The 144,179-nt window shown below is 44.2% G+C and overlaps 1 protein-coding gene across 1 annotated transcript; it reads left to right on the top strand.

Annotated features, from left to right (window-relative positions):
* The first annotated feature begins 37,451 nt into the window (after nt 1-37,451).
* LOC126425243 (dehydrogenase/reductase SDR family member 11-like) lies at nt 37,452-131,128 on the top strand. The gene is made up of 6 exons (XM_050088204.1): nt 37,452-37,655; nt 45,670-45,847; nt 55,814-55,943; nt 76,598-76,721; nt 94,967-95,158; nt 131,087-131,128. The coding sequence occupies exons 1-6, from the start codon at nt 37,452-37,454 to the stop codon at nt 131,126-131,128; spliced, it is 870 nt and encodes a 289-aa protein (XP_049944161.1).
* Nucleotides 131,129-144,179: the final 13,051 nt, after the last annotated feature.

Here is a 144,179-nt window from a genome sequence, read left to right as displayed (position 1 = left end):
ATCGTTTGCCGTTAATATTCAGAAAACCGATTATTCTCATGGTAGTTAATACATAGTAAGCATTTCCTTTGTTTCATGTAGAACTCTGTTAACCATAAACCGATACTGTTCACTGAATTCTTGCTTTCCAATGATAATCCCGATTATCCTACAACGATCCTAACTATGCCAAGAGCCAAAGAAACTGGTACACCAACCTTGTATCGAGTAGAGCCACCGCGAGCACGCAGAAGTGCCGCAACACGGCGTGGCATGGACTCGACTAATGTCTGGAGTAGTGCTGGAGGGAACCGACACAATGAAAGAGGCGGGGAAGTCCGTAAATCGGTAAGAGTACGACGGGGTGGAGCTCTCTTCTGAACAGCACGTTGCAAGCCATCCCAGATACGCTCAGTAATGTCCATGTCTTGAGAGCGTGGTGGCCAGCGGAAGTGTGTAAACGCAGAAGAGTGTTCCTGGAGCCACTCTGTAAGAATCCGACGTGTGGGGCATCGCATTGTCCTGCTGGAATTGCCCAAGTCCGTCGGAATGCAGCGAAGATAAATAGATGCAGGTGATCAGACGGGATGCTTACGTACGTTTCACATGTCAGAGTCGTATCTAGGTGTCCCATCTCACTCCAACTGCAGACGCCCCACAACATTTTAGTGTCTCCACCAGTTTGAACAGTTCCGTGCTAACATACAGGGTCCATGGACTCATGAGGTTGTCCCCGTACCCGTACACGTCCATCCGCTCGATACACCTTGAAATGAGACTCGTCCTACCAGGCAACGTGTTTCCAGTCATCAACAGTCCAATGTCGATGTTGACGGACCCAGGCGAGGCGTAAGGCTTTGTGTGTCTTGCAGTCATGAAGGGTACACGAGTGGGCCTGAGGCTCTGAAAGCCCGTATCGATGAAGATCCGTTGAATGGTTCGCATGCTGATACTTGTTGAGGGGCCAGAATTTAAATCTGCAGCAATGTGTGGAAGGGTTGCACCTCTGTCGCGTTGAGCGATTCTCTTGAGTCGTCGTTAGTCCCGTCCTTGAAGCATTTTTTTCCAGCCACAGCGATGTCGGAGATTTTATATTTTACCGGATTCCTGATATTCACGATACACTCATGAAATGGTCGTACGGGAAAGTCCCCACATCATCGTTACCTCGGAAATGCTGTGTCCCATCGCTCGTGCGCCGACTAGAACACCACATTCAAACTCTCTTAAATCTCGATAAGGTGCTTTTGTAACAGCAGTAACTGATCTAACAACTGCGCCAGACACTTGTTTTCTTATACAGGTGTTGCCGACCGCAGCGCCGTCTTCTGCCTGTTTACACATGTCTGTGATTCAACACGCATACCTATACCAGTTTCTCTTTCCCTTCAGCGTTGCTTGCATACCTGTTAGCTGACTGTGCAAGTGTTTCCGTTGCAATACAGATTTTTGTTAATTTGTTTAAAATAATGTAAAACGAGCATTGCGCCCCTTCAGCTACCCAGCCCCGTCGGGTCTTTGACATAAGGTCTCAGTTGGATGCCAGCAGTTAGTAAAAGTGTTAAATTTCAGTATGTGGTCTCATAAACTCGATTCTGATAGAGCTAACAAGGAGGAGTTGCTCTCGTGAACTTTCCAGGGCTTTCAGTTGTGTGGGTTATGTAGTTCCGCTACAGCCGTCGCAGTGGCGGGGCGCTGTATGGATCTAGTCGTGTCGTGGCAGTGAAAATCGTAGGATCGCTTAGACGGGCGATGCTACTGGAAGTATGCTGAATTTGGAGAGCAGGCATCATTGGCTGTGACGTCCAGTATGGCTTGGTTCTTGACGTTATCGTGTTCCTGGCTTGCTTGTGTACATGGATGACTTTCCTCTAAATGGATGATAACTCGAGTGCGCGTGGTGCTCTTCTCGTGAAGGAGGTCCGTCAGAACGCTAGCAGCACCGGAATGGAGTGGCCTGCCTGGGCCCACTCCAACATGAGTGAGTGGGATCGATTGAAACGAACTGCTTTTGGAAATCTACGGCGACCACGTGCTCTTCACGACTTACGGAGAATCGCCGTTGAAGTGTAGAACAATTTGGACCAGGCCTGGTTTCATGATCTTATTACCACGACGGATTCAAGCCTACATCCGAGCAAGGAGACATTCTAGCATGTACGACGTCACTCAGGAGTGATGCGAAAACCCTGCTATGGGAAACAATTCTTTTTGTAAAAATAATTGGTGAGCTGGAAGCGTTGCAAATGAATATACACGAGTGGCTCAGTGACGCTTTTATTTCCTGTGGAATGCGTTTCGAAATAAAGGAGTGACGCAAACCTTTTATTGACGTGTGTTTATACAAGGGAAGATCAAAAATTTTCCATTTGAGAACGTTACTGCAGCGTATATGCAACACAGCGCGATTCAGTTGCGGGTATACAGGCACCGACATGGCCCATTTTTGATGGCCCATTGTGTATCATATGTACTAAAGGATGTGAAGCGTCTGTTTATTAGATCATCATGTAGAAATGTGAAGTAAATCGGTCAAAACCTTTTCTAAAATTGTGGGAGCAACATTTTATATACATACAGGTTACTCGAAAAGTATCTCCGCAGTGCCGTACGATTGTTAGCCGCGCGTGCCGTGTGATTGTTCGCCTGCCTGGGTTACTTCCCTTCAAGTGGACTCTCCCAACATTCCACTGTTTCGTTTGTCTCAGCCAGCGTCAGTAGTGTCGTAGGTGTGTGTCGTTACGTCTTGACGTGAACTATTAAGTTTAGTTCCTTTGTTCGTTTGTTTCGTTTTTGTCACTGTTAAAATGCCAACCACTGAAGAACGTGTGTTTTTAGTCGAACAAGTGTTCAAAGCTGGCGGTAAATACACAGTTTCAGTTCGTCAAACATTTAATTAAGTTTTTCCGGAGACAACACTCCCACATCGCGATACTGTGCGAGATTTGATTAACAAATTTCCAAGTACGGGTTCAGTGACAGATGCGCCGAGAAGTGGTCGTCCTAGCGGTTTGTCTGAGGATAAACTACTCGATATTTTCGATGAAATATCTATGAGTCCGAACAAGTGAGCAAGAAAACTCGACCAGGAAATCGATGTTAGTGTTTCTTACACAGCTGTAAGGAAAAAATTATAACTTTTCCCATACAAAGTGACAGTCGTACAAGAACAAAAAAAAAAAAAAAAAAAAAAAAAAAAAAAAAAAAAAAAAAAAAAAAAAGGTTCAAATGGCTCTGAGCACTACGCTACTTAACTTCTGAAGTCATCAGTCGCGTACAACTTAGAACTAATGAAACCTAACTAACCTAAGGACATCACACACATCCATGCCCGAGGCAGGATTCGAACCTTCGACCGTAGCGGACGCTCGGTTCCAGACTGCAGCGCCTAGAACCGCACGGCCATCCCGGCCGGCCGTGCAAGAACAGAAAAATACTGACCATGGCAACAGACTGCATTATCGCCAATGGTTCAAAAATTTCGGTAACCTCAGCCTTTTCGGAAATAAGGCAGTTATTTTCTGAAAAAAGCTGGACAAATATTGAGCCGAATGTTAGTAAGATTTCAGAGTGGTGTAAACATTGGTAAGTTGCTTCAAATGTTCAGGAATGTAAATATTGTGCACTGCAGAAAACGTAATATCCTATGACTACAATAACAGTGAGTCACCGTTGGAATCGGGCAACTCATTCAAATACCTGGGTGTAACACTTTGTAGGGCTATGGAACGGAGTGATCGCACAGGTGCAGTTGTTGGTGAAGCGGGTGGCAGACTTCGGTTTCTAGGTAGAATATGGGGAAAAATGTGGCCACTTTACAGAGGTGTCTGCTTGCGAATCATACGCGCGACTCAGCATGCCTTCCACTTGCCGGGTTCCGACTCTGCGTGTTGCAAATCATTGTCATTCCTCATCTTGCGACTGACCATCCATTGTGCTCAAGCAACACACGTATATTTGTGGATTTCACACACCTTGGTCAGTTTTTAATTCACTTCAACAGATGACCAGTTTTAGCATTACATCCATCATCAGATCCGTAAGAATAACATGAAAATAAAGATACAGCAGATTTATTGGAATGTAAACACGAATTTACTACACATAAAAGGGAAAGCAAGTCAGTTTATTACCCAGAGGACGCGCAGCCATAAACTGATTTCTTCAAGACCATACATGAGTCTTAAATCATCAGTAAAAGTTTAAATCTTACAGCTAGTGTGCTGATGGAAGAAGCGTCGACGTATATTTGATAAGTAAATGTCTACTTATAGTAATTACATACCACAAAGTGAGATTTATAGATCTGCGAAACAGAAATGCCTTACTTGGTAAAGCGATATAAAAGGAAGTGAAATGGTTAACTTCTGAACGTAAGGGAGCGTGAATTAATCACATATGAAAACGAATTGAAGTCATCTTCCTTTTGATGTCGTAACTGTTCTTACTACATTGCTTACTGAGAAAAATTAGAGAAGCATTTCGCCATTTGCAATAAACCGGTTGCTTATTTTTTTATACCCAAAGATGTTGTCTGTACTGTTCTCAATAGTTTTTTTCTTCTTTCTTCTTTTCTTCCTGAAAATTATAATGCCATCATACCGTCCTCTAGAGGCTGTACGAATTTTCTTTTAAGTCTATTTCTGTATACAAAGGACTGATATTTTACATCGGTTTAGATATACAGGTAAAGACAAATGTTACGTGTGGCATGAAATTTTCGCCATTTGTGTTGTGCTTAAAATTAGGCCTACAAATACCAGTTTAGAAATATACAGTTGCTCCCACGTCTGACGTAATGCTATGAGACGTCATGTCTCACGTGTGTCCTGTCAAACGATCCCTTCTTTTAGTGAAATTGTACCATAAATTTCATTTTTCCCAGTTCGATTCCTCATTGACTCACAGACAGAAAAAAATGGCATCACCAATAAGGAGCTGTGCGACATAAATAAAAGCTGGTTGGTGTGTTTCTGCATCTGAAAGATGACGTCCGTGCAAACTTCATCCAGTCGCATGTGAGTTGCGCCAGTAGCCTCACTCTGAGGACGCGAATCAGGTTTGCTTTAAACGCGCGGCTGTTGCGGCCGTGAGGGTTGCTTACCTCAGAGACTGGACGTGGTGAGCTGACGTTAATGAAGAACGTTTTTATGGTGCAGAAGACGGCGTTACCAGCACTGCACTTATCTGAACGAGGTCGTATAATAGGGCTACGAGAAACTGCGTGTCGCTACTTTGGTATTGAAGGAACACTTGGCACGGACTTCAATGCGAGATGCCTTTAATAGATTCCACAACGAAACATTGTCTCGATATTTGGTAGGAAATTCGAAGAAATTCTGGTAGTATGTAAAGTACACAAGCGGCAAGACGCAGTGAATACCTTCGCTGCACAGTGCCGATGGTACTGTTACCGACGACTGTGCCGCTAAAGCGGAGTTATTGAACGCAGTTTTCCGAAATTCCTTCACCAGGGAAGACGAATGGAATGTTCCAGAATTTGAAACACGAACAGCTGCTAGCATGAGTTTCTTAGAAGTAAATACCTTAGGGGTTGCGAAGCAACTCAAATCGCTTGATACGGGCAAGTCTTCAGGTCCAGATTGTATACCGATTAGGTTCCTTTCAGATTATGCTGATACAATAGCTCCCTACTTAGCTCTCATATACAACCGCTCGCACACCGACAGATTGGAAAATTGCGCAGGTCACACCAGTGTTTAAGAAGGGTAGTAGGAGTAATCCATCGAACTACAGACCTATATCATTGACGTCGGTTTGCAGTAGGGTTTTGGAGCATATACTGTATTCAAACATTATGAATCACCTCGAAGGTAACGGTCTATTGATACGTAACCAGCATGGTTTCAGAAAACATCGTTCTTGTGCAACGCAGCTAGTTCTTTATTCGCACGAAGTAATGGCCGCTAGCGACAGGGGATCTCAAATTGATTCCGTATTTCTAGATTTCCGGAAAGCTTGTGACACTGTTCCTCACAAGCGACTTCTAATCAAGCTGCGGGCCTATGGGGTATCATCTCAGTTGTGCTACTGGATTCGTGATTTCCTGTCTGGAAGGTCGCAGTTCGTAGTAACAGATGGCAAATCATCGAGTAAAACTGAAGTGATATCAGGTGTTCCCCAGGGAAGCGTCTTGGGACCTCTGCTGTTCCTGATCTATATAAATGACCTGGTTGACAATCTGAGCAGTTCTCTTAGGTTGTTCGCCGATGATGCTATAATTTACCGTCAAGTAAGGTCATCCGAAGACCAATATCAGTTGCAAAGCGATTTAGAAAAGATTGCTGTATGGCGTGGCAGGTGGCAGTTGACGCTAAATAACGAAAAGTGTGAGGTGATCCACATGAGTTCCAAAAGAAATCCATTGGAATTCGATTACTCGATAAATAGTACAATTCTCAAGGCTGTCAATTCAACTAAGAACCTGGGTGTTAAAATTACGAACAACTTCAGTTGTAATGACAACATAGATAATATTGTGGGGAAGGCGAGGCAAAGCTTGCGTTTCATTGGCAGGACACTTAGAAGATGCAACAAGTCCACTAAAGAGACAGCTTACCCTACACTCGTTCGTCCTCTGTTGGAATATTGCTGCGCGGTGTGGGATCCTTACCAGGTGGGATAGGCGGAGGACATCGAAAGGGTGCAAAAAAGGGCAGCTCGTTTTGTATTATCGCGTAATAGGGGAGAGAGTGTGGCAGATATGATACGCGAGTTGGGACGGAAGTCAATAAAGCAAAGAGGATTTTCGTCGCGGCGAGATCTATTTACGAAATTTCAGTCACCAACTTTCTCTTCTGAATGTGAAAATATTTTTTTGAGCCCAAGCTACATAGGTAGGAATGATCATCAAAATAAAATAAGAGAAATCAGAGCTCGAACAGAAAGGTTTCGGTGTTCGTTCTTCCCGCGCGCTGTTCGGGAGTGGAATGGTAGAGAGATAGTATGATTGTGGTTCGATGAACCCTCTGCCAAGCACTTGAATGTGAATTGCAGAGTAGTCATGTAGATGTAGATGTAGCCACTGTGCACTATAGCCAGCAGCGGTGGCCACGAGAATGTGCGCTTGCAGGAACACCGGCCTCGGGAAGACCACGTGGCACTACCGAGAGGGAAGGTCACGTGTTCGGTGTATGGCTGTGGTGCACCGTAATACATCTGCAGCAGCAGTTGGCACCACAGGGATACAACCAACTGTTACAAATTGGTTACTACGAGGACAGCTCAAAGCCAGACGTTCTGTATCGGGCATTCCACTGACCCCAAACGACCGCCATTCGACTTCAGAAGTGTCAAGCGAGAGCTCATTGGAGAACAGGGTGCAGGTCTGTTGGTTTTTCTAATGACAGTTGGTTCTGCCTCAGTGTCAGTGATTCCCGTAAGTAGGAAGCCAGTCGAGCGCCTACATCCAACCTGTCTGTATGCTAGGCACGCTGGACCTACACCTGGAATTACGGTCCGGGTTGCAACTTACTATGAGAGAAGGACCGTACTCGTGGTTATCCTACGCACCCTGATTGCAAATTCGTACGTCACTCTGGTGATCCGACGTGTTGAGCTGCTATTCGTGAACAGCACTCTGAGGGGTGTTTTCCGACAGGATAACGCTCGCCCACACACCACTGTTGTAACTCAACGTGCCCTACAGAGTGTCGACGTGTTGCCTTGGCCTGCTGGATCACCAGATCTGTCTCCAGTCGAACACGTACGGGACAGCATCGGACGAAAACTCCAGCGTCATCTAGAAATAACATTAACGTCCTTGTATTGACCAACCAATTCCAACAGGCATGGAACTCTATCCCACATGCTGACATCCGAAACCTGTACGACCCAATGCGTGCACGTTCGCATGCCTGAGTTCAACATTCTGGCTGTTACTCTCGCCATTAGTGTTCCAGAATTTCGCATTTCCAATTCTTGTCTGGCACTTACTTTAACCTGTTACTCACTTAAATATGTTACCTAGGCAAATGCATTCCCGAAATTTCATTGATGTACATTAATTATTTTTGGTTTTGCAATTTTTTTCTTTGTCAATGTACATCAACCCATCTAAACGCAATATTCTTCTAAAGCACCATATTTACATATCTTTGAAACTATTTTTTTAATTTTTTACTGAGTTTTTTAGGTTGGCAGAAATTCAGTTATTAATTATTTCATATTTTACTGTTGCTGCATGTGTACTAGGATTAATTACAATACCTGTTTATATTATACGAGGAAAAAGTACAAGTAATGCTAAAAGGATCTACACATGTATGAATCCAACATTAATGCTTCCCAGGGTAAATTCACGTTCAGCTTGATTTGTTTGACGCTCTTTTATTCTAATTTCTTTCTTCCAGTGCAGTTCTCGCTCTCTATGGCTATTCCTTGATGTCCTAACAGGCACCTACTGTGAACTGCAACAACTTTGCCAAGCTGGGCAACTTTGCTTCTATTTGAATAAGAGTATACTTGTCACCCTACCAAATTCCTGAATCATCCAACACAGGCGTTGATGCTTTCATTGCAAAGGGCAATTAAAGCATTACATAATAATAATAATTATGTGAATTTTTCTATGTTTGTGCATGTAAACGGTACTTACATCAGAAGTAATTGCTTTGGTCACTTAAAAGCGCGGAAGTTAAGTGACCAGTTAATTTTTAATTCTTAAAAATGTAATTTATATTTTATAAGAATATAAAATGCACAGTGTTCTAACACTGAACGATGTGCGATTCTGATTAGATGTAAAACAAAGCTAGCTGGAGTAGCCGAGCGGTTCTAGGCGCTACAGTCTGGAGCCGCGCGACCGCTACGGTTGCAGGTTCGAATCCTGCCGTGGGCATGGATGTGTGTGATTTCCTTAGGTTAGTTAGGTTTAAGTACTTCTAAGTTCTAGGGGACTGATGACCTCAGATGTTAAGTCCCATAGTGCTCAGAGCCATTTGAACCATTTGTAAAACAAACAAACAAGCAGAAGTCGTCGGCACCCATCTTCTTTCTCACCTGTTAATTTTGTTTCTTTCCCTACCAATGCTACCAGTAATACTGGTAATCCTATCCTATACTACATGTATTGTACCAAGACTACCGAACCATATTTTGGGTAGAGCACAACTCAAGTAGCACCACATTTCTAAAGGCTTTACCCCTGTTGTGTCCGAACTGTTTATCACCAATTTTTGATTTCGCTACTAGGCTACACTACAGACATATACCTTCAGAGGAGACTTCCTAGCATTTAAATTTGTAAAATAGGTTCCATTCCCTACTGGGCGCCTGGTAAAGCAATGGGTTATGAATTTCTCGAAATAAGTGTCTTTGTGGCAGATTTTTACAAATTATTCTTTTTCATAAATGCTTTTCCTGTTATTGCCAATCTGCATTTATTATCCTCTCCACTTCGAATTCTTTCCCCAAATAGTAAAACTCATCTATGATGTCTCATTTCCTAATGCAATTCTCTCTGAATCGCCTCATTTAATTTGGATGTCCTCCATTACTATTGTATTACTTTTGTTGGCCATCTTATAACCTCTTTTCAAGATGTTATCCATTCTATCCAAGTGCACTTCCAAATCCTTCAGCCTCTTTTCAAATTAGATTCTTGTCAGCAGACCTCAAAGCTTTTGTTTCTTATTCCTGAGCTTCCTCCCTTTCAAAATTTCTCCATGGTTTTCTTTACAGCATCTTCAAAGTATCGATTAAATAACACTGTCGATAGGCTACAATCCTGTCTCACTCTCTTCTCAGCTACTGCTTTCCTTTCATCTGCTTTGCGTCTTGTAAAGTCAGGTTTCCCATAAAAGTTATAAATAACATTTCACTCCCTATATTTTATCCCTGCTGTCTTCAAAATTTCAAACAAAGTAGTCCAGTCAAGTTTTTCAAATGCTTTCTCTAAATATAAGAACGGAAGAAGGTACGTTTGCCCATCTGCATCCTAAGGTAATTTGGAGGGTGAGTATTGCCCCAGGTCCTACATTTCTCCAGAACCCAAACTGATATTCCCCAAAGCCATTCTCTAGTAAGTTTTCATTCGTTCTATAAATATTTTTTATAATTCTAACTCAAAAGTAATAATAAGTAATAAAGTATTAAAAGTAATAAAACAGTAGTAAAACAACTCATGGCTGAAAATACATTGCAGAAAAAAATTTCAAGATTTATTATTATGGAGTACATTTAATGATTACATTTACGGATCAGTAGCACAAGCAGTTCTCAGGTACTAGGCATCGACACTTGCTGAAACACCTGTACTAATATGTGGTGTGGCGTCCATGGGTGGCAATGCAGACACTGGCTCTGGGACCCAATCGATCACACAGACGGCGAATACTGCCCTGGGAAACGTTACGCACAACGTATTCACATACTTCCGTAGGAGTTGTTGGTTGACAGATCGCACGAGTCACTTCTCGTCCCTTCATATCCCAAATGAGCTTGATTGGAGACAAGTTTGGAGATCGTGCTGGTGAGGGAAATTGCTGAACCTGTTGCAGAGCACACTAAGTTTCACAGGTGGTGTGTGGGCTAACGTTATCCTGTTGGCGACAACACATCAGTTTCCCATTGCAAGAGTAGCAGAAGAAAAGATCTAACAACATTGTGCACCTTGCGAGTGCCGGTTAGTGTCCCCTCCATATATATCAAAGGTGAACAAGATTATCGCAGCCCAGTTCACAGCGCCTGGGGTGTGCCCACTGCGTCTCAAAAGGATGAATGCAATCAGTGAGGCAGTGCTCACCAGGTCTGCATTGTACACGCAAAGGATCGTCACTTGCACGCAAGCAGAGTCCGCTTTCATCGCTGATGACCACAGTGCGCCATTTCATCTTCCGAGCGATTATCTGACGGCACCAGTCGAGCTGTGCACGCTAGTGCTGTGTCGTGAGTGGAAGACAGGCTAGAGGTGTGCCTGCCCGTATTCCCACTGCTAATAACTGGTTTGCAACATTCAATGTTGACACGTCTGTTCTCACAGGCCATGCTGTGGTAGCCGTCCAATCTGTCACTACTGCCCTTACCAAATAACGATCCTCTTGTGTTTCTGTGCTGTGTAGACGTCCAAACCCTCGTCTACAGATATGGCAATGTTCATGCAGTCACTGATGCCAGCATCAGGCATAACTGATACGGCACATCCTACTCGTGTGGCTGTTCTCCAAATGGACCGTCCCGTCTAACAATACCACCACTTGCAAAGTAGGTTAGAAATCAGATTAATAATGTTCGCTTTATCGGGCAACAACAAAGTTATTGGCTGTGGATGGTATCGTCAGATTGGAAATAATGAAGTCACTGCAAAAAAGTCATTAATTTTGGCACTTATCTTGAATGTATCCCCATGCAGATTTCGTCGAATTTTTTATGCCTCATCTTGTTGATTCTAGGGTGATCCCACTTTGACTGCTAGAAGGTCCAGATCTGTATTTTAGCCATATTTGAGGACCTAACAAATGCGTTTTTCAGGAAATTCCACATGGTCAAACAATCCCTGATCAGAACAATGGTATGGTAGAAATTATTTTTGGTGTTCACGATCCACATTTTTATTAAACTTCTTGTAAATTCACATATACTTCTTCTTAACTGTCACATCATCAAGAAAACAGTTTTGTATCAATCTTCATATATTTAATTTCCACTTTAACCAAACACAAGACTTGACTGTTCTTTTACAAATCGAAATAACAACTTAACTTCTGCAAACTGAAACAAAGACTGCTCTGTGCGCATTCGCGCCAAAACGGTTACAAGTAAGTCAAAGATTATGACAGTCTCACAGAAATGAATACACACAAGAACCATATCACTGTAATATATCGATACATCGGAGTACCTACACATTAATAAAACCAAATGTGAATATTGTCACCAAAAAAATGTGTGTTACTTCGCAGAAAAGTAGTACAATATTACTGGTATCGAGAATTGGTGTTGGAGTGCCGTAACGGTCACGTAAATAAAGAACCATTACGAACGCCACAATTTGATGGCTTTAAAAATCGCTCAGTTAGCTGTAGAAAACAAGAGTGCAATCTCTGTTGCTTGTTGCCTGCTTGCTTCACAAGTTTGCACCACTGAACATTCTGGCTGTGAACGTTTCCTATTAAAGGGTAGACAGATGCCACTATATGGGTTGGCGGACGACGCTGAAACCATTATCAGTACACCTACTATCCACCAGGTGGCATATACCGTCATCGGATCAAAATAAATGTCGCCTTTCCCAGTGGGCTAATTTTTTTTCTGGCAGTGTAACTGTAAGTCAATATTATGCAGCCATGACAATAATACGAGTGTTGGGATCAGGAGCACTGTTACTAAACAGAATGAATGCTGTACAAAGATGCTAAAGTGACTCGGTTGAGATGTAATGGTGTCCGTGTTTACACAGCTACTCGGCGACGGTGGTGCCGCCACAAGGCAGCCTGCACTTCTACAGCGCCAGCAAGCACGCAGTTCGCGCTCTCACCGAGGGGCTGCGCCACGAGCTGGGCGACTGCAGCAGCGCCATCAGAGTCTCTGTGAGTAGTCGCTGTCCACCGGCTGCCTGCCGGCCGCTGCAGGCGCCGCGCCGGCCTACTTCCCTTTCTTATTTATTGGCTTTTGGTTTCATGGCCACACATTCAACCATACTTGTACAGATGCGGATAGTGTAGGTGAAGACGTCCTGCAGGGTTCAGTACTAGGTCCTACACTTATTTAACTGTATGAAAATACGATATCTCACCAGTTGTGTCATACTGCAAATACCACATGTGTTCTGATAGACTCTAGTTGTATCTAAGAGCAAAACCAATAAACCTGAAGACGGCTCTCGAAAATCTCATTACCGGCCTATGGGCGCAGGATATAGGGTTAAAGCTCAACCCATCGAAAACCTAAGCGCTACCGGTTGGCTATTCCAGGCTCATTGGCCCGAAATATGGGAAATCCATATCACCTTTAACCCTAAATGGGACAAATATCAACTTTTGTCGTTTGGCAAAGAGTTAGGAATAATAACAGATGAAGATCTAAATTCAGATGAGCACGTAACTGTAATTTGCAGGAAGGCATCAACATCTAGCCATACCATACAAAAATATAGAAAGCTACACACTCCTGACCTAAAAAGGAAACTTGTGCCACCACTTACATTTCCAGTCATTGATTACTACGATGTTATTCTGCGAAGTTAAAGCTCAAGTCACCTGAAACAGATTCTGTATATCTGTGATTTTCGATTCTTTGGTCAACCTTCAGCATCATTTGCACAGCTCCGTGCAGACAAGTACAGGCATTAAAATACCCTTTTTGTTCTCTGCTGTCTTATCAACGTACACCGTTCCCCATATCTCTCCTAGGCCTTAACCCCCTTATGTGAACAACACAGAAGAAACACCTGTTCCCATCAGAGGAAGATCCTTTCTGCCCCTCTCCATCGTTCAGCCGTTTTCTCGAAGTTCTTCCCAGTAGCAGGAACACGATTCTAAAACAACCTCCCGTATTACATTAGGGAACTAAATAACATCTCCAGTTTCAGAAGACACTTAATGACGTAGCTACTAAAGCAGCAATAAGATTACCATTGTCCCTGTACGCACTCGTTACCCTTATACAACCCTCTTTCCACCTAATCTTTCTTATTTCCCAGTATTCTTAGCTGATGATGTGGAACTTTCCTAGTCCCAGAACTCGCTACATCATCTATTTTGTAGACTTATAAATTCTTCTTTCATCTGCCTCTCTTATTATGATTATTAATGTCACAATTACTGTGATTACTGTTATTAACATTAATATTATTATTATTATTAATATTATCACTATCAGTGACTGCAGCTGCAGTAGCAAAAGTAATGCCACTATTTACGTTACTTACTCATAGTCTGTGTAATTTAGTCACACTGCCACTTCAGACACTATTTGTCATACTAAAAATGTTATTTTCATAGGTAACTGTGATGTAGTACATATTGTATGTGTGAAACACTGGTTCCATGTAAGAGAAGACCTGACAGCCCTAACCAGATCATGTTAAATAGATGAAATAATGCACTCCTGGAAATTGAAATAAGAACACCGTGAATTCATTGTCCCAGGAAGGGGAAACTTTATTGACACATTCCTGGGGTCAGATACATCACATGATCACACTGACAGAACCACAGGCACATAGACACAGGCAACAGAGCATGCACAATGTCGGCACTAGTACAGTGTATATCCACCTTTCGCAGCAATGCAGGCTGCTATTCTCCCATGGAGACGATCGTAGAGATGCTGGATGTAGTCCTGTGGAACGGCTTGCCATGCCATTTCCACCTGGCGCCTCAGTTGGACCAGCGTTCGTGCTGGACGTGCAGACCGCGTGAGATGACGCTTCATCCAGTCCCAAACATGCTCAATGGGGGACAGATCCGGAGATCTTGCTGGCCAGGGTAGTTGACTTACACCTTCTAGAGCACGTTGGGTGGCACGGGATACATGTGGACGTGCATTGTCCTGTTGGAACAGCAAGTTCCCTTGCCGGTCTAGGAATGGTATAACGATGTGTTCGATGACGGTTTGGATGTACCGTGCACTATTCAGTGTCCCCTCGACGATCACCATTGGTGTACGGCCAGTGTAGGAGATCGCTCCCCACACCATGATGCCGGGTGTTGGCCCTGTGTGCCTCGGTCGTATGCAGTCCTGATTGTGGCGCTCACCTGCACGGCGCCAAACACGCATACGACCATCATTGGCACCAAGGCAGTAGCGACTCTCATCGCTGAAGACGACACGTCTCCATTCGTCCCTCCATTCACGCCTGTCGCGACACCACTGGAGGCGGGCTGCACGGTGTTGGGGCGTGAGCGGAAGACGGCCTAACGGTGTGCGGGACCGTAGCCCAGCTTCATGGAGACGGTTGCGAATGGTCCTTGCCGATACCCCAGGAGCAACAGTGTCCCTAATTTGCTGGGAAGTGGCGGTGCGGTCCCCTACGGCACTGCGTAGGATCCTACGGTCTTGGCGTGCATCCGTGCGTCACTGCGGTCCGGTCCCAGGTCGACGGGCACGTGCACCTTCCGCCGACCACTGGCGACAACATCGATGTACTGTGGAGACCTCACGCCCCACGTGTTGATCAATTCGGCGGTACGTTCACCCGGCCTCCCGCATGCCCACTATACGCCCTCGCTCAAAGTCCGTCAACTGCACATACGGTTCACGTCCACGCTGTCGCGGCATGCTACCAGTGTTAAAGACTGCGATGGAGCTCCGTATGCCACGGCAAACTGGCTGACACTGACGGCGGCGGTGCACAAATGCTGCGCAGCTAGCGCCATTCGACGGCCAACACCGCGGTTCCTGGTGTGTCCGCTGTGCCGTGCGTGTGATCATTGCTTGTACAACCCTCTCGCAGTGTCCGGAGCAAGTATGGTGGGTCTGACACACCGGTGTCAATGTGTTCTTTTTTCCATTTCCAGGAGTGTACAAAAAGGAGAAAGGTTATTAGCAAAAATCTCGAAAAGTTCTTGACCGATTTACTTTGTATATATGAAATGTTGTTAGCAATAAGGAAATTTATATTTATGGATTATCAGCTTATGATTATAATACTACTGCAGAATCTGAATGTGCAATAAAAATAAATAAGACTCAAGCTGAGAGAGAGGTGGTAAGAGGCAGCAAACAAATATTCAGGAGGAAATGGAGACAGAAAGCGGAAAGGAAGAGATGTACTGATGGTGCAGGAGGAGATGGAGAAAGACAGGGAGGAGATGGTGCACAGAGACAGGGGGGAGAGGTGAGATGAGGAGATGAGGGAGAGGAGGGAGGAGAAGATGGACAAGGAGAGGGAGAAGAAGTGATGGACAGATGGAAACAGAGAGGAGGAAGGAAGGGAATGGAGAAAGAGGGGGGGGGGGGGGGGGACAGAGACAGGGGAGAGAAGCAGATTAGGACGCGTATGCAATTCCCAGTCATGGTAGAAACGTATGCTTTCTCTTTTCTTTCTTTCCCATTGAACCACACTGAGCTATCAGAATATGTGGCCACATATTAGTAAAAATTTGCAGTTTTGGTTCTTATCTATGAACAACATTTTAATTCTTTTACTGCAAAAGAAATATAACTTTTATACAATTTGCATGTATACACTACACTTATCAATGTCCAGAATTTAAATTAACTTCAGGTGCGATGAAGGGATACTGTTTCCGACTAAAATATTTTATACAGATACACTACATGAAACTTCCTGGCAGATTAAAACTGTGTGCCCGACCGAGACTCGAGTCTCGGTCGGGCACACAGTTTTAATCTGCCAGGAAGTTTCATATCAGCGCACACTCCGCTGCAGAGTGAAAATCTCATTCTAGATACACTACGCTTTATATGCTCGATGTGTTCTTTGGCTTATTGGTTGGGTGAGCTCCGTTCTCAAAGCTATCCGGCAGTGCGGGTCTCCGTTTCGGCTCTGCTCCCATCGAGTGGACATGCTTGCAAACGGTCTCGTGTTGCTGGGAAAAATTTAAAAAAAAATTTAAATTCAAAATTATTAAATTTATATTATTATTTATAATACTTCATAGTTAATTGTATAGAACTCCTAATTCATTGAGCTGATTCTGTAACTCAACGTCTGTTTTTCCCAAAAGAGTGGTGGCCCCACGGCACTCGTTTGATTTATTGTCCGATTGTCTTGTCTGTCCTTTCGGGACATTCTAAATTATTTAATTTACGTCTCCTCGTCCAAAAGTTTAAAGAGAGTTGTCTATCGGTTCCAGGCATTGTAGACGTTTTTCAAAGCGACCTCATTGAAATTGTTTCGTGCGATTATTGTATAAAATCCGCTGACACCATGTGCTTCATATACCAGCACGCTGGCGGGATCACAGTATTTATAGCCCCTAACTTTTTCCTTCGTCGTCGGTTATTCTGCTTCATTGCTCGTCCCACCACGTTTGCGTCGTTGTACGAAGTCTGTATACGGGACCTTTGGATGAAATGGCGTTTCTGAAGCTGCACCTCGCTTAGCCAGTTAGTAGACACGTTCGTTTCCACTGTGGCCTTTGACCCACGTTAATGTGACTTCTTTTTGCTGCTTTTGTAGCAAACTGACTTGCTGCATTAAGTCTGAGACGGATACCAAAGGGAGATCTCTTGTCGAGAACTTTGGATTATGAGCTACTGTAATTTTTACATTCAGCATTGAATTCTGAGGTAAAAAAAATTGTAGATTTCCTTCTCTAAATTTGAGTGAGTTATGACAGGTTGAATATTGGAGATTAAAAATACGTGTTTTAAGGTAACACGTTTTTAAGTTTCACTTTATTCTCATTGTTTATTTTGTTATATTTAAGAAATAAATTCTGCATTTGTATTATCCTTAAAATGTCCTTTGTCAAATGGTATAGATTTTTTTAAGTTAACGTTACACATTAAATGGTTAACTGCTTGAGATATATAGCATATTATAGTGTACAAACATTTAAGAACCAATAAAATGGCCCAAAATTGAGCAAAATTTGCGTACCCTGCAAAGCATTTTTTGCAAATTATTTGTGTTTTTACTCTGTGTTATGATATCTTTTAGTTCACACATTTATTTTGTAGCCATTAATGTTCCAAAAACCACCTAAAATCATCAATACACAAAACGCCCAAAAATAGATTACTGATATCTCATACTTTATAGTGACCAAAGGATTTGATTTTCCATTTCCAAAATGCTTGTGTCTGGAGGGGCTCAAGATCGTTCCGAAACACTATCTTTGCGTCTTCCTCAGGACGCTCATTGTCACTGTCTTGTTCTGATTCGGGATTTGGTTCTACTTCCGGACACAGAATGCCTTTTTCTGTCTCTTTACAATACGCCATAATGTTTTGAAAAAGATAATCTCTTCATTGTTTTGTCACCCCTGCTGGAATTGCTGCACCAGGAACCTCAACGGGTCTTTTTTCTTCAGAAAGAAAGCCGTGAGCAAATCCATTTTCAATCACCGTCCGGATATGACATATAACCAACGGTCTGCTAACCTGCTTTTAGGACCAGCTTTGATTGGCAACTTTCTCGGCAGCAAGCAAAAAACACAACTTGGCAAGGTAGATCCCTGGGGACTCAAGGTATCAAAGTCGGCAGCATTTGTTCATGATGTATAATGGACAATGTGGACGTCCTGCATATTAAAAATCAGAGATCACCATAATGCTTTCATGTATTTCACATGAAAGAAAAACATGTTTTTTTATCACCACGGTCTCTCAAATCAGCAAAAGATGTCGTCCTAAGACAACATACGTACCCCGCACTTCGTTCATTTGGTATAATAATCAATTCATAAGCATTGTCATATCAGTTGCTTAGTGGAAAAGGGTCCATCCCAGCTGATGACTTATTATGATTTATACACACATCATATACCCTGACTTCATCTCAGAACAGTTTGCAAGGAAAAACACGCTTACCGGCATCTTCAAAAGATTCTGAGGAAAGTTGTTTTTCATATACAGATATGTAGCCAGTCATTCGTTGGTCGCCATGCTTTCACCAGATTGAGTGCTCTAAGTGCATTAGGCTTGCGCTGCAAGTCACCTGAAGACTACAACAAAAGATAGATTAAGTAAATGACATCAAAATACCACATCTGTTTTTGATATCCCGCCAACATCGTGCAATTACTGGATCAAAATAGTCTCAAAGCAGGGATTTATTATCAGGGGCCCCACAAGGATCAGTACTAGTACCATTATTTTTTTTCGTTGCATGTTAGCGATGTGCCAACGGCCTTGCCGCAGTGGTAACACCGTTTCCCACCAGACCACCGACGTTAAGCGCTACGAGGCTCGGCTAGCACTCAGATAGGTGACCATCCAGTCTGCCGTGCGCTGTTGGCAAGTGGGGTGCACTCAACACTGTTGAAGCCAGTAGAGGAGCTACTTGATTGAGAAGTAGCAGCTTCGGTCACGAAAACTGACAGCGGTGGGAAGGGCGGTGTGCTGATCACATGGCCCTTTATATCCGCATCCAGTGACGTCTTTGAGCTGTGGATGACACGGCGGTCGGTCGGTACCTTTGAGGAGGACACGGCGGTCGGTCGGTACCGTTGGGCCTTCCAGGCTTGTTCAGATGGAGTTTACTTGTACGTTAACGATATGTCAACTGTTACCTACCATGGCAAAAAAAAAAAAATGGCTCTGAGCACTATGGGACTTAACATCTATGGTCATCAGTCCCCTAGAACTTATAACTATTTAAACCTAACTAACCTAAGGACATCACGCAACACCCAGTCATAACGAGGCAGAGAAAATCCCTGACCCCACCGGGAATCGAACCCGGGAACCTGGGCGTGGGACGCGAGAACGCTACCGCACGACCACGAGCTGCGTACCTATCATGGCAGATATTTCCTATATGGCTCCAGTAACACCAAGTGCAAGTCGAACAAAAGTGTGCAGCTATTCAGCATCTAACTGCTGACTTAAAAGCCTTACCACAGTGGTCACAGACTTTAGTGTGTTGTTGTTGTGGTCTTCAGTCCTGAGACTGGTTTGATGCAGCTCTCCATGCTACTCTATCCTGTGCAAGCTTTTTCATCTCCCAGTACCTACTGCAACCTACATCCTTCTGAATCTGCTTAGTGTATTCATCTCTTGGTCTCCCTCTACGATTTTTACCCTCCACGCTGCCCTCCAATACTAAATTGGTGATCCCTTGATGCCTCAGAACATGTCCTACCAACCGATCCCTTCTTCTGGTCAAGTTGTGCCACAAACTTCTCTTCTCCCCAATCCTATTCAATACTTCCTCATTAGTTATGTGATCTACCCATCTAATCTTCAGCATTCTTCTGTAGCACCACATTTCGAAAGCTTCTATTCTCTTCTTGTCCAAACTATTTATCGTCCATGTTTCACTTCCATACATACCTACACTCCATACAAATTACATTCAGAAATGACTTCCTGACACTTTAATCAATATTCGACGTTAACAAATTTCTCTTCTTCAGAAACGCTTTCCTTGCCATTGCCAGCCTACATTTTATATCCTCTCTACTTCGAACATCATCAGTTATTTTGCTCCCCAAATAGCAAAACTCCTTTACTACTTTAAGTGCCTCATTTCCTAATCTAATTCCCTCAGCATCACCCGACTTAATTAGACTACATTCCATTATCCTTGTTTTGCTTTTGTTGATGTTCATCTTATATCCTCCTTTCAAGACACTGTCCATTCCATTCAACTGCTCTTCCAAGTCCTTTGCTGTCTCTGACAGAATTACAATGTCATCGGCGAACCTCAAAGTTTTTATTTCTTCTCTATGAATTTTAATACCTACTCCGAATTTTTCTTTTGTTTCCTTTACTGCTTGCTCAATATACACATTGAACAACATCGGGGAGAGGCTACAACCCTCTCTTACTCCCTTCCCAACCACTGCTTCCCTTTCATGTCCCTCGACCCTTATAACTGCCATCTGGTTTCTGTACAAATTGTAAATAGCCTTTCGTTCCCTGTATTTTACCCCTGCCACCTTTAGAATTTGAAAGAGAGTATTCCAGTCAACATTGTCAAAAGCTTTCTCCAAGTCTACAAATGCTAGAAACGTAGGTTTGCCTTTCCTTAATCTTTCTTCTAAGATAAGTCGTAAGGTCAGTATTGCTTCACGTGTTCCAGTGTTTCTACGGAATCCAAACTGATCTTCCCCGAGGTTGGCTTCTACTAGTTTTTCCATTCGTCTGTAAAGAATTCGTGTTAGTATTTTGCAGCTGTGACTTATTAAGCTGATAGTTCGGTAATTTTCACATCTGTCAACACCTGCTTTCTTTGGGATTGGAATTATTATATTCTTCTTGAAGTCTGAGGGTATTTCGCCTGTTTCATACATCTTGCTCACCAGATGGTAGAGTTTTGTCAGGACTGGCTCTCCCACGGCCGTCAGTAGTTCCAATGGAATATTGTCTACTCCGGGGGCCTTGTTTCGACTCAGGTCTTTCAGTGCTCTGTCAAACTCTTCACGCAGTATCATATCTCCCATTTCATCTTCATCTACATCCTCTTCCATTTCCATAATATTGTCCTCAACTACATTGCCCTTGTATAGACCCTCTATATACTCCTTCCACCTTTCTGCTTTCCCTTCTTTGCTTAGAACTGGGTTTCCATCTGAGCTCTTGATATTCATACAAGTCGTTCTCTTATCTCCAAAGGTCTCTTTAATTTTCCTGTAGGCGGTATCTATCTTACCCCTAGTGAGATAGGCCTCTACATCCTTACATTTGTCCTCTAGCCATCCCTGCTTAGCCATTTTGCACTTCCTGTCGATCTCATTTTTGAGACGTTTGTATTCCTTTTTGCCTGTTTCACTTACTGCATTTTTATATTTTCTCCTTTCATCAATTAAATTCAATATTTCTTCTGTTACCCAAGGATTTCTACTAGCCCTCGTCTTTTTACCTACTTGATCCTCTGCTGCCTTCACTACTTCATCCCTCAAAGCTACCCATTCTTCTTCTACTGTATTTATTTCCCCCATTCCTGTCAATTGCTCCCTTATGCTCTCCCTGAATCTCTGTACAACCTCTGGTTTTTTTAGTTTATCCAGGTCCCATCTCCTTAAATTCCCACCTTTTTGCAGTTTCTTCAGTTTTAATCTACAGGTCATAACCAATAGATTGTGGTCAGAGTCCACATCTGCCCCTGGAAATGTCTTACAATTTAAAACCTGGTTCCTAAATCTCTGTCTTACCATTATATAATCTATCTGATACCTTTTAGTATCTCCAGGGTTCTTCCATGTATACAACCTTCTTTCATGATTCTTAAACCAAGTGTTAGTTATGATTATGTTGTGCTCTGTGCAAAATTCTACCAGGCGGCTTCCTCTTTCATTTCTGTCCCCCAATCCATATTCACCTACTATGTTTCCTTCTCTCCCTTTTCCTACACTCGAATTCCAGTCACCCATGACTATTAAATTTTCGTCTCCCTTCACAATCTGAATAATTTCTTTTATTTCATCATACATTTCTTCAATTTCTTCGTCATCTGCAGAGCTAGTTGGCATATAAACTTGTACTACTGTAGTAGGTGTGGGCTTCGTATCTATCTTGGCCACAATAATGCGTTCACTATGCTGTTTGTAGTAGCTTACCCGCATTCCTATTTTCCTATTCATTATTAAACCTACTCCTGCATTACCCCTATTTGATTTTGTGTTTATAACCCTGTAGTCACCTGACCAGAAGTCTTGTTCCTCCTGCCACCGAACTTCACTAATTCCCACTATATCTAACTTCAACCTATCCATTTCCCTTTTTAAATTTTCTAACCTACCTGCCCGATTAAGGGATCTGACATTCCACGCTCCGATCCGTAGAACGCCAGTTTTCTTTCTCCTGATAACGACATCCTCTTGAGTAGTCCCCGCCCGGAGATCCGAATGGGGGACTATTTTACCTCCGGAATATTTTACCCAAGAGGACGCCATCATCATGTAATCATACAGTAAAGCTGCATGCCCTCGGGAAAATCCATATTAAGCGCAAGCAATCTTACTCGTTCACGAAAGACTTTTTACCACTCACTGCAGAGAATCATTTCCACCCCTAATCTTAAACAGTACGGACATAACTTTCTCTACCTCTGCAAAGAACCTGGACACTGTGTTGGGCACTCTCTTGTACTGGGATGAACACAGAATTGCAGCGTGTAAAATGATGTCAGCATCCGTCCATGCTCTGCAGAAATATAAAAAAAGTACGCCCTATAGAGATTAAAAAGAACATGACGTAATCACTAGTGCTCTCAACTGTTGATTGCGGTGGTGCTCTTTTTCAAGCGATTTTAGGGAGGAGATCGCACTGGATGCAACTGGCGATGAATGATCGTGTCTTACTTAATACAAACTCTAGTTCACATGGTCACTTCATACGCTGAGCGATTCACTATCGAAGGATGAAGAGAAATGAGTCATCCTCAGTAACTGAGAAATGTGCTCTAATTGTCTATATAAGTCTTGCAGACATTGCTGCTCACGCAGACTACTAAACCGACGTTATTTTAATGAACAATAAAGCCTTAAAGACTGGAGTGGAATCACACATTGGATATGGAAGTACGTGATTCGTTTCTGAAAAATACATGCTTATTTAAGAACGAGGAAGTTGTTCCAAGTTATTTGCCTTCCGTTTGAGTTACAAAGTTTTAACATAATATTCCGTAGAAGTATGTGCCTGATGGGACAAAAATAAATGTTCAAATGTGTGTGAAATCTTATGGGACTTAACTGCTAAGGTCATGAGTCCCTAAGCTTACACACTACTTTACCTAAATTATCCTAAGGACAAACACACACACATACACCCGTGCCCGAGGAAGGACTCGAACCTCCGCCCGGGACAAAAATAAAGATGAAATAGCAAATTAGCAAACAAACATGTGAACTGCGTTTTAGTTCAGTGATTGTGATTTTCAATAAAAGTGGACTGTATTTCGCGAAAGAATTCTACCCCATTGTCACCTCGAATATGATCCTTAGTAAGTATCAAAGGCTCTTAGTTTAACATTAATAAAGCGACGAAAGCGCAAAGTAAAGTGCCCAGTTACATGAAAGTCACCACCGCAAATGTTCGACATCAAGGTGCAATAACCACTCACTGACGGCAGCTGGAGGGTATATAAATTTGTCGCCGGCCGGGGTGGCCGAGCGGTTCTAGGTGCTACAGTCTGGAACCGCGCGACCGCTACGGTCGCAGGTTCGAATCCTGCCTCGGGCATGGATGTGTGTGATGTCCTTAGGTTAGTTAGGTTTAAGTAGTTCTAAGTTCTAGGGGACTGATGACCTCAGAAGTTAAGTCGCATAGTGCTCAGAGCCATTTTTTTTATATAAATTTGTCGAAAACAGTACAATCGTCGTTGTGGTGCTGAAGAGGAGCGATGTATCTGACGTCCAGAAGGGAAGGATCATTGGCTTTCCTCCCAAGGGTGCACGCATTTCTGAAAAAACCAACTTTGTAAACTGCTCGCATGCTACATTGGTTAAAGTGTACCGTTCATGGAAAAATTGTGCTATCCAAAATCGGGGCCGAGGCAACCGTGTCACACGAGCTGTACATGACAAGGATGAAGAATGGCTGTGGAGAAGTGTACGAGCAGACAGACGTACAACTGAAACTTCCTGGCAGATTAAAACTGAGTGCCGGACCGAGACTCGAACTCGAGACCTTTGCCTTTCGCTGGCAAGTGCTCTACCAATTGAGCTACCCAAGCACGACTCACGACCCGTCCTCACAATTCAACTTCCGCCAGTACCTCGTCTCTTACGTTCCAGACTCCAGAGAAGTTCTCTCACAAAACTTGCAGGACTAGCACTCCGCTGCAGAGTGAAAATGTCGTTCTAGACGTACAATTGTTGAGCAACTGACTGTCCAGGTGAACCAAGGGACTACCCACTGTGTGTCCTCAACGACCGTCCGGGGAACGTTGCAGCGTATGGGCTTCCACAGCAGCCGCTGACTGCTGTTCCTCGACTGCGAGGGGTGGGATTTGCACCACAGCCACACAGTTGGACGGCTACTAAGTGGTGACTGGTGGCGTTCTCATATGAATCGCGCTTAATGCTCCATCCGGCAGATGGCTGTTGGCGTTTAGGGCGCGAGACGTCCGAATGATAACATTCTGAGACAGTCGTCTATGCTTTGATATAATTTCTATAATTTGCTGCTTCATACTTACGTGACCATTTGCAGTCCAGTTACCTGATACAGAGCCTTCACTTACGAACATGACCATATGTCCTAAACTAGTATTAAGTTATACGCTGAAAAGCCAAAGAAATTGGTACAGACACGCGTATTCAAATAAAGAGATACGTAAACAGGCAGAATACGGCGCTGCGGTCGGAAACACTTATATAAGACAGGTGTACGGCGAAGTTGTTACATCGGTTACTGTTGCTACAGTGGCAGATTATCAAGGTTTGAGTGAGTTTGAACGTGGAGGTATAGTCGCCTCACGAGAGATGGGACAAGCATGTCAGAGGTAGCCATGAAGTAGGGATTTTCCCATACGACCATTTCACGACTGTGCCGTGAATATCAGGAAACTGACACCGCTGCGGCCGGAAGAAGATCCTGCAAGAACGAGACCAACGACGACTGAAGAGAATCCTTCAACGTGACAGAAGTGCAACCCTTCCGCAAATTGCTGCAGATTTCAATGCTGGGCCATCAACAAGTATCAGCGTGCGAACCATTAACGAAACATCATCGATACGGGTTTTTGGAGCCGGAGGCCCACTCGTGTATCCTTGATGACTGCACGACACTTCGCCTGGGCCCATCAACACCGACTTTGGTCTGTTCATGACTGGAAAGATGCTGCCTGGTCGGAAAAGTCTCGTCTCCAATTGTATCGAGCGGATGGACGTGTACGGATATGGGAGACAAGCTGATGAATCCATGGAACCTGTACGTCAGCAGAGACTGTTCAAGCTGGTGGAGGCTCTGTAATAGTGTGGGGCGTGTGCAGTTGGAGCGGTATGGGACCCCTGATATGTCTGGACACGACTCTGACAGGTGACACGTACGAAAGCATCCTGTCTGATCACCTGTGTCCATTTATGACCATTGTGCGTTCCGACGGACTTGGGCAATTCCAGCAGCACAATGCGACACCCCAGACGTCCAGAATTGCTACAGAGTGGCTCCAGGAACATTCTTCTGAGTTTAAACAATTCCGCTGGCCACCAAACTCCGCGGACATGAACATACCTGGAATGCCTTGCAACATACTGTTCAGAAGAGATCACCACCCCCTCCTCCTCCTACGGATGGTCAGTCCTGCAGGATTCATGGTGTCAATTCCCTCCAGCACTACTTTAGACATTAGTTGAATCCATGCCACGTCGAGTTGCGGCACATTATAATAGGTAGGCGTACCAGTTTCTTTGGCTCTTCCGTGTATGATATAGTAAACGAAATGGTATTATACACAATCCACTAACGTATTGTACCTGTTCGATTTCTCACAAGAAGTAAGAAAGTGCCGGCCGCGGTGGCCGTGCGGTTCTAGGCACTTCAGTCCGGAACCGCGCGACTGCTACGGTCGCAGGTTCGAATCCTGCCTCGGCCATGGATGTGCGTGATGTCCTTAGGTTAGTTAGGTTTAAGTAGTTCTACGTTCTAGGGGACTGATGACCTCAGATGTTGAGTCCCATAGTGCTCAGAGCCATTTTAGTAAGAAAGTTATAAGTAGTGTGGCAACAGTCCATTATAAGAAAGGTGAGTCTGTTTAGTGGAATGAGAGTACTTTAAGTTTTCTGTAAATAAATTACTATGTTTAGAAGACACTAAACGATTTTTTCAAAAATTTTGCTTGCACTTAACTTCAAGGATGACTATAATCACTCTAGAGATAATCTACTAACAACAGTCACCGCAATCAAAAAACTGGTCTGCCTCATAAATTTTCAGTTTAAAAGTTTTAAAAAAATTTCATGAAGGTGTGGACCATGAAATGAAATGTTTAAATTACTTTAGTGAGACAGAAGAAGATGGGACAGTGTAAGAAGCATTTATAGCAGTTAAAAGAAATGTTGTATATTGCAATATTGTCAATAGTGGACATAATAGGAAAGAAACCCGATTTTGTTCTTTCACCTATAGTCATAAGAAAACAAAAAGGAAGAGGATAAACACATCTCTACTTGATAAACACAAACAGAAAAACAAAAACAAAAAACCTTACCGAAGATTCCACATCAACCACTTCCGTTTTTTCTCATTGACACCCAGCACAACATATTGTATATGAATTGATTGGCCCTCCTCGTAATTGGTGACACCATTGAATGTAGTTGAGCATATTCCTTAAGGGCGGTAGGACGTCAAATGGGCCAACTTGGAGCAGGAGAGGCACCACAGGACATTTTAATTTCCACTGTCTATACTTTTACAAATAAATTCATAAAACTTTAACAGCATGATCAGGAAGGATTCAGGATTCATACTCATAGCAGTGGAAGCTCAAAAACGTAATGAAACACATTTTTTTTTACATGTGAAATTTCATCATTTTTTCACTTACTACTTAGGAAGAAAAGTGTACCTATAGCAACAAATGCAGCGAGTAATAAATGATGAAATTTCGCATGTACGTTTTTGAACTTCCACTGCGATGAGTGTGAGTCCTCAATCCTGTCTGGTCATGGTGACAAAGTTTTATGAATTTATTTGTAAAAGTGTAGACAGTAGAAATTAAAAGTCCTGTGGTCACTCTCCTTCTCAAAGTCGGCCCGTTTGACGTCTTACCCCCCCTTAACATATTGTCCAGATAAGCCTGTAGGATGTTATCCCATGCCTCCACAGCGACCTCCATAATGCCCTGTAAGGTCTCTGGTGGGACAGGACGATTGCAAACCATTCGTTTCAGCAAAATCCATGCATTCTTACCGCAGTTGAAGTCTGGAGAATGTGCAGCACATTCCATCCGACCGATTCTATGCCCCACAAGGGAAGGGTTCACACAAGATAATCACGATAGAAGCGTACACTGTCGCCCTTCGGCGAGAATCCCGCTGCAATGTATTCATCATACGGAGCCACAATGGGTGCAAGGATATCGTCCCCACACTTCACACCAGTCATCCTCCGATGTATTGGCACAAGGGATGTCGTGCCGTTACGCGTGAATCCACCTCAAAACACGACGGAACCACCTTCATAAGGTGGCGGTCTGCGACACGGTTGAGCTCGTTGCCGCCACACACGAATGTCAGTACTGTCAGGGTGAAGGCTCTCGTCAGAGAAGAGTAACGAGTCCCAGTGCTGTCCCGTCCTCCCGGACTGCGTTGCTGCCGACCCGACGCGAGCCCCGCCCTGAATGAACAAGAGCGAGGGGAGGTGCCACGAGCGACGTAATCCCTGCTTATGGAGCCTAATTCGTATCGTCTCTCTTGACGTCTGCACTCTTGTAGCTGTTTGGAACTGCCGCCCTAAACATGTAGCGTTGCGTTGAGGGTTTCTGTTTGCTGTTGTTCGCAGATATCAGTCCTTCACAGTTGTCGTTTTTCTTCCGCGGATGCTTCTGTGACGATCCCCAGTTGATCCTGTGGATGGAAACTTATTCCAGATTCTGGAGACGTCACTTTAACTCAAAGTGACATTCGCTGCGAGGTCCACTTGTCTCCTTTCCTGCTCAGTGGCTATACGGAGCCTCAGATCCTGTGTTGTTGTTGTTGTCCGAACCACCCTGAAGCAACACAATCTTCGCAACGCCACAAACTACTGCAATATTTACAGTTCAAACGCACGCCGCCGGTAGCTGAGTGGTCAGCCGGCACGGTAGCTCAGCGTGTTCTCGCAAAAACTGAGTAGAGGAATCAACGATGGACTTCAACGGATGTCTGGTGACGTCCGCCCAGACCAAACGCAACGAACAATACCGAAAAAAAAGTGGTCAGAGCGACAGAATGTCAGTCCTAAGGGCCCGGGTTCGATTCTCGGCTGCGTCGAAGATCTTTTCCTCTCAGGCACTGGGTGTTGTGTTGTCCTAATCATCATCATTTCATCCCCATCAACGCGCAAGTCACCGCAGTGGCGTCAAATCGAAAGGCTTGCACCCAGCGAACGGTCTACCCGACGGGAGGCCCTAGTCACATGACATTTACATTTTATTTCGGTCAAACTGTTGCCATGGGCTGCACATACTATCCCCTCACAATAGAAACATGGACTATTTTTCCTATAGCATTGTATTAGAAACTAACCATTGTATTGGTACCATAACGGATTTCAGGAACACATCGTTCAATATAAAAAAAAAAAAATTGGAATATGCAACACTTACTTTGACCACTGTGTTTTGAAAAACAAAATAAGAAATTCTTTAGTTTTTGAGCAACTGAAAATAGATTTGAGAGCATGGAAGGCTAGTAATGAGACTGTTATTGCTAAGGAAGGAGAGGAACACAACATTCAGTCGCAATCCCATTAGTTCTCATTATACTTGCAAATCTGTATTTCGGTCAGTGCATTGTCGTTGCAACTCAACACACTCATTCTCCTTCTACCCATGAGCCAGTAAGAATATATGGTGACATGAACTGCCGCAAGTCTGTTGAGTTGTAATGAAAATGCACTGAAGACGACGTTTTATAGCCGAAATATAGATCTGCAAGTATATTAAATTCAATTAATCATCTTGTGGTCTTGGAGTTGTTCTTGTTGCGGCTGTGCTTGCCAAGAAAACAGGACGAGGAATCCCGCCTTATCCAAGAAGCCATTTCACTGTTTTGTTTCACCCAGACATGTTTCAGCACTTTTGTGCTATCTTCAGTAGGTTATTTTTTGTATTCGAACTGGAAAATTGTTGTTACATATTAACATATAGCGGAACTTTTGGTGCATAATATTTACAATTGTCAATGAATAATAGTTGTAAAATATTTCTGTTCATAGTGCACAGTTGAAATATGCATTAACAACCTGATGCACTGTGTGTTTTTCATAACATTATGTTAAAGTTCTATTTATAGCTTTATTGGCAAAAAAAAGTGGCTGTATGTATTAGTTTACGTACCTTGCATGATGCTATTGGACATTTATTTTGGTAGATATTCTGCTACACAATCTACAACTTCTCATCTACAAATAGCAAAACGTAATTTTTATTTTTATGTTTATTATGCATTTACAAACGGAAATGAGTATATATCACTTTTTCGCGTGTAACTTACGGTTTTGATATTGTGGTGCTTTCTCATATGTTGTTGGCGAAGTGAACAGGCTGATTTCGTGACCCATGGTCAGTTGACACTGCACTTTGTACGATTTTTCAAAACATAGGCAGAGTTTTCGCCGCCATTACGTGTTGTTGTGGCTGTTTAGTATTCATTTGTTTCGTACCGTGTTTGGTTGGGTGCGGCAAGCGAGTTTGAAGTCTATCTGGCGTCTGTGGTGTTTGGTTTGCGTGAGTGTGCGTGTGCCTATGTGTGTGTGTGTTCAGGACTGGGCGAGTTAGAGAGAGAGAGAGAGAGAGAGAGAGAGAGAGAGAGAGAGAGAGAGAGAGAGAGAGACAGAGAGAGACAGAGAGAGAGAGAGAGAGAGAGAGAGAGAGAGAGAGAGAGAGAGAGAGAGAGGGGGAGGGGGTGGGACGGAGTAGTTTTGGTGTGGGTGGTATTTGTACTGGTTTTGTATGCTATGTTGGAAACTTGTGGTAAGGTCTTATGGGACAAGCTGCTGAGGTCATCGGTGCCTAAGCTTATACACCACTTAATCTAACTTGAGCTAACTCACGCTAAGGACAACAGACACGGACCGTGACAAGACGCCTCCGACCGCGCGGCTTCTATGTTAAGTCCTTGTTTCTTCAGTATATTACCCATGCTGTGTGTGACTCTGTTGTTATAAGTCATTATGTGCCATTTATTGCTTACTGTCTGCTGATTTGTTGCGTGTTGTGTTTGTTTGTATGTGTTTTCGTGGTTATGTGTTGTTGGTTTTCGTCTTTTGTGGTTTACTTTCTCTACTCTCTTCGCATCATATCCATCCTCCTGTGCAAGTTGTTTTATTGTGTTCAATTCTTGTCTGTAATCATGTTTGATCATGGGTATTTTGTTCAGTCTGTGTAGTAAATATCTGAAGCTGGCTTTTTTGTGAGTTATGGGGTGATTGGCTTGGTTATGAATAATGGTTCTTGTTATTGTGGGTTTTCTGTACCCTTGACGACTGCACAACACATAGCTTTACGCCTCAACTGGGCGCGTCAACACATACATTGGACTGTCGATGACTGGGAACGCGTTGCCTGGTCGGGTCGGACAAGTCTCGTTTCAAATTGTTTCGAACGGATGGACGTGTGCGGGATCCTCATGAATACATGGATCCTACGCGTCAGCAGGGGACTATTCAAGCTGGTGGAGGCTTTGTAATGGTGTGGAGTGTGTGCAGTTGGAGTGATATGGGACCCCTGATACGTGTAGGCACGACTCTGACAGGTGACACGTACGTAAGCATCCTGTCCGATTACCTGCATCCATTCATTTCCATTGTACCTTAAACCGAACTTGGGTAATTCCAGCAGGACAATGCGACATCCCACAAGTCGAGAATTGCTTCAGAGTGTCTTCAGGAATACCCTACTGAGTAAACACTTCCACTGGTGAGCAAACGCTCCAAACATGAATTTTATATAGAGCCTATCTCGGATTGCTTGCAACGTGCTGTTCAGAAGAGATTTCCAGCCCCTCGTACTCTTACAGATTTATCGACAGCCGTGCAGGATTCATCGTTTCAGTTCCCTCAAGCGCTACTTCAGACATTAGTCGAGTCCATGCCACGTCGTGTTGTGGCACCTTTGCGTGCTCGCGGGGGCCCTACACGATGTAAGGTAGGTGTACCAGTTTCTTTGGCTCTTCATTGTAAAGGCTAATGGGACTGCGACTGAGTGTTGTGTGGCCCTCCTTCCTTACAGTGTACTATTGCTGTTGTTGTTTAACTGTTATTTGTGTTGGCAGAGCGTGTCTCCTGGACTGGTGAAGACAGACATCTACACGGCAGCCCTGGGGCCTGAGTTCTCCGAGCAGGTGTTCGCTGACAAGCCGCACCTCTTGCCGCAGGACATAGCTTCGCTCATCTCCTACCTGCTGTCTGCGCCACCACACGTCCAGGTTGTGACCTAGTTTTGTTGACAGTTTCACTGCTTTCATATCTTAAAATATTGAATGAGTAGGCTGCATTCATTTACGCCTCAAACAGCTCTGCTTCTGCTTTCAGTGTGACGTGTAGTAGGCATAAATAAAACACAAATAAGTCTCCTTAATTCGCTACACTGTCTCTACAGAATTAAGATTCCTTTTCTAACTTTGAAGGGGTATCACAACAATTCAGGAGTTATAATAGTGAATTCATGATTCGAAGGGTGAGGGTTGTCTCTTAGAAACACAATAAATTTAAGGAGACACTTTTGGTAATGGATGCCGGGTTGTACTTTATCGCGGATGTAGTTTACAAAAGCAAGAAACACCCAATAATCGAATGATAATGTATGCCATAACACTGAAAACACTACTGTTTGAACAACGAAACAGAAGGATTTTGACTATGCAGCTAATGGTTTAGAAATAGTATGCAGTAGGCACTGACCTATCCAGTGGTCTACATGTTGTTACATAGCTGTGACATTTGAAAGAATTTTGATATAAATAATGGCTCATTTACATAAGTACCCACATGCACAGGAAAATTCTTGAATCGCAACGTGATACATACAATTTCGTACTGCACGTTTACAGGGATTCAAAATGTGGCGTGATTCTTGAGATATGACTGCTGCTAATTTTGAAATGAATGAGGAATTTAAGGTGTGACATAATTCTTAGGATATGACAGGTGATTAAATCTAGTTTTCATTATATACCTGTTGAGCCACAAGTAAAGACTTCTTCTTTCCTCATGTTTATAGCTGTGTATCCTGTCTTAATTTCTTCTTCTTGGTGGCAATTTTGACCTTCTCATCAATTCCTTGTCCAGCCTAATGTTCTTCAAGTTCTATCAAATGACTAATCCAGTCTTTTCTGCAAATCTCTGATAAAATGTCGTTCCCTATCTCCTCTTATACATCCTACTATTAGTTGCAAGACAAGAAGACTAGATAGAGGACAGGAACACAAAAATGTAGTCATTATAAGTCACCACTATCATCAGCTGTGTTAGTAATGTAGGGGAATAACTTTGCAAGTTTCAAGAGGCTCTATTGTTGAATACATGATTAACTCCACATCCCATTCTGAGTAATAAAAATACAGAATCTCTAGTGTTTGAACATCTCAAATTTCCTTGTAGTTGTCGTAATCGTATTTCTTATAATCTATTACAATCTTAAATTTGTCATTGGATCAAAGATTGAAACAGTGTCATAGACAAAATAGAATGCCATTCTGCTTCTATCCATTTCTCAGATGTACTATCTCCTGAAGGACTTATCAGAGATATCAACAGGTTTCATTTCTCACTGTTTGTCCTGTAGGAACTGTCCTCCAAAATATACATAACATAAAAGAATCAACGTTATCTATAGACATCTCTGTAAGATGTGTTTGCTCATATCTTCATTTGAAATGGCTTATCTATTTTCTTTTTAGGCTAAAATGCAACATTATCCATAAATGGATTTCTATATCGGTATTAGTAGTTCATAAAACTATTATTCTACAAGGTTTTCACCCATACTTTAAGTCATACTTACCATTATCTACTGGCACAGGAGATTTTAAAATATTGCAGATAGTGGACACAATGTAGACTTTGGTCGATTTAAATAAAAGAAAAGATTTATTTTAAACTTAAATAAAGATTTTAAAAACAGATACTGTAGGAAAGAGATTCTGCAGTTTCATTTCTAATTTCAGTACATTATCAAACCAAAATAGAATATTAGAAGAACTTTACTTTTGTAATTAGGTATAATTTTTAGTTGAACCAGTATTTTGCAGAATGTCATGTGTGTTATACTACTGAATTATGGATGTCATTTGTATTTTGTAGCTTATTGCATTTAAACTATTATATGTAAAAATAATCTAATTTTTGTTTTTGATGTCTTATTATATCAATTATGCAATTTACAAAAATAAGGAAGTTTTATCTAGTCACTTGAGAATAACAGTGAGAATATTGATTATTATCAATAATTTAAATTGTACTAGTATTCAATTACTGTGTTGCTAGTAATCATATTTTGAAAGAATATGCATATGAGGATCAGATAGCATCCATTCAAAACGTAGTGCAATGCAATTTTGATCTATTGTGAAGTTTTGTCTTTTGTTGGCATTTTCAGTCAACTGTTATTGGCTGATTGACTATCTATTTCTCTATATTTAATATGGTAAAAGTAAGGAAAGCATTAAAATAAAAACCAGCAAAAGAATAAAAATAGGTGCCATATTGTTCTGCAATATGAAACAGTAGAGGACAGCAAATGTATGAAATGGTTATGTAATGCTTGTACAGTTAACTGATAGTATACTGACTTAAAAAGGAAAAGAAAATAACTGGACACACTAAAGAAAGGAAGAGTATAATAATTAAACTAAAGAATAGGAGATATTAAAAAGATGAACATTTAGAAATGCTGAATGCCAAAGACTAAATTGATACTTTTGCCTTTTTAATGTCACATATGTTAAAAGGAAATGAAAATGAGCCCATTTCTTGTATTTTAAGGTACAATGTAGTCTGTCTTCAAAATAGATAACAAATAATTTAAAGCAGAATGCAATTTTGGAAACACTATTTATAGTTTTCAGTGGATTTTTATAAATGTAACTGCAGGTGGTGCATTAAAAATCTTGCGATTTCCAACCTCAGATATGTTTGAAATACATAATTCGTGTTGATTCAGCTCAACTTAAGGTGAATATAGTTAGTTAAAATATGTGCTTAATATGTTAAGTAGTTCAAATATGTTTTTCTCTCTCCTTGCTGTAATAAGTGGAATGAATAGTCCATGTTCCATTTTTCACATTTTTAAAACCCCGTAGGACCTAAATGTATCAACAGATAATGGTAAAGAAATTTATTAAACGATATTAAGAAATATGTAAAGTTATAATAATTATCCATAATTGTCTTTTGCAGAACCAAAAGCAAGCTTTGTAGAAAGGTAATTATAAATAAGTTGAAATTCATAATTAGATAGTGCCTATAGTTGTACAGGATGTAGAGTACCCAAATATGGTGTGACAGAAAAAGTCATTACATTGTTTTATTCTTAAAATATAAATCTGTAACCACTAAATATGAAACCAACAGTAAACTGACAATATTAAAAGATACATTTAAAAAATTAAATGACAAACTGCTGTGTCATAATGTCTGAAACAATGGTTTTAACTTTTTCAGAAGACAGTATACAGCAGTAAAGTATCCATTTAATAAATTACTACAGATACTTTTATTACCAAGACCTAATTTTCGATGTATGTAGATTACTGTTGCTACTCCAGTACAGTATATGTGGAGTCTATGTAAGAGATTCTTTGCGATGTTTGGGTTCACTGTAATTACTCTTTTAGTCTTGGAATGCACATTATTTCAAATTTTCCATATTCTATGGATGGAGAATTGTGTGTTTTATCCTTGTAATAATCACCCTTAGTGTTCGTGTTTCCTTCCACAGTACATCACAAGTGTCTGTAGTTTTAATTATTATTCTGCATCCACAACATTAGAGCAGTAATTATTCATCGGTATTTTGTACCCCATCTTATGCCAAACAGCTATCAATTGCAATTTTAATTACATTCAGAAATATATCCACTGATGGTTTTATTTAATATTGTTCTCCTCTTGAAATTTGTGCTTTGGCATGCTACTTAAATATATTACAGAAACATTGGTCGGTATAATGTTATTATTACTGAAGGAAATGTACATATTCTTCCCTCCCATACCTGATGCAGATTTTGTTTATACATAGTTTGTAAATGTTGCTATAAATTGAAAATGCCCAATACTTTTATTTTGGATTCACAGTAAGATAAGAGAAGCATCTATCTTTACCCAGTCACAGAACATACCAAAATTACTTAGTGATGCAGATAACTTGTGTATTGCCCCATTGCTCATCAAATAACTTCATTATCACTTGATTTTTTATCTGTCGTTGTGAAGAGTTAGATATTATTATATTTATCCACAAAATTTGAATGACAGAATATAAATTACCAATATCAAGTTTTGTGAGTCTAGACATTGTCTGTGGAGCACGACTTAATCTTTACAGATAATTTATTGAAATTGTCTCCATCGTAGAAATTAATATAAAGGATAACTAGTTTCAACTACTAAGCAGACTTCATAAGAACTAAAGACCAGAAAAGACAGAATACAGGTAATCACCAGAAAAAAAGAAGAAAAAGTGCATACATGCTGCAGGAAACATACTCATTCAGCTTCTTACATAATAACTTATCACATTATTGGTCACAACATACGAACTGCGTTTCATGCTTCTGTGAGCAAAGACCAAAAACAGAAAAAATATATTAGATTCAAATCACAATGCAAGCTTGGAATGGAAGAAGTTGTTATGTACAAAGCATGAGTGGATCACTTATAAATTTGAATTATATGAAGGAAATCGTAGGAGCCAACGTGTGAAATTTAAAACATGATTATAAGTTTGCTTGGTGGCCAACACAGGTTGCGATTTTCGAACTGGACTTTTGTTTACATGATACAGAGTCCAGTCAATCGCATGATAGGGCAGCACCCAGACAGGCTTAAGTAAGTGGCACAGCATTCACCAGGTCGCATCGGTCCGCCCCTGGTAGCTGAGTGGTCAGCGCGACGGAATGTCATACCTAACGGCCAGGGTTCGATTCTCCGCTCAGGGACTGAGTGTTGTGTTGTCCTTATAATCATCATTTCATCCCCATCGACACGCAAGTCACCGAAGTGGCGTCAATTCGAAAGACTTGCACCAGGCGAACGGTCTACCCGACGGGAGGCCCTAGCCACGCGGCATTTCCATTTTACCAGGCTAGGGGGAAAGAGCTAACATGCCGCTTCCACATTAGGATCTTTTTAATTTCATAGTTTACCTTGATTACTTGCATTCATTGTTTTCTGTTTTTTAACTGCGATTGACTGCTTAGCGCTTGAAACCAGTCAAATTTGATGTTAATATCTGAAAACAAAGATAATTCAAAGAGACTATATTAAGTGTTAAGAGCAATTCAAACTTTATACAAGATTAGTAATACTATGTAAATATCTTTATTATAAGAATGTATGCATTAACGCAAATTAATTGTTTTTCAGGTACATGATATAATTGTGAAACCACTTGGTGAGAAGATATAGAAGTAACATCTTCAAACGAACGTCTTTTTGTGCCACACACTCTATGCAATGTGTTGAAAGGCAGTTTTCTCAATCAGTAAACAGTTAAAAGATCCGCAGCATTTACTTATTGTATCGAAGTTAAGTCGTAAAAAAAGACACACTTTGGGAGAGGAAGCATGTTGTGAAGTGTGAACTTGTAACAGGGTATAGGGAAATCAGTGGGGACCAAGAAATTTAGTTGCAAGAGAGGGGAACCTGTTTCTGAGTTGGGCATCAATACAATTTTTTTGTGAATGAATGTGGCTAAATGTGTCTTACGAAAGATAGATCCGATTTTTGAATCGTGTTCTGTGGAACCAAAGTATTGTGTTTGGTACTGTCACTCTTTACAACGAAGGACAGAAGAACTTCTTGAGACGTATAATGTGCAGACAGGCCGTTATTCGAGCGGACAGGGTTACGTATGTGACAGTAGCTTTGTTTGCATATTACTGCCATTATTTGGTGCTGCTCAACAGTGAACTGCGCTTATTATATTGGTGAGAAAATAGTTCTTGCAGTTTATTTCTTGTAGTAGCAGTGGTGATTGAGTTAACTTGGTGTAGTGGACAAACTTCACAATGAGTGAGAAGTCTGAAGGACCGAAAGAGGAGAAAGTGGAGAAGACGTCGGCCGCTGCCGCGCGACCCCGGCTCCAGGCCTCCAGCCCTGGAGACCCTCGCTGGGCCGGCCGCCTCGCCGTGGTCACCGGAGCAAACTCTGGAATAGGGGTGGCCATCGCGCGGCAGCTGCTCCAGCTCGGCATGGTGGTGGTCGCCATAGACGTCGAGGTGTACTCTGTCCAGGTAACGCTGCCTTCCAGACCTGTCTGGGCGCCGAGCCAAACTAACAACTAGCTCGTAACCCTCTGCAGTTCTGTGAACACACTAGCTGCAGCCCTGTGCATTAAACTTACTTCGCTTCCGGTTGAGAGGTAAAATAAGTGCTGGTCATTCAAAGTAAACAATTATGTTGTTAGTTGCTCCTATAGCTGATCAATACGTTTGAACTCGGAGATGTGAATTCAAATGGCAACAAGGATAAGTTATGTAATTCAGTTCTCTCTACCTTGCACCTCTAAAACTTCCTCATTCTGTTGACCGCCATACGTGAATTCTAGCACACTTTCACGCTATACGAAGCTGCAAAATAAACTTCTAGAAGAAAGATAAAACTGTCCTGCGATTCTGCATCAGGATAATTGTAATAGGAAAGTGTTCAAAATTGAAATGGCTCTGAGCACTATGGGACTCAACTGCTGAGGTCATTAGTCCCCTAGAACTTAGAACTAGTTAAACCTGACCAACCTAAGGACATCACAAACATCCATGCCCGAGGCAGGATTCGAACCTGCGACCGTAGCGGTCTTGCGGTTCCAGACTGCAGCGCCTTTAACCGCACGGCCACTTCGGCCGGCAGGAAAGTGGAGTCAATGAAACTTAGCGACATATGGACAATACCTGTGCAGAATCGCTAGACAGCTTTATCTTCGACAAGACGAGAATCGATAGTTAAGTTTTATCTCTGACAAGGATTATCTCTGCTAATCACGAGTTACTTTGATCATGCCCCCCTTTCCTACAGTATTTATGTCGCTCTCGGACGTCCGACCGGTTAATTGGCAAGACAGCGGAGGCGCCTCGTCAGTCCTGGACGAAACGTCAGGAACAGATGACTTTCTTGGACTGCGACCTCACATCCCGAAAGATTTACCAGCAGTCACCCATCAAAGCCTGTAGGGAATTTCCCATTGATCTAGACTCACGAAATTTCGCAACAACGGAAGTTTCACAGAGAAAGTAAAGGAAATATTACGAAAATTGTTAATTTGTAACTACATCAAATAAGGAAATATTTCCTGCCACTAAAAGGAATACACTGGTAATCCGTCAAAAATCTCAGGAAGTTCTGCAGGGATTATGATATGGTTTCCAGTAGCAGGCAGAGTGATTCACGAGGAAGGTTTGTATATATAATTTACAAATATTTCGTGACAATTGGCTGCTGATCTACACTCATGCTCATAAATTAAGGATAATTGCAGTATGTGGTACCACACAACGTCGCACTACACAAAACTGGCGCTAATAGCATAGGCACAGATCTGTAATCCCACGGTATTGGTGATAAGTAGAGAACACCGTCCCGAAACGCATATGCTACAAAACGCCAGTGTTTCCTGCGCATGTACACCGACATCAGTATGGGATATGATCACGATGCACACGTACACAGGCCGCACAACGGGTTGTCATACTCTGGATCAGGTGGGCGAGCAGCTGCTGGGTATAGCCTCACATTCTTGCATCAGTGCCTGTCGGAGCTCTTGAAGTGTCCTAGGGGTTTGAAGACGTGCAGCGATACGTCGACCGAGAGCATCCCAGGCGTATTCGATGGGATTTAGGTCTGGAGAACAGGCAGGCCACTCCATTCATCTGATATCTCCTGTTTCAAGGTTCTCCTGCACGATGGCTGCTCGGTGGAGCCGTGCGTTATCATCCATCAGGAGGAAGGTGGAACCCACTGCACCCCTGCATACTGGTGCAAAATGACGTCCCGATACACCTGACCTGTTACAGTTCCTCTGTCAAAGACATGCAGGGGGTGTACGTGCACAAATCATAATCCCACCAACGGCCAGGGTGGCCGAGCGGTTCTAGGCGCTACAGTCTGGAACCGCGCGACCACTACGGTCGCACGTTCGAATCCTGCCTAAGGCATGGATATGTGTGATGTCCTTAGGTTAGTTAGGTTTAAGTAGTTCTAAGTTCTAGGGGACTGATGACCTTAGAAGTGAAGTCCCACAGTGCTCAGAGCCATTTCAACCATAATCCCACCCCACACCATCGAACCACGACCTACATACAGGTCCCTTTCAACAACATTAAGGGGTTCGTATGTGGCTCCTGGTTCACGCCAAATGAAAACCCGGCGAGAATCACGGTTCAGATTATACCTGGACTCGTCCTTGAACATGACCTGGGACCACTGTTCCAATGCCCATGTACTGTGTTTTTGAAACTATGCTCTACGGGTTTTCCTGTGACAAGCGGTCAGTGGAATGCTCCTTGCAGGTCTCCGGGCGAATAAACCGTGTCTATTCAGTCGTCTCTGGACTGTGTGTCTGGAGACAACTGTTCCAGTGGCTGCGGTGCGGTGAGGTCCCGAGCAAGGCTACCTGCAGTACTCCGTGGCCGTCTGCGAGCACTGATAGTGAGATATCGGTCTTCTTGTGGCGTTTTACACTGTGGACGTCCCGTACTGTAGCGCCTGGACACGTTTCCTGTCTGCTGGAATTGTTTCCATAATCTTGAGATCACACTTTGTGGCACACGGAGGGCGTGTGCTACGACCTGCTGTGTTTGACCAGCCTCCAGTCGCCCTAGTATTCTACCCCTCATAACGTCATCAATATGTGTTCTTTGAGCCGTTTTCAACACACAGTCACCATTAACTCGTCTGAAAACGTCTGCTCACTTACTCGCTGCACCGCAATCTGACGTGCACCAACACACCTCTGCGTATGTGGACTGCTGCCAGCGCCACCGTGGGATGACCGCAGGTCAAGTGCACCGCATGGTCATACCCCGAGGTGATTTAAACCCGCAAACCGCCCACCAGAGCGTTGTTCCACCATGTGTCAGCATGAGTGTAGAATGAAGTCTTCTGCCACCGTGAAATCGGTGCCTTCGCTATCTAGCGGTGAGAGACACGAGGCAGTCCAACTATTGCGCCACGCCAGCGCTAGCACCGCAGGTCCTTTACGAAGAGTGTATTCTGCCTGCAGACTTCTCCTACGGCACGTACAGCATCTCTGATGTTTCAAAGTAAAATAACAGTAGTAACTGATGAAGGATTGCACTTCCATTGTTTGCGATGAGGTTCCCATATCGCATAAAATATCCGTTGAAGCGTACCACAGAACTATTCGAGATCTGTGTGATAACAGCCCTATGACCGGCTGTACCCTTTCCTTCTCTGGAGTCTTCCGCCATATCTTACCGGTAATCGCAACAGGAATGAGAGCACATAAAGTCAACACATCTGTACTACCAGATAGCGTCATAGCGCTAATTAAATGAATGAAAAATTATAGTAGAGAATCCGAAATACACAAAAAATTTTGACTTACAATTTAAAATGAAAGCATTCTCCAAAGTCTTTGAATTACTGTGAGCGTCATCTTGCCAGATATGGGTAAGTGGCAAAAATCATAGAGACTCTGAATTGAGTTTGCATGCAACTCTCGGAGCGCGAGACGTACGCGTACTTGTCCATTTTTTGATTTTCTTTTTAAATACAGTCTAACGACAGTCAAAGGAGGAGGACTGAAGCAGCAGAGGTAAGACTACCAAGGCCTCTAGCCGGCTGGTTACAAACTCATACATCTGGTATAAATCAGTGAAATGAGGAATGAACGATGACAAAAGCGCACTTTAGAAAATACAGGTTTATAGAAAGAAATGGAGCGAACGCATTCAAAGGAATGAAACTCCATCTTCTGCTGGAGTTGAGGCGTACCAATCGCCCTTGTATAGGCCTGACTTTGACGTAGTGTAACGTCGAAACTGGTTGGCTAGAAGTAAACCTATATAGCGGGGATTGGTATTGTTTTTATTGAGCATTCAAAGGATGTCATAAGAACGAATACACATCAGGGGAAAAGAAATGTTGGACGTTCTAACAGGGGACGGAAAGATCAGCTGCGTTCTATTTGAAATTGGGACAGGCAAGGATGCCTAAACGAAAGTTGGACATGATGATGATCAATGAAAATTGCCGTTTCATTAATTTATAAGGTATTTGCAAACGTTTCACCTTACGTATTTTTAAACCTATCGACTGAAGACTGTAATGTTTGCACCTCTGACAGACTGACACCCCCTCCCCCCTCACTCCATTCCTGCCACCATGGTTGGGGGGATGAAACAAGTATAGAGAAAAAACACAGCAAACAAATTGCGAAATAAACTTAGATCTGCAACGGCAGATGGCAGTCCAATCACATCTCCCCAGATGACGTGACTATGTAAACAATGAAATGCAAAAAATACACTACTGGCCATTAAAATTGCTACACCACGTAGATGACGTGCTACAGACGCGAAATTTAACCGACAGGAAGAAGACGCTGTGTTATGCAAATGATCAGCTTTTCAGAGTATTCATACAAAGTTGCTGCCGGTGGCGACACCTACAACGTGCTGACATGAGGAAAGTTTCCAACCGGTTTCTCATACACAAACAGCAGTTGACCGCCGTTGCCCGCTGAAACGTTGTTGTGATGCCTCGTGTAAGGAGGAGAAATGCGTACCATCACGTTTCCGACTTTGATAAAGGTCGGAATGCAGCCTATCGCGATTGCGGTTTATCGTATCGCGACATTGCTGCTCGCTTTGGTCGAGATCCAATGACTGTTAGCAGAATATGGAATCGGTGGGTTCAGGAGGGTAATACGGAACGCCGTGCTGGATCCCAACGGCCCCGTATCACCAGCAGTCGACAGGCATCTTATCCGCATGGCTGTAACGGATCGTGCAGCCACGTCTCGATCCCTGAGTCAACAGATGGGGACGTTTGCAAGACAAAAACAATCTGCACGAACAGTTCGACAACGTTTGCAGCAGCACGGACTATCAGCTCGGAGACCACGGCTGCGGTTACCCTTGACGCTGCATCACAGACAGGAGCGCCTGCGATGGTGTACTCGACGACGAACCTGGGTGCACGAATAGCAAAACGTCATTTTTCCGGATGAATCCAAGTTCTGTTTACAGCATCATGATGGTCGCATCCGTGTATGGCGACATGGCGGTGAACGCACATTGGAAGCGAGTATTCACCATAGCCATACTGGCGTATCACCCGGCGTGATGGTGTGGGCTGCCATTGGTTACACGTCTCGGTCACCTCTTGTTCGCATTGACGGCACTTTGAACAGTGGAAGTTACCTTTCAGATGTGTTACGACCCGTGGCTCTACCCTTCATTCGATCCCTGCAAAACCCTACATTTCAGCAGGATAATGCACGACCGCATGTTGCAGGTCCTGTACGGGCCTTTCTGGATACAGAAAATGTTGGACTGCTGCCCTGTCCAGCACATTCTCCAGATCCTTCACCAATTGAAAACGTCTGGTCAATGGTGGCCGAGCAACTGGCTCGTCACAGTACGCCAGTCGCTACTGTTGATGAACTGTGGTATCGTCTTGAAGCTGGATGGGCAGCTGTACCGGTACACGCCATCCAAGCTCTGTTTGACTCAATGCCCACGTGTATTACAGTCAGAAGTGGTTGTTCTGGGTACTGATTTCTCAGGATCTATGCACCCAAATTGCGTGAAAATGTAATCGCATGTCAGTTCTAGTATAATGAATACCCGTTTATCATCTGTATTTGTTCTTGGTGTAGCAATTTTAATGGCTAGTAGTGTAAAATAGACTGGCGTCCAAAATTAAAGCAACAAAATGAAATTTTGCAAGGTTGCATTTATTTTGCCACAAAACAATACAAACAGGTAATAGTAAGTTAGAAGCAATGTAAAAAATACAGAACGCAAGCAACTGCAACATGCATAGTAGCACACAAAAATGTTTCTCGTTCTTTCCAACGTAACGGTTTTTTTTTCACGCATTACGACTACTGGTTAACGTGCTGAGTGTGGGGTGTGACCACCTCTGGCGATGATACAGATGTGGCAACGACAGGGCGCACTGTGAATGACGTCATCAGCCTCATGTTGAGGCAACAACGCACATTCTTCCTGCAGGGCTGCTCGCGGGCTTGGAGAGTGCTCAGTGGATGCTGGCGTGATGTGAGCATCGCAGGCAGGCTATGTGAGATTCGAATCGGGAGAGCGAGCAGGCCACCCTATGCGTACAATAGCTTCCGTTTCCACGAAATCAACCAGCCGTGCTCCATGAGGTCGAGCATCATGGTCCGTCAGTAAGACGCCCGGGCCCGCAGCACCCCGCATCAACCGCACATGAGGCGCCAAGAGCTCGTCACGATACCTGACAGCACGAAGAGGTGTTCGAATGGTGAAAATAATCCCTGCCGACACCATTAGGAATCCTCCTCGATATTGGTCTCTTTCTACTACGTTTGGGCCCCAAAATCGTGTGCCACGTCCCATCCAGATGCGAATCCATCGAGAATCACTCTCCAGACTAAATCCGGACTCATCTGTGAAAATAAGATTGGCCCACTGTTGGACCGTCCAGTGTCGAGGTTCCCTTCTGTATAGACGTGTGAGAGTTACACGTGCAACAGCTCTCCGACAATAAATGCACTCTTCCGAAGACTTCTGCACGCCATTTGCCTCGATACAACACGTCCAGTGAATGCCTGATGCTTTGCAGTACTAAGGCGGTAGTGACGTGACCTTACAGCCAAATAGCGGTCCTCTCTTCTGAAGTCACACGTCGGAGTTGCATGGGGTTTTTCACGGATGATGCTGTAGTATACAGAGAAGTTGCAGCATTAGAAAATTGCAGCGAAAAGCAGGAAGATCTGCAGCCGATAGGCACTTGGTGCAGGGAGTGGCAAATGTAATGTATTACGAATACATAGAAAGAAGGATCCTTTATTGTATGATTATTGATAGCGGAACAAACACTGGTAGCAGTTACTTCTGTAAAATATCTGGGAGTATGCGTGCGGAACGATTTGAAGTGGAATGATCATATAAAATTAATTGTTGGTGAGGCGGGTACCAGGTTGAGATTCATTGGGAGAGTCCTTAGAAAATGTAGTCCATCAACAAAGGAGGTGGCATACAGAACACTCATTCGAGCTAAACTTGAGTATTGCTCATCAGTGTGGGATCCGTACCAGATCGGGTTGACAGAGGAGATAGAGAAGATCCAAAGAAGAGCGGCGCGTTTCGTCACAGGGTTATTTGGTAAGCGTGATAGCGTTACTGAGATGTTTAGCAAACTGGAGTGGCAGACTCTGCAAGAGAGGCGATCTGCATCGCGCTGTAGCTTGCTGTCCAGGTTTCGAGAGGGTGCGTTTCTGGATGAGGTATCGAATATATTGCTTCCCCCTACTTATACCTCCCGAGGAGATCACGAATGTAAAATTAGAGAGATTCGAGCGCGCACGGAGGCTTTCCGTCAGTCGTTCTTCCCGCGAACCGTACGCGACTGGAACAGGGAAGGGAGGTAATGACAGTGGCACGTAAAGTGCCCTCCGCCACACACCGTTGGGTGGCTTGCGGAGTAAAAATGTAGATGTAAATGTGGTCTGGCCTGCCCTGGTCTTCGGAATTTAGTTTCGCCACAACCGAGAAACAACAGAACGATTCACATTAAGCGATCGGGTGAAACAGTTTGCGACTGTCCTGCTTTCCTTATTTGTATGGCCCGCCACCGCAGAGAGTCTGCTACACATCTTCTCTGTCCCACACTGCACCGTCTGTGAATGTGTACACAGCGATTGTGGATGTGGGGCGACCCAGCAAACACTACCTCGTTTCATAGGTGCCCTGACGTCATCGTTGGCATGGTTGTCTGTTGACTGGAATGCCTTCTTACATGCAGAACACGACTGTACGGACATCTGGTTGACAGTTTGTATGAATTACAGGACGGGGAAATAGCGGTTAGCTGCTTTAATTTTGGACACCAGTGTAAATGATGTCGAAATGAGCTTTTTATGTTTCATCACGATAGCCTTTCTGGAAATGACGTACTCTTTGTTGAAAGTCTTGAAATGCTGCTACCGTGCCGTTTTTTAAAGTATCGTATCAGAAATAGTGCCACATTTCCACCGTGGTGCTGTCATACCGAGTCACTGAGGACAGGGTGTTTCCTCTGCAGGAACTGGCGCTGAAGGAGCCACGCCTGTACTCCGTCGTGTGTGACGTCAGCGCAGAGGAGGACGTGCTGTCAACGTTCCGCTACGTTGAGGAGACTCTGGGCGGCGTCGACGTCCTCGTCTACAACGCCGGCGTCACCGGCTTCTCCAGTCTTCTCGGTGAGTTGTATTCTAAAGGCACTGCTGAGCATCGGTACATCCCAAAAAGTCGCAAATTCTGTCTTCCGTTATCCGTGCAATCATTACTCGCGACAGCATAGTTCGCTTGTGTCAAACGGGCGAAGAAAAAGCAAAGCTCTACCGTGCACACGTAATTAGCAGCTCCGCTCCCGCACATTTACACCAAGCTTTCAGCTTCACTCGGACACGACAGCAATAAACAAACATTCCAGGCCTGCGCAGTTTTCAGTGTATCCATTTTGCAGCAGTAGTTCTATTGCACTCACAAAGTTTTAATTGAAAGCTGGTAATACGCAATCTGATCAAAACTATCCACACACTCCTATGTAATGCGAAATTTTAATGAATTGACGACAGGTGCGACAGCAAGTTTAAACCTTTCAGATCCGAATTTTTTCTGGAGCAAGAAAAATTTTTCTTTATGGGGTAAAGTTCTTAGGTAATTTTTAATGATTTTAGAGGCAAGATTTTTACAAAAATATGTACTCATTTCCAAAACATACGTTCTACACTTGGCTTTATTTTATGGACTAAAATAATTACGGAATAATTCGTAATGTACAAGTGTTGCTCAGAAAGTAATGCACCACATTTTTACTTCAACAATTCTTTATTGAACATAATTGGTATTACACACACGAAAGAATGGCGTTTTATCTACACACTCTCTTTTTCCACGTAATGTCCATCCCGTTCTATGGCCTTCCTCCAGAGCAAACCAAGGGCGTGTATGCCCTGTCGGTACCAATTATTGTCCCGGTGGCGAAGCCAGTGCTTCAGTGTGTTAATGACCTCCTCATTGTCCTCAAAATGTTTTCCGCGGATGGTATCCTTTAACGACCCAAACATATGGAAGTCCGAGGGATAGACCAAGTGTGTCAGCTGTGGATAGCCTTCCCGACCGCTGCAAGTCGTGGAGCTGCGTCGAACCACCTCCTGATTACTCACCATCCGTGCCCAGCGACTAACTGGACTTCTGTCGACAGCAGGTGCTCCCTAGACTTTACACAACCGTTTGTGAATATTCCCCACAGTTTCTTTCTCTGCACTGAGAAATTCAATGACGCCACGTTGCTTGTAGCGTACACCAGCTACAGACGCCATTTTGAAACTCTGCTGCAGCTACGCTATCTGCAGGAAGTGACAGAAACTTGGCGCGCTCACTCAGAAGACTTCAAACAATACATACGTAACGTTTCGTATTCGTAGCACTGTTTTCAGCTGAGAAAAAAAACTGCGATGCGTTACTTTCTGGACAATCCTCGTAATAAACGGTCAAATGACCATTCAATAGTTACCATGCAAAACAACAATAATAATATTCAATTATACAGTGGAATACAGGTAGCAAACCACAGCTGCGTATTCTGGTGGTCACTTGCTGCTGCGCACTGCTACATTGACTTGCTGACATTTTCACAGTGATGCCCAACAGTTGGCAGCGCTTGAGCATGGTGAAAACGTTGAACATACACAAATGTGTACCTCAGATTTCCACTGCGAAATATACTTCTGTTGCAGCTAAATCACAAAGAAAAGTTAATATACACAATTGTAGTGTGAGGGTCTGAAAGGCTTGAAAGGTTGTGGGAGTACCGTGTTCTCACCAGAGCAACATGGGTGGGTCAGGAGAGTTGAGTCACTCCGACGCGCCCTAATCAATAAATGCCATTTCAGTAACGAATCCGTCGGTGACATTTCAGCGCTTCCAAAGATGCCTAAAACAACTGCTGGAGATGTGATCTTGAAGTAGAAATGCGAAGGAACAACTTCTACCAGGCGGACCTGATAGACTGTTGAACAGGGACTATCGAGCAATGGTGGAAAAAAATGGTTCACATGGCTCTGAGCACTATGGGACTTAACATCTGAGGGCCGGCCGGGGTGGCGAAGCGGTTAAAGGCGCTACAGTCTGGAACCGCGCGACCGCTACGGTCGCAGGTTCGAATCCTGCCTCGGGCATGGATGTGTGTGATGTCCTTAGGTTAGTTAGGTTTAAGTAGTTCTAAGCTCTAGGGGACTTAAAACCTTAGAAGTTAAGTCCCGTAGTGGTCAGAGCCATTTGAACCATTTTTGAACATCTGACGTCATCAGTCCTCTAGACTTAGAACTCCTTCAGCCTAACTAACCTAAGGACATCACACACATCCATGTCCAAGGCAGGATTAGAACCTGCGACAGTAGCGGTCGCGCGATTCCAGACTGAAGCGCCTAGAACCGCTTGGCCAGCAATGGTGGAGGGTGATTGTAAAAGGTCACATGAAGTCAGCGTAAAATTCACTCGCGAGCTCGAGTTACAAGGAATGTGGTAGAATGGTCACGCAGCTCTCCAATAGCCTCGCATTTCTGTAGTGACTGTGGGGCAACGCTTGATGTGTTGTGAAGCGAGACGCCAGTGGACTGTGTATGACAATGCGACGAGCCGGAATGGTCTCTCTATCCTTTCAACGCTCATCCCACCTATCTGAATAGGTTTCACGCTGTCTGCCCATTCACTCTGCGATGGTAGGTACTGGTTTAGCCGACAAAAGCAGCATTGAAGAAAATTAGACTAAATACCTGCCACGCCGGGGTGCATAACTCCACTCTCTTGGCAGTAACTGAAAGATAAACTACGCAGCGTTCGGGATTCTTGCATGAGTCGTTCAAAAAAATGTCAAAAATTTCCTTTTAGTTGCTTTGTTGTCTTTAAAACAAGACAAAAGGCAATCAACTCCGTGTTAATATCACGACAGGAATTATGCAATGTTGCTGACTGTCTCTGTAACAAGTTCTCACTAGAAAGCTGTTCAACCGGACGTACATCACCGACTCCCCTATTGCACGACAATTTTCTCAAGCATACATTTACATAATTGTAATGAAATATCACATTCTCAGTTAACGTATATCCTGCATTTAACCTCTGTCTCTCAGAAACACACACATGACCGAAACAAGATGGAAATAATAATTTTCAGAAGTGCTTTTAATTACGTCAGAGGGGACTAATGACCTCAGATGTTAAGTCCCATAGTGCTTAGAGCCATTGGAAATCTGTGATAATGAAACTAAAGAAACTTCCAGAAAATTATATTATGTCAATCTATCCCATTGGTTGTAGTTTCAGTTGATACTATAGGTGAATACATTACAGTTCCTATCTCTACATCACAATTCCAGCACGGTTAATACGTGTTTTAGGTAAAAATTTATATCCCAAAAATATGGAAGTTATTGATTTAAAGTTTTAAGAGTACGGTGGTGTTATGCATGGAATTTGGTATACTAAGTGTGAAAAAGGTCGATTAATGTTTAATGGTACTTCTTCAGATTCATAGAGAGTACGTGTAACGCGTTGCACACGGCGTTTGTCAAGTACATGGCTCGCTCGGCCCAGCAGCCGGCGTCAGAACCAAAATCCGCTCTCCTCCGGCTCCACGGAAAGCTACGCTTTCAAATGAAAAATGCCAGCCCGTAATAATTTGCTACGTTACAACCCGAAACGAATGATTTGGAGTGATGAATCACGCTACACCCTATGGAAATTCACTGGAAGAAATGCCTGGAGAACGTACTACGTATCACTTAGTGCCAAGACCAAAGTGTGAGGTAGCTGGCCTCACAATATGGTGTTTTGGTGGTGAGGTTGTGGTCCCCTTACCGCCTTTAAGAAAACTCTAAACGCGAAAGAATATGAAGCCATTTGACAGCCTGACTGTTTGAATATGCTTTTCAGTGCTCAAAAATGGCTCTGAGCACTATGGTACTTAACATCGAAGGTCATCAGTCCCCTAGAACTACTTAAACCTAACTAACCTAAGGACATCACACACATACATGCCCGAGGCAGGATTCGAACCTGCGACCGTAGCGGTCACGCGGTTCCGTACTGAAGCGCCTAGAACCGCTCGGCCACCACGGCCGGCCTTTGCAGTGCACTCTGTCATAAAGGAACATCTGTGACGCAATGGTTTGTGAACAACAACATTCCTGAAATGTACTGGCTTGCCCAGAGTTCCGACCTGAACATTGTATTGTATTCTATGTTAACCGGGGACCCAGAAACGGCGGAGAGGCTCCGTCCCCGTCGCAGCCGCAGTGGTCCGCAACCCCACGACGACTACCGCAGTCCACTTCACCCCTCCGCCGCCCCACACCGAACCCAGGGTTACTGTGCGGTTCGGCTCCCGGTGGGCCCCCCTAGGGAACGTCTCACACCAGATGAGTGTAACCCCTATGTTTGCGTGGTAGAGTAATGGTGGTGTACGCGTACGTGGAGAACTTGTTTGCACAGCAATCGCCGACATAGTGTAGCTGAGGCGGAATAAGGGGAACCAGCCTGCATTCGCCGAGGCAGATGGAAAACCGCCTAAAAAACCATCCACAGACTGGCCGGTTCACCGGACCTCGACACAAGTAACGGCGTCTCAAAATCACGTGACTATCCCTATTTGATGTTCAGAACAGGCGCAGTAGGCTGTACTCTGTACACAGATATATGAGCCGCTTCTCAGGGACTGATCTAGTTTTAAAAAATTAATTTTTGAGTTATGACAGTTACTCACAATACACGAAAATTTGATGTGGAGAAGTGGTATAACGATAACTCTCACCGAAGCCACTAGAGAGCTCTAAATGTACACTCCTGGAAATGGAAAAAAGAACACATTGACACCGGTGTGTCAGACCCACCATACTTGCTCCGGACACTGCGAGAGGGCTGTACAAGCAATGATCACACGCACGGCACAGCGGACACACCAGGAACCGCGGTGTTGGCCGTCGAATGGCGCTAGCTGCGCAGCATTTGTGCACCGCCGCCGTCAGTGTCAGCCAGTTTGCCGTGGCATAAGGAGCTCCATCGCAGTCTTTAACACTGGTAGCATGCCGCGACAGCGTGGACGTGAACCGTATGTGCAGTTGACGGACTTTGAGCGAGGGCGTATAGTGGGCATGCGGGAGGCCGGGTGGACGTACCGCCGAATTGCTCAACACGTGGGGCGTGAGGTCTCCACAGTACATCGATGTTGTCGCCAGTGGTCGGCGGAAGGTGCACGTGCCCGTCGACCTGGGACCGGACCGCAGCGACGCACGGATGCACGCCAAGACCGTAGGATCCTACGCAGTGCCGTAGGGGACCGCACCGCCACTTCCCAGCAAATTAGGGACACTGTTGCTCCTGGGGTATCGGCGAGGACCATTCGCAACCGTCTCCATGAAGCTGGGCTACGGTCCCGCACACCGTTAGGCCGTCTTCCGCTCACACCCCAACATCGTGCAGCCCGCCTCCAGTGGTGTCGCGACAGGCGTGAATGGAGGGACGAATGGAGACGTGTCGTCTTCAGCGATGAGAGTCGCTTCTGTCTTGGTGCCAATGATGGTCGTATTCGTGTTTGGCGCCGTGCAGGTGAGCGCCACAATCAGGACTGCATACGACCGAGGCACACAGGGCCAACACCCGGCATCATGGTGTGGGGACCGATCTCCTACACTGGCCGTACACCACTGGTGATCGGCGAGGGGACACTGAATAGTGCACGGTACATCCAAACCGTCATCGAACCCATCGTTCTACCATTCCTAGACCGGCAAGGGAACTTGCTGTTCCAACAGGACAAAGCACGTCCGCATGTATCCCGTGCCACCCAACGTGCTCTAGAAGGTGTAAGTCAACTACCCTGGCCAGCAAGATCTCCGGATCTGTCCCCCATTGAGCATGTTTGGGACTGGATGAAGCGTCGTCTCACGCGGTCTGCACGTCCAGCACGAACGCTGGTCCAACTGAGGCGCCAGGTGGAAATGGCATGGCACGCCGTTCCACTGGACTACATCCAGTATCTCTACGATCGTCTCCATGGGAGAATAGCAGCCTGCATTGCTGCGAAAGGTGGATATACTCTGTACTAGTGCCGACATTGTGCATGCTCTGTTGCCTGTGTCTATGTGCCTGTGGTTCTGTCAGTGTGATCATGTGATGTATCTGACCCCAGGAATGTGTCAATAAAGTTTCCCCTTCCTGGGACAATGAATTCACGGTGTTCTTATTTCAATTTCCAGGAGTGTATTATTCCTCTCACGCCAGAGTGAAATGCGTTCACGGGAATAGTGGTGTAAGTATAGCGGCAAGTGCACGTGGTATTGTCCTTTTGTGTTATTCTGCGTGTTTGTTTACGCTCTAAAATCAAAAGGGCAGTGTATCAGTCCTCGTAAGTGTCAGAGTTGTTTCCTTTTTTTAGATCTGTAATATTCCGATGTTATTAAAGCAGAAATTGTCTTTATAGGGGACGTTTGCACTCCATGTTGAAGTCTAGGTGAAAGTCTAGACGAATCGAGCAGTGATGTCTCGCGTTAAATACATAAACCATAAAACTCAGCCGGCCGTGTTGGCCGAGCGGTGCTAGGCGATTTAGTCTGGAACCGCGCGACCGCTACGGTCGCAAGTTCGAATCCTGCCTCGGGCATAGGTGTGTGTGATGTCCTTAGGTTAGTTAGGTTTAAGTAATTCTAAGTTCTAGGGGACTGATGACCTCAGATGTTAAGTCCCATAGTGCTCAGAGCCATTTTTGAACCATAAAACTCATCCCTCTCAACAATGCTGTGCAACCTGTCACGGAGGCAAAAAGGAAAGACTTGATGACACTTCTGCCGTACATTCCTCCAGTGCACGACGGTTTCCTCAACCTACTGACAACTGCAACTTCGGCTCAGGTACCTGGACCTGGACATGTTGGCCCTTTGGGAGAGGAAGTTCACGTGGACGGTGAAATCGAGTACACAGACATGCTCCATTATAAAACCTCTTGATATATCAGCATGACAAGATCTACATTTTAAGAAATTTCGACTTTTAGAAACAACAGTTTGTTTATAATTCGAAGAGGAACGCACTGCTGAACTATTAGACAGACGCAGTGGACAGCATTCTAGTAATTAACAACAGTAATGCAATAACTTTAACTCACTTTGTGAGATAAACGTGCACAATGGGAGCAACAAGTGCAGACTCGCATTACTGTGTCATATTATCTTTATGTTTTATGAATAAATTGCAATTATGGAGATTAAAAATGGGAAGAGTGGTACAAATCTCGGTTTATACCACTTTACCTTTCACCGCGAGTAAATTTCTGAGAGGAAAAGTGGTACTCGAACTTTTAGGAACTAGAACAAGGAATTTAAGGTACAAATATCTAAAATGTCTGTAGTAAACGTAATTATAATATTTGATTGTACATTTCATCTGATCAATCACTAATTATTGTGAAGCATGTGTTTACATTGAACGAAAAAAAATTCAGTTATATCAGTTTGGCTCCTAGCTTCTCATACACTGAAGCGCCAAAGAAACAGGTATAGGCATGCGTATTCAAATGGAGAGGTATGTAAACAGGCAGAATACAAGACAACAAGTGTCTGGCGCAGTTGTTAGATCGGTTACTGCTGCTACGAAGGCAGGTTATCAAGATTTAAGTGCGTTTGGACGTGGTGTTATAGCCGGCGCACGAGCGATGGGACACAGAATCTCCGAAGTAGCGATGAAGCACGGATTTTTCTCATACGACCATTTCACCAGGGTACCGTGAATATCAGGAAGGGTAAAACATCAGATCTCCGACATCGCTGTGGCCGGAAAAAGATTCTGCAAGAACGGGACCAACGACGACTGAAGAGAGTCGTTCAACGTGACAGAAGTGCAACCATTCCGCAAAGTGCAGCAGATATCACTGCTGGTCTATCAACAAGTGTCAACGTGCGAACAATTCATCGAAACATCATGGACACGGGCTTTTGGAGACGCTGGTCCACTCGTGTATCCTTGATGACTGTACGTCACAAAGCTTTACGCCTCGCCTACGCCCGTCAACGTGTTACAAACGGGACACGAATGGAAGGACCAGACCCCTTTGCTTTTTTCTTTTATCACTCGTTTATTATCAGAGAAATACACATTTTAAGACAAAATTTAACTACATGAAATATTTCTCCCAGTAAAGGTTAACATAAGCAGTAACAAAACTTAGTTGTCTTAAGGGTTTCTGATGGCAACAAATTTTAAGGAGGCAATGTAAGGTTTATATCAATTTAGCTCAAACACGTAGCTAGTGACTGAATCACGACACAGACACCTCAACAATTTCTGTAACAAAAAATGGCGTGAATTTGTACTCACAGTAACCAACTAATAAACAGCCTTGCCATTGAATAGGTAGTAGGCCATTTGGAACGAATTAGTAACACTGAGCAACTAGGGGAGTTAATACCAACAGTCTTTAAATGTCTAGCTCCCCATTAAATAAACAAACTTACAGTAATTAAATGAATAACAAACGCTCCACTCAAACACTTCAGTGAAAGCCATGCCAAAATGAAGATTCCATTGACTGACTAGCAGAGCCCACACTAAACCTCATTTCTGTGTTCCCAGACACACATGGTGCAATCTTATATAAGACAAGATTTTGAAGGGAGCACATCAGTAAAACCGGTAGTGGAGCTCACTCGTGCCACTAAAAACTGAGGTACTAGACCGGGGCACAAGGTGGTATACAGTGAGGTTGCCTTAGTGCTATACTGCGCTCCGAAATATTAATTCAAATGGCCAATTCAAAATTAAGTACACATAAACCAGCATTAATTAACGAAGAGTGACACGAGGTCGCTCGAAGCGATGACAACACTTAATTGAAAAGACGAATGCCGGAGGCGGCAGTAACATCAAACACCTTCCCCGAGTTTTAACCAGCAGTCACTTCCCGCTATACAAGTAAACATTTAACCAAGCACAAGGGAGGAACCCGAAAGAGAAAATTCAAATAAAACCACCAAAAGATTATAAAGGACAAGGAACCCCAACTATTTAAATTTAAAAGAATTATCTCTCCCCACAGGCAGTGTAAACGCTAAGGCCACACTTAAGAGGACACCAAAGTTGGTTACAAAAGTCTTATACATTTGCTCCTTTTCTTTTAAAAGAAACACAAGGCTGCTTAACTTCTCCTGGACGTCCGGTATGGTTCGGGTAGGGTACACCAGGCAGCAACCCAGGCTAGGCGGTCGCAAGCAGGAGAGCAGACAGGCAGGCAGTCAACACATATCCTCCATGGTGAACCGGCAGACCGCGTACAACCAACTCCACGTATACGTGGTTGCTTCCCCTCTCGTACCTTGCGGCGTCTCAGCAGGTAGCCCGAGCAAACGTCAACTGCCACTCGCCCCGCGAATTCGGAAAACAACAAGACAAGCAAAGATAAGAAACTCAACAGACGCTGGACTGTTGATGACTGTAAACACGTTGCCTGGCCGGACGAGTCTCGTTTCAAATTGTATCGAGCGGATGGACGAGTACGGGTATGGAGACAACCTCATGAATCCATGGACCATGCCTATCAGCAGGAGACTGTTCAAGCTGGTGGAGGCTCTGCAATGGTATTGGGCGTGTGCAGTTGGAGTAATATGGGCCCTTATATTCCAGATAAGACTCAGACATGTGACACATAAGTAAACATCCTGTCTGATCACCTGCATACATTGACGTCCATTGTGCATTCCGAAGGACTTGAGCTATTCCAGCAGGTCAGTGCGACACCCCATACGTCCAGAATTGCTACAGAGTGGCTCCAGGAACACTATTCTGAGTTTCAACGCTTCCGCTGGCCACCATACTCCGCAGACATGAACATTATTGGGCATATCTGGGATGCCTCGCAACGTGCTGTTCTGAAGAGATCTCCACGCCCTCGTACTCTTACGGATTTATGGAGAGCCCTGCGGGATGCATGCTGTCAATCCCCCCCAGCACTAGTTCAGACACCAGTCGAGTCCATGGCACGTCGTTTTGCGGCAGTTCTGCGTGCCCGCGGAAGGCCCTACACGATATTAAGCAGGTGTACCAGTTTCATTGGCTATTCAGTGTATGTACTGTATGGTAAGTGGAGACTGCACGACCCGTCGCCTGTGTTCCAGACGGTTCCCCGGCCGAGTGGCGGCGCCTGCTGGACGTGAACGTGGTGGCGCTCTGTCTCTGCACCAGGGAGGCCGTGGCTTCGATGCGCCGCCGGCACCTCGCCGACGGACAAGTGGTGCTCGTCAGCAGGTACTGCAGCTCAGCGCCTCGCCACTCTATACCGTCCTAGTACCATCTGTACGTGTACCCCCATCCCACTAACTATTAAACAGTGTACGGCGGAGAGTATTTGTTGCCCTGCTACCCATATTCACATCCATTCCCACATCCAGATGTTCGTGTACATCCACACTCACTCCCATATGCATCTTGTCATCAACATCCCCCATCACTTTGACACCCTCGTAACAATCTGTGTCAATATCGTCATCCACTTCCACATCACTCCCACAAATACACTACTGGCTATTAAAATTGCTACACCAAGAAGAAATGCAGATGGTAAACGGGTATTCATTGGACAAATATATTATACCAGAACTGACATGTCATTACATTTTCACGCAATTTGGGTGCATAGATCCTGAGAAATCAGTACCCAGAACAACCACCTCTGGCCGCAATAACGACATTGAGTCAAACAGAGCTTGGATGGCGTGTACAGGTACAGCTGCCCATGCAGCTTCAACACGATACCACAGTTGATCAGGACTAGTGGCTGGCGTATTGTGATGAGCCAGTTGCTCGCCCACCATTGACCACACGTTTTCAGTTGGTGAGAGATCTGGAGAATGTGCTAACCAGGGCTGCAGTTGAACATTTTCTGTATCCAGAAAGGCCCGTACAGGACCTGCAACATGCGGTCGTCCATTATCCTGCCGAAACGTGGGGTTTCGCAGGGATCAAATGAAAGGTAGAGCCACGGGTCGTAACACATCTGAAATGTATTGTCCACACACATCTGAAACGTAATGTCCACTGTTCAAAGTGGCGTCAGTGCGAACAAGAGGTGACCGAGACGTGTAACCAATGGCACCCCATACCATCACGCCGGGTGATACGCCAGTATGGCGATGTCGAATACACGCTTCCAATGTGCGCGGCAAGGTAGGAGTAGGAAAAATGCAACAGGGAATAACAATATTAATGTGCTAATAGTAAACTGCAGGAGCGTCTATAGAAAGGTCCCAGAACTGCTTTCATTAACAAACGGTCACAATGCCCACCTAGTACTAGGGACAGAAAATTGGCTGAAACCGTAAACAGAAATGAAATTCTAAACTCAGATTGGAATGTATACCGCAGAGACAGGCTGGACAGTGAAGGGGGAGGTGTGTTTATAGCGATAAAAAAGTGCAATAGTATCGAAGGAAATTGTCGGAGATCCGAAAAGTGAAATAATTTGGGTGAAGGTCACAGTTAAAGCAGGCTCAGACATGGTAATTGGATGTCTCTATAGGCCCCCTGACTCAGCAGCTGTTGTGGCTGAGCACGTGAAGGATAATTTAGAAAATATTTCAAGTAGGTTTCCCCACCATGTTATAGTTCTGGGTGGAGATTTTAATTTGCCGGATATAGACTGGGAGACTTAAACGTTCATAACGGGTGGTAGGGACAAAGAATCCAGTGAAATTATTTTTAGTGCTTTATCTGAAAACTACCTTGAGCAGTTAAACAGAGAACCGACTCGTGGCAATAACATGTTAGACCTTCTGGTGACAAACAGACCCGAACTATTTGAAACAGTTAACGCAGAACAGGGAATGAGCGATCATAAAGCGGTTACTGCATCGATGATTTCAGCCGTAAATAGAAATATTAAAAAAGGTAGGAAGATTTTTCTGTTTAGTAAAAGTGACAAAAAGCAGATTACAGAGTACCTGACGGCTAAACACAAAAGTTTTGTCTGAAGTACAGATAGTGTTGAGGATCAGTGGACAAAGTTCAAAACCATCGTACAATATGCGTTAGATGAGTATGTGCCAAGCAAGATCGTAAGAGATGGAAAAGAGCTGCCGTGGTACAACAACCGAGTTAGAAAACTGCTGCGGAAGCAAAGGGAACTTCACAGCAAACATAAACGTAGCCAAAGCCTTGCAGACAAACAAAAATTATGCGAAGCGAAATGTAGTGTGAGGAGGGCTATGCGAGATGCGTTCAATGAATTCGAAAGTAAAGTTCTATGTACTGACTTGGCAGAAAATCCTGAGAAATTTTTTGTCTTATGTCAAAGCGGTAAGCGGATCAAAACAAAATGTCCAGACACTCTGTTACCAAAATGGTACTGAAACAGAGGATGACAGACTAAAGGCCGAAATAATAAATGTCTTTTTCCAAAGCTGTTTCACAGAGGAAGACTGCACTGTAGTTCCTTCTCCTGATTGTCGCACAGATGACAAAATGGTACATATCGAAATAGACGACAGACGGATAGAGAAACAATTAAAATCCCTCAAAAGAGGAAAGGCCGTGGGACCTGATGGGATACCAGTTCGATTTTACACAGAGTGCACGAAGAAACTTGCCTCCCTTCTTGCAGCGGTGTACCGTAGGTCTCTAGAATAGCGTAGCGTTCCAAAGGATTGGAAAAGGGCACAGGTCATCCCCGTTTTCAAGAAGGGACGTCGAATAGATGTGCAGAACTATAGACCTATATCTCTAACGTCGATCAGTTGTAGAATTTTGGAACACGTATTATGTTCGAGTATAATGACTTTTCTGGAGACTTGAAATCTACTCTGTAGGAATCAGCATGGATTTCGAAAAAGACGGTCGTGTGAAACCCAGCTCGCGCTATTCGTCCACGAGACTCAGAGGGCCATAGACACTGGTTCCCAGGTAGATGCCGTGTTTCTTGACTTCCGCAAGGCGTTCGATACAGTTCCCCACAGTCGTTTAATGAACAAAGTAAGAGCATATGGACTATCAGACCAATTGTGTGATTGGATTGAGGAGTTCCTCGATAACAGAACGCAGCATGTCATTCTCAATGGAGACAAGTCTTCCGAAGTAAGAGTGATTTCAGGTGTGCCGCAGGGGAGTGTCGTAGGACCGTTGCTGTTCACAGTATACGTAAATGACCTTGTGGATGACATCGGAAGTTCACTGAGGCTTTTTACGGATGATGCTGTGGTATATCGAGAGGTTGTAACAATGGAAAATTGTACTGAAATGTAGGAGGATCTGCAGCGAATTGACGCATGGTGCAGGGAATGGCAATTGAATATTAATGTAAACAAGTGTAATGTGCTGCGAATACATAGAAAGAAAGATCCCTTATCATTTAGCTACAATATAGCAGGTCAGCAACTGGAAACAGTTAATTCCATAAATCATCTGGGAGTACGCATTAGGAGTGATTCAAAATGGAATGATCATATAAAGTTGATCGTCGGTAAAGCAGATGCCAGACTGAGATTCATTGGAAGAATCCTAAGGAAATGCAATCCGAAAACAAAGGAAGTAGGTTACAGTACGCTTGTTCGCCCACTGCTTGAATACTGCTCAGCAGAGCGGGATCCGTACCAGATAGGGTTGATAGAAGAGATAGAGAAAATACAACGGAGAGCAGCGCGCTTCGTTACAGGATCATTTAGTAATCGTGAAAGCGTTACGGAGATGATAGATAAACTCCAGTGGAAGACACTGCAGGAGAGACGCTCAGTAGCTCGGTACGGGCTTTTGTTGAAGTTTCGAGAACGTCCCTTCACCGAGGAGTCAAGCAGTATATTGCTCCCTCCTACGTATATCTCGCGAAGAGACGATGAGGATAAAATCAGAGAGATTAGAGCCCACACAGAAGCATACTGACAATCCTTCTTTCCACTAACAATAAGAGACTGGAATAGAAGGGAGAACCGATAGAGGTACTCAAGGTACCCTCCGCCACACACCGTCAGGTGGCTTGCGGAGTATGGATGTAGATGTAGAAGTGACTGTATTTAATTCGTTTATGTAGGGACTCCAAGCAATCACTAATCGGTGTCTAAAGCAATACTTCAACTTCACCAATCATTTCCAGTAGGTCATGTGGAAGTACCTGCCAAATTCTAGTGTCTGGATAATACAATAAGATTTCCATCATTTTCTCCAGGACACTACTAAAACCATACGTATCCCGTTCACTCTGCAGTTGATCTAAACACTGGTGATTTCTTCTCACTACACCCATAAATTCTCCTTAGATTCTGAAACCAGTTCCCTTGTAAGTTATGTGCTAAGAACACAGCAACTGGTTTGACACAGGTCGAGTTACTGCTGATAATGATTTAAAAAACTGGAGCATAGTCAGACATAAACACAATGGTGTTTACAGAACCCACTCTTTCTTTAACGTATTTCAAACGAAAACACAGTAAGCAAATTGCAAGGTACACGAGGCGATCGACATGGTTGAAAATGAACACATTTGGAACACTGCGATCACGGCGTATGAAGTGTGTTCATTTTCAGTGGGCAGATGTCTCCATTATTTGAAAAGTAAAATGCAGTTGCCGGCCGGAGTGGCCGAGCGGTTCTAGGCGCTACAGTCTGGAACCGCGCGACCGCTACGGTCGCAGGTTCGAATCCTGCCTCGGGGATGGATGTTTGTGATGTCCTCAGGTTAGTTAGGTTTAAGTAGTTCTAAGTTCTAGGGGACTGATGACCTCGGAAGTTGTCCCATAGTGCTCAGAGCCATTTGAACCATTTTTTGAAAATGCTGTTGCCTTTCCAGCACCATATCTGTCAAGAACCATAATAAATAAAAAGCTGGAAATCATGTGCAGTCAAACCTTGGGTGTCATTCACACATACTCTATCTTCTTCTCACTTCAGAAGTTTGTCAGCCTGAACGTCCGTCATTATAATATGAATTAAGTTTTCATCTAGATAATTAGAATCAAGCTGCTTTTGCATCCAGCTGCTTTTGCTGTTTAAGATACCTTACTGCGTTATCACTTTTTATCTTCATTTCTCCAACCGACAATTTCACACTCACTGCATCATTTTCATGTTTCTTCGTTTCATAGGCAATATCAAAATCCGTTTTATGTTATGCAAATTTGTTTTCTCAATAAGATGAATTCTTCCCCCCCCCCCCCCCCCCCCCCCCGCTGCTATTCGCTATTCGTGCACTTCCTCCATCTTGCAGAACTCGTCCAACAGGAACACCCTGCAGAAAAAACAACGACAAGTGTCTGCACAGACAAATGAATTTGAAAATTTCATGCGTGGCGCGAGAGAGTCGTATTACTCTTTGTACCTGCCTACTCTGCATTCTCATTCCCATGAATAAATGTTCTTCCAAGATCTGGAGTGTCTCCCACATGTTTTGGAAAACATTTTAGGAAGCTCTTGTTTTCTATTGTAATCACTTTGATGCTAAATGGGAGGGGCTAGCTATTTTGTTCGTGCTCACACTTCTGAGTGATAACATTGGACGTGTTTTTCTGGCCGCTTGTGGCCCGAACCCTTCATAATATAACGAACATGGTTCACTCGTTTGTAAGCAGTTTCCCACTCTTCAAAACCTGAAGAAAATGTTAAGACAGTATTCGTAAGTCATGTACATAGGACCAACAAAGTTCACTAAAACGTGACTAACACAATATATATAAAATACAAACCTGCAATTCTATCAAATTCTCTCACATGGCTTTCTTGAAGATATTCTCTGAGTACAACATGGTGAGAAATGATAGAGAACAATATGGGCAGCTAATGCGACATTTTCGACCCTTTTTGACCAATTTAATTCCATGCAGCGTTATGTGACGCCGTTTTAATGAATTGCGTCTCATAACTGTTATTCCGCACTGTAGACACAGTTCACTGCCTTTTCTTTTCTTCAACACATAGTACCTCAATTTCATCAAGTTTCCTCACATGGGCATAGAGGTTCTTTCGCATTTGAAACTAGGAATGCATTCCTGACAATTACAGTATCGTGCGAATCACTCATGTTCACCGACATATGCTAATTTACGGGCTTTCAAACAGAAACTAATGGTTGCCCTCAAGTTTTGGCTGGTTTCGTTGTCTAGGGGCTGGGATACGTAGTTGCCGCATTACATGCCAAATACTGCTGAGTCTACAGTATACAATATTAATACACACATGAAACGAATGGTCGAAGGTTCCTATCACTCGTCAATTTATTGCGAATTTCACGCCCGGGTTCCCGGGTTCGATTCCCGGCGGGGTCAGGGATTTTCTCTGCCTCGTGATGACTGGGTGTTGTGTGATGTCCTTAGGTTAGTTAGGTTTAAGTAGTTCTAAGTTCTAGGGGACTGATGATCATAGATGTTAAGTCCCGTAGTGCTCAGAGCCATTTTTTTTATTGCGAATTTTGAACGTAACATGGAAATTTATAAATAAAATATTGCAATTAAATAAAATATTCAGGTACTATTTTAACTACTTTAAATTATGAGTACAATAGCAGAAGCACCTTTAAGAATGCCGCTTATTACTGTAAAACACTTATTGGTGTCGATGGTCCAGCAGTTAAATAAAATATAAGTTGAATAACAGGGAAATAATAGATTCCTACTTCATGTAATTAGTTATGAACAACAACACAGCTTGTGAGATGTTCACTTCTAAACTCATACTACGTCTTCACAACAGGAGCCACGGTAATCTCACAAGTGCAGAAGTAGGCACAACGAAATATTTCTATCTCCCGCGACCACGCGCAAACTGCTCAACCCTCCCCAAGTGCTTTCTGCGGCCGCCATCGCGCCTCCTCGTCAAGCACTCCTCCGTGTCCTCTCGTGTCACCCGATGCTCCTCCCCCACTTCCATACAGTCGCCTCCCGTAGTAACGAGCGCTGTGATTGGTAGAGCGCTCCCGCAATGTCTCCAAGCCAATGCATACTCACAAACATACTGAAACACATATGAAATACTGGGTTTACATTTAAATAACTTGAAATTAAGTAAATATTCATACGACTGAACCATGTCATGCTTATTAACACGTTCACTGCCACTGTAATTGGCCTTCCGTTGCCACGTAACCAATTATTTTTTTAATAGAATCTCAAACTGTATCGCTAAAATAATATTAAATGTATTTATTTTATAAGTAAATGATAAAATTTACTCTTGTGAAACAATTTTTTTTTGGGGCGCACTAAGGTGTCAGTGGCGTATCAGGCCACGTTCTGTAGCGGATGGGCATGGACGCGCTAGTGCGTCGCGTTTATTTTTCCTGAAAATTGTGACAGTTTAGAGTACCACATTTTTATTTTATATTCAGAAATAAAACGAAACATCCTACTGACAAACGACATGCTTATAGAACAAAAACAAACGCAACATCTTGAAGAAACTTCCGGAATACAATGTATTCAAAGCTCAGAAAGGATACAATCAAGAACTTAACCTATTACTCTCAAACAAATAAAATAAATACAAAGTTCAACAATAGTACCTACACATAACTGTCGAAAAATGAAAGAACAACGAAAGTGCTATCTGCCTTTAGAGGCGGTGAATAAGACAACAATTCAAACAATACCCTGCTTTATTTGAGCAATTTGGGCACTCGTAAATCGTGTCTGTTCGTTGTCCTCGGCTGGCGCATGATCTGCACTTTTTTCTCGGTGGTTTTGATTTTCCAGTTGATTCTCGTTTTACCACAACATGTTGGGGATTTCTGACTGGCCGTTCTACCTGCTTTTGTGGGAATAGTGCTCTTATAATACTGAGTCTGATTTCTTGGGAAGGCATTTTTGTGCCAGAATATTTATTGTGTAGGGCATGTGCGTTTGTCAGCATCATTTCCATAACGAGGATAAAAGGTTTCTTGTACCAGCGTATAGTTTTTCGTTCCGAGAAGTAATATGATAACATCTGATCGTGCCGATCAACTCCCGACATAAATTTATTGTAGTTTACAATGGCCAAGGGCTTAGATTTCCTCTCCTTTCTTTTGTTTTCAACCTCAACCACTTCATTTGTAAATGCATTAGAAATGTAGCAAACCTCCCTCTTATCACGCCACTTACCTATCATAACTGCTTCAATAAATCTGGCAGAGTCTTCACCTTTTCGTAATTTTGCCTTGTGTATTTCCTTGAGTGTATCCTTCCTATTCGCCCTCAGAGTTCCCGTGCAGTGAGTCTTCTTATCCAGAAGCAACTTAACCAATGCGAAGCTATTGTAGTAGTTGTCCATGTAGACGTTGTGACCAGCATTCAACTTTTCATCCAGTAAATGAAGAGCAATTTTTTGCGCATGGCCTCTTCCTCATAAATCGTCCAGCGTGCCAATGTATACCGCGAATTTTAGGACCATTCCAATGGTAGTTGTCAAAATATATAGCTTTATGGCATATTTGTGAATTTTACTTTTGATGTATTGGCAGAAAAGTAATCTTCCACTCCAAAGGTTCATTGATTCGTCCAGTGACAGTTCCCGTCCAGTGTAATACACATGGCACATCCTTTCATTGAAAAATTGATAACATGACGTAATTTATACAACCTGTTGGATGGTTTTGGTTCACCCTGTTTTGAATTTTCAGAAATATGCAATGCACATAGTACTAGAAGAAAACGATTTCTTGAAATACTATCGGCAATTACTTCCTCGTGAAATAAAGGGTCCTTTTTCCAATAGTTCTGCAACTTCCTCATCTTTACTTTTCCCATGTGCAGGAAAACTCCTAAGAACACTAACAATTCGCAAACCGTCACATCTTTCCAACAATTTATTCGTGATTGTTCTTTGGTTCCCACAGAAAGGAATAATTCAATTGCGTTTCGATTTGTTCCTTCTACAACTTTCAATAGAAATTCGTCCGTCAGCAAACGACGAAAATAATCTAAGGGAGTGTTTCTCGTTGCTTGAATTAGCAGTTCCTCATTTTTTATAAACGGGCAGTTTACCATTCCAGCTGGCTCACTTCCCACGCAACACTTGTGTCAGCTACGTCACCACCCCTTCTGCCCTTTCCCTGTCGTTTGGAGTCGCAGCCATTCCTACAGCATCATCTAAAGCAAACTCGACTCGGCTCCGTCATCCTCTTCACTGGATTCCCACCCGTTCTCCCCACTGGTCAATTCCGTTTCCGAATCGCTTTCTTCTAATATCCGTAATAATTCTGCATCTGTTAGTTTTTTGCGTTTATTGTGTCCCATAAGAATTAGGTTCTGAAGCGCCCGCCGTGTCACGATTGTTTTCGAATTTCAGCCCCTCAACGGAGAAAAACTGTAGGGAAAAAACGCGAACCGCACCCCGACTAAACCGTGGTGCCTCGCAACAGCTGAGTCTCTCTCCGCGCAGGCGCGTCCACGGCATGTGAACCAGTATCGGCCGGGTGCGCTGGTACGCCGATGGCAGCGAACGTGTTAAATACATAAAAAGGTTAAATAAACATATATCAATGGAATAGAAACAAAAGTAGGCCAGTAGTCTAATGCCTCTGTGCTTTCAAAAACAGAGTAAATTTCTTCATGAATAGTATGTATCGGATATAAGGAAAGACGTAGACGAATAAATATATTTACAGGCATTCTGCTACCGTTTTTTCGTGTAACTGTGGAGTACTTATGGCCTGACGCGATCAATAGTAATCGGCCACTTTGACCTCCAGTAACTCATGTACTATTCAAGTTACATGCCTGTAATTCATACCAATTTAGGTTTACACTAACAGATTTCTAAAGACACGTCGATCGACAAAATCGGCTGACCCGTTTAGATTTTGTAAACTCGTTGCTGGATGTTACTTGTATAATTTACATCCAGATACTAAACTTCAAAATAATAAAGATATTGAAAATATGATTACACCATCAGAATTGTCATGCAAATAATGGTAAAGTACATGTGTCTTATCAAGGTTTCATGATTCCTCTGGCTATTATTAATTTCTCCATGAACTGTGAAATGCCTGCCATTATGGTTTCACAAAGTCCGCTATCTTTGGCATTCTCGGCGTACAAATCTCCTTCATCGACACAAAGCAGAGTCCCCATCACAGGGTCTACGTGGAATTCCCAGCCACGCGGTCGGCCTGGACCACGCTCTGTGGCTGCCCCTCTTGCTGCGGCTAATGTTCGCCACGACGCGGTTGGGTTGCTTGCCGAGCAGCCCGTGCGGCCACAACAACTCCGAACTTAGAATATTTTCAGAGCGCCACACCTCGCCCATTACCTCACAACAATAACAAGGAATAGCGACAAAAATGAACAGCAACAACGAAACAACAGTAACCAGCAACAACGATGTAATAAAAATCAGCAACAACTAAACACAACAAAATTAATTTGGAACAACGAAAGCAGTTAAGTGGAGCACACGGCGTGGCAGCAAAGAGCGGAACGGATGGCTTCTTGAAACAAGGGTGACTGGTCACCTGATATCAGTTCCCGATCAGTAAATGTGAAGTACGTACTGCCGCGAGACATTCCGCGACGTTATTTCTCCTCTTTCCGAGCCATTCCTTTGCAATCTGCCAGTCCATAACGGACCCCTAGGCGCTTAGGCGTGACGGCAGGACAGCCGAATGTTGCGTGTTGCCGCATTGGGATGTCGCAGGCGCATAGAATGAATTTCTTAATACTTCTGCGTCCCATTGAACGCGACAGCTGCAAATCGAACCTTAATGAGGTTTGAAGCTGTTATTATACACACATATAAATTTACAAATGTCGATATTTAAGCGTTCGTGATTTCTGTCCACTTCTTGCAGGTGACGTTCAATTACGGTGTTACCTTCAAAACCGTGCAGATATCTGCTTTTATACGAGTTTTCCACACAGTTGATGCTGACGTGGACCATACTTAGTACATCCTAACATGATATAGTTTAGTTCTCATTGTCTGGATGATCATTGCATGTGGGATTCTATAGGGCAACATGTAGCCCCAATTGCAATGACGAGCAGATTCTTACGGATGTACCACGGTTCCGCTGGTATGAATTTTTTATTAATATTTCAGTTTATTGAAAAGCTACATTACAAAGAGTGATACTACATGTGTTGGTTCACTTAATTACGCACTTTTTTGTATACAGACAAAAGATATTTTAAATATTGCATAGTGTCTCTCACAGTGATTATTGCCTTAGAATGTATATATAGTTTGTGTCAGGAATTGGTGACTCAAATTGATACATTCAGAAATTCTATAGAATTATAGAGATTATAGAAGTCTGTTGAACGAGTTCCCTGTCACTAGTTGGCTATTTTCGGTCTTTGACTTTTAAAATTTTCAGTAATGTGTTACCCTGCCTGTGCAGGTTGCTGCATTCCAGTTCGTTTGCCTCCAGTGCATCGACACATGGAGTCGTTCGTTGTTCTGAATCGACGGTAATAAGCCTCCCACCTCCCTGTCCCGTTAACATAGCTGCAAAGTTAAGACACTTTACTAAACTGCTCGCCAGTCTTTGGTGCACCGCTGGAAAATATTCTTTTGTAGCCTGCAGCCATTCTTTCTTCCATTCTTCCGAAGCTTCTTCACGTCATATTTGTTTTACGAAAATTTTGGCACTTCTTCCTTAAATTCAGACCTTTCTGGTTAGACCTCCACGTGACTTTTATTGCTGTGGAATCAAAGAGCAGCTCCTATCAGTCACTGTTTTGTTTATTTAAAGAACTCGTTTCAGAAGTTTAAACCTCTATTATAGGGTGGGATTATTTGGATTAATAGAGCAAATATGTGTTACGACTTTGGACCTGTCTTTTGTCATCTTTACATTACATACATCATTATGCTTTGTAAAACCTCTGGTACTTTTGACACATTTTTTATCGAAGTGTATATGCTTGGTCGTAGCTGCAAGACGTTTTTATGTCCTAAAGTAGACTTGATCGCCTGTCAGGCTGTAAATGCTAAAACTTTTGGTTAACAACTCGTTTAGGTTGAATGCCATCTTGTATATCTGCAAATGTGGAAAAAAGAGGCGGAAAAACAAAGAAGATAACTAGAAATGTTTTTGTCCACAAGCATTGCCTCACAGATACTGCTTTATGGCAGGGTGCATCGTCGTACTGAAACAAGCAGTCGCCGTCTGTGTATTGCTGCTCTACTGCACGCCATACACAATGTGTTCATATCATCCCGCATTTGGTGATCACTTAAGCCCAACAAGGAGACCAAAGCTAACCAGGAAAGACATGCCCCTACCGTAGCGCCGGTTCCTCCGCGCTTCCCTACTGCCAGTACTCAGGATGACAGGCAGTGTCCTCTGAGCAGTCGCCGGACCCAGGTCTACCCATCGAACGGTCACGTGGCACAGCGTGATTCACCAGCCCAGGTCACTCGCTTCCATTCACCCACAGTCCACTTGTGCTGCTCTTTACACCACCTCAAGCACCGCATACTTTATGGGGAGCTGCACGATCACTGTACGCCATTGTACGTAAACTCCATATTCGTGGTCATCTTCCTAGCTGGACTGCTGGTAGGAATTTGGTTCTGCCGAGTGAATCCTTCCTCTGATTTCATACAGTTTCTTACAGTCACCCTCCACAATGTTTGTTGGTCCCTGTCCATTAGTGCGCGACATCTACTTTGTCTTGGTTTAACTGCGCTTGCTTATTCGCGTTTCCACTCCATTATAAGATGCTACAACACAGCCGCTCCGAGATCGTATGCGCTCCGAGATCGTATGGTCATCGTCAGTCGGTATGTTGCGTCCTCGTAAGTATAGCTCGCGAAGAAACTTTGGCACTGCGGAACTAGACGTGTAAAGTAAAAGGAGAAAATTACTCATTAGAGCTCAGATCGAGGCTTACCAGCAGTTGTTCTTAATTTTTTTTATTTTGCACGTCTAGTTCCGTAGTACCAAACTGAGGAGCAAATCTCAAAGATCATGGAAGGTGTCGGTACATGAAATTACAACATAAAAGTAATAACAGATCAAATAAAATGTTTATAAGCCCCCAAAAAAGACAAGCCATAAATTTAAGTAAACGAAGTTAGCAACATAACACAGGAATCAGCTTGATTTTGCAAGGAACTCCTCGACAGAATAGAAGGAGTGACCTATGAGGAAACTCTCCGGTTTCGATTTGAAAGCGCATCGATTACTGCTAATTTTTTTTTTATTTCTTGTAGTAGCTTACTCAAAATGGATGCAGCAGTATATTTCACACCTTTCTGTACAAGAGTCAAGAAGGTGCGATCCACATGCAGACTGGATTTCTACCTAGTAGTAACTGAGTGAAAGCTGCTAAGTATTGCAAATAAGCTGATACTGTTAACAAGAAACGACAGTAAAAATATATATACTGAGAGGCCAATGTCAGAATACACAGACTAATGAAAGTGGGTCAACAGGAGGTTCCTTATTGCCAGACCCGCCCGTTTCTGAACCAGAAATATCATTTGAGAATGGGAGGAGTTACCCCAAAATATAATACCATGTGTCATAAGCGAAAGAAAATAAGCAAAGCAGATTACTTTTCGTGTCGAACTATCACTTACTTCAGATACGGTTCGAATAGTAAAAATGGCAGTATTAAGTCTTCGAACAAGATCCTGTATGTGGCCTTTCCACGACAGATAACTATCTATCTGAACACCTAGAAATTTGAATAGTTCAGTTTCACTAATCGTATGCCCATTTTGTGAAATTAAAACATCTGGTTTTGTCGAATTGTGTATTACATACTGTAAAATCTGAGATTTACTGTAATTTAGCGTTAGTTTACTTTTACAAACCATGAGCCTATGTCTTGAACTACACTATTTGAAACAATGCTAACATTGCACACAACATCCCTTACTACCGCAAAAAGAAAAAGAAAAAAAAATTTGACTCACCTGTAATACAACTGGGCATATCATTTATATAAATAAGGAACAAGAGTCGCCCCAGCACTGATCCCTGGAGTACCCCCCAGTTGACTGTGCCCCAGTCAGACCCCACACTCAAGACTGTGGAGAATCACCTTTTCCTGTCTGTTATTAAACAAAGAGGTGAACCAGTTGTAAGCTGTTGCATAAAGATACAACTTCTGGAGCAAAATTTTGTGAACAACACAATCAAAATGCCTCATTTAAACCAAAAAGATGCCTAGCGTTCGAAATCTTTTCTTTAATCCATTCAGTATCTCACCGCGAAAAGAAAATATAGCATTTCCAGTTGTTAAACCACGTTTAAAACAGAACTGTACATTTGATAGCAAATTATGTGAAATAAAATGATCAATTATCCTTACATACACAGTCTTTTCAATAGCTTAAGCAAAAACTGATGGTATAGAAATAGGTCTAAAATTGTCTACATTACCACTTTCTCGCTTTACTACTGAGTATTTTAATTGTTCAGGAAACTGACCATTCTTAAATGAAAAGTTAAAAATTTGGCTATGTACAGGGATAACATGCGCAGCGCAGTACTTTAATATTCTGCTAGGTACTCTATCATATCCAAGAACGTCCTTAGGCTTCAGTGATTTAATTGTTGACTCAGTCTCTCCCTTGTCAGTATCACAGAGGAGTATTTCAGGTCTCAGTCTCGGAAAGGTATTTTCCAAGAGAATTACATGATTCCCTGTAGAAACTAAGTTTTTATTTAATTCACCAGTAATGCTCAGAGAGTGACTGTTAAATACTGTACATATATCTGAGTTATCAGCAATAGAACATTTTTATTACAAACTGAATTTATATAGTCGACCTTGTGCTACTGACCACACACTTCCTTCACGTCCGACCATATGGTTTTAATTTTATCCTGTGAATTAGCTATTCTATTTGCGTACCACATACTCTTTGCCCTTCTAATAACATTTTTAAGCACGTTACGATATTGTTTGTAATGGGCTACTGTAGCTCGACTGTGACTGCTGCTAACATTTTGATGTAATCCTCGCTTTGTTCCTGTACACTATTCGCGATTTTCGTATTTTAGATGTAATGACCGATTGAGAAGAGCCTGGTAAAGATCTCTGTCACGGAGTGTGGCGTAAATACGCCATTTTCTCGATCCCACAACCCGTAAGGGCGCTGCACCTACGTGGACGCTATCTTTCGTTAGTCTACACCTCTCCTAGTGCACTATACTCAGAGACCCAGTGAGTTTGTATTCACAAGTGCCATTCTTTCTGAATATCCAATTACATGTCTCTGTTGTAGCATCTCTATTCATAGGTGTTTCTGTTCAGAATATAGAACATTTTTATTGAAACTGTTATCAATTTCTAACTGATGAACAAAGCAATACACGTTATGAATATCTAAATAACTATTGTGATCAGACAATGTTTGCTTGTGTGAGATGCAGATGCCACTATTGCTGACTCCAGATTAGTGAGCTGTCATACTATACACACGCTGAAGAGCCAAAGAAACTAGTAAACCTGCCAAATATCAAGTAGGGCCCACGCGAGAACGCAGAAGTGCCCGAACACGACGAAGCATGGACTCGACTAATGTCTGAAGTAGCCCTGAAGGGAACTGACACCTTGAATGCTTCAGGGCTCTGCATAAATCTGTAAGAGTGTGAGGGCATGGAGATCTCTTCTGAACAGTGCGTTGCAAGGCATCCCAGATATGCTCAATGATGTTCATGTCTGGGGAGTTTGTTGGCCAGCAGAAGTGTTTAAACTCAGAAGAATGTTCCTGTAGCCACTCTGTAGTAACTCTGGACATGTGGTGTGTGGCTCCTGCTGGAATTGCCCGTCGGAATGCACAACGGACATAAGTGGATGCAGGTGATCGGACAAGATGCTTACGTACGTGTGACCTGCCACGGTCATATCTGCACGTATCAGGGGTCCCGCATCAGTCCAACTGCGCACGCCCCACACCATTACAGAGCCTGCATCAGCTTGAAAAATAACCTGCTGACATGTAGGGTCCATACATTCATGAAGTTGTCTCCACACCCGTACAGGTCCATCCGCTCGATACAATTTGAAACGAGACTCGTCCGACCAGGAAACACGTTTCCAGTCATCAAGAGTCCAATGTCGCTGTCGGCGGGTCCAGGTGAGGCGTAAAGCTTTTTGTCGTGCAGTCATCAAGGGAACACGAATGGGCTTTCGGCTCCGAAAGCACATATCGATGGTGTTTTGTTGAATGGATCGCATGCTGACGCTTGTTGACGGCCCGGCATTGAAATCTGCAGCACGTCGCGGAAGGGTTGCACTTCTGTCACGTTGAACGATTATCTTCAGTCGTCGTTGGTTCTTGTTATCGCAGGATCTTTTACTAGCCGCAGCGATGCAGCAGACTTGCTGTTTTAGCAGATCCTTGGTATTCACGCTACACTCGCTAAATGGTCGTACGGGAAAATCCCTACTTCATCAGTACCTCGTAGATGCGTTGTCCCATCGCTCGTGCGTCGACAATAACACCACCTCCAAACTCACTTAAATAGTGATAACCGGCCATTATAGCAGCAGTAACCGACCCAACATCTGCACCAGACACCTGTTGTCTTACACGGGTGTTGCCGACCGTAGCGCCCTATTCAACCTGTTTTCATATCTCTGTATTGCAGTACGCATGACTATACCAGTTCCTTTGACGTTTCAGTGCAGTCTGACACAGAAAACAGTGGACAGTTTAGTACAACGCAATGTCCAGAAGACAGAATTTTTAACACACTGAAGTTGCTCCTTGTGTAGGGAATAAGTTACCAATGTGTGTCTTCGAAACTGCATAAACGTTCTTGTGCATTCCATACTTACTGTTAAAAGCCTGAAAAACGGCGTTTCTCCGCACGCACTGCTGCGAGAGGCGCAGGAAGAGTCAGTGAGGTTCTGGAGGGTGCCGACGGAAGTGTGGACTCATGTCAGCTCGAGTGCCGTGATGAGCTCCGCTAGATCTCTCAGCTGATCAGTGGCGCGAAAAAGTCCAATCTAGGCGGTCCCACAGATTCTCGATTGGGTTCAAATCCGGGGGTATTGGTGGCCAAGGGAGTGCGGTAACGCCCTGGTGCTCTTCGAACCACAACCGTAAACTGCGAACCTTGCATTGTCTTCCTAGCAGATGCCATCGTGACGAGCAACTTCAAACTCCATGTTGGGGTGGACGTGTTCCCCAGGGATAGACACATATTTGTGTCGAGCAAGTGTGCCTTGCAGTTCTATGAGATCACCCAGCGAATGCCACGAAAACAATCCCCAGAGCATAACGCATGGAGGGTGTTTGCTTCCAGACTTTTTTGCCGTTCACGCCAACGACCCTCTGTCCAATGGAGCATAAAACGTGATTCGTCTGATGTTTGGTTGTGGGCGCTCAACTGCACGGTCGTCAGCACCCGTACAAAGTCCCAATTTTACACACTCCAATTTTTTTACACGGTCCAGTCTAGCCACTGTCACGGATGATGATGATGATGATGATGATGATGATGATGAAATGGTGAGGTCAACACCCAGTCCCCAGGCAGTGGAATTCCCCAACCCGGCCGGGAATCGGACCCGAGACCCCGTGATCCAATCTGTAGTGACGTTTATATGTTGAATAAAGTGCGTGTACACCGCAGTTTGTAACTAATTTTCGTTTTCTTTGATATAGTTCAATAATTGTCATCCTGTGCATGGTGCAACAATGTAGGCGTGACCACAGCCTATGTTCGATACCAGCATGCAACAATAACCACTAACAGGCGGCAGTTGGCACTGGACAGTATATAAAAAGCGTCCGGGGGACGCGGAAAACAGTGCAAATGTTCTCAAAATGTGAAAATGGAGCAATTTATCTTACGCCCAAAAAGACATGATCATCGTGCTTCAGGCCAAGGATGGAAGGAGTTTACGAAGTGTTCGCGTGCTGCCGCCATTAAAGTGTACCGTGCGCAGCAAAATGGCGATATCCAAACACGACGCCGAGGCAGGTGCGGTACAACACGAGCCAGAGGTGACAGTAGCGAACGACGGCTGTCGACATGTGTGTGCGGACAAACACACCTGACAGCCTGGCCGCTCAGATGAACCGAGGGGCTACGAACAGTGTCTCCTTGACGACCGTTCAGCGAACGTTGCTGCGCAGTTAAGAGCCTCACAAACTAAACATCATCACCACCTCACTACAGACATTCGGATTTAGGTAATAAAATGCGTATACGCCTGCCGTCGTTGGCGATAATGTGGCGCAGACGAATAGCGAAATTCTGCGTGATGCGCTGAAGCGTCGGAACATCGGTGCTGTCGATGACCTCCCGAATGGCTGTTTACAGCTCAGCAATGGTTTTGCGGTTATTGCTGTACACCTTGCCCTTAAGACAGCCTCAAAAAAGGAGTCGCATGTGCTCAGATCCGGAGAATATGGCGGTCGATCGAGGCCCATGCCAGAGGTCTCTGGGTACGCCGCTGCCGGAATGCGGTCCCGACAGTCCTGCTCCAGGACATCAAACACTCTCCTGCTTCGACAGGGTCGAGGCCCGTCTTTAATGAATCACATCTGGTCGAAATGGGGATCGCTTTGGATAAAGGGGATGAAATCATCGTCCTAAACCTTTACGTACCGTTCGGTAGTCACCACGCCATCAAGAAATATTCCTTCATTGACGTTGCACACCACATAGCCACCCATTGAGGGTGAAAAGACTTCTCGATCGCGAAATGAGAAGTCTCAGTCCCCCAAATACGTCAATTTTGCTTGTTGACGAACCCATCCACATGAAAGTGGGATTCGTCGCTAAACCAAACTATACAGCGCATAGTAATTCCCATCGTGCCCTGCGACCAGCTGTGCAGTTTGAACAGCACAAGTTATGACGATTCTACTTCAGACAGTTCAATAACTTTAACTCATATCAGCACACACTCCGCTGCAGAGTGAAAATCTCATTCTGGAAACTTTAACTTTTCCCGGCGAATTGAATGTTCAAATAACTTACGGGTTTGCTGCCGGGTGACACCGTCGAACACTGCCGATATTTCGACAGGAGCACACCCTGCCATTCTCAAGGCACAAATGCAAGGAAGAAGAAATGTGCTAGCAAATTTAATAAATCGGTTCACAGCGGAGAGACGAGGAAGACACCACACATAGACCAAGTGTCAACACAAGCAAAGATAACCAACCTCAGAAATATCGATAGTTACTATTAATCAACAGATGGGGTATCACTAATTCTGTCCCTCTGATTTTTGATGAGAGACAGATCCGGATTCCAAGTAGCATTTAAAGAAACTCCACCATCTCTGTTAATAAGGTTGCTTGATAGTCTGATTTCAACAGCTTCCTTAATAACACTATCTCAATAGCTGGACGTGCAAGCCAGAATCTCCGTGATGTTGTATTCCATAGGATGACCGGTGTGAAGGCAATGTTCTGCAATAGCGGATTTGCTCGGCTGTTGTAAGCGTGTGTGACGCTTATGTTCAATACGCCGGTCTTCCACAGTCCTGATAGCCTGACCAATATATGACATGCCACAACTGCAAGGAATACGATGGACCCCAGCCTTACGCAAACCAAGAAAATCTTTTACGGACGCCAACAGGGCTTTAGTCTTAGAAGGTGCTCCAAAAACACATTTCACATCATATTTCCGCAAAATACGGCCAATCCTGTTGGAAATGCTTCCTGCGTAAGGCAAAAAGGCCGTTGCTATCGTCACTCACCCGTTGCACAGAAGGCTGATGGCGCAACGCACGTTTGATCCGCCTCTCACTATAACCATTCTGACGAAAGGTGACTTCGAGATGAGATAGCTCAGCTGCCAAACTTTCAGGGTCTGAAAGCAAGGTTCGAAGTACTCCTTCACGCTGAGCTGGATGGTGACAACTATCAGCTCGCAGATACAAGTCAGTGTGGGTAGGCTTCCTATAAACAGAATGTCCCAACGTACCATCAGTCTTACTTTTGACCAACACATCAAGGAAGGGAAGGCATCCATTCTTTTCCACCTCCATAGTGAACTGACTATTCGGTTGGATTGAATTCAGATGTTCCAAAAACCGGTTTAAATTCTCACTACCATGAGGCCAAACAACAAAAGGATCGTCTACATATCTGAAAAAACACGCAGGTTTCAAGGTTGCTGACTCCAATGCACGTTCCTCAAAGTCCTCCATAAACAAGTTGGCCACAATAGGTGACAACGGGCTTCCCATTGCAACTCCATCAGTCTGTTCGTAGTACTGACCATAGAATAAAAAGTAAGTGGAAATCAGCACATGTCGAATCAAATTTGTTAACTCGACACCAAACTCAACCTAAATTAGTTGCAACGAATCAGAGAGAGGAACGCGAGTGCAAAGAGAAACCACATCAAAAGTGGCTAAAATATCAGAGTCATTCAAACGCAATCCCTGCAATCGACGTAAGAAATCTGCAGAGTTCTTAATGTGGAGTTCACACCTACCTACTAGTGGGATCAACAAACTAGCAAGATCTTTAGCTACAGAATTAGTGCTACCTCACCTGTTGATTAATAGTAACTATAGATATTTCTGTGGTTGGTTATCTTTGTTTGTGTTGGCACTTGTTCTGTGTGTGGTGTCTTCCTTGTTTCTCCTCTGTGAACCGAGGTATTAAATTTGCTAGCACATTTCTTCTTCCTTGCATTTGTGCCTTGAGAATGGCAGGATGTGCTCCTGTCGAAATATCGGCGGTGTCAGACGACGTCACTCGGCAGCAAACCCGTAAGTTATTTGAACAGTTCAATAACGTATGTGAGAAATGCAATTTACATCATGCATCATTCGCTGCTGGAAACAGGAAATGGGAGAAGGCACAGGGAGCATAAAGTACCTTCCACCACACCCTATAAGGTGTAGAGTATAGCTGTAGGAGTTGCTGTAAATGTGTAGCCCGTGTCTTCCTCACTTAAACAAGTGTAATATGCGCAGCATTCGTCGACAAGGCTACGTCACTCTCTGGAGCAGAGGCCGGCGCTGCAGCGAGTGTTTGTGTTTGTGTCGGCGTTTGTGTTGCAGCCAGGCAGCTCACCAGGTGCCGGGCAGAGCGCCGCTGCACTTCTACTCGGCCACCAAGCACGCGGTCAAGGCGCTGGCGGACGGCTTCCGGCTCGAGCTCGCCGACTCCGGCATCAGACTCACGGTAAGCCACGGGCGTGTCTCGTCTGCGTGACCACAACACAGCACACAACAGCACCAGTTGGTGTCGTACAGTCGGGAGAAGTGGGATATGCATGTTGTCGCGAGTGTGAGAAATATTCCAACCAACCCGTTCATTTGGCTCATTAAGAGTTCTCGACCGAGAGGGAGCCACACGACTGCGATGGCTCCGGAAGAGGCGAGCTAATACACTACTGCCCATTAAAATTGCTACACCACGAAGATGACGTGCTACAGACGTGAAATTTAACCGACAGGAAGAAGATGCTGTGATATGCAAATGATTAGCTTTTCAGAGCATTCACACAAGGTTCGCGCCGGTGGCGACACCTACAACCTGCTGACATGAGGAAAATTTCCAACCGATTTCTCATACACAAACAGCAGTTGACCGGCGTTGCCTGGTGAAACCTTGTTGTGATGCCTCGTGTAAGGAGGAGAAATGCGTACCATCACGTTTCAGACTTTGATAAAGGTCGGATTGTAGCCTATCGCGATTGCGGTTTATCGTATCGCGACATTGCTGCTCGCTTTGGTCGAGATCCAATGACTGTTAGCAGAATACGGAATCGGTGGGTTCAGGAGGGCAATACGGAACGCCGTGCTGGATCCCAACGGCCTCGTATCGATAGCTGTCGAGATGACAGACAGCTGATCCGCATGGCTGTAACGGATCGTGCAGCCACGTCTCGATCCCTGAGTCAACAGATGGGGACGTTTGCAAGACAACAACCATCTGCACGAACAGTTCGACGACGTTTGCAGCAGCACGAATTACCAGCTCGGAGACCGTGGCTGCGGTTACCCTTGACGCTGAATCACAGACAGAAGCGCCTGCGATGGTGTACTCAACGACGAACCTGGGTACACGAATGGCAAAAAGTCATTTTTTTGGATGAATCCAGGTTCCGTTTACAGCATCATGTTCGGCGACATCGCGGTGAACGCACATTGGAAGCGTGTATTCGTCATCGCCATACTGGCGTATCACCCGGCGTGGTGGTGTCAGCTGCCATTGGTTACACGTCTCGGTCACCTCTTGTTCGCATTGACGGCACTTTGAACAGTCAACGTTACGTTTCTGATGTGTTACGACCCGTGGCTCTACCCTTCATTCGATCTCTGCAAACCCTACATTTCAGCAGGATAATGCACGACCGCATGTTGCAGGTCCTGTACGGGCCTTTCTGGATACAGAAAATGTTCGACTGCTGCCCTGGCCAGCCCATTCTCCAGATCTCTCACCAATTGAAAACGTCTGGTCAATGGTGGCCGAGCAACTGGCTCGTCACAATACACCAGTCACTACTCTTGATGAAGTGTGGCATCGTGTTGAAGCTGCATGGGCAGCTGTACCTGTACACGCCATCCAAGCTCTGTTTGACTCACTGCCCAGGCGTGTCAAGGCCGTTATTGCGGCCAGAGGTGGTTGTTCTGGGTACTGATTTCTCAGGATCTATGCACCCAAACTGCGTGAAAATGTAATCACATGTCAGTTCTAGTATAATATATTTGTCCAATGAACATCCGTTTATCATATGCATTTCTTCTTAGCGTAGCACTTTTAATGGCCAGTAGCGTATTTGAACAGGATAATAAGCTTAGGACGCGCAACAGCGGCTTGTGGCTGGCCTCTCGGTTGAACGGTCCAAAGATTTCTCCGAACAGGTCTCGGAAGGTCCAACGGTACCGACCGGCCGCCGTGTCATCCTCAGCCCACAGGCGTCACTGGATGCGGATATGGAGGGGCACGTGGTCAGCACACCGCTCTTCCGGCCGTATGCCAGTTTACGAGACGGGAGCCGCTACTTCTCTGTCAAGTAGCTCCTCAGTTTGCCTCACCAGTGCTGAGTGCACCCCGCTTGCCAAGAGCGTTCGGCAGACCGGATGGCCACCCATCCAAGTGATAGCCCAGCCCGACAGCTGACAGAGCTGACGGGGACCGGTGTTACCACAGCGGGAAGGCTGTTGGCGGTCCAAAGATATACGGTAGGAAAATTGCAAGTGTACCAAATATGAAGCACATCACACGATACCCGCCTTATCAGCCACGCACAGGGCACGGGGTAGAATCATCGAACCTTCTAGTAGTGCTGCTGACACCCAAACCTGCAGGTTTCAGGCAGTCAAAGCGGTAGCAAGCGTTGTGTGTCTACAGAGCATAGACCAAAACACCGATTTAGTTCGTGCTAGGGGTACGTCTTAACTAAAAGTAACGCTAGAACTACCAGAGCCTAGGAAAAACATGACTGTGAGTAGACATCATCCCTTGCTTCCGTAGAGAACTTGGTAGAGCGTTAGATCCTCGTACCAAGGTTCGCGGGTTCGAACCTCAATAGCGACAAATTTCTTTGTTGTTTGAGTGAAAGTGTGATATGAGACAACCTGTTTCTGACATGTTAAAGAGCAGTTTGGAATTTACGGCACTGTTCTCTTGGCAGTCTGCTTTCGCTTCGTTTCTTTGAAAGTAGACTGCGAAATGAGTCTTCCCACAAACTCCGAAAAGTCCTTTTACATCTCAGGAAAATATTCTCCCTTATAATAGTTTCATAAACAGGTAAAAAAACTTGTCACGAGGGCGACCGAACGCTCTACCTTCTCACCCAAGCGAGGTCTACAGTACAGTGACCCACTCACACTCTTTTCTAGTGCTCCCTAGCTCTGGTGAGACTTTTAATCACCGTTTACGCGCATTCCGTTGGACGGTGGTGTTTTGGTTGATACACTACCGACACACAACGTTTGGTACCGATCTGAGTGTCTGACATCTGGAAGTTTCGGTTTGAGTGCAAATGAAGCCATATAAATAGGACCCTCCTGTAGTATTGGGGCAGGGCAAGTTACGAGCAGAAGACGCCGTCTCCACGACTCTCGTCAGTCTGATAAGGCCTTGGTTTATTTCGCTAGCCTTGGCTAAAGTGTAACGCATGTTGGAGTAAGAGAATGTCGACTTAGGACGTCGTAGTTGGGACTTGTATACGGAGAAATGTGCCGGGGTATTTCTGTGTAATGAAATCACACAGTCATACCGTGTTCTGTACTCGACGAAATACCCTCATACTTTAGAGAGAATATAATAACCCTGATGCCAAAAATGGCAGGTGCTGAACACGTGTGAATACTAGCAAACCATCATTTTCAAAATTTAGTTCGTTGTAGCAAACAAGTGGAGTGAAACAAGACAGTGCATTGTCGCATCTGACCATCATTGCGGTCTTGGATGAGATAATGGCTAAGATGGTAGGAATAAACTGAAGAAGACAAGATGAAAGCAACGGTGTTCACGGATAATTTGATGATCTGGGGAAACAGGGAGGAGGAGATTCAGCTGGATGTTTGACAAGAAACTGCGGGATAGAATGCAATGAAATTTAATGTCAACAAATTTGAGATCCTGGTTACAACTATACAGAAAAATAGACCAACTAGCGGAATACGGATTGGAGGTGAGATGTTGAAGAAGGTGGAAAGTATCAGGTACGTAGGAAGTGTGATAGGAGAAAGTGAAAGAAATGGGAAAGAGGTCAGTGAACGTCACAGAGAGACAGGCAGAAGCATTCTTGCGAAGTGTTAGGAGCCTGATTAAAAAGGCAAAGAAGTAATACTGCATACAGAAGTTACTACATCCCAGTACTGATCTCTGCATCAACGTGGGTAATGAAGAAAAGAGATGTAAGCAGATTACGAGCATAAAAACGAAGTCCCTCAGAAGTGAATGAAAGGATAACGTTAATAGTGAAAGAGAAACCCTTGCACAGGAGCACAGGAAAATCAAGGAAAAGATGGAAAAGACACTTGAGGAGAATGGAAGACAAGGGGATTAACAAGAAGATACACGAAATGAAGATGCGAAGGAAACGACCAAGGGGAAGAACAAGGGATAGACGAAAGCTGTCGAAAAATGTGTTGAAAGAAGAGGCAAGGATAGGATCAGAGTGAACACAGAAAGATGGTGGAGAATAGGGTTGGATGGCGACACTTCTGCTCCAAACTGACCCAGCCTGGGACTGGAGACTGGTCAAGTTTAGTAAGTCATGGTTGCACAGTATTGACTGGAACTATTTACAGAAGACCAAGTTCAGTTCTCGGCCTTGGTACAAATTTTCATTCATCGCTCCAGTCTGCATACATACGTAATAGATGTTTGAGACTTGAAACGGTTTCTGGAACCCTATCGTCTCACCTATTCCTAGGTTTCAGACATTTCGTTGGATGCTAAGATGCTGTTGTAAACAGTCGGAGAGATTGACTAATGCTCTTCCAGTTTAGAGGAAATACCAAGTAGGCGTGAATGGGAATTTGGATTGGGGAGGTAGCTGTCCAAGGTAGCCTGTGCCGTTATGCAAAGCCACTGCGCCAGTGTCGCGTAGTGGTTGGCGCATCTGCCTAATGAACAGGAGAAGCGGGTTCGATTCCCGACTTGGTAAATATTTTCATTCGTCATTTCAGTCATCTTACATACGTCTTATGTACAGGAGAATGGAAAAACTGGTAGCAACCGACCTCAGAGAGGATCAGTTTAGTTTACTGAGAAATGCAAGAATACGCGACCTTACCCTAAGATTTGTAGGCTGAAGAGGGAGAAAACCTACGTTAATAGCATTTATAGGTTTAGCGTTAGCTATTGACAATGTTGATTGGCTTACACTGTTAGGACTTTTGAAGCTAGAAGGCATAGAAAACAGACAGCCAAAGAATATTTACAACCCATACGGAAACCAGTCTGCATTATTAATAAAAGTTGAAGAACATGAAAGGGAGGGAAAATTGAGAAGAGAGAGAGAGACAGTGTTTTAGGCCATCCCCGATTTTAATGAATTTGGAAGCAGCGACGGAAATCGAGAAGGACTCGAGGGGAAAGCAAATTTAAGAGAGAATAAATAGCAACTTTGAGATTTGCCAGTGATATTGAATTCTGTCATAGATGGCAAAAGACTTAGAAGGGGAACTGAACGGAATGGACAGTGTCCAAAAAGGAGATTACAAGATGAACTTCAACACAAGTTAAACAGTGGTACTAGCAAGTAGTGGAATTAAGATTAGATCAGGTAATGAGACATTAAAAGCAGTTGATAAATTTTCCTATTTAGGAAGCAAAATAACTGATGATGGCGGAAATGGAGAAGACAGAAAATGTAGACAGTCTCGTGTTGAGGTAATAATGCCCATTCTTCCTGCAGAGCTATTCGGAAGTCTTGGAGAGTGGTTGGTGGATGTTGACATGATGCAAGCCGTCTCTCTAGTGCATTCCAGGCGTGCTCTATGGGATTCAAATTGGGAGACCGATCAGGCCGCGCCATGCGTGCTATACCTTCCGTTTCCAAGAAAACATCAACCGCACGTGCTCTATGAGGTCGAACATTATTGTCCACCAATACCAAGTCTGGGTCCATAGCACCTCGCAACATGCACACTTAAGGTCCCAACTCTACTTCTACATCTACATGTACATTTATACTCCGCAAGCCACCCAACGGTGTGTGGCAGGGGGCAATTTACGTGCCACCGTCATTACCTCCCTTTCCTGTTCCACTCGCGTATGGTTCGCGGGAAGAACGACTGCCGGAAAGCCTCCGTGCGCGCTCGAATCTCTCTAATTTTATATTCGTGATCTCCTCGGGAGGTACGAGTAGGGGCAAGCAATATATTCCAATCCTCATCCAGAAACGCACCCTCTCGAAACCTGGTCAGCAAGCTACACCGCGATGCAGATCGCCTCTCTTGCAGAGTCTGCCACTTGAGTTTGTTAAACATCTCCGTAACGCTATCACGCTTACCAGATAACCCTGTGACGAAACGCGCCGCTCTTCTTTGGATCTTCCCTATTTCCTCTGTCAACCCGACCTGGTACGGATCCCACACTGATGAGCAATACTCAAATATAGATCGAACTAGTGTTTTGTAGGCTACCTCTTTTGTTGATGGACTACATTTTCTAAGGACTCTCCCAATGAATCTCAACCTGGCACCCGCCTTACCAACAATTAATTTTATATGATTATTCCACTTCAAATCGTTCCGTACGCATACTCCCAGATATTTTACACAAGTAACTGCTACCAGTGTTTGTTCCGCTATCATATAGTCATACAATAAAGGATCCTTCTTTCTATGTATTCGCAATACATTACATTTGTCTATGTAAAGGGTCAGTTGCCACTCCCTGCACCAAGTGCATATCCGTTGCACATCTTCTTGGATTTCGCTGCAATTTTCTAATGCCTCAACTTCTCTGTATACTACAGCATCATCCGCGAAAAGCCGCATGGAACTTCAGACACTATCTACTAGGTCATTTATATATATTGTGAAAAAGCAATGGTCCCATAACACTCCCCCGTGGCACGCCAGAGGTTACTTTAACGTCTGTAGACGTCTCTCCATTGAGAACAACATACTGTGTTCTGTTTGCTAAAAACTCTTCAATCTAGCCACACAGCTGGTCTGATATTCCGTACGCTCTTGCTTTGTTTATCAGGCGACAGTGCGGAACTGTATCGAACGCCTTCTGGAAGTCAAGGAAAATGGCATCTACCTGTGAGCCTGTATCTCATATTTTCTGTGTCTCATGAACAAATAAAGCGAGTTGGGTCTCACACGATCGCTGTTTCCGGAATGCATGTTGATTCCTACAGTGTAGATTCTGGGTTTCCAGAAATGACATGATACGCGAGGAAAAAAATTGTTCTAAAATTCTACAACAGATCGATGTCAAAGATATTGGCCTATAGTTTTGCGCATCTGCTCGACGACCCTTCTTGAAAACTGGGACTACCTGTGCTCTTTTCCAATCATTTGGAACCTTCCGTTCCTCTAGAGACTTGAGGCACACGGCTGTTAGAAGGGGGGCAAGTTCTTTCGCGTATATGTAGAATCGAATTGGTATCCCGTCAGGTCCTTTGGACTTTCCTCTGTTGAGTGATTTCAGTTGCTTTTCTATTCCTTGGACACTTATTTCGATGTCAGCCACTCTAGACGCTCCATTTTGTGAAGACGCGTCAGAGGTAAACATAGAGGAGATCGCCGACAGTAAAGGCCTCTCTTCCGAAGTCTTCCGTTTGTCTGGATACAACACGTCCAGTGGGTGCTGCGAGGTCAGATGCCAGTTGCCGAGCAGAGCTAAGGCCGTGTCGTCCTACCCTTATTGCCAAATAACGGTCATCTCTTCCTGATGTATGTGACCGGCCCTGTCCTGACCTTCGGGATACAGTTTCGGTCCCCATAAAATGCCGCCATATCCGGGAAACAACAGAACTATTCATATTAAGCCATCGGGCCACATGAGTCTGCAATTCTTCCTATGGCCCTCCACACTAGAGACTCCGTTAGGCGTCTTCTCTGTCCCACGGTGCACCGTCCGTGACTGTGTACGCATCGACTGTGGATGTGGTATACTCGACAAACAGTACCCCATTTAATAGGTGCCCTAATGTGAACGTGCCCTAAGGCCTTGGCACTCTTGATCGTCTTGGCGTCGTAACTGCACCCTCCATCCGTCATTTTGGGCATACACACCTGATGGATTGTGTACGTAACGCCCTTAGTGCGTCACCATCTGCACCCACGATCCCTATGGACTACCCATGGCACCCAAAATCCAGCACGGTAGCCAGCCCGTTGTGGTGGGGTCGTCATGTACCCTCTAGGTTGTAGCCCCGTGACAACACAGGGATCGTACTGCCGATGCCTGAGCTGACACCTCCCCACGTAAGCCAAGGAGTCGATGCTCGTCTCTCTGGGGCATCAGGACTCCTGGCAACGGCCATCCTGCCAGGTGGCCTTTGCTGTGGCTGGGTGGCGCCCGTGGGGAGAGCCCCTGGTCGGAGTGGGTGGCATCGGTGCGGATGCCCCGCAATGAAGCGGGTGAAGTCTCAATCCGGTGGTCGCACGACCGCCAACGTCTCTAAGCGCGGTAAGACAGAATTTAATGCTGTGACATATAACCCCAAATCGTTCCCTTCCCTAGCCACGCCATGGGAGGAACGTAGGGCTGCAGACAGACAGGAGCCGTACTCACCGCGATACCTTGTGTGCAGCAGAACCGATGGGGATTCGTTTTTGGGGACTAAGCCTCTCTTCTTTGTTCACCATCTTGAAGATAAGTTTGGGGAAGTGGCATCTGTTTCCAAAATGGGGAGCGGGGCTATTTTGATACAAGCAGTTTCATCTGCACAGTCACGAGCGTTACTCGCCTGTGAGAAGCTCGGTGACATCCCCGTTCATGTCACTCCCCATAAGTCCGTAAATTTGGTCCAGGGGATTATTTTTCATAAAGATCTTCTGCTACAGTCCGATGATGAGCTACGGAAGAACCTGGCACGACGAGGTGTGCACTTTGTCCGTCGTGTCTTTAGGGGGCCCAAGGATAATAGGGTCGCTACCGATGCCTTCATCCTGGCCTTTGAGGGTGACTGCTTGCCTGAGAAGGTCAAGGTCATGATCTACCGGTGCGATGTCAAGCCCTATGTCCCACCCCCTATGCGATGCTTCCAGTGCTGGAAGTTCGGACATATGTCCTCCAGATGCAATGCCAGCCCCACGTGTCGTGATTGTGGACGACCTTCACATCCTAATGCTCCATGTGCTCCGCCTCCCACCTGCGTTAACTGTGGGGAGCATCATTCTCCCTGCTCGCCAGACTGTGCAGTCTACCAAAGAGAACGGAAGATACAAGAAATTAAGACCCTGGACCGTTTAACTTACCAAGAGGCAAGGAAGAAGCTAGACCGGCTCAACCCCACATCTATGTTGAGGAGTTATGCTGCTGCAACTCTGCCGCCACCAGTTCCTGCAAAGACTCCCTTCTCAGTTGGCCCACAGAACAGTAAAATTACGCCTGCCCCACCGCTGGTAGGGGCCACACTCTCTTCCACTGCTCCCGAAACATCCGGTTTGGGGGCAGTGGACCCCGAACAACTGGAGACATCCATCCCCACCTCTCAGCCGGAGAGGCACCAGCCTCCTCCGGCTGCTCAGCCGGAGAGGCAAGAGCCTCTTCCGGCTCCTCAGCTGGAGAGGCAACAGCCTCCTCCGGCTGCTCAGCCAGAGAGGCAACAGTCTCCTCCGGCCTCACTCGTTTGGAAGGGGTCCCTTGGGGGAGTCCCTTCCAAGGATTTTACCAGTGTCTCGCTAGACGCTAGCCAGTGGCTGAGGAAGCAACCAGCTGCTGGTCGAAGGGCTTCCTGCTCTTCCACTGTTCCTGACAATGCATCCGGAAAGCCCTCCCAGCATGCGAACCCTCCTCCCAAAGACAAGAGAGAGAAGAGGAAGCTCTCTAAGAAGCCTAAGGACCCAGTGGTTCCCGCGCCAACGCTTCCTGTCAGCTCAGCCTCTGAGGATGAGGTCGAGCTTTTTGCGTCCCCAGATGACCTGGATCTCGCCGTCTCAGAAACGATGGCAGTTGCGACGTCAGTCACTCAGTCGGTGGCAGCATGTGACTCTGTGAAGTAATTTGCTTTTTCAGTACCTTCATGCCCTTACAGGACACGCTTTGTACGATCCTCCAGTGGAATTGTGGCGGTTATTTTAGCCATCTCCCTGACCTACGACAGCTTCTAAGCCTGACACCTGCTTTCTGCATTGCCCTCCAGGAAACCTGGTTCCCGGCAATGCGGACCCCTGTCCTCCGTGGATACAGGGGTTATTACTGCAACCGTAGCACTTCCAATTGTGTGTCAGGTGGAGCCCGCGTGTATGTCCTTACCTCTGTATATAGTGCTCCTGTGCCCCTTCAAACATCATTGGAAGCTGTGGCTGTACGCGTAAAGACTACCCAGGACATAACCGTCTGCAGTGTCTATCTCCCTCCAGGTGGTACAGTCTCCCTGACCGAATTGGCTGCACTTGTCGCCAAACTCACCACGCCTTTTCTTCTCCTGGAGGATTTTAACGCCCACAATCCCCTGTGGTGTGGAACGAAGGTTACTGGCCGAGCAGAGAGGTCGAGAATCTCATCTCCCAACTCGACCTCTGCCTCTTAAACACTGGCGCCGCCACACATTTCAGTGTGGCGCATGGCACGTTCTCGACCATAGATCTGTCGTTGTGCAGCCCAGGGCTTGTACCATTCATTGGTCCACTGGCGAGTCCATGACGACTTGTGTGGTAGTGACCATTTTCCCATCTTTCTTTCACTACCCCAGCGTCGATCCCATGAACGCCTGCCTCGATGGGCATTTAGCAAGACAAACTGTGAAACGTTCTCCTCTGCTGCCACTGTTGAATCTCTCCCCCACGGTACCATCGATGTGGCGGTTGAGACACTGACTGCAGCGGTTGTTTCCGCTGCGGAACTTACCATTCCTCGTTCGTGAGGGTGCCCCCGGCGAAAGTCAGTGCCTTGGTGGTCTCTGGAGGTTTCTGAAGCCATTAAAGAACGTCGGCGGGCTCTTCAGCGACGTAAGCGGCACCCGTCTTTGGAGAACCTAATTTTTTTCAAGCGTCTCCGTGCTCAGGCTCGGCGGCTCATCAAAAGGCGGAAACAGGAGTGCTGGGAGAGGTACTTTTCCACCATTGGTTCCCGTACTTCACCCTCCCAGGTGTGGATGAAGATTCGGCGCATCTTTGGATTGCAGCACTCTACAGGTGTCGCAGGGCTTATCATCAACGGGGTGGTATCCACCGATGCCGATGCAATCGCCGAGCATTTCACTCAGCACTATGTTTGGGCCTCTGCGTCGGGGAATTACCCGCCCGCGTTTCGCGCGGGAGGAAGGCAAACGGCTTTCCTTTGCTTCTCGCCACCCTGAGGCGTATAACGCCCCATTTAGTTTGTGGGAACTCCAGAGCGCCCTGGCACAGTGCCCTGATACAGCCTCTGGGCCAGATGGCATCCACGATCAGATGCTCAAACACCTTTCCCCGGACTGTCAGCGGTGTGTTCTTGCCATCTTCATATGGGGCGATGGTGTCTTTCCGTCGCAGTGGCGGGAGAGTACCGTCATTCCGGTGCTGAAGCCTGGTAAGGACCCGCTTAATGTGGATAGCTATCGGCCCATCAGCTTGACAAATACTCTGTGCAAGCTATTGGAACGCATGGTGAGTCGACGGCTGTGTTGGCTGCTTGAGTCTCGGGGTCTTCTGGCTCCGTGCCAGAGCGGCTTCCGTCAGGGCCGTTCCACTTCCGATACTTTGGTCTTTCTTGAGTCTGCAATCCGCACTGCTTTTTCCAGGCGCCAACATCTCGTCTCCGTCTTTTTCGATCTCTCCAGCATATGACACGACGTGGCGGCACCATATTCTCGCCACGTTGCACGGGTGGGGTCTCCGGGGCTCTCTCCCCATTTTTATTCAGAATTTTTTATCTATTCGGACATTCCACGTTTTAATTGGCACTTCCCATAGTTCACTTCATATCCAGGAGAACGGCGTTCCACAGGGCTCTGTATTGAGCGTGCCCCTTTTCCTTGTGGCCATTAATGGCCCTGCAGCAGCAGTAGGGTCGTCTGTCTCACCCACGTTATACGCTGACGATTTCTGCATCTTTTTCAGCTCCTCCACCATTAGTGTTGCAGAACGTAGGTTGCAGGGAGCCATACGCAAGGCGCAAGCGTGGGCCCTAGCCCATGGGTTTCAATTTTCTCCTGCGAAGACTTGTGTTATGCACTTTTGTCGGCGTCGTACTGTCCATCCACACCTTGAGCTCTATCTTCAGGATGCCATGCTCAGGGTTGTTGACTCTTACCATTTTCTGGGATTGCTGTTCGATGCCCGGCTTACTTGGCTTCCACATATTCGTCAGCTCAAGCGTCAGTGCTGGCAGCATCTGAATGCCCTCCGCTGCCTAAGCAACACAACTTGGGGTGCAGATCGTCACACGCTGCTGCAGCTCTACAAAGCCCTCGTGCTGTCCCGACTGGATTATGGCAGTGTGGCGTATGGCTCAGCATCGCCCTCAGCGTTGCAACTGCTGGATCCCGTTCACCACTGTGGGGTTCGACAGGCGACAGGAGCATTCCGCACCAGCCCTGTTCATAGCCTCCTTGCTGAGGCTGGGGTTCCTCCACTTCGTATTCGGCGTCAACAACTGTTAGCCAACTATGCTGCCCACGTCCGTTGTTCGCCCCGTCACCCTAACTATCGTCTCCTTTTCGAAAATGCGGCAGTCCATATCCCACACCGGCGGCCACGATCAGGCCATACAATTGGGATCCGTGTTTGGTCGCTCCTTAATGACCTCGAGTGTTTGCCTCTTCCATCTGCTTTCCAGGTCCGCCCACATACACCACCTTGGTGTATTCGTCGGCCACAGCTTCGGCTGGAACTTTCCCGATGGCCAAAAGATTCAGTTCCTCCTGCAGTCTTGCGCCGCCAATTCCTTGCTCTCCTAGGCGCATACCATGCCTCGGAGGTTATATATACCGATGGCTCGATGGTTGATGGCCATGTGGGGTACGCTTATGCTCATGTGGACTATGTTGACCACCGCTCCTTGCCGGAAGGCTGCAGTGTTTACACCGCAGAACTGACAGCCATTTTTCGTGCCCTTGAGCATATTCGTACCAGCACTGGAGAGTCCTTCGTCATTTGCAGTGACTCGCTCAGTAGTCTGCCGGCTCTTGACCAGTGCTACCCACGCCATCCTATTGTTGGTGCCATCCAGGAGTCCATTCACGCTCTTGAACAGCGTGGTCGTTCGGTGGTGTCCATATGGACCCCGGGACACGTTGGGATAGCGGGAAACGAACTCGCCGACAAGTTAGCCAAAGAAGCTACCCGCAAACTGCCGTTGGAGATCGGCCTCCTGGCAACTGATCTCCGAACAGGTCGTTGGGATGTGGGGAGACGAATGGCGCACTCTGTCTGCACCCAACAAGCTGCGGCAGGTAAAGGCGACCACGACTGTTTGGGGTTCCTCCATGCGGGCCTCTCACAGGGATTCTGTTGTTCAGTGTAGGCTCCGCATTGGTCACTCTTGGCTGATGCATGGTCATCTGCTGCGTCGAGAGGACCCCCCTCATTGTCGCTGTGGTGCGAACATGACGGTGGCCCATATATTGTTGGAATGTCCTCTTTTAACCGCTCTCAGGCGTGCTTTTAATCTCCTGGGTGATTTATCCTCTCTTTTAGGTGACAATGTCTCTATGGCAGATCGGGTTTTAAGTTTTATTCGCGCAAGCGGCTTTTATAGATCCATTTACATTTTTTTAACATCACCCTCTTTTGAGCTGTATCTTTTAATTAGTTTTGTGTTGTAATTCGACTCCACCCTAAACTTTTAGGCTGGAGGTTTTAACGTGTTGCAGAGTGGCTGGCTCATCCTATTATTTTCGTGATCAGCCAGCCACAGTCCTCTGCTGTGCAGTTTTAATTCCTTCTGCCTTTGTTCTCTATGTTGTTTTTGTTGCTGTGCTCTGTTTTCCGTGTTGTCTTACAATGGACCATGGGGCTTTTCTTCCCCCGGAATTTTTCTTTTAGTGCTTCGCCTGACTGGTGGATAGTTTCACTGTGCTCTGTGTTTTTATGAAACAAGGGACCGATGACCTTTGCAGTTTGGTCCCTTTAATCTTTAACCCAACCAACCAACCAACCTCAGACACTTTCCCACAGGACGAGTACCTGATCGCAGGGTGTTTACCAAAGTGTTTATCATTTTGCGTGCAAGGGGCTCTTTTCTAAGTAGACATTTTTCGTCCGAGTGTGCACGTCTACAAACTGTGCAAGAACAGGAAGAAATTATCGCAAGTGTTGAGCCAAGTCCCAGTACAAGCATGTCCCTGCGTTTGGGAAACATTACATGCGGAACACCTGTATCCATTTCACATACAGCGTGTTCAAAACCTCCACGTTGCCAACAATACCCAACGACTTCAATTCTGTCACTGGGTAATTGAGAATAGTCATTTGCTTCCATAATACTATTCCCGTGATCAGCGATGATCAGACCTTACGTATGAGGGACCATTTCAATCACACCTTCACTAATTGCTGGATTGACCACAGCGGTGCTATTTATTAACTGGCCTCCATGACCACCTCACCTTATACTTTCAGATTTCTGTTTATTGGCTGGATGAAATCAGAGGTGCATCATGGTCCCTCCTGAATTGATTAGGAACCAACCACAGGCAATTGAACAAGCCACAAACGTGTTATCGCTAGAGCGCAAAAGTGCACTGACGTTCATGGTGGGACATTCGACCCTCCCGCCGGAGGTTCGAGTCCTTCCTCGAACATAAGTGTGTGTGCTGTGTTTAGCGTAAGTTAGTTTAACTAATGTCTAAGTCTAGGGACCGACGACCTTAGCAGTTTGGTACCTTAGAAATTCACACACATTTGAACATTTTTTGGGATATTCGAACCTGTTCTGTGAACTGTACAACATCTGTACGATAAGTGTGAAAGCCGTTTGTAAAAGACGTGGTACGTCTTTTTCAACTGAATACAAGCAACACGCATGTTGTAATGCATTATGTACTAAATGCAAAGTAAATAAACATTATGTAAAATTGTGTAACATAACTGTAGTCTCTGTAACATTGATTTTAAGAAAAACACGTTACGGTCCAGTTGTATTGTGTATATATTCACATCAATTTTGCTGAATTAAAGTTCCTTTCAATACCCATAGTCTGCTTGAATACTGCTCAGGAGTGTGGGATCCCTACCAGATAGGGTTGATAGAAGAGATAGAGAAAATACAACGGAGAGCAGCGCGCTTCGTTACAAGATCATTCAGTAATCACGAAAGTGTTACGGAGATGATAGATAAACTCCAGTGGAAGACTCTGCAGGAGAGACGCTCAGTAGCTCGGTACGGGCTTTTGTTGAAGTTTCGGGAACGTACGGTCACCGAGGAGTCAAGCAGTATATTGCTCCCTCCTACGTACATCTCGCGAAGAGACCATGAGGTAGGGGGCCAGTCAGTGATACGAAGTTCCTTCTCTAGATTGTCACACAGATGACAAAATGGTACATATCGAAATAGACGACAGAGGGATAGAGAAACAATTAAAATCCCTCAAAAGAGGAAAGGCCGCTGGACCTGATGGGATACCAGTTCGATTTTACACAGAGTACGCGAAGGAACTTGCCCCCCTTCCTGCTGCGGTGTACCGTAGGTCTCTAGAATAGCGTAGCGTTCCAAAGGATTGGAAAAGGGCACAGGTCATCCCCGTTTTCAAGAAGGGACGTCGAATAGATGTGCAGAACTATAGACCTATATCTCTAACGTCGATCAGTTGTAGAATTTTGCAACACGTATTATGTTCGAGTATAATGACTTTTCTGGAGACTAGAAATCTACTCTGTAGGAATCAGCATGGGTTTCGAAAGAGACGATCGTGTGAAACCCAGCTCGCGCTATTAGTCCACGAGACTCAGAGGGCCATAGACACGGGTTCCCAGGTAGATGCCGTGTTTCTTGACTTCCGCAAGGCGTTCGATGCAGTTCCCCACAGTCGTTTAATAAACAAAGTAAGAGCATATGGACTATCTGACCAATTGTGTGATTGGATTGAACAGTTCCTAGATAACAGAACGCAGCATGTCATTCTCAATGGAGAGAAGTCTTCCGAAGTAAGAGTGATTTCAGGTGTGCCGCAGGGGAGTGTCGTGGGACCGTTGCTATTCACAATATACGTAAATGACCTTGTGGATGACATTGAAAGTTCACTGAGGCTTTTTGCGGATGATACTGTGGTATATCGAGAGGTTGTAACAATGGAAAATTGTTCTGAAATGCAGAAGGATCTGCAGCGAATTGACGCATGGTGCAGTTAATTCCATAAATTATCTGGGAGTACGCATTAGGAGTGATTTAAAATGGAATGATCATATAAAGTTGATCGTCGGTAAAGCAGATGCCAGACTGAGATTCATTGGAAGAATCCTAAGGAAATGCAATCCGAAAACGAAGTAGGTTACAGTACACTTGTTCGCCCACTGCTTGAATACTGCTCAGGAGTGTGGGATCCCTACCAGATAGGGTTGATAGAAGAGATAGAGAAAATACAACGGAGAGCAGCGCGCTTCGTTACAAGATCATTCAGTAATCACGAAAGTGTTACGGAGATGATAGATAAACTCCAGTGGAAGACTCTGCAGGAGAGACGCTCAGTAGCTAGGTACGGGCTTTTGTTGAAGTTTCGGGAACATACGGTCACCGAGGAGTCAAGCAGTATATTGCTCCCTCCTACGTACATCTCGCGAAGAGACCATGAGGATAAAATCAGAGAGATTAGAGCCCACACAGAAGCATACCGACAATCTTTCTTTCCACGAACGATACGAGACTGGAATAGAAGGGAGAACCGATAGAGGTACTCAAGGTACCCTCCGCCACACACCGTCAGATGGCTTGCGGAGTATAGATGTAGAAGAGGAAGGAAAGGAGACAGAAATGTGGAGGCCTGATGTGGGAAGGAAGATTGCGTTTAGCGACCCGTCAACATCGAGGACATTAGAGATGGAGCACAAACTCGGATATCGTCAAGGATGGGGAAGAAAATCGGTTGTGCCCTTTACCTGGAGCGATTCAGGAAAATCACGGAAATCCTAAATCGGGATGGCGGAACGCGGGTTTGAACTGTCGTCCTACCAAATGTGTCCATTGTGTTAACCATTGCCCCACGTCGTGCGGCGCCTGATGTAGGCTAAAAAAGTAAGTGAACCATTAGAACTGTCACGGGAGATAAGTTTAAGTGTGGAAGAGGTGGCTGACGTTGTCTTTGGAGGATACAAGATGACTTGGACAGGATTTGTGATTGGTGTAAAGAATGGCAGCTAACTCTAAATATAGATAAATGTAAATTAATGCAGATTAATAGGAAAAAGAATCTCGTAATGTTTGAATACTCCATTAGTAATGTAGCGCTTGACACAGTCACGTCGATTAAATATTTGGGCGTAACATTGCAGAGCGATATGAAGTGGGACAAGCATGAAATGGCAGTTGTGAGGAAGGCGGATAGTCGTCTTCGGTTCATTGGTACAATTTTCGGTAGATGTGGTTCATCTGTAAAGAAGATCGCTTATAAAACACTAATACGATCTATTCTTGAGTACTGCGTTTGGGATCCCTATCAGGTCGGATTGAGGGAGAACATAGAAGCAATTCAGAGGCAAGCTGCTAGATTTGTTACTGGTAGGTTTGATCATCACGCGAGTGTTACGGAAATGCTTCAGGAACTCGGGTGGGAGTCTCTGGAGGAAAGGAGGCGTTCTTTTCGTGAATGGCTACTGAGGAAATTTAGAGAACCAGCATTTGAGGCTGAATGCGGCACAATTTTACTGCCGCCAACTTATATTTTGCGGAAAGACCACAAAGATAAGATAAGAGAGATTAGGGCTGGTACTGAGGCATATAGGCAGTCATTTTTTCCTCGTTCTGTTTTGGAGCGGAACAGGGAGAGATGATGCTAGTTGTGGTAGGAGGTACCCTCCGCCACGCACCGTATGGTAGATTGCGGAGTATGTATGTAGATGTAGATGTAGATGTGCAGCAAGAAAGCGTTTTCGCATCATGCAAAACGTTGTACTCTCCGAAAAAAATGTTAAATGATCTTCTCTATTGTTTTAGAAGGAGAATATTGTGTGTGGTTGCATAGCTGATGAGGTATTTTTCTGGATGTTCTTGTTCAAGTTACAACCTGCTGTCGAGACAGGACGGCGATGGTGCCAAGTTGCAGCTCGACGTCTTGGCTGACTTGAACGAGTGGCCAGAAACTTACAGCGAACGAAAAATTGAGACGTTAAAATAATATACTGTAGCTGAGGAAGTGCTATTTTAAAAAGAATGACACCGGCGTTGCTGTTACTGACACAGTTTCATAAGAGGACAGTAATTTCGATTTGCTTTTGTATGTAAAGCCTTGTGATTGGTGGTCTGGGTGTTTGGCTAACCCCTTATGTAGGAAGATGAAACACCTACAGCCGTCCTTATGACATATATTGTATGGCTAGCAGTTTCGGGGCTTTAGTGCACCATCTTCAGGCCTTAGTTGATGCCAATGGGATTAACATCCGTTGATGGTCGAACAGGTAACATTGCGGCTACAGGTAGTCTCGAGAACCAATTATGTTGGCCACTGATGCGTAGTGTACACGATTTGAGTTAAGCTCCTCAGCATTAACTAAGGCCTGGGGCACTGAAGCACGGAAACTGATAGCCATACAACAAATGACATTATAAGGGCGGCTGTAGGTGTTTCATTTTCTAGCTTCCTACTCGTAGCAGCCTATAGAGCTGTTGCGATGAGCCTTTGATAAGGGACGCTTTCCTTCGTGCAGACGGTGAGCCCTGGCGAGGTGAAGTCGACGTATCCTCGGTCTCCGCTGGCGCCCGCCAGAGAGCAGCAGCAGCAGGCGACGACGGAGACGACGTCGACGCCGACGGCGCCCCACGTGCCCGCCCCCGCCATACGGCCCCACGACGTCGCGCAGGCCGTCGCCTCCGCCATCACGGCTCCCAAACACGTGCAGGTACGTACCAGCAGGGCCTGCCTTCTCTTCCGTTTACATCTGGAAACACCACGACATCCAGAGTAAGCGGCCGGCGATGACGCTAAACCAGAGTAAAGCGTACGCTAGTATACCACCCATACGTGATTAAGATTGGCTTAAATCAGTGGCGGCTCGTGATTGCACTGGGCGACAACTATTGAAGCCGCGCGGGTTAGCCGTTAATGAGAAATATACATGCTTTCAAGAAACATAAAATTAACCTGATGAAAACGTCTCTTAACATTAAATTCAACAAAGAGTGTTGTTGTTGTTGTTGTTGTGGTCTTCAGTCCAGAGACTGTTTTGATGCTGCTCTCCATGCTACTCCATCCTGTGCAAGCTTCTTCATCTCCGAGTACCTACTGCAGCCTACATCCTTCTGAATCTGCTTAGTGTATTCATCTCTTTGTCTCCCTCTGCGATTTTTATCCTCCACGCTGCCCTGCAATACTAAATTGGTGATCCCTTGATGCCCCAGAACATGTCCTACCAACCGATCCCTTCTTCTAGTCACGTTGTGCCACAAACTTCTCTTCACCCCAATCGTATTCAACACCTCCTCATTTGTTATGTGATCTACCACAGAATGGTGTTCTGTAGCACCACATTTTGAAAGCTTCTATTCTCTTCCTGTCTAAACTATTTATCGTCCACGTTTCACTTCCGTACATGGCTACCCTCCATACACAAAACTTTCAGAAACGACATCCTGAGACATATCTACACTCGATGTTAACAAATTTCTCTTCTTCAGAAACGCTTTCCTTGCCATTGCCAGTCTATCCTCTATCCTCTCTACTTCGATCATCATCAGTTATTTTGCTCGCTAAATAGCAAAACTCATTTACTACTTTAAGCGTCTTATTTCCTAATCTAATTCCCGCAGCATCACCCGATTTAATTTGACTACATACCATTATCCTCGTTTTGCTTCTGTCGATGTTCATCTTATATCCTCCTTTCAAGACACTGTCCATTCCGTTCAGCTGCTCTTCCAAGTCCTTTGCTGTCTCTGACAGAATTACAATGTCATCGGTGAACCTCAACGTTTTTATTTCTTCTCCATGGATTTTAATTCCTACTCTCAATTTTTCTTTTGTTTCCTTCACTGCTTGCCAATATATAGATTGAATAACATCGGGGAGAGGCTACAACCCTGTCTCACTCCCTTCCCAACCACTGCTTCCCTTTCCTGTCCCTCGACTCTTATAACTGCCATCTGGTTTCTGTACAAATTGTAAACAGCCTTTCGCTCCCTGTATTTTACCCATGCCAACTTCAGAATTTGAAAGAGAGTATTCTAGTCAACATTCTCAAATCTTTCTCTAAGTCTACAAGTGCTAGAAACGTAGGTTTGCCTTTCCTTAATCTATTTTCTAAGATAAATCGTAGGGTCAGTATTGCCTCATGTGTTCCAACATTTCTACGGAATCCAAACCGATCTTCCCCGAGGCCGGCTTCTACCAGTTTATCCACTCGATTTCGTGCTAGTGTTTTGAAGTATTTTGAAGCAGTGGCTTATTAAACTCATAGTTCGGTAATTCTCACATCTGTCAACACATTTTTTTCTTCAGGATATCACTTAAAATAATTCCAAAATATGTCATAGTCAAAATTAACTGCAAAATTAAATCTGCCAGATTTTCTAAGCAAATATGTGAAAATATATGGCTAAAAACAGAGATAAAGATGCAATACAAGAAAAAAGAAAACTTAAACAACATCATGTACAACTTGCATCTGCAGCTAGGACACAGTCTTGTACCCTTACAATTCTCACACATCCTACAGCACATAGAGGATTGAAGAAAATAGAAGCCTTAAAAATCTATGAACAATCAATGGTGGGGTAAAAGCAAACAGCTAAGCCAACACAAATTTTTTGATAGAGTTATACAACTGACATCCAATTCCGCAGCAGTGAACTCACTTTATTAAATAAAGGTCTGAAAAATAATCTTGGAACAAATCTCAATAATCACAGTGGTTAAAATCTCATAGCCTGCACAAAACCTGGTTGTGACACAGCAAAACTAGACGCATGTGAGAAAAATGTACTTGCATACAAGATAAATAAACTCATAATGAAACAACTGCAAACAAGTAATACCCGCAAAAACACTGAACTTAAAGATTTGAAAAATATTAACAGCAAACTATCTGGAAGTAAAGCACTCATAGTAAAAGCTGCAAAGGAAACTCTTTAATCGTAATGCATGAAAGAGAATACGTAGAGAAAACCATGCAATTTTTCCATAGCAACAATATTACTGAAATAAAGTTAGAGCCTACGGTCAAATTCCAAACTAAAATCCGAAAGCTACTACAAAACTGTAACTTTGTACTGAACAAATATGAAATACGTAACTGCATAGCAATGAAACCCTCAGCGCCAAAAGTGCGTGCACAGCCAAAGGTTCATAAAGAATATTGTCCTATTCGCCCGATTGTTAACTCAAGAAACAGCCCTGCATACTTCATAAGCCGTAAACTAAAAGACCTCATTACCAAATACTATACATTTGAAAATAAATACACCATACATAACACACGTGAACTCATAAGCTTAATTAAAGACATCCACATCCCACCAACAGCTAAATTAGCATCACTAGACATAGTCAACCTGTACATGAACATCCCTGTCAGAGAGACTATCAACATTATAAGAAACAATCTGCTTAAATATAAGAAAATGAGTATTGCAGAGATCTGTGAACTCATAGAAATACTTTCACTTATTCTAGAGCATAATTACTTTAGCTTCAACAACAAACTGTACCAACAACATGATTGTTTGGCAATGGGAAGTATCTTAGCTGGGATATTGGCTGACATTTACATCAACCACATAGAACAAAAATTCTTCTCAACCAACCAGTACATCTCAAACAAAATAATCTACTACAGAAGACATGTTGATGATACAATCTTGCTTTTTGATGGTACAAACAATGAAATAGATACATAAGCAGCAGATCTAAGCAAAATGCACAAAAATATTAAATTCACAGTTGAACATGACACTAATAAAAGCATTAACTTTCTTGACCTGAGGATTTGCAATAGTGACAATAAACATCAATTTAGTATTTACAGAAAACCTACCACCACAGATGACAGTATTGACAACTCATCTTGCCACTCCCACCAACAAAAAATGGCATATTTCAGAATGATGCTACACCGAACCAAAAAAGTACCAATGAGTGACACAGACCAACAAAATGAAATCAATATAATTAAAACAGTAGCTCATAATAACGGATATAAACCCATAATAATAGAAAACTCCGCAACAAAATGCAGACAAAAACCGCAGATCCACTCCACAGCAGTCACTTCAAGCCAAATCAGTGTGCCACTGAAGCCAAACTCTCCCATACATAGGCCCACTATCATACCAAATAGCAAACTTATTTAAAAAGAAAACTATCACTTCCCACAAATAATAAATTAGAACAAAAAGTAATCCATGATGTAAATGCCTCCAAGAGTCCCTACCGTACATCATGAATATGCAAACTCAGATGTGATACATGCCCAAAATTCTGCATTGGACAGACAGGCATAAGCTTTATAGATACAAAGAACACATTAATGCTTTAAGACTTGGAAACTTGAACAAATCTGCATTTGCAGCCCATATTGCTGAAGAAAACAATTCAGTGAGAAACACTGAGAACAACTTAAAAATTTTAGATCTAGCAGAAAAAGGAGGCACCATGAATATATTAGAAGAAGTAGAAATACACAAAAACAAAAACAGCACCCCACACTATATCCTTAATGAACAAACAGAGTTAGCTAACACCCCTTTCCTGAAAAATTTCCAAAAATTATTTTCCAACCTCCAAAGCAAATAATATTCCTACGCCTATCTGCAGATTAAGTAGCAAATTAATATGTTACTATAATCCTCATGAAGCTAAATGTAATTAAATAATGTTCTATTTTACCTATACAGTACTTTAAAAAAATAAAGAGAGGAACGACTTTATAATTAATGTAACAGTATCAATGTCTCCGTACTACTGTAAAAAGCATTTCAGTTGCATAAGTGAATATATGATCCTTTTCCAACCATAGGTCATTTTCAAATGTTACGATATATCATAGCATCTTTGATACTCATATGTTTGTAAGCTCTTTGTATGTATCAAAACATGGTGCGTAGTAGAAATCAGTGAGAAAAATTTACGTGTGCAACAATAAGAATGCAGTGGGAATGTATCCACATCTGTTGGACGAATGTTATGAAAACCGACATTTCACGTAAGTCACATTCAACGAAAATCTGTAACGCAACCATCTGTGTGTGGCGTGCTTATAATCGTGTATTATTTATATTTTAGGACTTATTAATCTGTAAAAAACGCACTACATGTTCTAAGGAAAGGATATAAATCGTCTGAAGACGAATCATAATTATTCGAAACCGGTAACGGTACCCTTTGAATAAAGGAAATGAAAGTAAATTTGTGGCTGGTTGCTGTCCCAACACCAACATCTGTCTTCAAATAACAGCCACGGTTTCCAACCATGTCATCATATGACAAAATTACATAAACTGGGTGATGCTGAGGGAATTAGACTAGGAAATGAGACACCTGAAGTGGTAAATGAGTTTTGTTATTTGGGGAGCAAAATAACTGATGATGGTCGAAGTAGAGATGATATAAAATGTAGACTGGCTATGGCAAGGAGAGCGTTTCTGAAGAAGAGAAATTTGTTAACATCGAGCATAGATTTAAATGTCAGTAAGCCGTTTCTAAAAATATTTGTGTGGAGTGTAGCTATGTATGGAAGTGAAACATGGACGATAGATAGTTTAGACAAGAAGAGAATAGAAGCCTTCGAAATGTGGTTCTACACAAGAATGCTTAAGATTAGATGAGGAGCTATTGAATAGAATTGGGGAGAATAGTAATTTGTGGCACAACTTGACTAGAAGAAGGGATCGGTTGAAAGGACACGTTCTATTGCAACAAGAGATGACCAATTTAGTACTGGAGGGCAGCGTGGAGGGTAAAAATCGTAGAGGGAGACCAATAGATGAATACACTGAGCAAATTCAAAAGGATGTAGGTTGCAGTAGGTACTGGGAGATGAAGCAGCTTGCACAGGATAGAGTAGTCTCTGGACTAAAGACCACAACAACAACAACAACATGAAAAAAGGTAAATTAGTTGTCAACTGCGGCGTGCACACACTTTATTCAGCATGTAAACTTCACCACAGACATCCGGATTTAGGTTGTCATCTTGGATGTGCCTGTCATCGTTGGTGCTGCTGTGGCGCAGACGAGTAGCGACATCCTGCATGACCCGCTGAAGTGTCGGGACATCGATGCTGCCGGTGACCTCCTGAACGGCTGTTTTCGGGTCAGCAGTGCTTTTGGAGTTATTTCTGTGCACCTTGTCTTTAACAGAGCCCCACAAAAAGAAGTCACATGTTCAGATCTGGAGAATACGGCTGCCTACCGAGGCCGATGCCAGTGGCCTCTGGGTACCCCAGAGCCATAATGCGGTCCTCAAAGTGCTCTTCCAGGAAATCACTCTCCTGCTTCGATGGGGTCGAGATCCGTCTCGCATGATCCAAATCGTGTCAAAATCAGGTCACTTAGGATAATAGGGGTGAAATCATCCCCCAAAACCTTCACGCACGGTTGGGTAGTCACAATGCCATCGAGGAATATCGCACCAGCTATCTCGTGACTGGACATTGCCCACCACACCGTAACCTGTTGAGGGTGAAGAGACTTCTCGATCGCAAAATGTGGATTCTTAGTCCCCCGAATAAGTCAATTTTATTGACGAATCCATCTAAACGAAGGTGGGCTTCAACAGCAAGGCATGTGTACATGTGCATACTAATTCGTCAGGCCCCGCGGGCAACCACGCAGTTTGAACGTCCTAACAAAAACCGCTCAGAGGCTAGGACGATTTTATTTCACACAGTTCGATAACTGTCACTCTCTACATTCTGGCTACTCACATATTTTTAGATCCACATAAATCTCAGAGTATCAAATTAACCTTTAGCATCTGATTTGTAAAAGGTATATTTATCAACAAATTGATACAACTACAGACATATATGCAAATATTAAAATTACATCTACATCTACATTTACATCTACATCTACATTTATACTCCGCAAGCCACTCAACGGTGTGTAGCGGAGGGCACTTCACGTTTCACTGTCATTACCTCCCTTTCCTGTTACAGTCGCGTATGGTTCGCGGGAAGAACGACTGCCGGAAAGCCTCAGTGCGCGCTCGAATCTCTCTAATTTTACATTCGTGATCTCCTCGGGAGATATGAGTAGGTAGAATCAATATATTCGATACCTCATCCAGAAACGCACCCTCTCGAAACCTGGACAGCAAGCTACACCGCGATGTAGAGCGCCTCTCTTGCAGAGTCTGCCACTTGAGTTTGCTAAACATCTCCGTAACGCTATCACGGTTACCAAATAACCCTGTGACGAAACGCGCCGCTCTTCTTCGGATCTTCTCTATCTCCTCCGTCAACCCGATCTCACACTGATGAGCAATACTCAAGTACAGGTGGAACGAGTATTTTCTAAGCCACCTCCTTTGTTGATGGACTACATTTTCTAAGGACTCTCCCAATGAATCTCAGCCTGGTACCCGCCTTACCAACAATTAATTTTATATGATCATTCCACTTCAAGTCGTTTCGCACGCATACTTCCAGATATTTTACAGAAGTAACTGCTACCAGAATTTGTTCCGCTATCATATAATCATACAATATGTAATGTATTCGCAATACATTACATTTGTCTATGTTAAGGGTCAGTTGCCACTCCCTGCACCAAGTGCCTATCTGCTGCAGATCTTCCTACATTTCACTGCGTTTTTCTAATGCTGCAACTTCTCTGCATACTACAGCATCATACTCGAAAAGCTGCATGGAACTTCCGACACTATCTACTAGGTCATTTATATATATTGTGGCACGCCAAAGGTTACTTTAACGTCTGTAGACGTCTCTCCATTGAGAACAACATGCAGTGTTCTGTTTGCTAAAAACACTTCGATCCAGCCACACAGCTGGTCTGATATTCTGTAGTATCTACCTGGAAGCTTGTATCTAATATTCTCTTGGTCTCATGAACAAATAAAACGAGTTGGGTCTCACACGATCGCTGTTTCCGGAATCTATGTTGATTCCTACAGAGTAGATTCTGGGTTTCCAGAAACGACATTATACGTGAGCAAAAAACATGCTCTAAAATTCGACAACAGATCGACGTCAGAGATTTTGCGCATCTGCTCGACGACCCTTCTTGAAGACTGGGACTACCTGTGCTCTTTTCCAATCATTTGGAACCTTCCGTTCCTCTAGAGACTTGCGGTACACGGCTGTAAGAAGGGGGCAAGTTCTTTCGCGTACTCTGTGTAGAATCGAAATGGTATACCTTCAGGTCTAGTGGACTTTCCTCTGTTAGTAATAAAAATACACAACGAATCTGAAAACGAAAGAATTTTTGTGAAATTTTGTTGTTTTGTACGTAATTCAGTTTTGGGCAAGAACGAAATAATGTTTAAGTTTTCGCTACTCGCCATTTCGCATTTTTGTATAAGGGGAGTTTTTGTACTTTTTTATTTTTTCGACAGATGTACAATATCGTTAACATATCAGTCCACGAATTAACTTTTCTTACGTTGCACCTACACAAATACTTACGCTTATTATACACTTCTTCGTTAAATGTTCGCTTGTAGGCACGCTTATTAGAGTTCATCACTTTCTGAGTGAACGGATCTCGTCTGGGAGGCCTTAGTTCCTTTGCGACTCACTTATCCTGGTAGTTTTCTTTTCTGACAGCATGAAAAGATTCAACAGAGCTGCACACGAAAGCCGATTCCAGTAAAATAAACAACCAACTCCAAATTAATACACAAAGAAGTGGGATACGGGAGTACTAAGGAATGACGAGATACGCTTGAAGTTGTCTAAGGCTATAGATACAGTAATAAGGAATATCTCAGTAGGTAGTACAGTTGAAGAGGAATGGGTAGCTCTAAAAAGGGCCATCACAGAAGTTGGGAAGGAAAACATAGGCACAAAGAAGGTAACTGCGAAGAAACCATGGGTAACAGACCAAATATTTCAGCTGATTGATCAAAGGAGGGTGTACAAAATTGTTATAGACTCAGGAATACAGAAATACAAGTCACTGAGGAATGAAATAAATAGGAAGTGCAGAGAAGCTAAGCCGAAACGGCTGCAGGAAAGATGTGAAGACATCGAAGAAGAAATGATTGTCGGAAAGACAGACTCAGCAGATAGGTGGAAAGAATAGAATGAAAGCCTCTATGAGGGGGAAGATTTGTCTGATGAGATAGAAGAAGAAACAGGAGTCGATTTAGAAGAGATAGGGAATCCGGTATTAGAATCGGAATTTAAAAGAGCTTTGGAGGACTTAAGGTCAAATAAGGCAGAAGGGATAGATATCACTCCATCAGAATTTCTAAAATCGTTGGGAGGAAGTGGCGACAAAACGAGTATTCACGTTGGCTCGTAGAATGTATGAGTCTGGCGACATACCATATGACTTTCGGAAAAGCATCATCCACACAGTTCCGAAGACGGCAAGAGCTGAGAAGTGCGAGAATTATCGCACAAACAGCTTAACAGCTCATGCATCCAAGTTGCTTACAAGAATAATATACAGAAGAATGGTAAAGAAAATTAAGGATGCGCTAGATGACGATCAGTTTGGCTTTAGGAAAGCTAAAGGCACGAGAGAGGCAATTCTGACGTTGCGGTTAATAATGTAGGCAAGACTAAAGAAAGATCAAGACACGTTCATAGGATTTGTTGATCTGAAAAAAACGTTCGAGAATGTCAAATGGTGCAAAATGTACGAAATTCTGAAAAAAGTAGAGGTAAGCTATTAGGAGAGACGGGTCATATACAATAAGTACAACAGCCAAGAGGAAATATTAAGAGTGGACGGCCAACAACGATGTACTCATATTAAAAAGGGTGTAAGACAAAGATGTAGCCTTTTGCCCCTACTGTTCAATCTGAACATCGAGGAAGCAATGACGGAAATAAAAGAAAGGTTCAGGAGTGGAATTAAAATTCGAGGTGAAAGGATATCAATGATACCATTCGCTGAAGACATTGCTATCCCGAGTGAAAGAAGAATAACATGATCTGCAGAATGGAATGAACAGTCTAATGAGTACACAGTATGGTTTGAGAGTAAATCGGAGAAAGACGAAGGTAATGAGAAGTAGTAGAAATGAGAACAGCGAGAAACTTAACATCAGGATTGATGGTTACGAAGTAGATGAAGTTAAGGAGCTCTGCTACCTAGGCAGTAAAATAACCAATGACGGACAGAGCAAGGAGGACATCAAAAGCAGACCAGCAAGGGCAAAAAGGGCATTCCTGGCCAAGAGAAGTCTACTAACATCAAATATCGGTCTTAAATTGAGGAAGAAATTACTGAGAATGTACGTATGGAGTACAGCATTGTATGGTAGTGAAACATGGACTGTGGGTAAACCGGAACAGAAGATAATCGAAGCATTTGGGATGTGGTGCTACAGACGAATGTTGAACGTTAGGTGGATTGATAAGGTAAGGAAAAAGGTGGTTCTGCGCAGAATCGGAGAGGAAAGGAATATGTGGAAAAAGCTGACGAGGAGGACAGGATGATAGGACATCTGCTAAGACATGAGGGAATGACTTCCATGGTACTAGAGGGAGCTGTAGAGGGCAAAAACTGTAGAGGAAGACAGGGATTGGAATACGTCAAGCAAATAATGGAGGACGTAGGTTGCAAGTGCTACTCTGAGATGAAGAGGTTAGCACAGGAGAGGAATTCGTGGCGGGCCTCATCAAACCCGTTAGAAGACTGGTGACCAAAGAAAAAGTAATGTCTACCAGCAAGGTCAGTTAGCTAGAATACAAACGAGGCGCTGAGAACCGTAATTAACGTCGGCGACTCCACATTTAAATGAATATCACACAGACCAGGGAGACAGCTTTTCGTGAATGTTTATACAGGGTGTTACAAAAAGGTACGGCCAAACTTTCAGGAAACATTCCTCACACACAAAGAAAGGAAATATGTTATGTGGACATGTGCCCGGAAACGCTTACTTTCCATGTTAGAGCTCATTTTATTACTTCTCTTCAAATCACATTAATCATGGAATGGAAACACACAGCAACAGAACGTACCAGCGTGACTTCAAACACTTTGTTACAGGAAATGTTCAAAATGTCCTCCGTTAGCGAGGATACACGCATCCACCCTCCGTTGCATGGAATCCCTGGACAATGGCGTATTCTATCACAGCCGTCCACAATACGAGCACGAAGAGTCTCTACATTTAGTACCGGGGTTGCGTAGACAAGAGCTTTCAAATGCCCCCATAAATGAAAGTCGAGAGGGTTGAGGTCAGGAGAGCGTGGAGGCCATGGAATTGGTCCACCTCTACCAATCCGTCGGTCACCGAATCTGTTGTTGAGAAGCGTACGAACACTTCGACTGAAATGTGCAGGAGCTCCATAGTGCATGAACCACATGTTGTGTCGTACTTGTAAAGGCACATGTTCCAGCAGCACAGGTAGAGTATCCCGTATGAAATCATGATATCGTGCTCCATGGATCCCAATCGAGACATCATCAACAATGCCTGCCCAAACGTTCACAGAAAATCTGTGTTGATGACGTGATTGCACAATTGCGTGTGGATTCTCGTTAGCACACACATGTTGATTGTGAAAATTTACAATTTGATCACGTTGGAATGAAGCCTCATCCGTAAAGAGAACATTTGCACTGAAATGAGGATTGACACATTGTTGAATGAACCATTCGCAGAAGTGTACCCGTGGAGGCCAATCATCTGCTGATAGTGCCTGAGCACGCTGTACATGGTACGGAAACAACTGGTTCTCCCGTAGCACTCTCCATACAGTGACGTGGTCAACGTTACCTTGTACAGCAGCAACTTCTCTGACGCTGACATTAGGGTTATCGTCAACTGCACGAAGAATTGCCTCGTCCATTGCAGGTGTCCTCGTCGTTCTAGGTCCTCCCCAGTCACGAGTCATAGGCTGGAATGTTCTGTGCTCCCCAAGACGCCGATCAATTGCTTCCAACGTCTTCCTGTCGGGACACCTTCGTTCTGGAAATCTGTCTCGATACGAACGTACCGCGCCACGGCTATTGCCCCTTGCTAATCCATACATCTAATGGGCATCTGCCAACTCCGCATTTGTAAACATTGCACTGACTGAAAAACCACGTTCGTGATGAACACTAACCTGTTGATGCTACGTACTGATGTGCTTAATGCTAGTACTGTAGAGCAATGAATCGCATGTCAACACAAGCACCGAAGTCAACATTACCTTCCTTCAATTGGGCCATCTGGCGGTGAATCGAGGAAGTACAGTACATACCGACGAAACTAAAATGAGTTCAAACATGGAAATTAAGCGTTTCCGGACACATGTCCACATAACATCTTTTCTTTATTTGTGTATCAGGAATGTTTCCTGAAAGTTTGGCCGTACCTTTTTGTAACATCCTGTATACACTATGGGGCTACACCAAAGATAAACCTGACTCACCACAATACCAACAGATTTCAGAAGCATGAATAAATGCTATAATCTCAGAATCGACAATGATGTGATGGTTCTCAGAACCTCGAATGCATTACTGTATGATAAAATTCAAAACTTAATATACTATAACTCGTTCAGAAAGCCACAAAGTAGGTTTTTCTGACAGTATAACTATAAAATATACTGACATCCCATGTAATATTACTACATAATGAGTGAACGGGCATATCTGAGGAGTTTGTTGCCGGCTAGCGGGATGTATGCCAAGCGAACGGGGATAAAAGTCTGCTGCAGTGTGCACCCACCTGGTGCCATTGATGCAAACTTGTTAAGTGGTAAGGGCTAGCTGTGCACGTCATGAAGCGTGCACGTTGTTTATCAAATCCACATGTATTTGGCCCATAAGGCAATTACGCCACGCCAGCTGCGCACGAGCAAAAGCTCCTCGAAACGTGAATGACTGAAGGTGTGCTCACGATCCTGATGCCAAGCTGCGCAAAGTCTAGAGGAGTAGTAACGCAGCATAGCGCGGTAGATTTAGTGTAGTGTATTTCAGATAGCAACATCTACGTTCCGTTTAACAGAATTCAAAGACAAATAACAAAAGAATCCGCGAGGTGTCACAATTTAGAGTGTTCACCTGCTGTTGTGCTCTTACATAGCAGCCGCCACTGTGATACGTGCAGGCTTGGGAGGTAGACGAGTGTAGCTGTGTGATCGACTATCCGTTGAGGTCCTCTCCAAGGGAGAGAGAGAGGCGCCAAATCAGCCGACAAGGGGAGAGAGCCCACTCGTCACCATCGATTTCTTCCAGATCTACGGAATACACAGGGCTCGGCCAGTAATAAGTAACAGAAGTGGGACCTCCAGTGTGTAGAAAAAATACTACTTTCTGCGCGGGTCACGTAAGCCATGAGCCACTTTTTTAACGTAGTTTGTAGGCAGCGGAAGGTGCGCAGAACGGCAATCCGAGGGTCGTGTGGTCGAATAGCCATTTGGGAACTTTTTATTACTTTTCAAGTATTAGAAATAAACCGAAACAATGCTCAAGATATTGTATTTATTAATATTTTCATAAAATGTATGAAAAGTAAAAAAAAAAAATGTGGTACTGCAAATAAATTTCGAGAAAGTGATTGTGAGGTGTGCCGAGAATTTCGTGTATGAAACTAGATACGTTTGTCTTTTTACAGTTGTGATGCGTGTCGGTTGCTATTTTGTCATTCTGCGCAACGGATTAATCTGAGATGTACCCTTTACCCTGTGGCACCTGCAAGATGCAATTTCCACCCCCACACTACTACAGAAGTCAGACAGACGCTCCTAACGTTCTAAAGAGAAATGCTTGAAAAACTTTCAGCAGTAAATATCTTCTGGAGTCGTCTGCTGTAAGGAAATGACACAAAAATTCACAAAATTTCTTACGTGATTAGTGGGATACTTGGGTACTGGAGTAGTGCTAGTTAGTGTAAGAAAAACATGAAACTAACGAAAATTATTATTTATTTTGCAAAAATTCTGAGAAATCACAATGGCACTTTTAATTATGAACCGAACACGTTATTTACGGGTTCTTTTCAGAATGTGAAGTTACCTCTTAAGGATAGGATTCGCTAATGAAATTTCTATACAAAGTTTAAGATTGTTATTGACGTGGCAGAATCGCTCAGAGCCGCACCAACTCAACTTGAATAATTATCCGTTAGAATGTTGCTCGGTACGGTCGAGGCTGTCACATGTAAAATGCAGTGAAGTGTACTGTCGTGGAGGAAATATGTGGCTCGCAAGAGCTGTAGCGCACAGTACCGTAAGCTGCGATGACTGCTGTCTGCGCCGCTCGCTGCTGACAAATAAGATAATTCTCGTTCTATCTGGATTGACCTTCGCCAATCAAACTCTCCCTATGCCTTGATGAAGTCAAGGACTCCAATTCGCTGCTAGTCAAACTATTGGCGTGGTACACCGGTCATATAACCAGTCCACCGCGATGCCACTCAAAAATTCGCTCACAGGCGTTTAACTATAACTCTGTCCGTTCACACTGCACAATGAGTGTGGCGGCCAACACAGTGAACAACACTTAATCGCAGGGATTCAATACAGAGTCGCACTCCGATTCGTTCTCGGCAGAGGTGCTCTCCCAGTGAAGTACTGAGGAGAGACTTGTTCCTCGCTCTTTGAGTACATGTATGAGTGCACACGCTCTCGTTGTGTGTTCTCTCTCCAAGAGTGACAACGGAACGGCCCCTCTCCACACCAGACATGAAGGGGTATATCTTTCAGTCTCTTCCATTACTCCTTCAGCTCAAGGTATCAGAAATATCATCTGCCAATCAGCATTGTTCTTCTAAAAAGGGAGAATGACGTTTCGTTTAAGGCGACCAATCCGGAAATCTGTAGTATTGGCGTTTGGCGTTTGCTGTCTCCCTGTGAAAATCTCTGAAACTGCGTGATATATTGTGAAGAATGCGTAGGCTGGGTGAGCCCACACAATGTAGCGGAATTTGCTTTTAAGCTCAACACAGGGTCGTTCCCCCTTTTCACTCGGGCCAATGCTCTCTGCTCTACCGGCGGTCACCGGCCGACACAGATAGGCTGAGTCGCCCTCTGAAGGGACCGGCGCCCCATTGTGCGGTTTGCGTCTCCTGAACTAAAAGGAAGCCCCTGCGACCGTCATGTCTTGAATGTGTGTGTGTGTACGCCAGCTTCGACTATTTCAACCACGGTGCGCTTACTTGTTATTTGCATATCATTTACATGAATTCATACAACATTGACTTTATCTTATCGAGTTTCGGTTCGAATGAAACGTTTTGATGTGCAGAATATGATTGTGAGGGCGGAATATGTAAGCAATTAAGGTCAGGAGACCACGACGTCTTACACAGTTGCTGGGGTGCTGCGGTGACATTCATTGTAACAACGGGGAAAGCAGTAACTTTCGCGGCATCTTTCCACTCGTTAAAAAACATCGCATTTTTGCAATTACATTGTGCTTTTAAAGCTTATCTAGAAATTCAAACTTTATTTACATCCATAAAACATTCGCTCTCATCGCACAGTTTAGCAGCAAAACCCCCGTAACGCATCATTTCGCCAAATATTGCCGGCATAGTTGCTGATTTACAGTGGAATGCATTGTGAAGCCAGCTACATCGCTACTCTGCAAATCAAACGTATTTCTGGCAGAGGGATCATCGGACCACATCTACAATACTAAGTATTTTCTCATTCGGATGAGAAAGTTAGTGATTGAAGTTTAGTGACAAGAATCTGCCACGACCAGAAACGCCTTTGTTTTAATGATGTCCACCTCAAGTCCTGTGTCATGTCCGTGACATTCTGTAACCTTTTTCTCTGTAATACAAAACTTCCTGCCCTGCTTTGAACTTTCTCGAACTGCTCGCTGAAAAAACGAACACCTAAATCTTTCCTTGCGAGTTCTGAATTCCCTTATTTTATTATGATGATCGTTTCTCCCTATGTAGGTCGGTGTCAACTAAGTATTTTCTCATTCGGATGAGAAAGTTAGTGATTGAAGTTTAGTGACAAGAATCTGCCACGACCAGAAACGCCTTTGTTTTAATGATGTCCACCTCAAGTCCTGTGTCATGTCCGTGACATTCTGTAACCTTTTTCTCTGTAATACAAAACTTCCTGCCCTGCTTTGAACTTTCTCGATGGACTCCGTTAAACCTGCCTGGTAAGGATCCCACAGCTCGTAGCAGCCCTCCAAAAGAGGACAAACAAGCGTACTGGATCTGCTGCGTCTTCCCAGTATTATGCCAATGAATGGCAGTCTTCGATTCGCCATTTTCTGTGTGTTTTTTCAGTTTAATTTGTTCGTAATTCCTAGATATGTAGTAGAGTTTACGGTCTTTAGATTTGACTGGTTTATCGCGTAACCGAAATTTAACGGATTCGTTTTAGCACTCATGTGGACGACCCCACACTTTTAATTAATTGTGGTCAGTTGTCAATTTTCGCACCACACAGATATCTAAATCGTTTTGCAGCTGTTTTTGATCTTCCGATGAGTTTACTAGATGACAATCGACAGCATCTACAAACAAACAGTCTACTCGGTATGTGATTTCTCTTCCTCTCCCTGTGAAATAAGAGCAGTTTTGAAGCTTTATGATCAAAGTATCTGACGATAAAAATGAACACCACAGGGTTGCACCAGCGGAGTGCATTGAAGGGGGGGGAGGGGAAGTCACTTAACTAGGATGGCAGAAATTTGTTTGCTCTCCTGAACTTAAGGCTTCACCACATCAGTCAAAAAATTCCTTCTAATGCCTTTGCTAAAATATTAATAAATGCATTGTATTATAATTATTATATAAGACATTAATAAATGCATTATGTTATATTCTTTCGGCTTATTTTCAGTGTAAGAAACGTAAAAACATTTACCGACAGCACAGTATATAATATCGAATGTGAGTGTGTTCTAATGATGCGGAGTGATTGATCTCTGGAAAATGGGCTAGCCATATCATCACAGCCGACTTCCTTCCCCAATTGGTGGCGAGGGGTAGGTCTTAGGCACCTTGCCACGGTTCGCGCGGCTACCCCCGTCGGACGTTCGAGTCCTCCCTCGGGCATGGGTGTGTGTGTGTTGCCCTTAGCAATAAGTTAGTTTTAGTTATATTAAGTAGTGTGTAAGCCTCGGGACCGATGACTTCGCTGTTTGGTCCCCCCCCACCCCCCACCCCTCCGCCCCCCCAATGAACAAATCCATCGTTTCATCACATTTCTCCTCGTGTGTAGCAATCTGCTGTGAGAGTTAAGTATGTGTGAGCAGACAGTTTATGCACCAGTCAGTGGGTGCTGTTTGCATGTCACATTCGACAGAAGCAAAGCACAGAAACTCTAAAGGCCGCAGAGTTGCGTATGCCCTCTGTTGTACTGGCCAAAGTAAAACTCTACAATACAATGGTAGGTTCTTAACTTTACTCCTGGAGGAGACCGAGGTGATACTACAACACATGAAGTTGTACATCATTTTATTACAACTTGAACAAGATGAAATACTTAACTTTGTAACAATCCATACGTACAGGAATGTTGTATTTAATACGGTCACTGAACGGCAACGTATCACTTGATGCACAGCGAGGTGCTAGTCTCTTATCACAGAGTAAAATTGAGAATGAAAATTTATACAGAGTTCCATCTAATACAACTATGTCACTGCTGGCTCGGTAGAAAGAGAATGCTGTCATCTTTGGCGATGATTGCATGATTGCAATGATCATTCGTCGTTACTTGTGACTATGTTTGCTTGTTTTATCGCGAGGTACCAACCATCCCATGGCTCCATCTGTAATGACATTGTCGTTGGATGTGAAGCCCAAATCTCCCTTCCTAATCTTCCTACAACAAAATTACAAAAAAACAAGGTACCGACACATATAAGGGGCGTTGAAAAAGAAACGAACTGGAGGCATAATTACAGAAACCAGTACCTGTATGCTAGAAGTACTGACGCTGGCTGTTGAGACACTTGTCCCACTGTGACACAAGGCGGTGAATGGCTGTCTCATAAAATTCCCGGGGCTGCGATGTTAGCCAGTTCGGCAAGTACAGCTGGGCGTCGTCGTCCGAGGTGAATCGTTTGCCCCTCAGAGCCTTTTTAAGGGGACCAAAAATGGCGTAATCACAGGCAGAGAGGTCCAGACTTGGCAGAGAAACTCCCATGTGACTTTCTGCAGGAGTGCCGTGACGGTGTTGGCCGTATGAGGCTTTGCATTGTCGTGGACCAGAATGAGTCCACGGGTGAGGTTGCCTGGTCGTTTTGATTTGACCGCTTGGCGAAGGGTGGTCAAGGTTTGCGAATAACGCTGGGCAGTCACTGCTGTCCCGTGCTGCAGGAAGCGAATCAGAAGGCGGCCATATTGGTCAAAGAAGAGCGTCAGAATAACCTTCCCTGCACTCGTGTGGAAGGCGACGTCCAGCTGTACGTGCGGAACTGGTTAACATCGCAGCCCCGGGAATTTTGTGAGACAGCCATTCACCGCCTTGTGTCACAGTGGGACAAGTGTATCAACAGCCAGGGTCAGTACTTCCAACATACAGGTACTCGTTTCTGTAGTTATCCCGCAGGCTCGTTTCTTTTTGAACGACCCTTATACAATACTTGCTACAAAATACACTGATTGAAATGGAATGTGTTACACCATCCAGTAGCAGTCAAACGTTTATAGAAACTTTGTGCAGACTTCCATCACATAACATGTATTACATGGTTAAATGTTCATTCCATTCTGAGCTGATATACGTCATGAACATCCGTATAGGGTGCGGAACACAGGATCCCAAATAATGTCTTGTATTTTTTGTGGCATGGAAGCAAACAGCCTCCAGTTGGTTGTACCTGGAACCTGTGCTGTGTCAGTTCTTGAGTACTGCTGGCAGAAAGCTGGTAAGAATTTGGCTGCCAAATTAGGTGACTGACGATTTGTGCAGTTATTACCTAATTCAGGTATGCGATATTGCGTTATTCTACTGGAAAATCCAATTTGGTGTCCCCTCATACAGGGCTTGACAACAGCGTCTGCAATTCTTGCCATATAGTAGTGAGCATTCAGCCTCCATTCAACAGCTATCAAATCAGTCCTGTTGACACATCCAATAGCTCCCAACCCCATGATTGGAGAAATTGAAGAGTACAGGTATGCGTCTCGCGATTCTATGCTTTCTGTGACATTTCACCAGGCCTGCTATGGACACATGGTCGTCGATTTGACCGCCACGGACGGAAGCGATACTCACCTCTGAATAACAGCAACTGACAACCGACGCCCCAGGTGTCTCTATCTCTAAACCATACAAGTTTCCGTCATCTGTGGTACGTCACCAACAACATACGACACATTGCAACTCTAGATCACGACCCAGCTTCCAGTAATCTGTTACGTTCTGCTCATGGTCGGACTGCGTGTTATCTCAGCCCTTGGTTTCGTCTGTTGTCCACTGTCTATTCGTCACAACTAGTCGAATGAGCTTAAGGTCTTCTTATCGAATTAACCTACTCGTTTTGCCACAATGTTTTCGTAAGCCAGGCACCTCGTACTCTGCTGTCATTGCACTGCTGCCAACTGTGTGTGTGTGTGTGTGTGTGTGTGTGTGTGTGTGTGTGTGAGAGAGAGAGAGAGAGAGAGAGAGAGATCAGTCGCTATGACGCTCCCAATGATTCCAAATTTTTCTAAGCCTGTGCACGACCTCTGACCGTACTGTGTCGTCATCTGCACACCAAGTTCTCCAGTAAACCTACACACACTTAATATCATGTACTCAGCCCATTCTTCATTTGCAAGAATTTTTTTTATTGTAGTGAAATGAATGAAAACAAGCTCAGGTTGGGATCAATTTTTAATGGCCACAGGAATACTAGACTGTCAGTTCGGTAGCTTTCAGTGGAGGTGTTCGTGGTAACATTTCCATTTCTGTCAGCGTGTTTGGAATATGTACTGATATGCAAATTCAAATCAAATCAGAAGCTAAGTCATCATAAGCCAGTCTCACAATCCAAGATCAAGTCCGCAGCGTAATCAACGAAGAAAAAAAATGGCTCTGGGCACTACGGGACTTAACTGCTAAGGTCATCAGTCCCATACAACTTAGAACTACTTACACCTAACTAACCTAAGGACATCACACACATCCATGCCCGAGGCAGGATTCGAACCTGCGACCGTAGCGTTCGCGCGGTTCGAGACTGTAGCGCCTAGAACCGCTCGGTCACTGCAGCCGGCATCAACGAAGAGCTGCGTCCTACACATCTAAGGTGTCAGCGACTATTACCATTATACTCAGCACTGCGTTGTCTGTCGGAGTGACAGAGCAAGCCCTCTTATTGTCTCACAGACACCTCTTACTGTTAAACTCGCTTCTGCTCCCTATGGGGCAGAGCGTGAGAGTCCTCAGCTCCAGGGCAGCCGCGCGGTCTTAGGCGCATTGTCACGGTCCATCGGTCCATGCGGCTCTCCCCGTTGGGGGTTCGAGTCTTCCATCGGGCATGGCTGTGTGTGTGTTGTCCATTGCGTAAGTTAGTTTAAGTTAGATTAAGCAGTGCGTAGACTTAGGGACCGAAGACACCAGCAGTTTGGTCCCATAAGACCTTACCACAGATTTCCAGAATTTTCCTCAGCTCCGAGACTAGTAGCCCCTGTTACGAATTGAGTACTGACCCGCACCCGATTTGACCCAAGCACTGAGCATTTTCTTCTCTTGTTCTTCTTCTACCCGTCAGTGTTTAGACAATATACCTATTTCGACTGCGCAGTTTTAGGACGAATTTTTCTTGGATCTCCAGTGTCTCTTTTTCCTGAGGTTTTGTACTTGCTCACACTGACTGTCATTCTCCCTTTAGCCATATATTGCCTCCATCTTCCATTTGTCGTATAAGTTGAATATTTCTTATTATTCTTACAAAATTCCTCCTAGAGCCACTTTAGCTACATCTTAGAAATCTAATTTCATCGAATTGGACGCTCTTTCAATCCAAAATTCACTGCCATGCAGCAAGATGGGGACGGTGATTGTGTAATAAAACTTTGATTTTGTGTGGTTCCTCACCTTATTTTTTAACGTTTTATCTATATTTCTGCGTGCCTTCTGAAAAACGGTGATTTTGTCCTGTACACCATTACCTTCGTCCCTCCTGGCCTCTAATTCGCTCGTCGCCTGCAACGGCAGTATCAGGCGTGACCAGAGGGAGCACGTCGTTTGGAATCTCTTACTCTGCAGTTAACCTGATCCGCTGAGCTGTCCTATCGGGGATTAACAATCTACAAGGTGCGAAACATTCATTGTCGAAGATACAGCTCATCCCTCCAGCCATTACAAATGCTATTTTTAGCAGGACAATGCCCTACCACATGCGGCGATAAATATGCGACTTCTCAATGAAACTATTATTAGTTGCAAATTACGAAACTGAAGAATGTAGGTAGGCAGCAGTACTGGTTAAAACTAGAAGGAAAGTTTGTAATTACGTGTCCAGAAACAAATATCAGTTGAGAGACTGACCAATCGGCACTCCATTTCCCATCTGTCTGTTATGTAGAAGCAGACACTGTGGGCAGAGCTGCATGTTGTTACCACCCACCCTGTCACATCTTCCAGTTCTCCTTCGCAGTTAATCACGCACTCGCTCGATATAGCTGGTTCCATTTGGATTGTGTAAAGTGGTGGTGGTGGTGACGGCGACGACGACGACGTTTCTGTTTGGTTTGAGGAGCGGTCAACTGCGCAGTTACGAGCGCCCTTAGAAAGTCCCAACCTTTACACAGTCCAGTCTCGCCAAGTTCACGAATGATGATGCGGACAACATCCACACTCCGGGCAGAGAAAATCCCCAACCCGGCCGGGAATCGATCTCGGGACCCCGTGATCCACACGCAGCAACACTAGCCACTAGGCCACTAGCTGCGGATATGCGTCACGTGCGCTGGTCACTCGAATCTGTCATTATTTAGTTCGGCTGTTAGTGACAGAAAAATTTATACACGTCTTCAAATTACGTCTAGAGGAAGTCGCTAAATGCCCTCATTCCCAAATGCTGGATCGATACAGTGTGGGTAATTCGCGCGTCTTGAGCAACGCACATCGAGACATTTACACACTTTCTAATTTCGATACTTATTGTGTTGCTCCATTAAGGTAATATTTCACCTGTTAATAAGTATGAGAGCATTTTAAATTTTTAAATTTGGCCAGTAATTATGTGAAATACTGAAAATTTATTTTTTGTTGGCCCTGCAAGTCTTACATCTGCAACCTAAAACTGGGATTGGCTGGCTTTTAGCCGTTTAATAACGCAGATTTCAGCATTTCAGCATTACAGTGACTTATATCGGGTAGGTTCCCTTGTATGAAGGAGGACCAGATGGCCAATCGGATAACTACGATGGAAGGCAGCTCGCAGAAATGGCAGCCCGAGCGGCCCTTAGCACTCGCTTACACAAATAGCCTAGACAGTTTTTAACCCCTAGCCTGCTAGGGCGGTGATATAAAATAATGCCAACCACGACAGTGTGGCCTTTCCTTGCAGGGGAATGAATCTTTAAATAGCATCCAGCAGGACCACTCATCTCACACCGTTTTTATCATTTTTCTGGAGCATCCAACATTTTGCGTTGGGTAATCAGTCTCCACAATGCTGAATCTCGTCGTAGGAGCCATGCTGGCGAAAATATTGTGGGTGCGTTATCAAAAATCTAGCGTACTTCCAACTGCGCCAAAATTTTATTATGTGGAACAAGTGGAAACACAGAACCTCTAGAACAGTCATCAGCTTGAAGCTGTAGTTGCTCTTTTATAAAATCATCTAAAGATTCCGTTTCATAGTGCCCGAGAAGCATCATCTTATGTCAAAGAGTTGCACGATATCTGATCCTGTTCATAGGTTTCACACTTCATCGACAACTTGAAGCACTGGTAGTCTACAAGAACCGTTAACATGTTGTGTACAAGTATATCTAATAGTTTGTGGTCAAGAAGAAAAAACTCTAGCGGTAGCGTTCTCGCTTCCCATGCCCGGGTTCGATTCCCGGCGGGGTCAGGGATTTTCTCTGCCTCGTGATGGCTGGGTGTTGTGTGATGTCCTTAGGTTAGTTAGGTTTAAGTAGTTCTAAGTTCTAGGGGACTGATGACCATAGATGTTAAGTCCCATAGTGCTCAGAGCCATTTTTTGAAAAAACTCTAGCACGCTTAACAACAAAAATATTAAGTAGTGTTATCGTGAGACAACCTGAGACCGATGAATAGCATTTATGCATTGTAATAAAGGTCCCTCTTACGAACATCATGTAGTGTGGATGAAGCTGAGTCAAATGCAAATCTCACGTCTTTAAAAGAGCGGAAAATCGTGCCAGTAAAGATGTGCCAGATTTTCCCACAGAAAACTACACTGAAACCATTAATGCATAATATAAAAAATCGATAGTAGCCTGATACCAAGAAACGACGTTCCTAACAGTGCCAGGTGGTCACTAAGGGGCCGCGTCGACCGTTGTACAAACAAAATCACGAAAACCATAAAATCAAAAGAATAAAGCAAAAACTGACACCAGTAGCCTGGGGATAGCAAATACTTTCTAAATGTTGTAATTATTCACACTTTTTTTCTGTAGCCATTTCGTCTTAGCTTCATTACATTTCACTGTGGTGGCCAAAAATATAACCGATGTTTTCACGTTGCCTGTATGATTTTGTCCGTCCTGCCTCCCCAGCTGTTACGTAATAGCTGCGTAACATACGCAACCGTTTACGAAGCACCATAAAGATGTTTCCTGAAGCATTTTATAGTGCTGCGGAAGTGTAAGGGAAACCGGCCGAAACGCAACACTCCGCTGTCTGGTCACTAGGACGACCACACAACCTGCAGTCTGGTCATGGCTAAGGAAAAGCGGTCGTTAAGTTCGCGTTACAGCTACGTGAAAATGCTTTACGTAACACTGCTTCAAATCCGAAATTATATTTGCCGCTCCCCAGAGAAGCGTTATAGGTACTCTACTGTCCTTAAGTTGTATAAAGAAATTAGGATGCTACCTCAGAAGCCCTGTTTGTTTGCAGATGCGGCGTCGTTTACCGTCTGTGGAAGTCATCAGAAGATGAAAATAAATAACCAAATGATTTTGAAAAGATATCGCTGTTGTTGTTGTGGTCTTCAGTGCAGAGACTTTTTTGATGCAGCTCTCCATGCTACTCTATCCTGTGCAAGCTTCTTCATCTCCCAGAACCTACTGCAACCAACATCTTTGTGAATCTGTATTGTGTATTCATCTCTTGGTCTCCCTCTACGATTTTTACCCTCCACGCTTCCCTCCAGCACTAAATTCGTGATCCCTTGATGCATCAGAACATGTCCTACCAACCGATCCCTTCTTCTAGTCAAGTTGTGCCACAAATTTCTCTTCTCCCCAATTCTATTCAATACCTCCTCAATACTTATGTGATCTACCCATCTGATCTTCAGCATTCTTCTGTAGCACCACATTTCGAAAGCTTCTGTTCTCTTTTTGTCTAAACTATTTATCGTTTATCTTTCACTTCCGTACATGGCTACACTCCACTTCAGAAACGACTTCCTGACACTTAAATCTATACTCGATGTTAACAAATTTCTCTTCCTCAGATAGGATTTCCTTGCAATTGCCAGTCTACATTTTGTATGCTCTCTACTTCGACCATCATCAGTTACTTTGCTCCCCAATTTAGAAAACTCATTTACTACTTTAACTGTCGCATTTCTTAGTCTGATTCCCTCAGCATCACCCGATTTAATTCGACTACAGTCCATTATCTTCGTTTTGTTTTTGTTGATGTTCATCTTATTTCCGCCTTTCAAGACACTGTCCATTCCGTTCAACTGCTCTTCCACGTCCTTGGCTGTCTCTGACAAAATTATGATGTCATCGGGGACTCTCAAAGTTTTATTTTTTCTCCATGGATTTTAATTCCTACTCCGGATTTCTCTTTTGTTTCCTTTACTGCTTGGTCAATATACAGATTGAATAACATCGGGGATAGGCTACAACCCTGTCTCACTCACTTCCCAACTACTGCTTCCCTTTCATGCCCCTCAACTCTTACAACTACCATCTGGTTTCGGTACAAACAGTAAATAGCCTTTCGCTCCCTGTATTTGACTCATGACGCCTTCAGAATTTGAAAGAGGGTATTCCAGTCAACATTGTCCAAAGCTTTCTCTAAGTGTACAAATGATAGAAAGCTGCAGGGTCAGTATTACCTCACGTGTTCCAACATTTCTACTGATTCCAAACTGATCTTCCCCGAGGTCGGCTTCAACCAGTTTTTCCATTCGTCTGAAAGGATTCTTCTTAATATTTTGCAGCCGTGACTTATTAAACTGATAGTTCGCTAATTTTCACTTCTGTCAACACCTGCTTTCTTTGGGATACCGCTATGGTGTTGAATGTGGCAAGTATCCTTGAAGATCTCCACATGACTACTAAAAAAATTCGTTAAATTTAGTTCATACGATAAATTAGACAAATTTACAGGTAGTCTGTTCAACTATAAACACCTGGGGATTACAATTACGAACTGGAAGCTATTGAGGGTAAGTTTCATTGGCAGAAGACAGAGAAGACACGATAGATAGACTCTGATGAGCCAAAACATAATGACTACCTGCGTCATACCTTGCTGTCCGTCTTTGGAACGAAATACATCACTGATTCTGCGTATCCGGGATACGACACTTTGTTGGTAGGTTTGTGAGGGCATTAGATGTCTACGCATAGGTCATGTAATTCGCGTAAATAACGGAGCGATCAACTAAGTTCAATAGGATGCTCCTCAAACCACTGTAGCACAGTTCTGGCAGGGACGTCGGGGAAGACATCAAGCATGATGGGATGCAGGTGGTCTGCAGCTGTCAGCGTGTCTTCGATTACTCCCACACGTCCCATGCAAGCACAGGAGAATGTCTCCTCAGCATAACACTGCTCCCACCGGGCTGCGCCCGTGGTGCGTAGCACGTTCCGAGCCGCCGTCCGCCTCGATATCGGCGTTTGTGGAGACGACCAGCGACCTTGTGTAGCAAAGATGTAATTCACCCGCAGAGCCGACACGTTTCCATTGATTGACGGTCGAATACCGGTGGTCCCGTGCCCACTGCAATCGTAATTGACGATGTCTTTGGATCAACATGTGCACACGTCTGCTGCGGAGCTGCGTGTTCAACAATGTACGATGAACGGTCTGCTTCGAAACAGTTGGGCGTGCACCAGCATTGTGCTCTTTCGGCAGAGATGCCACAGATCACCATCTATCCTACTTTACAGAGCAGAAAATCCTACGAACCTCACATTCAGTGAAGAGTCGTGGACGTCCTACAATTTAGCGCCTAGTTGTAGTTTCACTGTCCTTCTACCTTTTTCCGTAGATGCTCACGACAGTAGCGCGTGGACATTCGACCAGCTTCGCCGTTTTCGAGATACTCGTTCGTAGGCTCTGCGTAACAATTTGACCTTTGTCAGGGAAGCGTATGTCAATAGATGTCTCCATTTGCAGCCCGTATCTTCTCTAGGCTGATCCCAGCACCGCGGGGTAGCCGTGCTGTCTCAGGCGTCTTGTCACGGTTCGCACGGCTGCCCCTTCGGAGGTTCGACTCCTCCCTCGAACGTGAGTGTGTGTGCTGTCCTTACCGTAAGTTAGTTTAAGTTAGATTAAGTAGTTCGTAGGCCTAGAGACCGATGACCTCAGCAGTTTGGTCCCATAGGAACTTACCACAAATTTCCAATTTTTGATCCCGCGCCACGTGCTCGCAACGCCACCAGGACCATCTAACGCGGCGGTGGACAGTGGGCATAATGTTTTGCCTCATCAATGTGTAACCTCCCCCTTACTTATCGACCTTAATGACAGTAAAAATTAAACCGCGTGTACCTATTGGAAATTTGGGAAAAGCAATCGTCACCGAAGTTAATCTGTCGGTAAAGAGGGAGGAAAGGGTTACATCTAAATGAAAGGAAAAATGCAAATGAAACTGGTGGAAATTAATTTTGAAAAGGGGTAAAGTTAATAAAGAAAGTAAATTGCGGTCGTTACGTTAACTGGCGTAAATTAGATATTTTAGATTTGTGGAAAATTACGGTCCCCGTCCTACGGATAACTCCTATAATAACTGAAAAAGAAAGGTTATTGCACATATAATTAGCACTAAAACCGTGGCAACTGAAGGTTGACACGTGTTGTGTGAAAACTGAATGTCTGTCAGAAGTAATAAATTTCGCTACACTCTGACTTAATTTAGCAAAAGAATTGATAAAACCGGAAAATCGAAAGTTAATTTAGTGACTGAAATTAATAGTGAACTTTATTTCTGAAGTACTACTAAAACCGTGGCAACTGAAGGTTGACACGTGTTGTGTGAAAACTGAATGTCTGTCAGAAGTAATAAATTTCGCTACACTCTGACTTAATTTAGCAAAAGAATTGATAAAACCGGAAAATCGAAAGTTAATTTAGTGACTGAAATTAATAGTGAACTTTATTTCTGAAGTACTACGAATTTCAATAAAATGAGGTTAGTCTTGGGTTACCTCAACAATCATTTCAAAAACTACTTAAATCTACGCAATTTAGAAGTAAGAGATTTAACTTTGAAATTGAATTAAATGATTCTGAACAATTAACAAGAGTAAAATTTAGTACGTACCAAGCTGAGCTGCAGTCACAGGTAAGCTAAAATATCGTAACAAAGTCGCACTCTTAATTTCTGCTTGTATAATCTAAATATTGTAGCCAGCTATGAATACCTTAACTGAACTTTGAAATTAAAGCAGTGAAATCGAATTATATTACTTTAATGCTGGCGTTTGAATTTCAACGACAGTCGAGTTCATTTCGGAAAAGGAAGGGACCCGCCCTGCTTGGTAATGCAATTGGGGCAATGAGCAACAAAGGTTCATGCTAAGTTGCTGTATTTTAGTGATGCTAATGGAATAGTTTGAAAAGCTGAGGTCTGCCATACAGTTCTAAAACTTTACGTGCTTTCAGTCTTCCTTGTTGGTTGATTGAATGTTTGCAGTCGTCGATCGAGGAGGTGGCGACAACCACTTATTTCGGCCGTAGCTGTTGCAGAAGCTGGATGTTGGCGCGTCTTCTTCTCGACACGGTCACCAGGCGAAACGGGTTCTTGATGTGTGCCTGCTAATGTTTCCCGTCCGCGACACCGTGCCAGAAACTATCGCAGCAAGTCGAGCGCAATTACATCCTGCCAAACCCCGGAAGCGCGACAACTCGTGGGAGCGTCACTCAACACACCTCCTCCATCGCTTTATTCCAGCCAGACTCCGCTCTGCCCGCGCTCCACGCAGCAGAGTTAACACTACCAAAGATCCTAAACATTTTGGTTCTCCACACGACCTATCGATATAATCGTTCGATACCATAGTTTTCCCTTGGCAAGACCCAACGTAAAAATTACAAATAATATTTACAAAACAAACCAATTATACATCGATATAAATGCATAAATATACATATACAAATTGTAAAACAATTACAATATATAAATACACCGAAATGTCATATCTTCAGGTAACAAAATAAGGCAAAAATTTATAGTACAATAGATGGAAATGGAGGATATGCATTTCCGGAGTTACAAATGTAATGAAAAGACTACCTATACTGCACTTGTACGTCCCCTTCTGGAGTATTTCTGCACGGTGTGTGATCCTTACCATGTAGGATTGACATGTAACGAAATATGGGAAACAGTGTCACGGATATGATAAGCGGGTAGAGGCTAGCTGTCATTGAAATAAAGGCGGTTTTCGTTCTGGTGAGAGCTTTTCAGGAAATTTCAATCTCCAGCGTTCGCCTCCGAACGCGTGAAAATGTTTTATGGTTCAAATGGCTTTGAACACTAAGGGACTTAACATCTGAGGTCATCAGTCCCCTAGAACTTACAACTACTTAAACATAACTAACCTAAGGACATCACACACACCCATGCCCGAGGCAGGATTCGAACCTGCGACGGTAGCAGTCACGCGGTTTTGGTCTGAAGCGCCTAGATCCGCTCCGTCACAGCGGCCGGTTCAAAATGTTTTGTTGACTCCTACCTACATGTTATAGAATCTGTATATTGAGCAAGCAGTAGAGGAAACAAAAGAAAAATTCGGAGTAGGAATTAAAATCCATGGAGAAGAAATAAAAACTTTGAGGTTCGCCAATGACATTGTAATTCTGTCAGAGACAGAAGCATTTGAACGGAATGGACAGTGTCTTGAAAGGATAAGATGAACATCAACAAAAGCAAAACGAGGATAATGAAATGTAGTCGAATTAAGTCGGGTGATGCTGAGGGAATTAGATTAGGAAATGAGACACTTAAAGTAATAAAGGAGATTTGCTATTTGGGGAGCAAAATAACTGATGATGGTCGAAGTAGAGAGGATATAAAATGTAGAATGGCAATGGCAAGGAAAGCGTTTGTGAAGAAAAGAAATTTGTTTACATCGAGTATAAAGTGTCAGCAAGTCGTTTCTGAAAGTATTTGTATGGAGTGTAGCCATGTATGGAAGTGAAACAGGGACGATAACTAGTCTGGACAAGAAGAGAATAGAAGCTTTCGAAATGTGGTGCTACAGAAGAATGCTGAAGATTAGATGGGTAGATCAGATAACTAATGAGGAGAAGAGGAGTTTGTGGCACAACTTGACAAGAAGAAGGGACCGGTTGGTAGGACATGTTCTGAGGCATCAAGGGATCACAAATTCAGCATTGGAGGGCAGCGTGGATGGTAAAAATCGTAGAGGGAGACCAAGAGATGAATACACTACGCAGATTCAGAAGGATGTAGGTTGCAGTAGTTACTGGGAGATGAAGAAGCTTGCACAGGATAGAGTAGCATGGAGAGCTGCATCAAACCAGTCTCCGGACTGAAGACCTTAACAACATGAGGGAAAAGACCATTGTCGTAAAATAAATTCAGAGCTCACACGGAAAGAGTTGGGTGATCTTTTTTACCACGTGCTATTGCAGAGTGGAACGGTGCGGAGATGGTATGAAAGAACACTCTGTCAGACAAATAGGTGTGAACTGCAGACAAGTCATGCAGATGTAGTTTTTATGAAGTCACTTACCAAATTCATGTATCTCCATACAGTATAGCAGAAGGCGAGAATAGGAGGGTGACGAAGTAGTGGTCTCTCAGGATTTCTCTGATTAGCTAGTATTTTTGTCTCGACATTGTTCATTTCTTTTTCTGAGTCGTCAATTTTCTGACTATTCCGCCACGAATTCTACTCTGGTGCCAGTCTCTTCATCTCAGAGTATCACTTGCACCCTATCTCGTAACTTATTTGTTGGCTGTATTCTAACCTCTTTCTTCCCCTGTAGTTTTTATCCTCTACGGTATGTCTCCAGTAACATGAACATTGCTCCCTGATGTCTTAACACACGTCCTACCTTCCTGTCCCTTCTTCTTGTCAGCATTTTCCGCATACTCTTTTCTTCTCCGACTATCCGGAGAACCTCCTAATTCCTTACCTTACCAGTCCAGCTGATTTTCCACAGTATTCTGTTGCACCACATCTCAAATATTTCGACTCTCTTTTGTTTCTTCCTCTTATTAATGCCTATGTTTGATATTGTTAGACTTCTCTTGTCCAGATTGCCCTTTTTGCGAATGCCAGCCTGCGTTTTGTGCCCTCCTTGCTCCGTCCATCACTGGTTATTTTGCTGCCAAACTAGCAGAATTCCTTAGCTTCGTCTACTACCTGATCCCTAATTCTGCTGTTAAATTTCTCGCTGTACTCAGTTCTGCCACTTTCGTCTTTCTTTAATTTACTCATAATCATTATTCTGTACTCATTAGACCATTTCAGTAAACAGGACATGTAATTTTTCTTCAGTTTCACTGAGGGCAGTAATGTCGTCAGTGAATCTTGTCACTGACATCCTTTCACCCTGAGTTTTAATCTCGCTCATGAACCTACCCTTTAGAATGAGATTTTCACTCTGCAGCGGAGCGTGCGCTGATATGAAACTTCCTGGCAGATTAAAACTGTGTGCCGGACCGAGACTCGAACTCGGGACCTTTGCCTTTCGCGGGCAAGTGCTCTACCAACAGAGCTACCCAAGCACGACTCACGCCCCGTCCCGAGTTCGAGTCTCGGTCCGGCACACAGTTTTAATCTGCCAGGAAGTTTCAACCTATCCTTTATTTCCGTCACGGCTTCTTCGATGTACAGATTGAACAGTAGAGACGTAAGACAGCATTCCTTTTTTACAACCATTTTAAAACCGTGCACTTCGTTCCATTTTTATCATAATCTCTTGGTTCTTGTATACAAGACAAAGAAAAATTCACGCACTCTGACTTCGCGATTGCTCACATACTAGCAGTACAAAAATGTCTCACAGAATTTCGTACTGCGTATATTTCAGGCAGTGAATGGCCGTTAGAGATTGTCATTCTGGCAGCAGTGCAACCACATGTGCGGTAACTGCTGCAGTGGATAGCGTTTTGTGTTAGCATGCCGGAGGGCGAGGGTTCGATTCTACGTCGAGGCTTATTTATTTTTATTTGCTGAAAGTAGTCTGCGTGTTACGGTATCTGGCGGCTTAATCGCCATGCAGCGAGTACAGTGAGTCTTCTACAAAACATTTGCAGTTATGTACTATGAACACAGAAATGGAAGTACAATATTTTCATTGGTCGTATTTTAAAGAAGCCTTTTGGACTTTGTGGACGCGAATTGTTTTGCACCATTGCATCTACTAGATTCCAAAACTGTGTACCCTCCCCCAATGGGCCAATCGAAATTATTTGCAAAGCACTTCCCTAGCCCTACTGGTAACGCAAACCCCTAACAAAATGTAATGGACCTTAATGTAGCAAGAATAATCGATGTGACCACAAAGTGCCAAAAGGCTTCTATAAAATACGACCAATGGAAACTATTGTACTTCCATCTCTGTGTTCATAGTATGTAACTGCAAATGTTTTGTAGAAGACCCACTGTACTCGCTGCATGGCGATTAAGCCGCCAGATACCGTAACACGCGGACTATTTTTAGCAAATAAAAATAAATAAGCCTCGACCCTGAATCGAACCCTCGACCTCTAGCTTGCTAACCCAAAACGCTATACACTGCACAAAAAAATGGTTCAAATGGCTCTGAGCACTATGGGACTTAACATCTGAGGTCATCAGTCCCCTAGAATTTAGAACTACGTAAACCTAACTAACCTAAGGACATCACACACATCCATGCCCGAAGCAGGATTCGAACCTGCGACCGTAGCGGTCGCGCGGTTCCAGACTGAAGCGCCTAGAACCGCTCGGCCAAACCTATCCACTGCACAGCAGTGCTCTATCTGATTATTGCGTTGCCAAATTGCCAATCTTCAATGTACATTTACTGCCCGAAATATGTGCAGAACGAAATTTTGTAATAGACATTTTTGTATTTGTATTTTGAGGAATCGCGCTGCAAAATCCGAGAGCGCGAATTTTTTTCACCCTGTATATTCTATATTATCCGCCTTTCACTCCAGCTTAGACCTTCTGCTTTGGGAATTTTGAATATGTTACGCCATTTTACATTGTCGAAAAATACTATTAAGGTGTCTTGACCTTTTTTAAGTTTGGTTCCATTACCTACTATATCGTTAAAACTACCTCTCTGCTATCTTACCTTTCCGAAAGCGAAACTGATGATATAACACATTGAAATGTCCCCTTAGAAAATTAAGAATGACAGTGCTGGAAAAACACTCGCGTTATTTGATTTTCAAACAGCTGAGCAAAACTGAACGTACGCTGACAAATTTCTAAACTGAACAGAATATCTAGCGCAACACAATCTGACTTTCAATAATCCCTACAAAAGAATAGCCCAGACTAACATTAACCTATACCTTTCACAAATCACTTACCTCACAAAAATCTTCGTTACTCGAACTACTGCAGTACAGCGAGCGCCAATGCTGCCAGGTAAATAAAAGATTCTAACTACTGAAGTCACTAACTACTGATAGGGATAGTTAGCAAATGAAAGATTTTGATAGAGAACAAACAACCTATTTACCTTAATAGTGTTCAAAAGATCTTGACATCCAGTCTTACAAATTTCCTTTCTCTGACGGACACACGTCGAGATCGTCCGCTCAAAACTCCGCCATATCTCTCCCCACATCCACCACTGCTGGCGGCTCACCTCAATCTGCGCAACGCTACGCGCTGTTCACATCCAACTGCCCAACACTACAATAGCGAATATTACAACAATGAGTCCAACCAGCCACAGGCTGCACACAGCGCAGTCAGCGATTTTAATACAGAGTTTTGAGAGGTTACTATAAGCGGACTATCTGGACGCGTGTTCGCCAGAAAAAGGAAATTTGTACGAGGTGCATTCAAGTTCTAAGGCCTCCGATTTTTTTTCTAATTAACTACTCACCCGAAATCGATGAAACTGGCGTTACTTCTCGACGTAATCGCCCTGCAGACGTACACGTTTTTCACAACGCTGACGCCATGATTCTTCTTTAGGAGTCTGTTTTGACCACTGGAAAATCGCTGAGGCAATAGCAGCACGGCTGGTGAATGTGCGGCCACGGAGAGTGTCTTTCATTGTTGGAAAAAGCCAAAAGTCAGTAGGAGCCAGGTCAGGTGAGTAGGGAGCATGAGGAATCACTTCAAAGTTGTTATCACGAAGAAACTGTTGCGTAACGTTAGCTCGATGTGCGGGTGCGTTGTCTTGGTGAAACAGCACACGCGCAGCCCTTCCCGGACGTTTTTGTTGCAGTGCAGGAAGGAATTTGTTCTTCAAAACATTTTCGTAGGATGCACACGTTACCGTAGTGCCCTTTGGAACGCAATGGGTAAGGATTACGCCCTCGCTGTCCCAGAACATGGACACCATCATTTTTTCAGCACTGGCGGTTACCCGAAATTTTTTTGGTGGCGGTGAATCTGTGTGCTTCCATTGAGCTGACTGGCGCTTTGTTTCTGGATTGAAAAATGACATCCACGACTCATCCATTGTCACAACCGACGAAAAGAAAGTCGCATTCATGCTGTCGTTGCGCGTCAACATTGCTTGGCAACATGCCACACGGGCAGCCATGTGGTCGTCCATCAGCATTCGTGGCACCCACCTGGATGACACTTTTCGCATTTTCAGGTCGTCATGCAGGATTGTGTGCACAGAACCCACAGAAATGCCAACTCTGGAGGCGATCTGTTCAACAGTCATTCGGCGATCCCCCAAAACAATTTTCTCCGCTTTCTCGATCATGTCGTCAGACCGGCTTGTGCGAGCCTGAGGTTGTTTCGGTTTGTTGTCACACGATGTTCTGCCTTCATTAAACTGTCGCACCCACGAACGCACTTTCGACACATCCATAACTCCATCACCACATGTCTCCTTCAACTGTCGATGAATTTCAATTGGTTTCACACCACGCAAATTCAGAAAACGAATGATTTGCACGCTGTTCAAGTAAGGAAAACGTCGCCATTTTAAGTATTTAAAACAGTTCTCATTCTCGCCGCTGGCGGTAAAATTCCATCTGCTGTACGGTGCTGCCGTCTCTGTGACGTATTGACAATGAACGCGGCCTCATTTTAAGTCAATGCGCATGTTTCTATCTCTTTCCAGACCGGAGAAAAAAAATCGGAGGCCTTAGAACTTGAATGCACCTCGTAAGACTGGATGTCATGAACTGATATATATAATGATTTTTGAACACTATTAAGGTAAATACACTCCTGGAAATGGAAAAAAGAACACATTGACACCGGTGTGTCAGACCGACCATACTTGCTCCGGACACTGCGAGAGGGCTGTACAAGCAATGATCACACGCACGGCACAGCGGACACACCAGGAACCGCGGTGTTGGCCGTCGAATGGCGCTAGCTGCGCAGCATTTGTGCACCGCCGCCGTCAGTGTCAGCCAGTTTGCCGTCGCATACGGAGCTCCATCGCAGTCTTTAACACTGGTAGCATGCCGCGACAGCGTGGACGTGAACCGTATGTGCAGTTGACGGACTTTGAGCGAGGGCGTATAGTGGGCATGCGGGAGGCCGGGTGGACGTACCGCCGAATTGCTCAACACGTGGGGCGTGAGGTCTCCACAGTACATCGATGTTGTCGCCAGTGGTCGGCGGAAGGTGCACGTGCCCGTCGACCTGGGACCGGACCGCAGCGACGCACGGATGCACGCCAAGACCGTAGGATCCTACGCAGTGCCGTAGGGGACCGCACCGCCACTTCCCAGCGAATTAGGGACACTGTTGCTCCTGGGGTATCGGCGAGGACCATTCGCAACCGTCTCCATGAAGCTGGGCTACGGTCCCGCACACCGTTAGGCCGTCTTCCGCTCACGCCCCAACATCGTGCAGCCCGCCTCCAGTGGTGTCGCGACAGGCGTGAATGGAGGGACGAATGGAGACGTGTCGTCTTCAGCGATGACAGTCGCTTCTGCCTTGGTGCCAATGATGGTCGTATGCGTGTTTGGCGCCGTGCAGGTGAGCGCCACAATCAGGACTGCATACGACCGAGGCACACAGGGCCAACACCCGGCATCATGGTGTGGGGAGCGATCTCCTACACTGGCCGTACACCACTGGTGATCGTCGAGGGACACTGAATAGTGCATGGTACATCCAAACCGTCATCGAACCCATCGTTCTACCATTCCTAGACCGGCAAGGGAACTTGCTGTTCCAACAGGACAATGCACGTCCGCATGTATCCCGTGCCACCCAACGTGCTCTAGAAGGTGTAAGTCAACTACCCTGGCCAGCAAGATCTCCGGATCTGTTTCCCATTGAGCATGTTTGGGACTGGATGAAGCGTCGTCTCACGCGGTCTGCACGTCCAGCACGAACGCTGGTCCAACTGAGGCGCCAGGTGGAAATGGCATAGCAAGCCGTTCCACAGGACTACATCCAGCATCTCTACGATCGTCTCCATGGGAGAATAGCAGCCTGCATTGCTGCGAAAGGTGGATATACACTGTACTAGTGCCGACATTGTGCATGCTCTGTTGCCTGTGTCTATGTGCCTGTGGTTCTGTCAGTGTGATCATGTGATGTATCTGAACCCAGGAATGTATCAATAAAGTTTCCCCTTCCTGGGACAATGAATTCACGGTGTTCTTATTTCAATTTCCAGGAGTGTACATTGTTTGTTCTCTATCAAAATCTTTCATTTGCTATGCCTATCAGTAGTTAATCCCTTCAGTAAGAATCTTTTATTTAGCTGGCAGTATTGCCGCTCGCTGTATTGGAGTAGTTCGAGTAACGAAGATTTTTGTAAGTGATTCATGAATGGTATAGGTTATTGTTAGTCAGGGCTCTTCTTAGTATAGATTATTGAATGTCGAATTGCGTTGCGCTGAAATATTGTGTGTCAGTTTAGAAATGATCAGAATAAGTAAAGAGAGAACTGTCTGATTGCGTTCAGTTTTGCTCAGCTGTGTGAAAATCAAATAACGTAAGAGGTTTATCAGCACAGTAATTCATTAATTTTCTAAGGGGACGCTTCAACATTGTCAGTTTTCTCTTCTTGGTTGTGCGTAAGTAGGCGATCTGTTTCAATACAGGAGTGAACAACCAACGGATATAATCACATCCATTAAATAATCTGGAGCGTGTGCCCAGACCGACTACATAAAATTAACCGTAGTAAAGCCAGCTGCCAGACAAACTCCTGGCAATGCTGCTCAGCTGGTACAGTCGTAAATGGAAGACTGGTTTTCTTTTGCAGGTGCATGACGTCGTCATCAAGCCGACGGGCTCCGTGCTTTGACCAGCTGAGGGCAGCAGACTGGAGTAGCCAATGGGAGACGGGACCGCGGCTGGAGTCTTGGAAGGCCCCACCCTGCCTGGCCTGGACGCGAGTTCGTGCCTCCGGACGGTCCCTCGTCTTCTGCTGCGCTCCGAGTGGCAAAGTGCCATTGTTGGATCGTTTTTCAAGTTTTCCTGTGACTTCTCTGTAAATCTTTTCCGCCTCGTAGTTCGTCTTACCCACGTATTGAAACACAGCCACTTGGAATTACTTCACTATTTCGTGCTAAGGAGTAATAATGGAAATGTGTTTTTTGCATGTAAATTGGTTACTGTGAGCAGAGAGAAGATGAAATGAGATTCTTTGGGTATCCAGTAGCCTCTATAACATTTATTGAATGTTCAGGGCGCATCATTTCTGATAACAGACACTTGAGCTTTCGACAGTTGTCACTGACATCATCATCAGGGGAAAACCGATGTCGTCCTCACGCGGCAGGAGCAACACTGGGCATTGGGGCCTGCCAGTTCTGACTGCTACAGATAATTCTAGTAGTTTCGACTTGTGTAGCTACTGTTTGTGTAGACTGTAAATGAGTGTCATATCAATGAGTGGAATTTGTGGTTTATTAGCCTTACGAGATTATGGGGAGAAGAATTTCTTTTACAATAAAATATAATGGACTTTTGTCGGATGATGTGGCAAACTGGTGATTGTCGCTAGTGTAATATCACTGTTGAAAGTATAGAAGATAGTATCTGTTAGAATCCGTAATATCTAATTTTGTATGATTTTCACTTGTTTCAGGTAATTGGGTTGACCACGATACGGGATGACAGGTCAGATTCTCAGTTGTGGGTCCTCTAATAATTTATCACTCTAAAACAGGTGTACTGACCATAAAACACCCCGAAAATCTAATTGACCACACCAGTTATGCGCCATCTCCAAATGAGTTTCTTGTCTGTACTACGTCTGCGGTATCTGCGTGAGTCACACCAGTCAAGTCCTTGCGAGTTTGCGGTTAGAGAGCCTGAGTCTGGTGGGTTAACATAGTTGCTTGGTCCACGTCATTCTGGTCGCGCAGCGTTTGAATAGTGCAGAGACATAAGCGTACGTTTTGGTTTCCCCTCCGTGTGCCATTTGTGTAGGTATAGTCTTGTTGGAATTCCCAATCTTTGATCTGTTGGATTTCCAGAATTTTATACGGAAGGAGTTTTAAAACGTAATGTTTTTCTCACAGACTCACATCTCATCCGTAGAAATTGAGGATATTGACTTGCGGATCGTGTTGAACTCCTGACGCCTGCCTCTCTTTTACAGTGGCCGTCCTTTCCCGTGTCCTCTCCTTTTTATCAGGACATGAGGGCTTCAGAATGATTCCTGCTGTTCCGAACGCGGTAACCCATCATTCTATTGCACTAAGAGTTCGAGCTCTGCAATTAAAGTGACGACGAGATATCCTCATTGTTTCATCGAAGGGCTCAGCATTAAGGACAAACGTATTGTACGCAGCACACGCAATTGGTTACCGAAATGGTGGAGAGTGCCGAAGTGAATGACGTTAGCGCGGTCTCCTCCCTGCCACTGGCAAAGAAATACTAACTAATCTATTTATTATTTCCTTCTGGCATACATATCTTTTAGCCGTATGAAATTAAAAGGACCGCCAATTATAGGAAGGTAACATTTGACGTTCAGTACTCACACACTTTATAAGCACAGATTTGTAAACGTCTCTTCAGAGTGAAACTGTTACATGTATTCATTTAGACTACTAGATACAGCTGAGAGATAACCAGTACTTTGTATCAAAGCAGTTAATTCAGTTCGTGAATTAATTTCAGTGTCCTCCACTCTTATATTTCGATGCCTTCTTGTGCTATAAACCTAATTGAATCTCCAAGAACTGAGACAGTGAACGTGGGAGGGGGGGGGGGGGGGGGGGGGGGGGGGGGGGCGGGGGGGGGGGGTAGTAACGAAATCTATAGAGCTCTTTTAAAAATTTGACTCTGCCTTCCTCGTAGAACTTGAACTTGAGCCGCAATAGGGTATGATTTACATCCCGAATTGTCACTTCATCTCATACACACTCGAATGTCTGCCGGACGCTGATTCTATGTAAGTGGGTGGCGAAAAATTCACGATTGAGACGCTTTCTGACAGGCGGTGATGGTAGTAGTGAAAACTGTCAAAAGCTCAGTTGTATTTAAGAATATTTTTTCGTTGTAGCGGGTAGGAAAAGGAATTGCAGTGCACTTGGTGTAGCGGGTATGTTAGTGGACTTGGTGCATAAGAGTATATCCACAAAAGATTAAAAGTCACTGTGGGAGAAGTTGGCAAAGTGTTTACATCAAGTATTTACCTATATGACTGCACTGTCAATATGTAAAATTCCCCAAAGAATTTTCCAGTGTGTTCACAGTGACAGTGACAAAGGAGACAGAAGTCAGAGCTTAAATTTGTCTATAGTCACTGAGATTTGTTTTTTGATTATTATTGTGATTATCACTGAAACTAATTTTAACCCTCGATCATTAATAGAAGGCTGTGACAGATTATATCTACACTTTAACGTATGTGGCAAAAGGTTGTTTTTATAGGAACATGTATAAAGGTTTCTTCCTGCTACGTCGCACTGATAGAATTTTGGAAGGATGATAGTCTGTACGAGATCTTACAAATCTAATCGTATATTCACAACGTCTCAGGAATCAGCACCTTTGGGACTGAAGATCGTTCTTAGACTGCGCTTTAAATGTCTGTTTTTGCACTTCCCTAAGCAGGTTTCCGGGAAATACAAGATTATTCCTAAGTACCTCAAGAGGTTCACAAGATGACTGCGTGAAAACTACGCGACAGAAAGCAGGCACACATCAGTGGACAGAGCATCTCGCCCAAGTTTTCAGCTCACGGTACAGGTGCTCAGTACAGACACCGTTTGTGGTGCAGCAAACCTCGAGACGTGTGTGCAGCTCACTGAACCTGCTGCCGCCGCCAGCGCCGCCTGGGAAGCCGCAAAGACACCAGCCCGCTCCAGAAACCTGCTCACTGGATTGACTGTCTCCAGATATCTACATTCTACATTTATACTCCGCAAGCCACCCAACGGAGAGTGGCGGAGGACACTTTACGTGCCACTGTCATTACCTCCCTTTCCTGTTCCAGTCGCGTATGGTTCGCGGGAAGAACGACTGCCGGAAAGCCTTTGAGAGCGCTCTAATTTTACATTCGTGATCTCCTCGGGAGGTATAAGTAGGGGGAAGCAATATATTCGATACCTCATCCAGAAACGCACCCTCTCGAAACCTGGACAGCAAGCTACACCGCGATGCAGAGCGCCTCTCTTGCAGAGTATGCCACTTGAGCTTTCTAAAGATCTCCGTAACGCTATCACGCTTACCAAATGACCCTGTGACGAAACGCGCCGCTCTTCTTTGGATTTTCTCAACCTGGCACCCGCCTTACCAACAATTAATTTTATATGATCATTCCACTTCAAATCGTTCCGTACGCATACTACCAGATATTTTACACAAGTAACTGCTTCCAGTGTTTGTTCCGCTGTCATATAGTCATACAATAAAGGATCCTTCTTTCTATGTATTCGCAATACATTACATTTGTCTATGTTAAGGGTCAGTTGCCACTCCCTGCACCAAGTGCCTATCCGCTGCAGATCTTCCTGCATTTCGGTGCAATTTTCTAATGCTGCAACTTCTCTGTATACTACAGCATCATCCGCGAAAAGCCGCATGGAACTTCCGACACTATGTGCTAAGCCATTTATATATATTGTGAAAAGCAATGGTCCCAAAACACTCCCCTGTGGCACGCCAGAGGCTACTTTAACGTCTGTAGACGTCTCTCCATTGAGAACAACATGCTGTGTTCTGTTTGCTAAAAACTCTTCAGTCCAGCCATACAGCTGGTCTGATATTCCGTACGCTCTTACTTTATCAGGCGACAGTCCGGAACTGTATCGAACGCCTTCCGGAAGTCAAGGAAAATGGCATCTACCTGGGAGCCTGTATCTAATATTTTCTGGGTCTCGTGAACAAATAAAGCGAGTTGGGTCTCACACGATCGCTGTTTCCGGAATCTATGTTGATTTCTACAGAGTAGATTCTGGGTTTCCAGAAACGACATGATACGCGAGCAAAAAACATGTTCTAAAATTCTACAACAGATCGATGTCAGAGATATAGGCCTACTGTTTTGCACATCTGCTCGACGACCCTTCTTGAAAGCACGACATGCAGTGGATGATACACCTACGTGTTCCGACACACACCCCTTTAGTGGAACATTTTCCGGATATGTCACGGTGTATATTACGAATCTAAACTTGGAGAGATGATATATCCACTGATGTGTGTCATTTTTCGGTATGTCTTGTAGCTTTTGCGCGGTAGCCTTCTGAAACACCGGAAGCACACTGTGCAACAAAATTACAGGATGACTTTCTCGAAACCCCCTAATTTTCTCCCGCTACTACACATAACTTTGAAATTAGGCTGTAATACTGCAGAAGCGTGAAGCTCTGTGACGTCACCATCGACTCGGCGACTGGAGACAGGAATGTGTCGACACGTGCGAAAAAAAAAAAAAAAAAGGATGGCCACGGATCAGAAGTTCACGTGAGGTGTAAGGTGGGTTAGTGGCGTCACGTTGGTACCAAACTTCTCCGCAATCCTGTCCGGCGCAGCCGTGGACGTGGCGCGCGATGGAGAGGTCGTCAAAGCCCACACTTACACATACTTCACCACGTCTCGTGATGCCTATGCGTTGAAGGTCAGAATCCTAACACCGAGTGTTGAAATAACGCGGTTTTCCTACGGGCGACTGAGGGAAATAATTGGGACACACCGTCGCTCATAATCGACACGAAAAAACCTCAGAGGGCGGCACCGTACGGTGCGTAGTGGAGGTTACTCTGTACCACTACTAGACATTTTCTTTCCTTTTCCAACCGGAAAAACGATTGTCCAAATGCCTCCGTATGAGCCCTAATTTCTCGAATCTTATCTTCGTGGTCCTTATGAGCGATGTATCTTGGCGGCAGTTAGCTTCAAATGCATGTTCTCTAAATGTTCTCAGTAGTGTTTCTCGAAAAGGACGTCGCCTTCCCTCCAGGGATTCACATTTGAGTTCCTGAAGCATCTCCGTATCACCTGCATGTTGTTTGAACCTACTGATAACAAATCCAGTAGCCCGCCTCTGAGTTTCTTCGATATCTTCCCTCTATAAAACCTGCTACGGATCCCAAACACTCGATCAGTACTCGACAAGAGGTCGCACGAGCGTGCAATATCCAGTCTCCTTCACAAGTGAACCACTCTTTCCTGAAATTCTCCGAATAAACCGAACTCAACTCGCCCAAATAATTAAACGACGCTAATGTGTCGAGCAGAAAACTAGTAATACTGTATCGAAAGATCACAGGTTTGACCTTCATATTCATTCACATCAACACCTTTGCCCGTTTCAACCGTACTGTGAGTACGCCGTCGGGCTGCAGCCCCATTGAATCTCGTCTGACTGCTGTGGAGAATAACGCGACCACAGTTGTTGATCTTGTGCAGAGTGTGGAACCACTTGGAACCGTCCAAAACCATTCGACGAAATCTAAATGTGATCCGAAGCAGCAAAGGGTGTTTATGCTCTCCCATCCCCATTCGCACACTAATACCCCTGCCCCCTCGCAACCGAGCGAGGTGGCGCAGTGGCTAGCACACTGGACTCACGCTCGGTAAGACGACAGATCAAACACGCATCCGGCCCTCCAGAATTAGGTTTTCCGTGATTTCCCTAAATCGCTCGAAGCAAATGCTGGTGCTGTTCCATTGAAGGGCGCATCCGATTTCCTACACCGTCCTTTACACAATCCGAGCTTGTGCTCCACTTCGCTGTGGACGGGACGTTAAACCCAATTTTGCTTTCTTTCCTAAGACACCCCTCTCCCAGTTCGGCAATACCATCAGTGCCACCCACGCACCTTTGTTGAGCATATTAGAACTGTCCCTGTCACAGGCTTCGACACGCATTCAGGCTCGCGGCTACTGTAGCGCCAGAGTGTTATGTGACCCCCTCGACACGCCTCGTGTGTGGCTTGCCTGGCTTCACCCGCTAGAGCGGCTACGAGGCTGAATGTCGTTCGAAGTATTTAACAGGTGGTGTATTTTTAACGTGCTCCACAAAGGTAAGTGGATGGCGCTGACGGTTTTGCCGAACGGCGGGCTTAGAGCGACTCTGTGAAGTTCCAGTGAAGCACGTCAATTTTGCATCCTACTATGGTCACGCCACAGGAGGGTGCGAAACAGAAGAAATGAAAAACCATATACACTCTTTGCTGCTTCGGATCACGTTCAAATTTCGTCGAATGGTTTTAAACAGCCCCTAGTGGTTCCATCTCATACATCAGATCGAAACTTGTGGTCACAGTATTCACAGGGGGTCAGACCACGTTCATTGGAGCTGGAGCCCCACAGCGTCCTTACGGTAGGGTTGAAACGTCCCAGGGGTGGCAGCAGTGTCTGTTGTCAAGAACATTTTCCTGTTGCTCAACACACTGCGAAGTGTCGTTTTCGATCGTGAAATGTCTGGCAATGAACGCCCCAAGTTGATGGGTGGTTTCTTTGATGCACTTCATCTACACGGTGGTCCTTCTTGTGATGGACTGCCCTTTTTTAGCCCCCTTGCGGCAGTCCTTTAATTTACCAGCTGCACTTCCTTTAATTCTAGGTGACGATGCCTCTATAGCTGACTCAGTTTTACGTTTTATCCGTGCAGCTGGGTTTTATCACTCACTCTAGTATGGGCTCTCTCGCATGATTTCTCAGGCTACACCCACTCCAGCGACTTTTAATTGTGACGTGGATGGTAACAAGTTGTGTTGGTACCTCTATCAACGCTTTCCAGCTGGAGGTTCTACGCTTGTAGTTGAGTGGTTGACCTGTTACCTGATCCATCAACCACTGTAGTCTGTTTTACTCTAGTCAACTATTTGCTCGGCTCCTTTTAAGTGTCCTCTATTTTGTGTCATTGCGGTGTTCATTTTAGCCCTGTACCCCTTGGTGTTCCCTCCCTCTGGGTGCAGAGGTTACGCTTTTACTGTACAGGCCTTTTACAAGTATGTCTGTTTGGAACAGGGGACTGCAGACCTCGATGTTTACCCCCATCAAACCCCAAAACTAACCAACCTTCATCTACCCCCTGGGGCCTATTCGTGTCGATTGACCGCCTGTATGTCTGACATGTTTCCCTCAGCCGCCCGTAGGAAAGCCGCGTGGTTTCAACGCTGGGCGTCGCGGTTCTGATCTCCATCGCAGAGTCGCCAAAAGAAGGGGAGAAATATGGGTGAGAGGGCCTTCCACACCTTCCCATTCCACGTCCACGGTGGCGTTCGGCGCAATTATGGTGACATTTGGTGCCAATGTGTGGTCATTAACCCACGCTTCACCTCACACGAACTTCTGAGCTGTGGCCATTGTATCGCACGTGTCGACACCTCGCTGTTTCAAGCGCTGCCGAGCCCACGGCTGACGTCGCAGATCGCTAAACTCGTGCCCCGTTACGGAGGAAATTTGTGGGCAACTTTGAGACAAATTTCAAACTTATACGCCGCAATGGGAGACAATTATGGGGTTTCGAAAAAGCAATCCTTTAATTATGTTGCGTAGTGTCACTTAGAAATAATCCTGTATAAGGCAACTTCATTTGGTAATCTTCTAAGATACGCACATAGCGAAGCAGTAATTAATAAAAGAGATTTTAGTCACTCGCCTTTCTTTTTTCTAGGTGTGATTATGACATGGTACCTCAAACGAGTCAAATTTGATGCAAAAACGGGAGTGCTGTTGAATCAGAAAACACGAACCAATTTGCAACTACTCAATAATCTCTCGCTGGTAACTGCTGGATTCCTAGATGTAAACACACCCGAACATTCAAAGTACGTACGGAAAAAATCTGTAATTCGTAGAAATATGCCTCGAGGTACTTTTCATCCTCGTCAAAACAGTTGATGGTCTGACAAAGATAGAAATTAGTACTGGAACACTAACAGCTCGAGTACTGCACAACGGAAAGCAGGGAACATATTTTGAGACCAAGTGCAGAGCACAATTTGTGTGTTATCTACAGGGTTCAATGTAATTTTATCGACTTTATACATCAGTCAGGGTAGAAAATTAATTGCAACAGTTGGGAACAATTTGACAATTTCATCTCGCAGCTGGTAGTTGAAAGAGAGGATTCTGCTATTTAGAATATTCTGGAATACACCGACCAATCACAAACAAAATATTTTCTTCTACACAGTAGGCGTTTTACACACATGACATAGCATTTTTAAGGCATTTGCCGAAACAGCTTTACAATTCTTACATTGTGAACGAGGGAGCAATCAACTTCTTGCACGTTATCCTAAATATATTATCCTGTCTGAAAGTTTTACTGCCCGACACGAGGAAGCACCGCGCTGTTAGCATGTCTACGGTGTGATTACAAACTGCATTGTTTCTTCCAAGTATCGAGTGTCACCAGTAGTTATCTTAACGACATTGCTGTTTTCAAATCCTTTGCAAAGTGGTCAGTCAGTATCAGTGCTTACAAAATTGTTCACTCTCTCCTGATGTTCTTTCTCGCTCCTCTGTGTGAACTCACTGTTCGCTTCTTGTTACATCATAATTATGCTTGTTATGTACTGCTTAAGAAGTTATTGATGAATATTAAAAAAACTGAAACGTTCTTAAAATTGTTTTAAATGATTTGCCTTGTTATGAAATCCTTATTTCATCCCCACTTTTATACCCAGAATCAATCTCCAGTTATAGTCCGGGATAGCGCCTGAATGAAAGATAACAGCCGTCTTCAATCAAACTCATCGTTATTTAGAAAATACCTGTTACTGCGCAATGCATTTCTCACCCTGTACTTTCATCCTGGTAAGTTAAGTAAAGACATTAAGAATACCCTCAAAATGTGCACAAGAAACACAGAAAGTATGTTAAGGAGGTACAGAAAGCTCTATCAGCATAATGTAAAATTAGGTTCTCCATAAGGAACGTAATCTCAGAAACTATGCAAGCAAAAGTTTTGAAATGTTTAGGAGTCATGCATAAATCCCTTGTGTAACTGTTAAAGCTGTAGGAATCTAGTATCGTCTCTTTTAACGGAAGATACAAATTTTGTTCTGTAAGTTTGATTTTTTATTTTAAATTTTAGTCCTGTTTTCCTGATTCATGTTAAAAATAAGTTCAGGTGATGCAAAAATATATGTTTGAGTATATCTCGAAAATTTCAGCTTTCGGTAGAATCTGAGAAAATGTACATTTTGTATTGAAAAAAATTGACTTGCAGCAAGTGAAGTCCAACATTCCTGCCAGATAACTCCGATGATCAGGGTCGTCTTCATTTTCCAATTATAATTTCCTCTTGGCATATTCTTCAGTTTTTGTATCCCTATCTTACATCTTTAGCTTGTATGCTGTATTTTTCAGTTTATCGGTATCCAAACTTCTCATTGCCTCAGGGGTGCGACAACCTACACGTAATCCTAGACACTGCAGCACTACACACTAATGTTACCTTGTCTGAAAGTAGCATTGGCCTCATACACTCAAAAATGTGAAGAGTATGTGCCCACAAACATATTTTTGTGTCAACGAGTTGGATGACATTGTTCACATATTCTTTTGCTTTGTTCTGCCACGCAAATACGAGTACTTTCGAAGTAAATCAGTGTTTCTGAGGTCTTTAAATACTAACTTTGTATCGACCAGAACTGCAATAGGGAGATATATCGATGATCATGCTCTTCACCAGTTACTATACCCTTACTGTATTAGCACCAGCTTTTCATACCTTCCGGTCACAGTACATGTTCAGATTCATCAATGTTGGACAGTGTATGAAAGTATACTGCCGGTACACCTTTCTTCATTAATTCTATGTAATGAGTATTTTGCCCAATTGCTAAAGAATAATAATCTCGGAGTCTCTTTACAGGTGTTATTGTCAGTCTATTTTTGCCACCAGCTGGTTTCCCCTAGCGACAACTTCAGCTTTTGGAGACGGGAGCCCATACACACACTTAAGTTTCTTTCTTTCTACATGGCTACATGGCTTGGATGCCACAGCTCCGTTACAGGCTTTACAGCCACCATCGCCTAAGTCAGGTATTGGTGCGGCCTGCGGTTCGCAGCCGTGTCAACAGGGTGCCCCAGAAGGAACGGTGAACACTCAGGTACACGAAAAGAAGCATAACTTGAAACAAAAAATTACTGTAAACGAGCTTAGTAATTTTTTTTTCTTATTGATAAATGTATAGATAATTATCCAACTCTCACACCAAAGATCCACTTTAAAAGTAACACTGACTGACAAAAGAAGATTTACGCTCGACGTTTATTAGTTTTAGTGTTAGTTACCTTTCATTGTTCTCACGTCCTGGTGACAAGACGTGCTGTGTAATTTTAAAGTGAAATTGTGTTATACAATGAAAGCAATTCATGAACAGTATGATTTCCTGATTTGCAATACCACGGATGCCAGCTCCTGTAACTCTGGGAGATTATTACTACTTTAGTTTTGTACGGAGAACTTAGGTGGAGGCGGCGAGCTTCACGACGGCGCTGCTGAACAATAGAGGTGCGTGAATGTGCTCACTTCTCTCCTTTGGTGGCCGCCCAGGGTCAATTTCAATATATTTGCCGCGACATTCAGAACCAGCAGTCTGCCTTTTCATTTACTTACGAAGTCCGATTATTTTCTTTCTCAGATGAATAAATGCATTTTAACCGCAATTCTTTTTACCCAGGCAACGGGGAATGATAGTATTTAGGACGTGCGTACCTCCATCGCGATACTACGTTCGCATACATTTGAGTGTGGATCGACGTCACTATACTTATGACCCATTTCCTTCACAATATTAATTCTTATTTTGAACCACTCACTCTTGAAAGTACGTGCCCTGTTATTTTGAGTAGTCAGTCGAGTGTATTCCGTAGTAACGTTACTTATAATATTCTGTGGGTTAGTTTCCACAATTGACCTTTGCCTGTGTCGCAACGGTGCTCCACGCGAAATGCTTACTACGCGACATTCATAATAACTCTCATTTCAAAATTACGACACTGGCTGACTGAGATACTAACAATTTAACAGGGAGGTTACACTTGACATGGACATATGCCCTATTCCGGACGGTTTCCGAGATAGAAAACATTCAATTTGACGCAGCATATGTGAAAGCCTGCAGGTATCCGTATCATATTCATATTCATCAGTATACGAGGTCTGTTCAAAAAATTCTGCAATACCCGTAATTTCACGCCGATAGTATGTCGGAGTGAAATGTGGTTGGCGTCCTTGTACATTCCCGTGTTTAACGTGTAGCTGCCGGAACTTTCACTGTTGTCTGCCTGTCAGTTATTGTTCGGTGCTGCAGTGAGTGGCACGTTGTGTCGCACAGTTGCAGAGTTAGAGGAGCAACGCGTCTGCATTAAATTTTGCGTGAAACTCATGAAAACCTTTACAGAGAGACGGCAAATGATGCAGGAAGTCAGTCTACGGTGATGAGTACTTAAGCCGTACTCCGTCTTATGAAAGCTTCATACGGTTTAAAAGTGGCCGGACGGAAGATAAACATGACCCTGGTTCAGGACTTCCTTCAACGCCCACCGACGACGCTCGTGCCGGGAGCGTCGACGACACTGTGGTTTCCAATCGAAGACTGACCGCCCGAGAGATTGCACAAGAAGGCAACATAATAGTTGGATAATGTCATCAAATCCTGACATAATGTCGTGGGATTCATCGTGTTACCGCAAAGTTCGTCCGACGGCTGATTTGTCAAGACAAGAAAGACCTTCGGATCGCAACCTGTGAAGAGCTTTTGGATCGGGCAAATGACAACGAGACGTTCCTTAAGAGACTCATAACTGATTGTGAGACGTGGGTCTACGGTTATGGTGTTGAGACAGAGGCTCCATCTTCACAGTCGGTCAGGAAAGGTTTTCCAAGACCAAACAAAGCCGGTCAGGTCTGGTCAAATGTCAAAGCCACGGTGACAGTTTTCTTTGACTTTGAAGGATTAGTTTTTCATGAATTCGTTCCACAGGAACAACCAGTTAATCGAGGGTACTATGGGGATATGTTACGACGCCCGCGACAAAATTTGAGAGGGAAACGGCCTGAAATGTGGCGAGACAACTCGTCACTTTTGCATCACGATAACACACCCGGACAATCATCGCTGTTGGTGCGTGACTGTTGCACAAGAAACGAAATCACTGGGCTCCATACTCTCCAGGACTCCTTTTTATTTACAAAGTCGAACAGACCGTTTAAAGGACGAACATTTGCAACGATAGATGAGATAAAATTCCCAGACGACGCTTCGCGCGATCCGGCAATTGGCGCATCAAGCCGAACAGTATTTCGAAGGAGACCACGCACAACAAGTAAAAGGTAAGTGCAGGAAAATTTTGTACACAAAGTTCCGAAATGTATTGAACAATCTTCACACATAACTTCAAACCTATACGAAAATTTTTCACACCGACAACCCACACACAATAACGAGAGGGAAAAATTCTATATTTTCACTTTTCATGCAGTCGAACCTCAGCTTCGGGCATCACGTTTTAATTTACTATAACGTTACTATCAGCTCGATTCGCAACACAGTTGCAGACAGTATCCACACAGATCACGGAATCCACCAGCAAAGTTGTGTCTTTGTAAGACACGTAGTTCAGCTGACATGACATGATAAAGATTTAGATGTGTGAAAAATTAGTTTTTGCTTAAAATGGAGCGCAAATTATTGAGATTGTAATCATTTAGTGGTTTGTAATGAGGCCATTTAGCAGCTTCCAACTAACTTTAAGCATTGTTGTTCTGGTCTTCAGTCCTGAGACTGGTTTGATGCAGCTCTCCATGATAGTCTAACCTGTGAAAACTTCTCCATCTTCCAGTGCTTAGTGCAACCTACATTCTTCTGAATCTCCTTAGTGTATTCATCTCTTGGTCTCCCTCTACGATTTTTACCCTCCACGCTGCC

The sequence above is a fragment of the Schistocerca serialis genome, chromosome 10, assembly GCF_023864345.2.
Source record: "Schistocerca serialis cubense isolate TAMUIC-IGC-003099 chromosome 10, iqSchSeri2.2, whole genome shotgun sequence".
NCBI classification, from domain to species: domain Eukaryota; kingdom Metazoa; phylum Arthropoda; class Insecta; order Orthoptera; family Acrididae; genus Schistocerca; species Schistocerca serialis.
Note: the sequence above shows the minus strand (reverse complement) of the source record. Positions and strands in the feature narration are given on the sequence as shown.

Excerpts from the sequence above, each read along its gene's own strand:
- LOC126425243 (XM_050088204.1), top strand. The coding sequence starts at position 37,452 with ATGAGTGAGAAGTCTGAAGGACCGAAAGAGGAGAAAGTGGAGAAGACG. Across the intron at positions 45,848-55,813 it reads CGGCTTCTCCAGTCTTCTCG|ACGGTTCCCCGGCCGAGTGG; the intron begins GTGAGTTGTATT and ends CCTGTGTTCCAG. Across the intron at positions 76,722-94,966 it reads ACTCCGGCATCAGACTCACG|ACGGTGAGCCCTGGCGAGGT; the intron begins GTAAGCCACGGG and ends TCCTTCGTGCAG.